Source organism: Lagopus muta, chromosome 5 (assembly GCF_023343835.1).
Source record: "Lagopus muta isolate bLagMut1 chromosome 5, bLagMut1 primary, whole genome shotgun sequence".
Taxonomy (NCBI): Eukaryota; Metazoa; Chordata; class Aves; order Galliformes; family Phasianidae; genus Lagopus; species Lagopus muta.
In genome coordinates, this window is record NC_064437.1 from 12,016,371 (window position 1) to 12,160,549 (window position 144,179).

Sequence of the window (144,179 nt, forward strand, 5' to 3'; positions counted from 1 at the left end):
ATACTGTTGCAGTTCCTTCTGCTGATGACTTGAAAAACAGGTGCTCTGGAATGTCAGATGAGCGTAAGACTTGCATCTATCAATTGAAAAATAAAATGATGAGGTTTCATATACTGAATTTTGGTTTGTCCATTCAATAAAGCAATATCTCAATTAAAAGAGAAACCAGTCCCTTCATACTAAGCTGTGAAAGAAATTACAAACAAACCCTTACAACTGTTTTCTGAAACTTTTAAAATTAATAAAAAATTAATAAAAAATTAATAAAAATCTTTTGGAACTGAGATTCAGGTATTTCTTCTATGGTCTGTATGCTCTGGAAACATGAAATCCTTCAGCAAGAACTCAGTTAACCTAGCTTATGAGGGTGATCTGGATAAATGCAGCATGCCTGGCTTCCTATTCTACATGGGTGATTGCATTTACATATACAAATATTTCCTGGAAAGCTTCTCAACCTTTTATTTATTTACAGCTAATGTTTGTTGTATATGTCCCTTTCCAAAATCTTTTCTGAGTGAAAAAGTACAGATTAATATTCTGCTGTATTAGCACAGCTGTGATCATTGGTAAGCCAAATATAGTATACATGTCCTATTTTTTACTATTAAAAAGAAAGATTAAATTCATCAAACGTTTTTTCTCTACTATATACTTGGTGAAGCACTTCAACTCAAACAAGAGAATTTTTAAGTAACTATTTCTTTTACAAAGAGTGTAAGTCCTGTGAGAATAATGCTGAGTGCTAAGACGTGTTTTGCATGACAAATATCACAAACGGTTCAGGGATCTCTTAATGATGCAGTCATATTGTTGGTGTTGTCCATGGAGGGAAAGAAAATAATGGCAGTGTACTATTGTACTGATCCTTTTACAATGATGAAGATTGAATATATCAGTAAGTATAAGCAGTAATTCCTGAAAATGAGCATTGTGCCTCCCTAGCTTCCTGAATATTTGCTGCTATAGGATGGAGAAAAAATAGGAAAAGGAAAAGGGAAAAGGGAAGGGGAAGGGGAAGGGAGAGGAGAGGAGAGAGGGAGAGGGAGAGGGAAAAGGAAAAAGGAAAAGGAAAAAGTAAAAAAGGAAAAAGGAAAGCCAAACAATATTCTCTACAATGGAGATTAATTCTCTGTATTCAGCAAATAGAAAAGGTTACACCAGACAGAAGATTAGCACCATGTTGCCTGATTTGCCACCTTGGTTGCCATGTAAAATATTATGGAATTGCAGAGTATGCCACTGTATTGTCTTTTTAATTGTTCAATTATTTCAGAGCTTATCCTACAGACCTTAGCCAGCGACTTTGAGGACAATGGTTATTAGACCATCAAGTAAGTATCAAAACCTACCACTCATCACTTTTGCATATTACTAAAACCATGGTGTTCAGAAGAGAACAATGTCCACTTGTTAGAAGTTAATGCAGCTGACATTATGATAATTATCCTAATACATTCTCATCACTTTAATATTACCTTGCTAATTGCATTAAATGGATCTACAGAGATCAATATGAAAAGTTTAGTCTCCACTATGTAATAAACTCCATATAGTCTCCACTATGGTAATTTTTTATGAAGTGACTAGAAAGATTGATCAATATAAATTCATGGTTCATCTTGTCTAGAAGAGGGAATGTAGACTTACTGAGATCACTTAAAATTGTTTGTTTGTTTTTGTTGTTTGTATTTTGTAATACTGATAATTTGTTTGAAACAGAACTCTGAAGAATATTTTAAAGCAAATATACAAAAGTATGAACAAAAATTCCAAGAGATTATTCTAGAGCGCATAGCTTAGTTTCAAACATGTTTCCTTGCATCCAGAGCCTAAGAATTTTCAGTAGGACATGAGAAATTACAAAGTGATTTCTCCTTTATTCAAATAAATGCCTAAAATCCTTGCAATGTTTCTACTGTGCCTGTAACGGAAATGGCAAATGGAAAAAAGAAAGACCTAAAGTACTTTACTTCTTTCTCATATCATTCATTCTCAGTCTAAGCAGAACATAACCCATTTCTCTCTTGAAATTGTAAATTCTTTTCCTAAAGCCTTCTCCTTTAAATCTAAAGGAGTTATAAGTAGTTGTTTCTTAATATAATTTGTGTTCTTAGTTATAAACAATAATGCTTAATACTGAGGTATTTTTAAAATGTGATTTAAGAAACAATCCAAACTACAGTGACACAATTTATCACAACTTTACAAAGCACTCCAGTAGTTTGTTATAAGGAGGGATTCTTTGTGCAATAGAATTTCTTCACTTTTTAGAAAGTCTTTTTCCTTATCTTTTTCATCACTTCTATTCTGCAAGAGCTGACATCTGTTTCCATGGATGTACAAAGGTAAGTCCCAGTGCCTGTTCATCATTTTCAGTTGTTGTTTTTTTTCGCCCTGACTGTAAACAATGGTAACTGATATTTCTATAATTTAAAGATGCAAAACTTTGTCCTCCAAATGGAGTGAAAACACAACATTAAACAGATTCAGGGTTCAAAATTAAACTACAGCAATCTTAAGAGGAAAAAAAATCTGCAAGTCCCAGTTGCACTAATAACTCAGACCACAATCCAGACAGTTAGGTGGGCTGCCTAACTATAAGTTTTATTTTGCTTTCCTCTTAGTTCATAAACTAGTAGAAACCCAATTCAGTCTTAAAATGTTTTATCTTCCCTCAAAGTTGCACACAAAAACATCTTCATACATAAATGCTTGTTATTAAAAACCACTTGATGGTAGACAAACATACCTTATTTAAAGATTCTTTGGAAGCCACCTCATTCATGTTATGTTTCCATAGATCTAATTTTCTGGGTTTTTTTTTTACCTGATCCATTGGCACCATAAGTATTGCACAACAGCTAGGCTTCTCCCATCAGCATCTCAGAAGATGCCACAAATTTACCAGGTAATTTGTCTTAGATCCATAATTGATTTGGAACTCGTTCTATTTAAAAATTAAAGGGCAATGAACTTGGCTTTTTCTTGTGCCTTAATAGAAGGCATTTTTAGAGGTTGTGTTTATGCCTTTTTGACCAGACAAATTAGCCATTACATCTTCTTAAACAATTCATTAGTTACTAATGGCTGCAGTGACATCTGCTGATGACAGTGAAGCTGATCAACTAATGCTTTCAGTGTGGCTAAATTCATTCACTCATAAATTCCAGAGCTTTCAAAGCGCAAAGAGGAAGAGGCAGAGATTTACTCTGGAACAATTACTTGTGTAACCAAAGTCAAAACCTCTAACTGTTCCACCATGATTTGAATCCAGAAATGTACAAGTGTGAGCTACGCAGCCAGGAGCTGTAGGGGAAAGCTGTTAAGAGTTTAATTTACACTGGTCACTTATCTTTATGTCCTTTATCACTATTTGGGAAGTCATTCTTGTAATTAAAATATTTGGACATAGAGAATCCAGGGAAGGGTACAATTTAGGCTTAACTAGAGCACCCTTACCACTTAGGACAATGTGATAAACTAGTCAAGTGTACATCTATTAAAATAGCTGTACTATGATAGACCTGGTCTCTGCTGCAATCATAGGTCTGAGAGGTAATATCATCCAGGATTCATACAAGCTGTTTCCCTGTCACTGGTGATAGATCTGCTAAGAAACAGTTATTAACACGTATTTCTTCTTAGATCACCATCTTACCCTTATCTGCAGGACCTTCATGAGTAATGGAATACGTTCCTGAAAAAAGTATTGTTAGGTTAAGAAAATATATTTCCTTAATATGTAAATGTTTATTTCCACAGCGTTAATTGTAAAAGGAATAGGAGCCTCCCGTTTCTCTGTTTCTCAAGTTTACAACAATCAGCACTCCTTTAATACAGTTGTTTTTTTACTTTTCCTATGGTTTTCACATGGCCTCAGGGTACTTGAGAATGTCTAACTTCTGACTGTACCAGGGAAACCTTTGTTTAGTTTCTCCCTTTGCAAGCTGGTTAACTTATGTTTCAGGAGAGAAGACAGACACATCAGAACCAGAACTCTTTTGCTGAAATTAATCAGATGGCAGACAGATTTTTCTGAGCATTCTGGAAAGACAGCATGAAATTTACCTTGTCCTGCAAAGTTGCAATAAATCTGATTTAACTTTTAGGTGTATGTAAGAAAAACTAGTGATTCTGGATTTATTTATACTAGAAATGCTTCCTTCATAGATGGTAAAATACATTAACGTGCTCTTAAATTTTCAGATTGATAAAAAGGCTGTAGTGATCTCTGTGAATAAGGAGATAGCACATTTTCAAGATGATAATAGGCCATTTTGAGAACTTTTTGTTGCAGCAACATTTTTTGTTTGAACAGTTTAGTTTCAGAATCACAGAATCACAGAATCACAGAATCACCCGGGTTGGAAGGGACCCCAAGGATCATGTAGTTCCAACCCCCCTGCCTAGCAGGGCCACCAACATACATATTCAGATCAGGTTGCCCAGGACCCCGTCCAACCTGGCCTTAAACACGTCCAAGGACGGGGCATCCACAACCTCCCTGGGCAGCCCGTTCCAGGGCCTAACCACTCTCCTAGTAAAGAACTTCCCCCTAACATCTAACCCAAATCTTCCCTCCTTCAACTCAAAACCACCTCCCCTAGTCCTGCTGTCGTCAGCCCTTTTGAAGAGTTTACTCCCCTCCTGGGTGTAGGTTCCCTTCAGGTATTGATAGGCTGCAATGAGGTCACCCCGCAGCCTTCTCTTCTCCAGGCTGAACAAGCCCAACTCCCTCAGCCTGTCCTCATAGGGGAGGTGCTCCAGCCCCCTGATCATCTTAGTTGCCCTCCTCTGGACCCTTTCCAAAATCTCTATGTCTTTCTTGTACTGAGGGCTCCACACCTGGACACAGTACTCCAGATGGGGCCTCACAAGAGCCGAGTAGAGAGGGACAATCACCTCCCTGTCCCTGCTGGCCACCCCTCTCCTGATGGAGCCCAGGATCCCATTTGCCTTTCGAGCTGCCAGAGCGCACTGCTGGCTCATATTCAGTCTCTCGTCCATCAGGACCCCCAGGTCCTTCTCTGCCGAGCTGCTCTCAAGGACCACTCCTCCCAGCCTGTACAGGTGCCTGGGGTTCTTCCGGCCCAAATGCAAAACCTTGCACTTTGCCGTGTTGAACCTCATCAGGTTCACCCGAGCCCAGCCCTCCAGCCTGTCGAGGTCCCTCTGAATGGCATCCCTTCCTTCCACCGTATCAACCGCACCACTCAGCTTGGTGTCGTCAGCAAACTTGCTGAGGGTGCACTCAATTCCCTCATCGATGTCATTAATAAAGATGTTAAAGAGCACCGGTCCCAAGACAGACCCTTGGGGGACACCACTTGTTACCGGCCTCCACCTGGACATAGAGCCATTGACCACCACCCTCTGTCTGCGGCCTTTCAACCAATTGCTTATCCATCGGGTCGTCCACCCATCAAATCCACTTCCCTCCAATTTGGAGATGAGGATGTGGTGGGGGACCATGTCAAAGGCCTTGCTCAGGTCCAGGTAAATGACATCGGTCGCCTTCCCTTCGTCCACCAATGCCGTCACTCCATCATCATCAGTTTCCATGCTTAACTCCAAGAATTTGCTCACATGTGAACATAAGGATGGAAATGGAGTGCAATTATAGACTCAGATTGTGACATCTGTCCTGTACATGAAGAAAATGTTACTTGCATGTTTCAGTTTGGCAAAACTTGCTTCTTCTGGTCTCCTTTAAGCTGACCCACATGCCTGTGTCTGTGACCTCAGTATTTTGGCTTTCTTCATGAAATCATTAACACTTCAAATGATTCATAATAGTTCAAATCACTTTACTGAAATGTTAAGAAAAAAGAAAAATACATTTCAATATAATTTTGTTTGCATTTAACTGTAATAAGATATAACAATACTCAAGTTCAATATTTATCTTATAGAAAAACCTAGGTGGAAGATCTTAATAAAATCCTGTTTTAGCAGTTCTAAGAATGTCTTTTTTTCCTTGAAAGTATATACATATATATATATATATATATATATATATATATATATATATATATATATATTTTTTTTTCAGGTAGAAATTCATGAGCATTCTGGAATTTCCAATGTTTTTAAACTTCTTTCAACCAGAGCTAATTCTTGTGAAATACAAAAACATTTCACATTTAGCTGAATTAGAAAGTATTTATAGAATAATTCCACTCAGAAAATGATTGAAAACACAGCGAGTGACCTCAGAGACTCACTCAGCATACTGAATTTCCTCTTTATATAACAAAGAGCAATTAGATTTTTAGAAGAAAGAAAATATCTATTACTTCTTCATACCTCTAATGGTCACATCCACAATTCTATGCATTTAAACAGTTCCCAGTGATTGAATAATTGCCATTCTCTTGCAAAAATAACCATTTTCTCATATATGTACAATATGGAAGTAGTTTTCCAGTGTGAATATCTGCATCCAGGAAATATTCATATTCAGTTACTTGCAGTTTTATAAAAGGTTTTTCTGGCAAATCATTTTAACTCGGTTTGTAATCCTACTTTCTAATTTAAAAATTGAAAGAATGTTTCTAGAAGCCGTCTTCAGAATCTATTGATAGCATGGGAACCATAACAGGACAGATTTCCCAGCCCACTGAATTTAGTAGTAGATTTTTCTTTGGATTAACCTTTCTTCATGGAAATGGCTCTTGTGTGGAAATAGTCTTCACAAATGAGGGAGTGCCACAAATCCCTGTGGCAGCTTATTACATACACAATAGTGTTTCCAAACTACCACTTCTTTGTGCCTTCTGCTTTGAAGGTGACCACAGCTTGAACAATACCAAGTAACTCAGCTTAGCAGCCAAATTTCTATTTTCTTTTCATATTCTATCAAAGAGAAATTGCATTACCCTGTTTGCAGCTCAGTTACAGGCATAGGGCCAAAACTTTAATTGCATACACAGCTACTGCATTGCTCATAAAACATTTTTTTCACAGAAATCTTTATGTATGTGGAATTTTAGTGGGGTCATATTCACTTAAAGAAAGAAGGGAAAATTTAGCATTTTTTATATCTGGGTGAGAGCATCCGAAAGTTAGTTTTCTTAGTGATAATTAAATAAATATATAATTATATGTATCATTCACTATTCAAATACTCCTTATCTTCCTTTCATAGTGTTTAAAACATTATTTTAAAATACAAGAGCCTCATTTTTGTGAAGAATAACACTCATTCTCAGTTTCGGATTCCCTATTTCACATCTTATTTGTAAACAACACTGTTACTGTGTGTTCATTGCTACAGCTTCTGTAACAATGAAAAACCCAAATCAGGAAGAGTTTCTGATCTCTCTCCCTCTCCCAAGGACACTGATGCTTGATTAACTTCACTATATGCCTTGCTGAAATGTCACTTGGGATAAGATTGCTCACTGTTCTTCACCCAAGTGCACTGCAAGACCAGCATTTGGCTGTGTAGCATTCCTGCATGGGAGGAGGCTCTTAGTTTGCCTACACAGCAGTATTTACGTCTGTTTAAGGGCAAAATCACTCTGTTAGATTTGTGCAGTGATCTAGACAGATGGACAGAGCCAGTGGTACAGAGGCACTCTCCATCTCAGTGCAGTCCCTAAGGCCCTCAGTAGCTGAACAAGGTCAAACCAGCAAACTGAAACTGTGTCAGGATCAGGTTTAAAGCTATCCCCGAGGCACATGTTTCATCCATCTCTCCCATCCACTGAAAAAGTGGGTGAAACTCATACAAGAAGTTCCGGAGGGATGCTTGGGAAAAAGGGACAGTGTGTGAGAAAAGGGCTTTTGTTTTTGTGTTTCTGAAGGTTGAAGCATTTCAGTATTTCCTATGTTCCTCAGGAAAGTAATAAAAAACACTTAGTGTTACTTCAATGCTAATCATATTTTCTCATTTTTATTCTATAGAGTTTTGGATTACTTTTGTAATACCTTAAGTAATGAAGTACAGGATGTCTGATTGTATTTTAAGATCACAGTGTTCACAACACACAGCTATCACATTTATATCTAGATTTCTCACCAAACTAGCTATCTCACAAGACATGCAATATTCTGGCACAGTTCTTAGTCTTGTGCTATGTAAGGAGAGAAAAAAAAATCTAAAAAAATTCATGGCAAGTAAGGGGAATGTTTCAGTGGTGCACAGTGACCTGGATCACTTGCTATGCTGGGTATCAGCAAACACTGTGTATTTCCAGATGTGAAAAGCAGCTTTCAGGAAAGTATTTTTGTCTGATTTCTTGCTTGTATGACCACAGCCGTCTTTAAGTGAGTAAACATTAGAACTAGAGTTAGACTATAATTAACATTCACATTTGATCAGAAATGAACGACAGGAAAGAAAAAAAACAACCAAAAAAAACCAGTTTCATAATAACATGAAAGCCACACAGAGAAAAAAAAATCTGCTAAAGAACTGCTCAGTTCTAGTTATTAAAATAGCTGAAAATTGAAGTAAAACAATGTTAGATATAAGTCTTAGTAATTTATCAATGGCTGTGATGTAGTCTCACTGAACAACAATTTACAAGTTAGGAGGTAGATTATTTTATAATATTTAAGATCTATTTCAGACATAAATTAAGCCCTCTGCTTTACGCTTTATAAGAAGCTAGAGCAAATGTTTAGTCAATCTTGTATAGCATGCATTTTAGAACCTGAAGGTTCTCCCACTGAAATCAATGTAAAGTGCCCTACAGATTCTACTGGGCACAAAATGATGCACCACGGTTTGCTAATGTTTGCTCTAAAATGTTTCTTTCAAAGGCAAGCTTTTATCAACTTCCGTCGAAAACAAGTTAACAAACAAAAAGCTTAATTCTCAACTGGTATAAACTGGTCTGCTGACTTTATTGGAGCTCTTCCAAGTTACATGTACTTGTGATTTGGCCCGTGAATCTTAAACTGTGGGATAAAATAAGAACTCTCAAAAGGTTGAGGTAAACAAAAGCATTTTTAGACAGTAATTAGTCTTCTAAACTTCAAGAACCTTAATGAGCTGCAAGCAACAGAACTTCCTTCATTTTAATGCACTGCTCCTCACGTTTCATGCTACTTTATTAGATTAGCTTGCAAATTAGCTTACATTAATGAAAAATGATTAAAATTAAACCAATGGAAATTAAATGGCTTAATTGTAAAGGCATTTGAAATTGCTTTCAAAATTAACAATGGGTTTATTCACTGATCTTTTCATGCTTAAAGTTTAGCAACAACTTTGTTATATGACTGGATCGTGCCTATAAAGCAGCTAAGGATGCCTTTGAAAAGTGACATCCCAAGTGTCTTAAGGCTTTTTCCTGCAAATTCTTCATTGTTTAAAGCAGGATCAGAGGTGCTTAAGCACAGCAGTGAAGCAATTGCAAAAAGTACGTCGCTATACCCACTCAGAGCCAGGCAGCTGACAAACAATTTTCTCTGTATATATGATGCATTCTTGTTTATAATAATAACTCATCAAAGGCTGGCTAATTTCAGAAGAAAATTTGTATATGTATTTTACGTCAGTGTATTTCATGCAATTTTTTTTGGTGACATGCTAGAAGATGTAAAATCTAAACTTTATTTGAATGAAGTGTGTTTGGATTCCTGTAGTAAATTACATTATTCTTACATGGAAAAAAATAAACAGTATTGGATAATATGCTTTTAACATGCACTAGAAACACAGCTGAAATTGCTGGAGTTTGTTTTTCTTACGTATTCTGAAGTTTCTTTAATTCTATCTTAAGTACACACACCTGTTACTAGTAAAACATCCCAAACAGCTTAATTTAACTTAATTTATGGCATAGAAGGACCACACAGTCATTCTTCAACTGATTTATAGGTTCCCAATACAAACATGAAATGTAAAACCTCTGCTGAAAATAGTGAGTTTTCAAAAGATGTGAACCACAAAAGTCTGTATGTACCATGCAGGTACGGCAGACACAAAGATCTGAGCAGCAATGAAGATGATGAGACTCAAGCACACAGTGATCTCACAGACTTTGCAGTTGAGGAAACTCCATGGTGGGTCCATGGTGCATGATCAGTGCCTGTGAGGAAAGAGAAGAGGCTGCTGGAACAGCTGCGGAAGAAGGAAGACTTGCCTGCTCTGAGCTGCAGCATCCTTTGGGACCCAAAGAACCAACCCAGCACTCTGATTTCATTGGCATCTCTTAGGGACTTGAGTGGAAATTTTAACAAATCATTGCACCATAGAGAGCAAGGTCTTTCTGTTAAATAATAGTGCAAAAAGAATGGTTATGTAAAATCTCAGAAATGCCTCATGGTGCTCTTCTATGGTGCTAAATGAAATAAGTGAATTTCATATAGAACAAGACAAATCCATGAACACTAAGTTGTTCATGAAGTTCATGTTCATGCACGCAAAGAAACAGTTTGCTATTCTGTGTCATAAATTACTATTATCTACTCTGTAAATAAATGATATACAAAGAAAAAATGTGTTTTGAAAACCTAATATTATACAGAAAAAGCACTACACAAGGTTTCTAAAAAAATTAATCATGATTTTATTAAATATTTAAATTTCATAAGGCTTTAAAGATATTGATATTGTTATCTCTGAGGTATAAAATATTTTATTTTTGTTTCCTTGAGTAACCAAGAAAAGATATGAACTGTGACAACTGTTAAAGCTACAAAAAGTCTCTTTATGTTTTCTTCTGAGAGTAAAGGCAATTTGTTAAGAAATCTCCTTGACAGGATGATGAAGTTCTTTTGTATTTTTTCCCCATAGTGTACAGCTGTGAGAGTCAAAAGAAAGCTAGGCTTATTGTAGCATGTAGACTAACATTAGATAGACAGATAGATAGATAGATAGATAGATAAATAAATAAATAAATAAATGGTACCTAAAGTGATTCTGAAATAAAGTCTACTGCTCTCAGGTATCATCAGGAAGTGAAATTAAAAAGCACAAAAACATCAATTATTATCAAAACTGGCTCTTAAATAATGCTGTCACAAGTAAAAGTTTCTGTGGCTCCACAGTTATATTGAAAATGTTAGATTTCCTGAATCATTATAGATTATTATGTTTCATAAAATTAATACAAGTGTATCAAATGTTTGGCATACTTAACACATGAAAGCCTTCACAACTTTCTTACTTCTAAAATATACATGACAGTGAAGTTAAGAAGTTGAAAAAAAAAAAGATTTTTATTAATTCATCCTTACACCAAAAATTGTGAAGGGTACTGGTAACTGATACTGTGAGGAGGCAAGATCTTTACAAAAGCCATAAGGACTTCAATATTTCCTTATTTTCAGTAGACTCAGTTCCATTTTTACTTAATCACTAGTCAAGCTCTCACTTCTCTGCTTCCCACTGACATCGTGGGCTATAGAGTGGAATGGTATTTTATAGTGCTTTTACCCATTCAAGGTGGTTAGATTATTATTATGACATATTAAAATTGCTTAATTAATTTTTTTTTCTCAAATTATGCTTTGCCATTCTGCACAAAATAATTGCATTCATTGGAAGAATAGTGATGGTAGAATTTAAAATACTTAGAGTTTTTGAAAAATTAATTGGTAACATGGTCCATAACTAACCACTCCAAAATAAATACAAATTTAACTGCAGAACACAGAATAAAAACAAATTTTCTCTAATAGTTGTAAAAGCAATTTTAATGCACAGAGACTGCTGTTCAGTGTTCAAGAATCATCTAAGATTTCAGAAATGCAAGGCAAAAGCACTGTATTAACTTGAATTACTTTATGTAAAAATACATAATTATGAGATGATAAAAATGTTTGGTTTTGCCTTTGACAAAAGAATAAATTTGTCAGAAAAACCTTATATGTCCTCATTTTTTAAACTTTGATATTTTAAATATTGGGACAAATTCAAAACTAGTTCTGTAAAGCAGACCCTCAAAAAATTATTCCATTCACTGAAACACTGGATTTGCACTGTTGATAGAAAACTTTCTGCCAACCTTATTAAAAATGCAATCTGTATTTGGCTTATTGAGTGAATGCTTGAAAATAAATCATCAGATATAGACTGGAGTGTTTGCTTTTGTAGAAGTTTCATACTTTGCATTTTGAGGCTGTTTCATCTTCACACAGTTCCTAGAAATAGCAGAATATTTCCCACTCTACAGAACTGCTGGGAGTTTGGGGAAGATTATCCCCATTATATAGATTAAAACAGTAAAGATAAGAATTACAGTTCACACAGTAGAATAACATATTTTCATGCTGGCTGATGTTCAGGCCATCAACCATTGACCATTTCTATGATCAGGCATAGAGAAAGGTGGCCTGATGCTATCAGTTTCTGCACCCAACAACACCGGGAGAAACTGCTCTTTTTGAGGACTTAATTCCCATAGTTTTTGTGGGGGCACTGCAGTGTCCCAAATAAGCTCCAAGTTAGTAGAAGTTAATAGTTCTTACTGATCAGTGTGGGCACTATGGAAGTATCTAACTTAGGTGTCTATATTAGATGTTAAGGTTTCCAAGGACAGCTGTGAGCTGTCCCAAACTTTCCATCAGCTGTATAAAAAGAGCTCAGATTCTAGGTGTCTAAAGAGAGAAGGTTTAAGTATTTCTTTGTAGAATATATCTCTTAACCACAGAAGCACCCTGTGCTATTCTATTCAATATATTCTATCCACTTAGTTTTTGAACATCCATAAAAATATCTCAAAGATTTTATGAATGCATTTCTAGCTAGGTTTTTCTCCTTCACAGTTTCCCCTATAAATATGATAGGGCTGTGTCTACTGTTTCACTCAGCGCAGACATATCAAAGATATGCTTGCAACTAATCACAATGTTTATATATTTTTCTTGATAAGAACGTAGATTTTCTGTCCATGATCATGGCTATTATATCCAACTATTATTAAAGAACATATGTATGCTTTAGTGAGTGCAGGAAGCTTGTGTTCCTAAAGAAAACTAAATGTCCTCAGTTGGGGTTCACAGGCTGTATTCTCGAAATTGAAGGAAAGCAGCCAAAAAGAGTTCATTTATCAGAAACCTGCAGCCCACAAGCAAACTTCAGTTAGGTGAGTTGTGAAGAGGGAACTATACTCCCAAATGCTAAATTTGAGTTACTTTACCCTGCTGCCTTACAGCCTTTCTATTGCTGTATCAATGCAACGATTCAGATTTTCATGTCAATTGCACTCCCTTAAATGAACTTACCTACAGGGCTGGCATAAAAGGGACAGATCAAGGCAGTTTCTACAGAAGGTAGCAATCTTATCACACCCATTTCTTCAGTTAGGATTACAAAAAAGCAGAAGCAGAGAATACTTAAAACTCCTCAGGGGAGTCTCAGCTGGTGTACTGCTAGCTGCCTTCATCAACCTTTCTGACAATACATATGTAGCACCTGGCACAAAAGACATGTCACAGATGGAAATGAATCTCACTAAATGATGTTCTGTGTTTTGGCTCTCCTGGTGTATGGACTGCCCATTACTTGATATTGACAATTAAATAAATTAGAGGGGCCAGAGATTCAGGGAAATATAAGCATCTTTGTAAACATCCATTCTGGCTGCACACAACAAACACGGATGGAAATGAGAACCTGAGCCATTAGTTTATATCTAGATGTACATTCCTTTCCTTTTTCTGTCCTATGAGTCACGCATATTCGATATGTCTGTGTAGAAAGCATTTTACTCAAATTTCCTTCTATTTCCAAACATATTTGGAAAGCTGCTGGAAAGCATGCCAATTGAGTGGTGTGTGCTTGGAGGACAGAGTGGAGGAGAATCCCAATGTGACGCTGCCGGGGCATGCACACAGACAGCTTGAGCTGGCCAAAGGGAAAGGCTGTAAATCATACTCAGAAGGAGATTGATGATGTTTGTGGAGCATTCTCTAAGGGTGCCAAAGAGGTGTTTGTTCCTGAGGCTTAAGAATTATTTTTGTGGAAGGCTTTTATCATTAAAGTTGATGATGTGCCTACAACCAAGAAAATAAAAGAGCGATGCTTGCAACCGCAGAGTGATTTGTATTCTTTTGCATGACAAAAACTTTCATCATCCATCCCTTTGACAGTTATGATTTGTTAAAGTTTTCTGCAGGGTGTTCGGAACAGAAATTTGAATTTATTGTTATGTGATTTGCATTTTTGTTTCCACTATGTATGAGAATTCTCTAGCATTTAGCAGATCTAGCTCATAGTTCAGGTCTAATTTACATACAGTGGAGACCTCTTAACCATGTGGCCTTTTTGTACGATAAATTCATTCATTGAAAGAGACTGATATGCTTTATGAGGTGTTAATTAAAGTTGGTCTCAACATAAGATAACTGCCAAAAACTGATATGCGCTAGTTCTATTAATTAACAGCTTAATTTAGAGTTACTTACACATCACAGCATTACAATTTTCTATTTGCTGGACAATTGTTGGGAAATTATAAAATGTGAATAGCCACATAAAGTTAGACACCTGTGCATGATACATAGAAGTAAATGTTTTGTATTTACACATTGTTGATATGTCAACACTGTATTTTTGAATAAATATGTATATGTGTATATATTTCTGAATTCTATCAAGACAGAAGAACTAAGTACCACAGACTTAATGCTTCTCAGCTGTTTTTACAGATTTCTGGTATCTATTTTTTTAAAAAATGTGTTATGATAATTATAGCAAGATTAATATTTAGCTAAATAATATCTTCTGAAATGACCACTGGGGAAAGACAGCATTAGGGTGAAAGATTGCTTTGTTATACGATCAGATAGCCATCATGGTGGTTCATGATGCTGCTTACTTTGTGTCACACTTACTAATGTGTTTGCAGGTCTGATTAAAAGTATATAAAATAATAACACACCATAACTATATTGTGTTTTAATGTAAACAATATCTTTAGTGGTATTCATCCACATACCAGTGTTTGCACAAGGTAGCATATTAATCATGTTTAATATGATATTTAATAACTTGAAACTGCAAATCTAAAATAATCGGGTAACTTATTTCTTCATTACCACCATTTACCTAACTCAAAATATGCAGATAACTCAACTATACTTTCCCAAACTCTGAAACTTCACACTAACTGAACATTGGGTGAAATGGCTGAGCTAAAATTCATCGGGAACTCTACACTGACAAAGTTTAAGCAGGATTTTGGCCTATCATTTTGCCTGTGGTTGTCTAGACTAATCTTACACTCCAAAATGTTCTAAATCCTGCAGCACTAAAAAGAAATCAAACTTTGCATAAATTTAGCTACAGATCTGAAGCATACTTTTTCTCTTTACAAGTTATGCTTCTTATATGCAGATTTCCTTGAAGCTGAGTTTTTTCAGTATGGCTAAATGAGTACAAGTAAGAAAGCAAATATGTTTTAATTAATCACAGTTTGTAAGATACCATTCATCATCTTATGCATAGTAACTGATCATGTGTCTACTTCTGGCAGCTGCAAAGCAAAGTAAAACAAGCTTACTCAAATCATACTGTCTGAGAGAGAAGGCAAACACTGCCTTTTAAAGGCCATTTAAAAAAAGCAAGATGACTCCCCTGTGCATATCCAGATTCATTTTTCCTCAGTGTATATAACGATTCTTTATTGTTATGCCTGAAAACTGTCACTTAAATGATAGGAAAAGTTATTAGATATATGTTAAAATAGTAAGCCTGGGTAATATATACAGGATTCTATCATGTTTAACATTGTAAAAATATATAATATATAGCCTAAACATGATAGTATAAAGAATTATACACAAATATAATGCATTTAAATGCACCATTAGGTGATTATTCATCTATTTTAAACATCTCTTTAGGTAAGATGAAGATAAAAATTGCTACATGCTTTGAAATAGTAATTTTTTTTGTGTGTATGTTAGAAAGCATTGATAGCCAAACAGATATAGAAAATACTTCCTTTCTATAGCCTGATGGTATATTCTAACATTTTCATGATGTTCAAACACATGAAACAGTTGTATATCCTATTTTGTAGAAACTTCCACTGGTTGAATTACTGTTGGTTATTTTAATACTTATCCATCTTCCTGTCAGTCTATAGCATACTATAAAAAATATAAAATATTTACCAGGGTGAGCCTTTGACATACTCTCAAAAACCCAGTAAAGCTTCTATTCAGGGGACAGAAAGAGTCACTGAATATGCATTACATTCGATTTCCTACACCACATAAGCACCATCAGCTGATTAAAAGGATTTCCAGGGAAATTTGAAAGTACATCCAAGAAGCACTTGCCTTTGTAAAATAGTTCAGGTTGTCACAAGCACTTGGAAAAAATGAAATTCAACTGGTGAAAATACTTAAAGCTGCATTTCACTGTAAGCAAAATCTGGAACTAGAGCAAAGATAAATGTATGCATATAACGATGTTCATAGTACTGTCTCTCTATTAGATTCAAGACGTACACAATTTTCTCACATGTTCATTTTCATTTTAAGTGCATTCAACAGCTGTTTAGATATTACTAAATCACTTCCAGACTCTGCATAGGAACTGCAATATTTAATGTTTGAAAAATAAAGAAACAATAATAAAATAAGTTAAAGTTTGCTCTTTCAGGGACATAATAGCTGTCATTTCACTTCTCATTTTCTGTTCAAATCAAGTGTTTTTCTCTTACAAGGAAGAAATAATCTCTGAATACTTTAAACGTTGAATAACTATAGTATATTTCAAATGTCTTATTTCAGTCAGATAAAATCATTCTTGATAAGCAAAGTTTTTGTTGTTGTTATTTGGTTTTGCTTGTATTTTTACTTGTTTTAAAAATACATATGTAGAAAGTACTTTATAAATGTAAATTTATAAAGTATAAATGTAACTTTATAAATGTTGGTGGGTATGAAGATCACAAAGCCTCCGAACCAGCATTTTTATAAACACTTTTCTCAGTTCCAGGATTATAAATTTCTGAATGGGAAGGAGACCACATGATGTCACCCCTTCAGCAACCTATGTCGTGCAAGAGAAACATTTGGTGTGTTTTGCTGTTCCATCCTTATTTCATTGATGTACCCTTTTCATTTCCCTTCCCATATGTCTTCAGGCTAGCTTTTAAAAGTGTAAGAAAAGTAACAGGTAATATTTAATGTATTGAAACTATAATTACATAACAAATAGATATCTGAAAGTAGGTTTATGAAACTATTAAATGTATTTTCCCCAAAGTGGGAAAAAAATGTTTCAACCATGTCCACAGTCATCCTTGTCACATATTGTTTTCTGTTTCTCACTGCTCATGAGCTTGTTGATTTAACAGCTAACTTGAAAAAAAGTGATTCATTGCTCAGAATTTCCAAAATATTTTCTTTTTTTTTTTTTATAATATGAATTATACTTTCATTTATAAAAATAATAAAATATTCAGGTAGGTGTCAGACTGTTAATAAAACTTTTGATCCAAAACTATAGATTACTTGGACATCCCATAATGTTTTATTTCAAACCACAATTTTAATATTTAACTTCTGCTCTGAAAATACTTGCTAATAATTAATTTGTCTGGGGTGCAACTTTTCCCCAATTCATCTCGTCCATCTGCTTGCACATACTGTGAAATTATAATCAGCTGTAATTTGTGACAGAGACGTGCCAAACATTTCTAAAACAATTTGGAAAGTGGCAGACTAGAATTTTTGCCAACTTGCACTCCATCAGATGCTACTTGTTCTCTTCACTTTCCACACCAAAGTTGAGTTTAAAAAAGAAATCGTGAAGTTCTGTTAAAGCAATATTTGTGGAAACCTATTCATACTATTTTGCTCTCCTCCTGAGCTGTAAGAATTTAGTGACTGAGTCCAAAGCTGATGGGAATCAGTGGAAAAATTCCCATTGGCTTGGCTGGAGTTAACATAGATGTTAGTTCATCCACAGCTTCCAGCTGAACCCATTAATTAAGGAAGAAAAATAGACAGTATGTCTCCTCAGAGCTTCCTTATTTATTCATTTACTTCAGACTCACAAGGTTGTAGATGGATTTACAAATATTAATGAATATTACTCTTAAGATAAACCACTAGAATTACATTGGTAGTAAAATTAATATAAGAAGTGTTTTCAGTACGGTAGCAAGAAATTACTTCCTATTCCAACTCCTAATTTCTCTTGAATTTGAAATCATAATATACATCTTCACTAAGGGATTACGAAAAGATTAAATAAGTGATTAAACAAGATCATCAAACAGCAACGAGATTGTGGATTACAGAAACTATGTTAAATGCCTCTCGTGATCATAATTCCGTAGTTTACAGATCAGAAAAATGTAGATCATTTGAGGTCATCAGTTTCAAATGGTTTTAAACAATAAAGTTCCAAAAGGTGAATAACATCTGTAGTTTATCAGCTTGTTTCAGAGCCCAAGCTTGCAAACTAATTCATCTACACTGTTTATTGTAAAACTAGAAGTCAGCCTTTCCAAGAGATCACTGTAACAAACAATTCACATTTTTGAGATAGTTTTGCTTTTGTTGGAGCACAATGTGTAACAGAGAGATATCAGTTTATGACAGACGTGAAAACAACAGAAATTGAGTGCTTAAAAATCATTGCATAGAATGAGTACTAAAAATTTTCTACAGGCAAAATTTCTGAAAAATTTTCTTATTTGAAAAGCCAGCCAGCCTGAAGAGTTCTACAGAGGAGTACTCCTGCTGCTGGAAGCAAGATCAGGGCATACCAGGGTAGTTTTCTGGGGGAAACCTACTAGCTAGTTGCATTGCTGCTGCCATCTAGGTTTTTCTTTTTTTTTTTTTTTTTTTTTTTTTCTGCAGCTGACAAAGCCAATGTTTCAACTTCAGAGCACACAATTTATTGGGTTTTGCCTCATCTACTGGGAAGGCTTATCTAAGTTGTATTAAAAACAGTATTCAGTTTATCTCATTGCAATCCATAATTTCTGTCTGCTTTTAGGGTAACAAATTGTGTGTTAAACAAGGCATTAATTGTATGCAGAGCAAATTGTTTCCACTATACTAGGAGTCTTTTTTCATTGAAAATATGCATCGTCTTCTCAAGGTAAAGCTCACATCCATAGAAATATGTTCTTGGAGTTAGATGCATGTTTAAGACCCTTCTAAAATGAGGATTTAATCTACTAACAATGCATTTAGATTTGACATTTACTTCTATTTTATAAGGCTGCACAGTTATTTGAGCTAGAAGCACACATATAAGAAATGAGTAAATGGAGATTATAGGAGGAAAGCTGGTATATGAGATTCTGTTTAGCAGTTTAGCTGTAGAGCACTGCAAGCTTGCCAACATTTTTCACAATTATTTTCCCTCTATACCCTATGGACTATGTGGTAGAAAGGATAAAGGTAGTATTTTTACTATATAGCATGCCTTTCAGCTGCCTGTAATCAGTTATGCCAATTGCTTTACAAAAAAAAAAAAAAAAAAAAAAAAAGATTGTACAAGAAGTACAAGAATGCCATATTTATCAGCAGAGATGACAAAATTGAAACAAATATCTGGGAAAAAAAAAAAAAAAAAAAAAAAAGAAAGATGGCTAAAAAGCAGGTGAGAGGGGAAGCAAGTGAAATCAGTCCAGTCACTTTAATTGCTTATAACATAACCCCAAAAGATTTTACTTGCTCTTAGTTTTATTTGTCTGGTTTCCTCCTCTCATAATGTTAAGTGCAGATACCCATTACAGTAAAGACCAGATCTTCATGTGCAGGTAGAAATTGACCTCCTTAAGTGTCATGTTGTATAACATGCCTCTCATTTCTAAAGATAAAATATTTTTTATTTTATTAAAAGAAATGGAAAATTCTTATCTGGGTCAAGAACAGTCACTGACTAGATTACTAATATCAGATGGTTTAATGGATACAAACCCAAACAAATTAAAAACCAGAATCTTTAAGACCTTGAGTCAGCTTTATTCCATATTCAGTAATCAAGTTTACATTAATAATGAATTTGTATTCTAGTTTCTGAAACTTCAATTTTATATTTTCAGACATCTCCATGATAGCACAAGTGTAAGACTACACTTCATGTTGGTAAGATGCTTCTCATACGAAAATCAATCAGGACACTAAATTTTAGGAAAGCCAACTTCCTGCTCTTCAAGGGATTAGTCAAGAAAATATCTTAGGAAACTGTCCTCAAGGACAAGGGAGTGGAACAGAGCTGGCAGATCCTTATGGAAGCCTTCCTTTGGGCACAAGGGCCTTCCAGGTAGGAAGTCTGTGATTCTGTGAAGTCAAGAAAGGAAGGCAAGAGACTGGCATGGCTAAACCACCTGGCCTGCTGGTCAAACTGGAGAACAAGAAGAAAATGCACAAGAAGTGGAAGCAGCAAGAGGTACCCTAAGAAGACTATAAGAAGACTATAAGAAATCTACTAGGCCATGTGGGGACAAAGTCAGGAAGGCCAAAGCCCAACTGGAACTGGACTTTGCAAGTGGCAGAAAGAAAAACAAGAAAGTCTTCTATAAGTACAACCAGAGAAGGTAAACAGAAGTAGGCATAAGCCTCGCAAGAAATGCAGGCACGCTGGTAACCACAGATAAGTCAAGACTGAGGTACTCTGTATTTTTGCCTCAGACTTCACTGGCAAATGCTGTTCACACAGCCTTCAAGCAGATGTGTCAGAAGGCAGGGACTAGGGGAGCAGTGTCCCTCCTACTGTAAGTGAAGATCAGGTTTGCAACTACCTGAGGAAACTGAACATCCATAATTCTATGGGTGCTGATGAGATGCCCCTCAGAGTCCTGAGGGAAGTGGCTGATCTAGTTGACAAACCACTCTCAATAACATCTGAAAAATCAGGGCAGACAGGTAAAGTCCCTGATGACTGGAAAAAGGCAATTTCACAACTGTTTTTAAGAAGGGTAGAAAGGATGAATGAAGGAACAACTGATCTGTCAGCTTCACCTCTGTGCCAGGGGAAATCATGGAACACCTGGAAGCTATACTAAGGAACAAGGAAGAGAGGGTGGTGATACAAGACAACTAACATGGCTTCACCAATGGCAAATCCCACCTGACCAACCTAGTGGCCTTCTATGATGTTGCAACTATATCAGTAGGTAAGGGAAGAGCAACTGATGACACCTATCTGGACTTCAGTAAGGTCTTTGGCATAGTTCCATATAATATCCTTCTCTCTAGATTGGAAAAATATGGATTTGATGGGTGTTCAATAGATAAGGAACTGGTTGCAAGATTGTATCCAGAGAGTAGTGGTTAATGGCTCAATGTCCAGATAGAAATCAGTGAGGACCCCTCAGGGGTCTATAATGAGACCGATGCTCTTTAATAACTTCATCAACAACACTGACAGGGGATTGGGTGCGCCCTCATCAAGTCTGTGGATTACATCAAGATGTGTCAAGTTGGTGAGATTGAAACAAGTTGCTCAGAGAGGTGGTGGATGCCCTGTCCCTGGAGACATTCAAGGTCAGGCTGGTCAGGGGTCTGTCTAGCTGTGGATGTCCCTGTTCATTGCAGGGGAATTGGACTAGATGACCTTTAAAGATCCCTTCTAACTAAAATGTTTCTATCATTCTATGACTACAGGATATGGATGTACTGCAAGGCTTAAACTGCATTAAGTTGACTAGTCTGCAAAAGCAGACTGTCTCACAGGAGAAATGATGTATGATTGTTTCACTCACTCCATCAATCAGCCTGTTCCTTATTCTAATTCTTTTAAAATACATTTATATTTCTTATCAAACGTTTCTTCTTACACTTTCCAAATAAAGATATCAACCACATGTATACTTTCCATCTAGTATTAGTTTGTTTCCAGTTTAAATAAAGGAAGAAAACAAGAGTAATACCTTATTGGAGCAGCTGTCCTTTAATGACTCTTCCAGATCTGAATAAAAATTAATGACTTTCAGACACAGAAAACAAATGTACCATACTTCCATAGCTTTATGCATCATGGCTGCCTACGTTATTGGGCCACCTAATGACCCCTTTCATGTATTTCACTTTCATAAATATCTCAGATACTTTTAAACAAATAATATGTTATCAAACAGATTAACAAGTTTTTTTGATTTTTTTTTTCTTTTCTTTTTCTTCTTCTTTTTTGTTTGTTTAATTACCCAGTTAAAGAAGAAAAAAAAAAAGAAACAATGACGTGGTACTCATCTTTTTGTGTGAGCTAATAAAAAAACTTTGGAGGAAAGGTTGAAAGATTTTGAAACATCACATTATTCAAACAGTACTTCTACTGTTGTCCATACAGTAAATGAAGTTTTTGTAATTCTCTTTTGTAACTTCTGTCAAAGGATAACTTATGAGAGTACCAGCAAGATTTTAAGGACTATGACAGAGAGAAATGCCAGTTGTTCTACCCAGGACTACCCTGTGATATATCTGTGCTGTGTTTCAGCAAAACATTTAGTTTGGTGTAAGAGAAATGTGACTCTTAACGACATGGAGAGCTGTGAGATTAGGATGGAAATGGAAAGTGAACCAGCACAGCATTTAAATTAATTATTAGCAGTAACATCTCTATGATACGCAAATAAAAATAGTTCCATTCTCACATGTCCTGGTGTTCATCCAGGGTAAATCCATTATATTCGATCTATGTTAAGATAAAACCATGCTGATTCTAAAATTTTCAACCTAATTTGCAACTAGTGAAAATATTTTCACCCTGTTAGTCACAAGTTCCTTAGTTAACTTTCTCTAGTGGATTTTCTGCCATTACAATCAGCTTTGTCATTCCTATCACATTGCCTATAAACTCTGTTTATATTCATTAACAAGAAGTCTATCTGGGCATCTATCCAACTTTTCTTCATAAAGGATAAAATACCCAAGGAACTCAAACATCTCCCCATGCAGAGGGGAGACTGGACAAAATGAGTATTACATGAGGCTGGGAATTCATGCACAGAGTTCAAAGAACAGTTTGTAGCAGGAATAAATATTCCATCAGAGGTATCTGACAAGAGAGAAGCTGTTAGCTGATGTACAATATGGCTACATGGACAAGTTACCATGAAGTAACTAAGAGACTGAATTTAGCATTTGACACTTGAATGGAGAGGTGAAGCTTTAAACATAAATCTGGTGCAAATCACACTCTGAAAGCTTCATACAAACAAGCAGACTGTACATTTGAAAGTGTGAGAGGTACTGACAGACAGGCATTTGAAAACATGATAGATGGGGCGTGGATGTATCCAAGGTGAGACTGACTATTATTAGGTTAATTCAAAGGAGTTGTGATAATTTTCCAAGGTGTTAAAGACAGGGTCAGTTAGGTTTGGTATAGCTAACACATTCTGGCCTACTCAATCATAATGGATTTTTAAATATTGGATATTTCCAAAGTAACTGCCCATGTAAATCCTGCTACTCTAGGTAAATATAGAAGACCTTGACAGGGCTTCATTAAAGTACTGGCTTTCTCAGATTTTGTAAGCATAGTTTATTTAAGGCTATCTCAATCTTACCACAATATAAACGCATACCCTAAACGCATACCCATGCAGTTATTTGTCTATGGTAGCAGCTAACACTCTTTATGTATACGTATTTTCTAATCTCTTTCTAAGTTATTTACGTAATAATATCCTTTGTTTGCTACTTTTTCAAGTATAAGTCTCGGCATTCCAATACGTGGTTTTATGCTCAGCAAAACCCTTGCAGGGCACCAAAGCTGAATGTAAATTACATAGAATAAATTTGATCTGTACATCTGTGGAAGAAAATAACAGTTCATTAACACAATGCTTCAACATTTTGTGTTGGTTAACAAAAATACATAATCAAGATTAGAAATATCTACCAAAAAAAAGGTGGTTTTCATTTTTAAATTGTACTATAAAGCACACATTTCTGTGGGCTTGGCCATAACACATACTCTGTTTTCAGGCATTCAGCTAAAAATAACTCACAATGAGTGGTCTTGTGTTTGACTAATATAAACACACTGATTTAATTTTCTCACAAAGGAGAAGAGCAAGTCACTGATTTGCAGTTTTTCTCATTTATATACATTATAAGCTGGATCAAAGTTGGTAATGTTTTCAGTCACTAGCAAAGTCTGAATACCTCCAGTTCTATATTAGACTCATATTATTGTGCTTTAGAAGATAAGCCAGCTGAAAACAGAGTAAGGCAGAATATATCCCAAAGGTATCTGACCCAACATCTCACCAAAAGGAAATATCTATATAAAGCAGATCCTCACATAGATAGAAAACTTTTTAAAAATTATTTTTTTGTGGAGATTGAGAGGGGTAATCCCAAGTGAAAGTTAGCACTCTTCAACACGTTTATAAATGCTCTGTGAAAGAGTTAAATAGTGGAGTAAGAACTTTGCTGATGACATTAAGCATATTCAAAATAGAAAAGAGGAGAGTCCACAGTTGAAGATTGCAGAAGAATCTGTCTAATGAAGAATTAGGGATTAAAAACAAACTAAAGTAACAAATGGAAGTTGATGGAGAGTGGGAAAAAAATGCGTATTTTTTCTTGTAAAAAATCAATTTCTTAATTGAGAGTTGTTCTTAGAAATGAGAATCTGCATTACAGTGGAAAGATACAAAAAGATTAGATAAACTATTTTAAAAGATATCAAAAATTAGATCACATTTTTAGAAAGAATAGAGAGAAAAACATAAAGTAGCATCCACATTTTAAGTGTGAATAGTTCCCTTCTTTGTTATTCCTCTACCTCCAGAAATTGTACAGGAATTTGGTACACAGACAGCTGAGAAGGACCCAAAACACTAGAACAGTTTCTGTAACGGAAAAGCTATGATTAAATACACCAGGAGTACTAGGCTCTACAAAGATCAGTGAAATTTTAAGCAGCATGAAGTAGTTCAATCAGTAAATAATTGCTCACTCTGCCTTAAAAAAAAAAAAAAAAAAAGTGAAATAGATACAGTCAGCAGTTGGCAGGCCCAGAACAAATGAGAGGTGCTTCTGCAAAGAACGTTGCAGTTAAGCTGTGACACTGCTTACTATAAGATACTGCAGATGGAAAATTTTACATGGCTTCACACAAATTTGTGACAGGAAAATCTGCTTAGGACAATTAGATGCAGACACCATCATTTCTGTAGTTTAGGAGCTACCTGAGCCACAGATGGCTGGAAAGTAGTCGGCAGAATATCCCAGCTTATAATATCCCTATCTACTTGTCCTGCTCTTGTGTACTTTCATTAGGCATCTGGTACTGGCAAGCGCTGAAGAGAGAATCTTAGTCTTGACAGAGGTGTGGTCTGACTCCATATGGACAATCTTATGTTCTCATATCAATCTGCATATTGGGTAAATGGGAAATATATGTATTCCTTTATTTAGTTGGTTTAATCATTAACTAATTTGGAATGAACATAAGATGAAAGTTCAGAATGGCTGTTTGGAAGATCTGCCCTATGAAATAATGAAGAGACCTTATCAGGCCTTAATAAAATGTAGTAAGCACTTAATTTATTTCCTTCAACTTTTGCCATGGTAAACAAAGTTGCATTCATTTACCTCAATTTTCATACATAAAAACTTCCATTGATTTTGTTGGTAGAAGTAGATTTTATTTGAACACGATCAGATCAGAAATATTAGTCAGACTAACATATTAACTCTTCTGTGAAAAGATGGAAGACAGCTATATTTCCAAAATTGCCTAATCAAATACTCAGTTTTTATCCAAACTAGATTCTATGATTTTGTTGTTGTTGTTGCTGTTGTTTTTTCACATTCATGCTTTCATAAGAAGGAAATTTTGGATGGAACGTATGCAATGTTCCAAACAGAACATATTTTCCAAGTACATCTTTTATGCGTATTAAAATTTTGGTGTTCATCTTTGGTAGTGCAAAACTAAATTATACATAGCTTGAGTTTAAGCATATAAGAACATAAAGAAAAACATACATAGTTTATAAACAAGATTTCTTTTTGAAGTCCATCGGATTAGATGGGTTTATAGGTCCTAATAATAATCTTTAAAAATATACTTATTTGTAAATCTGTGAATTGTAAATTTGTTAAACTGTACGTCCAGTCAATGAGCATAATTTCACAGTCTAGGCTAGAAATGCTGATTGTCATTACCTAGATGTGTGTTCCAATAGATATTTGCTTTGTTTTAGAAATATTTTAATTTCCCCTAGAATTGCGGTGAAAAGGTAGTTTTATTTGAAAACTGAAATGTAACTAAATTTTGAGATACGAACATACATACTGACTAATCCTTAGAATTACTTACTGTAAGGAATTTTTACCTTTTAATGAAAAGGAATTTCCTTTTTTTTTTTTTTTTTTTTTTGTATGATTTAAGAATACAGTGGTTGTATAGATGGTTTCATGCAGGTTGGTTTTTTGTTTGATGTCCTGTAAAATTTAAATATATGGTTAATATATTACAATCATTAATAAACTCTTATTACTTGGGACTGTTCACTGACAAAGATTTGATCACACGGAATACAAAAGGAAACTGTATCCATGGAACCCAGCAAAAGATCCAAGCACAATGTTACATTGCAGCTCAGATAAAAATGATAGTAAGTACAATTTAAAGTTGCATTTAAAGTTGCATTGACTTAGAGATCAATAGAAGCTCAGTCAGAATGCCAGCTTCTGACACAAATATTGCCAAAAGCAGGGGGATCCCTGTTTTGTGAATCTTGTAGATCCAGTATTCTGTCATCAACTCCCAGAGTTGTATGTTCAATTGTTGCATATTTTTTTTAATTGGTTTGAACTTTCATATAGTGTGGGCCTTTATTGTGTGGTATCTGATAGTATCTATATTCTTATCTCTATATATAGGTGAACTGTATTCACCAGAAAATGCCTGCCAGTTTACACATAAATTATACAATTAAACAAAGTGCATGTGACCTATATTAAGATTATAATCAAATAAAGTCAGAATTCAATCATAGAATCATCAAGGTTGGAAAAGACCTACAAGATCATCCAGTCCAACCATCCACCTATCACCAACAGTTCTCTCTAACCATGACCCTCAACACAATGACCAGATGTTCCTTGACCATCTCCTTGAACTACAGTCTTAGCATCTTAACCAAACTTCACTATAGCACTATGTTCAATTATAGGTCTTTGTAGCCCTTGCCCAATGTCACTTCTAGTTGCTCACCTCTGCCTTTCCCAGCTTCATTCCTCAGCATCACCATCCCTCCAATTCTCAATTCCCATTCAGTGATGCTACCCACTGCTGGGATTAAAAGTTACAGATGAAAGAAAAGGATTTCCATTGAAGTTGGATGATTTTAGTGACTATAAAATATAGGAGCCCGGGATTTTCTATGACATCCCTGACACAAACAGTACATCAGTGCATACCACGGGATAAACCTGAAGGCTGTTTCTGCTAATCTTCAAGCTGCTTCAGATGAATAGGATATTCTCATGAGCAGAACAGTTTCTCATTCCTAATCAGCTGAGTGGGGAAGTCATAGAGCTGCACAGTCCAGGAATTTCCATTCAGGTAGCAAATTGGGGAGCCACCACAAGCCCACACAGGTAGGGGGAGTCCCTGGACTAATAGAAACCACGCAACCAGAAAGCAATAGTAGATTAAATAGACTTTTGTTTCCTCCATCTTGGGTGTGTCCTGCTCAGCTTTGGTTTAACTTTCAGGTTAGTTCATTGAATTTGTTTCAGAAAAAAAACAGTTACCAACTAATCATCCAAAGACTGGGCAGATGGGAGTTGAGTCAGACAAAAGCTCTATAGTGGTCTTTACACACCTAGGTACCAGAATTGAACTAGTCATTAATCTTTCCCTTTAACAACATCATAGCATGACTTTGTGCTAATCTCACTTGTGCTAATAAGGTTTCTGGATATTTCACTAAATTTCACAAATCCTACACTGAAGCTTCCGTTGTTAATGTGTGTAGCTATATTCCTTTAGACTGTATTGTTTTAGAGGGAAGTTACACAAGAGAGAATAATTTCATTACTAATAGAAGTGTTCTGACCTCATTAGCTGAGCAAACAGGAGACTATCTGAACCACAGACCCTTGGGTATAGCAAAGTCTCAGCCTAAAACTATCTAGTGTGAACAGAGACTGCACCACAGAGGTATTCTTGAGACCTTGGGTGTCCTTTAAAAGCTCTGGATGAATAGCAAATGCTGAATGGACACAGCACTGAAATAACTGAAACGAATGTATGCCATGATAACATATAAAAGCAAAAAATACAGCAAATGAAATTAGGTCTCTCCTTGAACCAGAATAGATTTGCAAACAAATGGAGAAAAATGTCCACTTACTTTTATTGCAGAGGTCTTGCTGCATGAAAGCCATTGAAAGAAAGTTTTTCAGAGATGAATTTGTCAAATAAAATTGCAAATTTTTTTTCAAGAGTCTTTACAATTTTGCTCAACCCTGCATATTACATGATCTGTAAACCGGAAAATTAACAAATCAAATCACAAAGTTTATACATAAAATTAGTATCTATTAAAATATTGCAGACTATTTTTATTCTTATCACTTTTTACAAGTTGTTGGACTCTTTTCTCCTATGGTACCAAATAACTTCTCTATTCTGTGTCTTTGACAGATGATATACATTTATAGTTACTCATTTCTCTCAGAATCAAAACATTACATTTAAATCTAAACACAGTTTGGAACTAGCTTTCTTCAGACATTATTAAAAACATTTAGTGCTATTATAACTTCACTCAGGAAACAGGTTGATTCATTCAAGCAAAGTATAGTGAATAGTTTTACATCCTGCTGAGCTATTAAATTGTAAGGTTGCCTATACATAGTTTTTATTTTATTCATAATATATGACATCAACACAGATTTTGGGGATTAAAATAAATAGTCTTATGGTAGCACTGGAGGAAGTCATGTTATATTCACAGTTAGGGTGATATTCTTCAGAGTACTCGTAGCCTCAATTCCCATGATCTACCATATAAAAGGCATTCAAGTTTGTGAAGGGTATGACTGTCTGTTAGAGGAAGGGAATTACTCTTTTCCCATTGAAGTCAATTTGTCTTCAGCTATTGACTGTGGGAAATCAGAAATTTTACCAACAGCCTTTCATACCTACCGTTAAGTTTGTGTGTACTTTAAATGCTTGCATGTACCAGCAAGACTTAGTCAAACACGAATACAAAGACTGCCATAACCATATCAACTAGCAATTTGAATCATTACGTATTTTATGATGATCACTTCCCAGTAATTTTATGAAGACAAAACTACAGTGAAAAATTATGGAATTAACTATCTATAATATACCTTTCTAATTAACCCTATCAGTTAATGAATATGCTATGATCTGAAACACAATTGTTTCTATCCCTTACAGTTTTTATCCAGCTAGGTCAGACTTTTTTTTATAATCAATGTACACATTAAACTTTTATATCTAAATGGATGATTCAGCATATGGTGATATGTTCAAGCTTCAGTGTAGAGATACATCAAGCACAGATTTACTGAGGATGTACTGCCTAACCCAACATGCTTGCTTCAGTTCATGAGATCAGCACTTTGTGGACTCCTCAAAGTGTCTGAATTTGGCCACAGTGTACCATACTACCTTAGTATATCTATTGCACTGCCACTGTGTCACAGACATAGAAAAGCAGCAATAGCTGAAAAAAAAAATAAAATGTTATAGTGTGTCTTAGACATAGTACACTTGGAATAATCAGGCAGTAACAAACAGTAGGCAGACACTTCAGCTTACCTCATTCTGTTGTTCTCTCTCAAATCCAGTTCCAGCCCTTTTAGTAAATCCTATCGAAAAGAGGACAAAAGAGTAAGAGGAAATATCCTTGCCTATTGTCCTAACCAAATTTGACATTCTGAATCTTTCCTCACACCCACTTGAGAAGAAAGTACATCAATAAGCACTCAGCTTCATCCCATAAATTAGACAAGTATCAAACAACAGTCTGAACCAAACTTGTGAATGCCAACTCCATTAGAGAAAAGACAAAACAATCATCTCAAGTGGGAGCATTTCCAACACTCCTAGATGATGACCATCAAAATACCAACTGCAGAGCACAACAAACTAATTCCTAGAATCAGACACATCCACTGAATAAGATAAGCCAAGTGTGCTGCTTATGCATCAATTGTCAGGGGGCCAAAATCCTACCAGAGCCCTTTCTGCTTAAATACTGCCTTACTCAGTGTGCTTCCCAATTGAAAGAAAGAAGTCCTTGAAAGTAATTAGGCCTGACAAGGCAGAGCACACCAGCCTTGAAGTTATGGGTGTGCGTAAATGGCACATTCTGGTTTCTAGTAAATGTTTCAGCCACATATGAACAGGTTAAATTGCAGCAGAAAACCAACCAAGAATTGCAGGCCAGCTGTGAAGAGTAAATGGAGTGATAAGATTATTACTGTATTGAGGAAGCAGAACAGAAAATCGAAATAAGAATTTGTCTGTGATCAAAAGCTATAGAGACCTTGGTGTCTGGCCATTGACTAATATTATGTTTCCTCATAAGCTTCATTTATTTCTACTGTTCACTGAATTGACTCTTACTAAGATTTTGAAATAGAAACTTTTTCTAGTACATTGCTGCAACTGAAGCTGTGACAGAGTGCAGCTGCCCTTTGCTTTTGCAGAGAAATGCTAGAGGTTGACAAGACTTGTGTTCTGTCTGCCCCAAGAAAGTGCAATGGGCAGGAATTCATTTATTTGTGCTACTCATTCTAGTGTATATTCTCAAAATCATATAGACAGGTTCACAAACACAAGTTACTTAGCGGGAAGCCAGGACATAAATTTAGCTTGGCTTATATCACAGTAATCCATTTATGTGCCAGGGACTTGTAAAAACGTTAACGATGAATTCACCATTACTGTTTAAAAAGGCAATTTCTTGGTGCAACATGCAAAAACTTCTCAATGCCATGTGTTTTCATGCCTCCCTCTCAAGATCTCAACATGTACATTTTTAAGCACATATTTTACCATTCCTTTCATGTTTTGTAAACATTTGCAATGGTACCACTTGTGAACATCTTTGATGGTGCTTTTTAGGTTTTCTGCAAAATGCTTAAGAATTGGAAACCATGCCGTCTGCTGAGCTCAATTCACAACTTCTATCTCCATGTGTTATTGTTAGTGCTTAGTAGCAAGTAGATTTATCCCCATCTAGTAGGTATAACATGGCATCTGTTGAGTCCATTGCCCTTAAAAAGAAGCAGGCATGGGGAGTATTATAGCCAGAAAATTTGTAATTAAGTCAGGCAAGGCACTAATTCTCTCTTAAATCTATGCACATGCTTTTTGTGGAAATGAACAAGATGTGTGGAGAGACAGGTTTTCTCAATTACCCGGGTTAATATTCATGTGCAAATACAGACTCAGCTAAACCCCACACATATGTCGTAATGTCTACATTTGTCATACTTTTTTTTCAACGGGTATACAATATTCAACCGAAATACCCATAAAAAGACTGACTGCAAAAATCACATTTTATAGCTTGCCCCAGGAATGTTTGCATTAAATTGCTTTAGACTGAGAGAGTTTCATTGTGATCAGGGCCCAAGAGATATAAAACAGCCATAAAGTATGGGTCATAGTGTGAGTTTATAAGCTAGGCTTCTACTTAATTTAAATTATAGTGGCAGTGTAAGAAGTTGTGGTTTACCAACAGTACTGTTATGCCTTGAGTTAAATGCTTTCTTTCCACTGGCAGTTTCATGTACTTGCCTCTCATGCAAGAGTTAAATGCCTTACGTGTATGTGTCCTGTAATTCATCATTTGAGAAAAATAAAACTTCATTATCAGACATATGAACAAGTGCTGCTGACATCTTGTCTGAAGAAGCTCTGCGTGTATTTCAGTAGCAGCTCCATTTCAAGCTCCTCTTTGTTCCTGGATCAGTGCCAGTGTTCAAATCTCTGCCTGAAGCTGGCTCATGCTGCTTCTTAGAGGAGCAAGAGTTTAACATCTCTATTGAAAATTAAAGTGCACCTTGTGATTTGATCAGATTGACTAAGTATAGTTCTATGATTTATAATTTCTTTAATTGGACATCACAAATCACAACTAGAAATACCATAAGATTAATATTTTTTAAGTTCAGAGATCTATCTGTTCAACTTTTGAAGCATAAGGATATCTTAACAAAAGAGGATAGACTGTAACAGATAAACTAGGTCTGTAATCTTTTGCCATATCTGTTTGGTGGTGTTTTTAAAAGATTAAAATGACAGAAAAAGCCTTCATCAAATCCAGTAAGCTCTAGAGTTTAACCTAGATGTCTAATGCTGCAGTACACTACCTCGATATTCATCAGTAGGAATATCAAGGGAAAAATCAAAGCAAAAACATTTTACTTTAGCTGTTTATACGTCAAATTCAAGTTGTTCTGATTTTTCTGATGCTTAAACTATTTGTTTTCTTATATTTTATTTAGCTTTGAGTATTGATGTACATGCTACCTCAATCTACATTTATCTTTCTGAGGGCTAATCATTTTAAAATAAAAAACTTATCACATAAATGTGTTGAATTTAAAGGGATAATTTTGAACAAGTGGGCACATGCTCTAATACAGTTGAAATTTTCTGACTGGGACTTTCGAAACAGATTATTTCTATTTTCCAGTTTCAGAATATTTTATCAGAAAATACAAAATGGCTAAGTCTTAATGAAAGCTTTTATTATACAAATGTAATGCAAAATATATTTATATAGGATGTGTCCTGTGCTTTTACTTTTTCTTGCACTTTGCAGAGCAAAAAATTTGAATTCTGTGAATCAGAGAATTCAGTTCCTATAGAATTCAGTTCCTATAGAAGTTAAAATAATTTTATAAATGATAATACTTTCTGACATGATCTGTTATCTTTTTCTAGCTAAGAACTCTTTTCTGTCCAAATGCACAAGGTAGGTGGCAGTTTCAGCTGATTAAAATGCACAGAGGTGCTAAATATGGCTGCTCATTTACTCAAATTACTTTTTTTTTTTTTGCATTGCCTTCTGTAGAAGTTGTGAACATGAACCATATGGGGTGGGGAATTAGGGCCAAGGCCACACCTGCATTCCTGATTTAAAAGTGGACCGTGGTTCAGTGAAACTTCTTGGAATAGGATGATTTTCAATTATCCTGAAATTAATTGCTGTTACACTACTGATCATATGACATACATTGATATTTAACGCTAAATATTATGGAAATTAGTCCTTCACGTGGATTAGCTTCTCTTTTGCATTTTCTCCAGAGTTTTCATAAAAGGCTTGCATACTTTTCGTAACACTTACATACTTGTCCTCTCTTCCATACTGCTGTTTTGTCTGTGCAACTCTGCTGAATTTAGTGTGATAATCCTGATTTGTGCCGCAGCTAAGCCTTTCCTAACACTTTCAACACTAATTGTTTAGAAGTGGACTGATGTGACAGTGAATTCCCCCTACTGGTAACAGTTTCCTTGATTGTCTTCCTCCTTCCTTTCTTCTTTAAAAAAAAAAAAAAAAAGAGTTTCAGGGTGAAATGACCCTGGTATAATAGCTGTTATAGATTTGAGTGTACTTTTACAAGGCACTGTCCATTTATAAAAATAAACTATAAGCATCAATAGGAAATGAAAGATTACATTATAGCAACAGCTTGTCCTAGACTAGCCTTTATGTGGTTTCTGAATTGCCCACTGCACTATTTCTTCATTCTCAGCATTTTACAGAACTGGAATCTGCTCTGTTATACCTCAATTAAAAAAAAAAAGAAGAAAAAAAGTGACACAGAAACTACCTGACCAAAATTAAATAAATAAATAAACAAACAAACAAATGTGGGGCTCACTCTTGTTCTCAAATAAATGAATTTCATACTTGTTCCCCATCTGCAGCATGTGTCCCTGTTCATGAGATTAATTAGTGATAAGCCTGGAAATGAAATTTCATGCCTCAGTGGTTGGAAATGTTGGAAATAGGGCCCTAAAATTGTCCCCAGTTGATCCAGGTACAGCTACACTGCATATTAAATCAGGATCGTTATCCTACCTTGTTCTCTGCAGGTGCCTAATAAAATCTTTGTAGCATTACCCTCACTTGGTTCCACTGTCACGCAATGATCTCACTACATTGGGTTAAAAAAGGAGTTACCTGATCTTGTGTCATGATCCTCTATGCTTATAGCAAAAGGGGACTGAAGTCACAAAGAAATCTCTCTAGTGAGCTACAGCCTTTTTCTGTAATTTTCCCCAGGATTTGAACCAGTTACTGAAAGACCAGAAAAAGTACAAAGAAAGGGCTTATCCTTTAGACCTAGCCACTTAAATGCCTGCAAAGAACAGGACTGTTCCACCACTAAGCATGAGGCATACTTGAGGAGTTTGTGGGCTCCACCCATGCAGCTGTTGTCTCAAAGGTGCTATCCACGTATTAAGTCTCATTTCTCTATTTGGGTATGTTTTGCATATTAGCTGTGGACAATGATGTTATCTTTACCATCCAGTTTGGCTGGCATTGTGGCTGGTGGGAGACAGAAAAAGCAAGCCAAGGCAGCTAGATGACAGTGTGTACAAGCTGCTGGAAGAATGGGTACGCAGCAATGTTGGGTACCTAGAATCTCTTGGCATCAGATATTTGGATGGGAATGGGATGTATCAGACAAGCAACTACTTAGCAAGCAGACTGCTTTCTGACCTAACGAATACTGGACCTGTATCAAAGGGCAACATGGAACAGAGCTTCCTTTGTGTCCCTATAATCAAATAAAAAGTTTTTTCAACATCAAGGTATGGTGAATAATGCAGGAAAGGAAACCCTTTTGACTACAAAGCATTCAGGCTGCACAGGATACCTTCAGGGATCACTATACTCTTCAGAAATTGGCTATCTTTATGTATTTTGGAATTACTTTCCCTGTTCATTTCTCTGTTATATTGGCTGTTTTCCAGAATTATTATTATTGATTTTTTTTTTTTAAGCCATCATCAGCATACAATGACACAGTCACCTTGGATATGGAAAAATTGATTAAAAGCATTTCTGAAGTCCGAAACATTTCCTTCTAGTATTTTAAAAAGTGGAATAAATCCGTTTCCTGGATGAAAAGTCAGATGAAAGCTATATTTCATATTATTTCTATACTGTGAATGCATATTCAAAGTATTCATGTTTCCACAGTAGCTTGACTCTAACACTAATACAACTACTAGTCTTAAGGAAGAAAAGATGCATTTTTATGTTCTATGACATTTTTAAACTTGAACGACATTGCAAATATAGGTGTTAGTTCTCACGGTCAGGTATATTTTAGACCTCTAAAAATTCAGGAGTTGCCTTCTTTCAACATCTTGCCATGTCATGGCCTCTTCTCTGCAACTGTGAATGTTAAAAAAGAACTTTTTCTCTATGATTTCTTCTTCTTAGTATTTCTGTTGCAATAGAAATAGCAGAGAGGAAAAATATCAAAAAAGTGCATGTATGAATTAATATCTAAAATACAAAAAATTCAGTTATGCATCTCATCAGGGATTAACTTGATTAAAGTTTGTTTCTGAATCTCTACTTTAAACTATGGTTTCTAGGACCTGCAATGGTAGCAAGGTTGCAGACCACTTCAAACTGTGAATCACGCCTCAGCTTAGCAATTAAATATATATATATATACTTTACATTTGCAATTAAATATAATTTTTATGTAGTTGAACTTTCCAAATGAAATGAAATGTGTTGCATAAATTTGTGTTGTGTGTGAAAATCCAGGATGTATTTTTTGCCTTAATCGAGCTTCAGTAACCTATTAAAATACCTACAGAGGTCCATTGTTCCCAGTACATTTTGAGAAAGCAACAAAAAAGCAAAAATGCTTTGAATTTAAAGATTAATATGTTTACAATGTTTTAAAGCATTATTTCTGTTAAGCATTTTCGGTTGCTTTGCACTCACTTTTAATAACAGTTAAAAGAAGGTTCCAACAGAGCATTTATTAAGCATGGTTTTTTTTGTAGCAAGATTTCTTCTGATTTAACATTGCAACTGCAATTGCTTGACATCCTTCAGTGCCTGTGATTAAATAACATTTTGAAAACAAGCTTTCACATCTGTTTTAAAGGAAAGAAGTGACACCAGTAAAAGTCTGGCAAGGCTTTCTGGAGGGTGCAGATGAAAGAAAGAAGGGAGGGACAGGAGGAGAGGTTTTGTTTTCAGAATTACTTAGAATGTCTCAGGCATGGTTAGTTTGATTTTTTGTCTTCTGTTCCAGACCACAGGTGTTTCCCATTAAGACAAGCGAACTGACTTTAACGGTATCCTGCAGAGCTGTGGGCACAGAATACCTTCTGTGAGCTGCCAATAATTATTTGTCCTGGCTTTGTTTCTGGAGGTTCTACTTAAATTGGTTCAAAAAGCTGGTAATCTGTTTCATCCCTGAAGATTAACCCCCTTAAAAAAAAAAAAAAAGAGAGAGAGAGAGAGAGAGAGAGAGAGAGGAAAAAGTGTGCTTCTACATAATTGAACAGAATAAAAGATCTTTCACCGTATCTTTGTATCTTTGTTCATTTAGGGAATGATTTTTAAAGTGTGATGAAAGGAGACTTCGGAAGAGCACTCAATGTGTAGCACTACTACTAGCTATGTTCCACCAATTCCCTCAACAGTCTACACTGCAGACAATGGGACTAGTAATAAATTTAATCTTGATAGGACCTAAAACATTTATTATTTGCAAATGCCTATATACAAAACATTGTGACTACAAATCAACTCCAAGTAGCTACTAAAGCTATGATTAGATTTACAAACCTCAGGCAAATCCACATAGACATTTATCCACTAATTTCATCAGTTTTTGATTTATATCTTTTAAGAACTTCAAAAATCTGGATAAGGGTGTAAGTTCTTGTGCTTCAATTTTTTTTTAATCAGGTTAGAAAATGAAAATTTTTATTTTCATTACTCTCTGACTACAGTCAGACTTCAAATTTCCTCTGAAAGCTTCAGTACAGCAAAATTCTTGAATATTTGCAATATCAGGGGCTATGAGAATTATCACTTTGTAAGAAATACTCAGAACCTTCCAGGATAATTTTCAGAAGACCAAAGAGAACAAAGATGGATTTCTCTTATAAAATGCATATTTATGTGCGTAAAACTGCTAAATTTTTTAATTCAATTGCATTTTATATTTGCCCATGACATCTCAAGCAACTGTATAATTGAACTTGGAAGATGAAGACACATTGTGAGCTAACCATTTAAAAATCCTATTCACAGTGTTCTCAGTTATACTTTCACTTTGGGCTTGGCATGATCTTGCAAGATAAAGCATCTAACCAACACGCTACATCCATTCAGTTCTAATACAACACGGGCTACTGTTCATGGACATGCAAATTCTTTTGTCATCTGTATGATTTGCAATGAATAGATTAAAGAGGGAAATTCAGCCTAATCCTGATCCCATTTACATTGCATTCAATAGGAAAATAGTTTGGAGAAAAATGCTATTAGCTGATATCTATTGATATGTAAAAACTAATTCAGTCCATCCCTGCTTTGATGTTTTTTTCCTAATAAATGTGAGCGCTCTTTCCGTAGGCAGCTAAAAACAGACTGTATTTTATCTTAGAATTAACTATTGTGCAGTCACTTAGCTCATATATTGCATACTTTTGAGACTTTTAAGAAGCAATAAGTTATGCAATAGCATAACTTCAGACGAGTGCAGCACAACAGAAGCTGTAAGTGGTATTACCCTGTCAGTCTCCAGGAAACATCAGGGTGGTTGACAAGCACACTGAGTCTCAAAACGCAAAACTAGTAATGACACATCAATTGACAATAATGATTTGAAAATGTAAAATGCCATAAAAATGTAGTTGCTTTCCACTTTTCCATTTTACCGTTAGAGACAAGGGTTATAGATAGGCTGCAGTCAGTTTTCAAGAGAGGTAGCTTCAAGCTCAGACATGGCCAAGGACACTGCTGTCTCCATGATGTCAACAACACAAGCATTTATATAAGATACTGAGACAAGACATGAACAAAGATAAAATTAAGTCACTCTGAAAAGTAGACACAGCTGAAGTGGGGGCAGACCATCTTGCTATCTGTAATTGCACTAATTAAGATACTGCTAATAACGTTCCTGCTGGTACTGTTGGTATTGGCTACAGAAGTGTCAACCTGTTATGAACTCTCAAACTCACTGAAACATCTGGGTAAATGCTTAGATGGTTTGCCCACAAGAATGTGTCATTATTCTTCTCTAGATAACATCTTTAAAGGTACTCCAAATACAAATACACAGTCCCCAACAGTCTCTGTTGTTCCTGTTTAATCCCACCAATATATTCAACTCCTAAGATCCTTTTCAAAAAGTTGGCCATCATCCTTGAAGAACAGGATGGGTAAATTTAGATTAGATAGAAGGAAGAAATTCTTCACTATGAGGATGGCAAGGCACCAGAGCAGGTTATCCAGAGAAGCTGTGGATGTCTCTGCAGGTGTTCAAAGCCATATTGGACATGGTTTTGGGCAACCTCGGCTAGTGAGAGGTGTCGTTGACCATGGCAGAAGGGTTGAAACTAGCTAATCATTGAGGTCACTTCCAACTCAAACCATTCTGTGATTTTGATCTAAGATTAAAGGATCAAGCCTTTGATGAAGTCAGCTGTCACTCTGAATACAGTACAATTGCGCGGGGAGAATCAAAGGAAGATGAGCAAAATATTGCTTGAGATTTTAGGAGTCTACATAGGTATTTCAGTTTGACTCATGAGGGAGCTTAAAAAGCAAACACTTCCTCCAGTCACGGCACCTTTCCTTTGGTTCACATTGCAGTATGGCCTCAGGGTGCAGGAACTGGATCTCTTTCATGTCAAATTCAAGGTTGAAGGTATACTCCAGGACTGCAGAGAATGTGATCCAGATGCTCATTCAGTTCACAGGATCAGATTAGACATTTCATTTTCCTGAAATGCATCACGCATTCTGCTCTCCAGCTCCCATTCACTATTCTGCACTACCTGCTACTGTTGACCAAGCTTTACTTCTCTAACTCCTCCTGTGATTAAGTCAGTGAATTGCTCCATAAGTATTCTGATTTTTCTTTTCATCATTGCAAGTTCATTCAGCCCATGAAAGCTGAATGCTAAAGAAGCTAAAGATGACAAAGTATGACTTACCAATGGATTAATAAGCAGAAAACATGGTAAACTTGCAGCAAGCTGAGTCTTCTGCTTTTGTAAACCAGCTTCCTTAGGTTGACTTTAGCAGAGTTATGCTGATTTACATTATCTGGGTACGTAATGAAGCATATTCCAGTAATTCAGATGCTGATTTAGCTAGATGTATGCATATTACAAACACACATTGGGGCCTGAGGGTTGTTCCAGTAACTATTGATTCTTTGAGAAAAGTTTGCTGGGGTCACTATAGTTTGCTCACACTTATATTTGCATTATTGGAATTTAAGATACCTCATCTGGAGCTGAATGTCTTGTATAATGAAAAGTGCCAATTGCAAGTAACAACTATTAAGTCCTATCTAACAGCTTATGATAAAAACTGATAAGCACAAAAGTGACAAAGAATGAAACACAGGGAAATTAAGGTAGTTTTCACCACTAAAAACACTAATATTATTCCAGCAACAACATCTCCACAGCCTAACATCACCTTTTCCCTCTGCTTTTTTCTTCTCCAAACACCAACTGAAAGTTTTTTTAAGAAACATATCTGTTTTTATAACAGGAACCACAGCATTAGAGATTTAACCCTCCAGTCAAAATCTACTCAAGTCATCGAAATATCTTTTAACTTCTCTGGACTTTAAATGACTCTTGCAATAGTTTATTGCATTTAAACCACAGCAGAGCTGTTTTAAAATTGTTTAGGAAACTTCACTTCTCCATTATAAATAAGTCAATGTAGCATTTTAAAGTGTAGACCTATATCAGTGAGAAACAGATTTTAAAAGCATTTTATGGAAGATTACGTCAATAGTTATTTTTCTTTTTTTTCTAAGTCTAGTTCATATTAAATACCTTTATACTGACACAGTGATATGCTGCAATGGTGGACCATGTTGTCCCACATCTTTCTTTGCTCCTTACTGCCATCCAACTTGGAGACTAAGCTACGGTACTTCCATTTCCTGGGCACCACCAGAGATACCTGAAAACGAAAAAAAATATGCATAAGAGATTGCTTTTACTTCTAAGATGACAATTTCGTAGTGTTACAGGAAGATGAATAACTCATGAATCCACAGGTTAAGGAGTGTATTTTAAGAATTTTTGGAGAATCAGTCACCATGGTAGGAGAGATATTTAGCATAACTTTATCATTCTTCTGTTATCAAAAGTCAGGAATATGACAAAATAACTCATAGTATGAGCTATTCCAAGTAAAGAATATAGTATAAAATTAATAGAATAACTATTACAGTTTCGCTGCCATGCAAAGTTTCTGTCATTCAAGTGACTGATTTGCCTGGGCTTTCTGCTCTTAAAAGTTGGTAGTGACATTATAGTTTTATTCATTTAACTATCCATCAGCAGTTGGCAAATTTCAAAGTGACACTTATTTTGGCTCCTATTGATCACATTCTTTTCACAGCTGTTACTTGAATTTCCTTTACAGATTTTATTAAATTTATATGAACACTGAATCTGTGTCAAATGTGACCTGAGAATGATCCTAAACATAATGAAAATTGAAACCACTTCCCTGTTTTCATTACTAGATTTTAACCAATTACTTAAAAATGAGCTCCTTCCCAATATTTTTTTCCAGAATAAAAAAAATATCTTTTTGTGTCATAAATGATGAAATAGACACACGGCGAAAATGAAAAAGCACACAATGCCAATAGTAAACAGAAAGCAGCCAGCATAGTAATTATGTCCCCAGTAATATTTTTCAAGTACTTTTTTATTGATTACATATTTTATGGAGCAAATTCTTGATTTTTGCATATGAAGATCATTATATAAATTGGGTATCTGGCTTGCAGACTTTAAATAAGCTAGCAAAGCAGAGGGGACCAGGAAAGAACAAGGGTAGAGGGAAAAGCAGGTTGTAGAAACACATATTTCCAGAGCCAAATATATGACGGAGTGATTTTTACAGTTCAGCTGAGACGATACTGGTCTGCACTTCCTTTGGTGTTCTTTAATCTTCAAAACTTACTTTTTCAAACAAAATATTTATAAACGAAATCCCATTTGTACAGTTTGAATAAGAAGGGTGCTGAGAGCTCAGTTACCAGAGAACTGTGTAATGAGTTCAAAAATGTATGCTTGAAATTTACTTTAGATTTGCAAATTTTAAAGAGACTTTTACCCTCTGGGAGTAATGTGAGTAGTTTCATAATAGCCTTCTGCATTGAAAGGAGAAAAAGCTTGCAGATTTAAAGTATACAATGCAATAAAAATGTGCATTCTTAGAGGAGCCTGTCAGATGTGGCTTGGATCATGGACACGGTCATAAATTCACAAACAACTGATGAACTTCTAAAGTTTTTATTCTAAACATAAAATATATTTCTTTCAAAAACTCATCGACTACTCCAGTATTCTACATGCATGATGCTCTCAATAACATTTCTACATGATTAAAACAACCAAAATCAGTCACACATTTCTCTCTTTACAAACGGGTTTATCATGTGCAAATATGAAGCAGTATAGATGGAGAGGAGAAGAATGGTGTGATTTATTTCACATGTAATATACTTAGAGTAGAGTAAGGTTGGTTACCTGTTAACAATATTATAACAGCACAGGGAACTAAAATAATCTAAATTAGTCTCCTTTAGTTTTCCTGATGGAGCCCTCCATCTGGTCACTCTTATTCAGAACAAAATCATGTGCATCACAGAATCACAGAATCACCCGGGTTGGAAGGGACCCCAAGGATCATGTAGTTCCAACCCCCCTGCCTAGCAGGGCCACCAAACATACATATTCAGATCAGGTTGCCCAGGACCCCGTCCAACCTGGCCTTAAACACATCCAAGGACGGGGCATCCACAACCTCCCTGGGCAGCCCGTTCCAGGGCCTAACCACTCTCCTAGTAAAGAACTTCCCCCTAACATCTAACCTAAATCTTCCCTCCTTCAACTTAAAACCATTTCCCCTAGTCCTGCTGTTGTCAGCCCTTTTGAAGAGTTTACTCCCCTCCTGGGTGTAGGTTCCCTTCAGGTATTGATAGGCTGCAATGAGGTCACCCCGCAGCCTTCTCTTCTCCAGGCTGAACAAGCCCAACTCCCTCAGCCTGTCCTCATAGGGGAGGTGCTCCAGCCCCCTGATCATCTTAGTCGCCCTCCTCTGGACCCTTTCCAAAATCTCAATGTCTTTCTTGTACTGAGGGCTCCACACCTGGACACAGTACTCCAGATGGGGCCTCACAAGAGCCGAGTAGAGAATCCCATATAATCACTTTCAGTATGCCCACATAGAGAGCTGCACTGGCACACAGAAGCAGAATTTCTTTAGTTAAACAGGTATTAGACTCCAATCTCTGAGTCTCCAGTCAAGGACTTAACAAGAAAGTTATCCTGCTTTCTTTTCTGAGTATAGCACACAAAGCTTGTGCTCAGTCCATCTACTCAACAGAACTGGTACTAAAACAAGGGCTGGCCTCTGGGAAGAAATCATGCAAATGTGCCAGAGATGGCTTTAAATTAGTTGAGTTCACAGTGGTCAATTAGCACCAGTCCAAAACTTGGGCTAAGCCACAGCCCCAGTTCCTCTATCCTCCAGAAGCTGAAAAAGTCCTTTGAATCTTTAGCTGAGCTAAGCTGGAGTACCCTGCTGGCAGTTCCCAAGATAACTAATTTAAAACTTCTTCAGATATAAAACACAACCAGCCTCTGCTACATGATGCAAACATTCAATAAGAATTCACTTAGCTTAAGCATATGTTTAAAATTAAACAGGCTATAATATTTGCAGTTAATTCAGATCTTAGATTGTGTCCTCAGCTCAATAAACAGCAATGACGTGATGTTTGCCTTCTTCTCTGGAGTAGGAAGAAGCTGCTACAAGGATAGGAATAAGAAATATTTGAATAGCATCGACAACTGCAGTAACAAGGATTGTTCAATCTACTATTGCATGTTCCCAAGACTGGGGAGCAAGTTCAAATTCAAACACTAGGTACTATCTTTGAATGGTATGCAATCTATTTTATACATTTCATCAGATGAAAAGAGAAAACCTGGAGGAGTCAAATGGAAGAAGAAAAGAAAACTTCTAGACGAGAAAAACTAGTGTGAAGATAAAATGGAATATACACAATAGAGGATCAACTATCTATTTTGGAGAACAGATCTCAGTCATATACTGATAGAAATGTCTGCAAATTATGAACTTTGAAAAAAGAAGTAGATACAAGCGATAACTTCTAGTGTGACTATGAGGGGAAAAAAACACAGCATTTTGCACAACTAGTAGATGTTGTATTTGCCCATGGGGAGACCAGCAGCTGAGAGAGAATCACTGTTGTCTAGCTTGAAAAAAGATTCCAACTGAGCCGTTTGTTACTGCTGGTATTTTAGGTACACTGAAAGCTTTCATACATCATCACCAATAATGACAGCAACAGAAAACAAGTTCATATTATAATCCTTTCTCATGACTTTGCTGTTGCTAAAAAATAAGGGAAAACTGATTTTCTTAAACTGGCACAGGCAAAACTGGATAGAGCACAGAAAAAAATTAAAAAGAAAAATAAAAAAGCATTAATTAATTTTTGAAATGCTGAATTTACAGTTCTTTAATATATACTATTTTCATTTATGCTAAGCAAAAGATACAGTCAGAAAATATCTGAACAATATAGAATGAGCTCCAACGGACAAATGCCACATCCCTTCAATCATCCTTGTAAGAATATCTGTCCCTTTAAGGCTTTGGCTGAAATTAAATACCACTGAAACCTTCTGACAAACATTTTGCCAATCAGCTGGATATATGTGTTAATCAGCCTTAGTGCAAGCGTGGCTTCACTCTTTCACACAGCCTCTTTCCTGTGATGTTTGTTATCTAACCTGTTGTTTAATTAAGGACTTGTCTTAGTTATAAGCTCAGACACTGACTTCTCATTAATCACTAGCTAACATAATACAAATCTCTAATCATTCATTCTTGATTCTTTGTCATCAAAGGATCTCTCTCTGTTATGATAATGAGTTTTTAAATAACTTGGAGCTCTAACACCAAGGTTAAGCTGAAGACCACCCGAATGGTCCCACAAGTGTCATACAATAGCAGCATAGGGTCTCATTAGTAATCAAATTACTATTTAAATTTGTCTTTGCTTTTTTTTTTTTTTTTTTCTTTCGGAATACTGCAATTTTTATTTTTTTTTTTCAATAGAGCAAGAAATATTTTGAGCCAGTTTCACTTCAGAAATTTACTGTTATTCCAGATGAGAGAATTGGGCTCAATTTCCAGTCCTGGACTGAAATCAACTATAGCATATTCAGGATTTCAGCTCAGATACTTTGCTTCTGATTCTCCTGAAGTGCATTTTCCAAAAAAAAAAAAAAAAAAAAAAAAGTACATTTTTTTATAAGTGGCTAGAAGAATTACTGTCTTTCAGCATAATCCTATTTCTACATACTACAGAAATGACCTTTTGAATGCAGGCTTGTAAACCACAGAGACTTTTAATGTCCCTTCATAATATTTCTGATAGTTTGATTTCAGTATCTTACCAGTTTAAAACTTTAAGGAGTATTCAGAATATAAGATATTTGCTGGTGCCAACATCAGCCAAATATGATGCCAAATAGTACACAAAGATATAAGAGCAAGGTATAGACTTGTCAAGAATAGCAAAAATCCAGCCTATATAGTAAAATTTAAATGTTGTAGCTAACCATAAGCTGTCAAACTTAGTTCCAAGGCAAGTATTAATATCACTAAAGCTGTTATAGAATATAGATCAGAAAGAGACTCCAATACAGAATTATGAGAAAATGTATCATTTAGATGAGCTAATACTGTATTTATAGCCTAAAATTGCTATGGCCCTGAAACCATGATTGATAACTGAGAGTGAACAGTCTTTTTTGACACTAAGATGAGAACCTTCAGTTAAAAACATATCTAATCTTTATGGTACTTTTATTCCTAAATTTCCCTTAAATAAAGGAGGCACTTTGGAGTCCTAAAGCATGTTACTTTACTAGACAATGTGAAATTATATTATTTTCCAAATTTAAGTCAAAGAAGTAAAATTAAGTACTAATGAGATGTATCCTAAAGCTGTAGGACAATATCAGCTAAAGTCTACACAGGTGGCATTAGCAAATGTTACATTTTCATGCTGTCTTGTGAGGCAGAACAAATAAAGAATGAATATTACATGTTTCTTAGCACAACAGATTTCTAATGTCAGACTTGAAGGTCAGTTTCCCTTTCCATTATAAATTTCATAAATTAGGAATTTATATAAGCTATGCTTTAATTTGCCATGATCTGCAGTTTTGCAATCAACTTCTACAAGATGCTGCAAAATGTTAGATTTTTAAACCTTCAGACAGTTCTGTAGACAGAGGCACAATAACTATCTCTATAATTTTCTTAGTCATGTTTGATCTCCTTTACTGGATAAGATATCTCATTCCTATGTGATACAATGGGTCCATGTACAGCTAATGAATGACTTTGCTCCATTCTATGCCTACTGGCAGTTACATTCCCTGTTCTAAAATTAGGGCAGAAATGGGAAAAGAGGCTTGAACTGAATTGTTAAATGCACTTTTTTGTTAGTTGTTGGCTTCAGTTGTAACACTATTTTTAAAAAGAATATTTGCTCCTTTTCAATAAGGCTCACATAGAGGTTACATATTCTCTTAAGTACAATAAATGTCATGATGCTTTTGGGTGGTTTTCCATTGTATGTGGTCCTGTCCACTTGTTGCCAAGTTTGACTGTTGAGCCAAGATTTTGGGGCAGGGTTACTGGGTGGAGACTGGCTGAATCACTCTCTTATGTTGTGTATTTTAGAAAATCAGTTCTAGCTTGTTAAGTTTTTTAAAGGCAACAAAAGCACAATTTCTAGTACATTTTTTTAAGCTAGATTACAAAGTGTGACAGATTTTTCATTGTGCAATTGTAGTTCCTTTAACTACATCACTTTTGATTAAAGACTACACGTCATGGATCAAGACTAATTTATTTAGTTATTTGCAAGAAGATTGACTTAAGAATGTAGAATATATATATTGCTTACCATTTCTAAAGAGGATTGAAAATGGGTTCAGATGCCTGTAATCACAGAAAGGAGGAGAAGTTTTATTCAACTAACAGTTTTATTGATAATGGAGTATAGCAATGTTTTTCTCTCTTATCAATGAAAAGCATCTATTCTCCTTACCAATGTATACTCGTATGGATCAGATGACCACATATTCTCACATTAATTAACAAAAGCTCTGATTTGTCTTTACTTCAAAACTTAGTCTGTAGTGAAATTATACGATTATATGCTGCTCATCACGTACACAGTTAGGTTGAAATCCCTTTCTTAATCTGTTCGATTTTGTGGTAAAATATTTTGCCAATGATTACAGGATGCTATGTAGATACACATGTATCCAATTGTTTCACCATGAATGATGTAACCAAATTGGTAGTATTTACAGAATGCGATGCAAGAAATTTGTTTAATCCAGACTAAGCAGAAAAAAAGGAGTCCCAACATACTTCCATACTTAAACAAATCTGCACAGATGTGAACTAACTTGAGAGAATACACAACAAAGAAAAGGCTTTTTGCCTTCTTTTATTTTAGGTGGTGTTAGCATTCAATGATAATATTGTTTGCTAATGGTCTCTGCATCATGAAAATATGTTCACAAAAGAAGTGCAGAGTATCATATTCTCCAAACAGTACACAGAACATGGAATCACACATTCAAAATATGGAAACACAATGGGAACATAGTGTATAATAGGAAACTATCATAACAAACACTAGCAAAAATGAATATAAGTAATTCCTGCCTTAGCATAGAATCATAGAATCATTTGAGTTGGAAGGGGCCTTTAATGGTCATCCAGATAAACTCTCCTGCAATGAACAGGGACACATACAGCTCACTCAGGTGCTGAAAGCCTGGTCTTGAATGTCCCCTGGAAGATGACTCATTCATCACCTCTCTGGGAAACCTGTTTCAGTGCTTCACTACCCTTTCTGTAAAAAACTTTTTCTTATAACCGGCCTAAATCTTCCCTGTTTTGGTTTGAAACCATTTCCTCCTGTCCTATCACCACCGACCCTGCTAAAGATCCTGTTCCCATTTTTCACCTCCTTTGACCTGCTGACCACACGTCTTTTGATGCAGCCCAGCATACTGTTGGCTTTCTGGACTGTGAAGGCACATTGCTAGCTCCTGCCTGGCTTGCCAAGTTCTTTTTGGCAGGGCTGCACTCAATCCGCGTGATGGCTGTGTAAAGCAGTTGCCAGTGAAGCATGCATAGTCGGAATTTTTTGGTTAATATTTGAAGACCCACATGCATGTCCATGTACATCATTCTGTACAGAGTCTACTGCTGAAATGTTCAGAACTTTAATGTAGGCATGTCTTTATATCTGCCTGCCAAACATCTGTACTTTATCCCAGTATGCTCACATGAAATTATGCTATAAACATTTCCATTAGGTTTTAAACGATTTTATATATCCCTAAAAAACTGTTCATGTCTTGGGAAAAAGTCCCCTGGGAAAACTTCAGAAAGTCCAAATAACAGAAATTCCCATATATGTGGTGATTTTGTTTAGTTAAGTGTTAACATCCCATTTTATTGTGCTACCTTTTTCTTTCTCCATCTTCATTTGCCCTTCAGCATCCAGTTCCCCAACTCTGTTTCACAGCACCCTTTCGACTCTCACTGCTTCGTGCACTCACCCTTCCTATACTTAGCACCTTCTTCAAGAACAAGAAAGCTAAACATCTCTTCTGTAGACTCAAAACAAAATTAAAAAAAACCCCAAACCAACAAACAAACAAAAAAAGAAAGCAACCAGCAAGTAGCCAGAGGCCTTCCTTGTGAATCTTGCTGAAAAGTTCTGTGCTTTTTTATCCTTTATGTATTTTGATTGAGAAGTTCTAAGCTGCCATGTGGCCACACAAGAATAGCAATGAGAGTGAGGATTTATTAGGTACTAGCTATGATCTCAATTTCAGGTAATCAGAAAACAGTGCAGTCATAGTTCTCTGGCTATTAAAATCTTGGTCATAGCAAATGAGTGGTGGAAGTAAGGGCAGCAATTTAGGTGAGGGGGAGTGAAAGAAAAAAGACATAAAGCAGTAGCAAGAACCCAAATTTCATACTCTGGCCAGAAATTTCTTTCAAAAATCTTGTTAAACAAATACTGATGCTTTCTGATTCTTGCTAGTCACAAAGCACTTAAAAGGAAGTGTTTAATTTTTTTCTCTCTCTTTGCTTATTCAAAGTAATATTACTTTATTATAATATCAATGGTGAATCATTGCTTATATTTTAGAAATAATCATTTTAATGCACAGTATTTAATGTGCATTTAATTTTGAAGTGTATTTCCAAATATTTTTAATCTAAATTCATCTCCCTAAATCACAGTTTCACGACTTCACAGTTATCTATACGATGTCGTGCTACAATTATCATGTTCTCATACACTGCTTGCATACATAAGGACACTGGAGAAGTTGAGACAAAACAACCACAGCATGAAGTTAGAGTATAACAGCAATAACTACTTTTTTGACCTTTTTATTACACAGCAAAGGTTTTTTTAGACAGATTAGGGTAATCCACTTCTAAAATCCCCACAAAAAGTTAAAGAAATATAGCCAATTCCACTCTATCATATTGTACTTTCCCCCCACATCAGCAAGCTCTCTGAGGTTTGATTCATGCTCCTATAACAAAGGATATTAGGAGGAGCAGTACTAACCAGCAACATAGCCTGCAAACATTACAATGTTGCATTAAATGTAATCAGAAATTAATAATTATGAAAAAGGGACTTGATATTTTTTGAATCCCGATTTTAACCAAAAAAGTGCACAAACGCCTTTCAAATCTGTTTCTTAAAAAAAAGTCTATTCTAGTTCCTCTGAAAAAGCAATAATGCTGTAAAAAGTGCTACTGAATTAGCCCACAGAGCAAATAAAGATGAATATAGTCCTTGTGGAACACTATCACATGAAAACGGGTCTACACCTCATAAATATACATATATTCTCTACCCCCAGTACAACAGCGTCCTTGAGAGTGATACTATTACTGAGTTATTAGCAGGTGTTTTGCATGAAAAGTGAGCATAATAGGCATTAAAGTAATTGGATCCCAAGCAATCTCATATTGTGGAGAATAGTCTCTGAGGGAAACTTACATGCACATCCACACCTAATGATGAGCTCTTTTTAATGTTCTGTTGCATTTGAAGCGTTCAAGTCTCATATAGTATAACAGTTACACATGAGAAACTGCTTAGTGACTTCCGTGCCACTACTTCTCCCCGATGTCATCTGGAGCTGGAAATTTTTGACCTCAGTCTTAGCTGGAATTCATGTCTCTCTGTACAGACACATCATCATCCAACTGCAGTTGTGACCATACTATTCCAGTTACTGATAAAGTTGCAGGAAGGCGTTGATATTGCCATAACTCTTTCAAATACATTTGACAAACCCTAGAAAAGATCTATCGGCATGGGACTCGATCTTGAGTAGCACTTGAATCTTTTCAAGGTAAGCTGGCAATGATGTCAAAAAGAGTGCTCACTTTGAAGCTTTTCACACAAAGTAGACTTTAAGAGATTTTTATGTATGACTTCTACTGTAGGTCTGTACTGCAACCTCTCCACTCTCATAAAACATTATAGAAACCTTATCCCTTCTCAATATATCTGTTGTAAGATTTAATGTTTTGATTCACATTTCTTTTTTAAAAGTCCTAGAATCATAAAAGCATTTGAGTTGAAAGGGACCTTTAAAGGTCCCTCAGAAGGATATTTAAAAGTGCTTGAAACTGGCTGTGGTTTAACAAGTTAGTATAGGATCATATGTAGATGTATGTTAAGTGAGTGTGACTCCATAGGAAAAGAGGTAAAGAAGGCCTGTAACACATGGTTGTACTCAATAGAGAAACACTATCTTTCTACATGCAGATTTTGACTTTTCCTTTGGAGGAAAGAGCGCATACTTATTAAGAAACTAATGATAGATTTCTAGAAAACAAATATATTTCGTTTGGAATGAGAAGCAGATAACTTCAGCAGAAGAACATGTCTTTCTTCAGGCCATACACAAGAACTAGATTACTATCTAACAGTCTGCTAGCAGTAGCAGAGGGATTAAACTGTAAGGATCATGAGAAAAAGAAAGAGCATTAATGAAGCTGCTCTTAATGTAGTTCAGAAGAAAAGTGAACAAAATGAGGATGGGGAAGGAAGTGGCTTGGAAAGTCTCAAGTTTCATTTGACACAATCCAAAGAAGACAAAAAAAAAAAAAAAAGTTGAGAGTGATGCAAAAATCATAGTGTGGGAGATGACTGACAGAAAGTTTATCTGTAGAGTTATAAAGAAGTGAGCAATAGTTTACAGGTGAAAGAACGGCTGGAGAAAGTGACCTATTCAGGCAGAGCATGAAGAGTTTCTTTCTGCAATAACTGGCCCAGTGACTAATAAAAAAAAAAAAATGGTAGGGAATGTGTGAAATTTCTAAATGAGCACTGGTAGATACGCACAAGACAGGACTTTCAGCTGCTACAAATCCAGGAAAGTTCAAATGTGCACGTTAGGCCAGCCAGCCCTCGGAACTCCAGGAGCACTATTTGCCAACTGGTTCATTCACAGCATGACACAGTTAACACCAGAGATGGCAGGTAGTTGAATACATGACAACTGTTTTAACCCAGGGAGAATAAATAGAAGTGCCTACGTGCACAGAAACTATCCTTCCACACTGAGTTTCATAAAGAGCATTACAGCTGAGAATCCAGGACATTATTCTTAATTGCTTATAACATACAATGTTGTAAATAAACTATCTAACACTTCTCAAAATCCATATCCTGAAGTTTAAAACAGAAATGTGCTTGATTTACTAAATCATTAAAGAAAGCTTTTGAAAAATTAAGCTAGGTTGTATTAATACAGTATCATAACTGCAGTCTGGATTTTGTTGTAATAAAATACACTAAACATAAAACCAAATCCCTGTCCAGGAGAACTGATGATATAAATAACAAATACAATAACTGGTGAAACATACCAATTTTTCATGCCTAGATATTTCAGAAAAAGAGACAAAAGTAATTTTAGAAACTTCACAAATTACCTACCTCTGGGATTTAGGATAAAGCAGGAGAAATTTCAGATAAAAGAATAATTGTTTCAGATAGTTAGTGGCAGCTAAAAATAGAAACCAATAAGGGAAGTGCCTTGTCAACCATAACTACTATAATGGTAGCATAATATCATAATGAGAAAGCAGCTAATTGTTTATTTGTTTACAAGTGATGTCTAAAAAGATGGATAAAAAACTGGAATATAGCTTCTCACCTTCCATAGAACAACATTGATCCATTTTAAATAAGGCTGTTTGAAAATGATATCACAAAATATACCTACAATTTATTTCAAGTAGTCTCCCTTAGTAATTGTAAGAAATATTTTTTATCCCATTTTTGATAGACGACCCTTTCAAATCAACAAACAGAAATTAAAATAATTTCTAATTTATAATCTTTGAGTTAGTGATTTAATCAGGTAAGCACTCACTAATGAAAAAGGTCAAAGTGACAGAATCCTAGCACACTGACAAGCTAGCTCTCCATGCTTTCCAGATCTGGTCTCCTTAAACGCTCTTGATGATTGTGTTTCTCCACATAATTTAAATACCTTCAAGAACTTACATACAAAAGATGACCTGTTAGCAAGTTATACAACCAGACTGTACTGCTAACTCAAGCAAGCGTTGAATGACTGAATTTTTTTCCGAATTATTTTCTAATTTTGCCATGGTTTATTCTCCAATCTTAAGTTTGCTTTAGCTACTTTATTTCTGCATAAAATGTATAGTTACAGACTTTCATAATTCTATGTACATTATTCTCTGTAAAGGCTAAAACCAGCCTCTTGCCTCCCTGTTGACTTCTCTCCTTCAGTGCAGCTGTGGGACGGATCACCTCTGAGCACCCATGATGAACCAGTTGTCCAGGGAACATGTAATGGTTTAAGTAGTGATAGACAGCCTAACTCTTCACTGTTGTTGAAACTTGTAAATCAAATCAAATTCCAGGAAAAATTGTTGTGTAGGGATGATTTGGACAAAGATATGGATTTCTAATATATATAGATGAATATATATATATGTATGTATATACTTATATATATACATATATGCATCTACTGCAACATTTAAAATTAAACTTTACCCTATTCTAAATCACTGTGAGATTCTTCAGACTATGAGCTCTTCAGGCAGAGACATCCATTCGTATGGAATGATGAGAATCTAACTCTACATGATTATCTGTTGCCTTTAGGGCCTCATAGAATAGCAACACAAACAGCAAAAATAATAGCAACAATGACAATCAAACTAAAATCTAGGGTAGGATATATAAAGTAATTCCAAAATGGATTTGACATCTGACTGTAAGTAACAGCGTTTTCAAAAGTATTGTACATCCGCTGATGCACATATTTTTATACCTGTATCCTATTTCTGTACTGCAGTGGGCAGTCACAAGCATTTGCTTTCCTCAGCTCTCCAACTGAAATAAAATGGATAGAAAACATTTTCTTTGGGGAAAAAAATTAAAAATACAACATTGCATGTACAATTGTTTAAAGTTCAAAGGGATTTTAATCTGATGAGACTTGCTTGCAGAATGGATAATCAGTTTATGTAAATCTAAAGTCTTACAAAATTCAACCAGTAACTTTCATAAAGAAAGGTGTGAACCTACTGGTGTGAAAAACTGTGCATACAAGGTCAAAGAGAAAAAAAGTTCTTAATACTATAATCATAATAACTGCTTCTTACTGACAAATTACATCTGTTTAGCAACAGCAGTGAATTGTAAATGTAAAATGCAGCACATTAAAGTGATGAAGTTTATGTTTCCACCATATTAAACATCTTCAGTAACTCTTTTTTACTGTGCATATATGAAGGAAGAAAGCAATTAGAGATCTTCAGATTTTGTGTTAGAGCAGCGAGTATTTGATCAATTATTTTATTCACTGATAATGCAGATTTTTCTTAGACCAAACTATCTAAGTAGTTACGTCAATTTCAGTTAATATTTTAATCTAAAAAATGGTAACTAGTGAAACATTTATGTTTTGTTAAAAAAACATATACTTTTTTACTAAAAAATGCAAATTAAACAAGATACGGCATTTAAGACATTTTCTCCTCTTTTCATTTCAAAGAGAAATCTGGGAAAATATTTTGTTTAAATGTTCAATTCGGACAGCAAAGTGAAAAAAATCAATTACTCACACAACTCCATTTACTAATACTATGCGTGGAGGAGTAAATTGGATGACTAATCTTGTTTGTTCCCACATGCTGCCTCTACTTGCATATATATCTGCCGAAAAATTGCAACCTTGAACTTCCAAAGTCTCACAGGTTTTGATCTGACTGTCTTACAGTAGCAATATGGACTATGTGAAGAACGTGGTTGTACTAAAATGAATATACACTCTTCTCACTTGCTGCAAATAATGTTAGAAAGGAGGATTTCCATAGTAATGAAGATGAGCATTTGGAAAGACACATCACTATTTCTGAGGAAAAACATGAAGTTTGACTTGGATAAGTCTTTTTAGTTATGTTGAAAGCAAGTTTTCTCCACAAATATTTCTCATAATTAAATACCATGAAGGCATACAAAATCTAATGATTTTTGAGGGGATGAAAATTCCTATTTGTGCAATTTCTGCATGACTTCACAAAGACATGAACATTATATGTCAGGAAAAAAAAAAAAAAAAAAATTAAAGAAAATACATCAGTAGCCCAGGAGCACGGAAACAGATTTGAAGTAAATGTTTGATAGGTAATATAGCAAACCAGCAACAAACAGAGTAAGAGAGAGTAACACAAAAGAATATAGAATTGGTGTTGATGAATAAAAATCATGAAATAAAAAAAAGAATAGAGATTCAGATGAGATCTATATGACAAATTGGCCTATGGCAAATTTTCCAAGTTTATCGTTTCTGTTCTTGGCCATTGCTGTATTCTCAATGCTATCTTAGATCAGATCCCATATCCCTGTTTAATGCAGATCATACTATGTTTCATAAAGAGAAAATATAAAGTAGAATTGACTTTTTGGTATGATAGGTATCTCTAAGACAACAAAAATGTCCTAACAAAGAGGTTCTAATATTCATTATTTACCCAAAAATGATCCCTTAGAGGATACATTTAATCTATATGCCTTATTTTTTGCTTCTCATGTTGAGTAATTGTAGCTACATGCATATAACAGAACATTCATGTTAAGTTGCTCTTGTTCTCTTAATTCCTCAGACTATACAGAATGTTAAATAATCTCCAGATACTGCTTTTTCAACAACTTCCCTATTGAATAGATGGACATGTATGGCATCAAATGCATCCAAATATGGAGTCCTCAGTACAGGAGAGGTAAATGATCCAAGGGATGGAACACCTCTCCTACAAGGACAGGCTGAGAGCTGGGACTGTTCAGCATGACAAGAGAAGGCTGTGAGGTGACTGATGGCAGCCTTTCAATATCTAAAGGGGAACTACAGGAAAGAAGAGGACAGACTCTTTAGCAAGGTCTGTGATAGAACAAGGGGAAATGTCTTCGAGCTTAAAGAGGGCAGATTTAGGTTGGATATAAGGAAAAAGTCTTTTAAAATAAGGGTGATGAGCCACTGGAACAGGTTGCCTAGAGATGTTGACCTTGGAGACTTTCAGGGCAAAGCTGGATCAGGCCCTAGGCAACCTGAACTAGCTGTGCATGTCCCTGTTCAACGCAGGGGAGTTGAACTAGATGACCTTTTAAAGTCTCTTCCAACTCTAAGGATTCTGATTCTATAAACTGTCCTGGAAAAGTCATTCACGTATTTTTTACAGACTTAGTGAAAAGTCCAAAGGTAGGACTGAGATCTTACAAATGCAGGTTCATGTATCCTTTCCACTCCGACAGTGTAATTTTTACACATCAATAAAAACAAGAAGAAAAACAAGAAGAAAAACAAGAAGAAACAATCTGGAAAATCAGATCAGCATGGAAGACATGAGAAAGGTGGACTGAGAGAGATAAATGGTAAAGTGATTGTTTCCAGATCACGTTGCAAGTCTTTGTTCATGCCAGGACTGATGTGTTCTAGCTACTAAACAACCTCTCTTCCCTACTTTTCAATTTTAAAGCCATTAATATTGGGAACGTTTCCCACAGTTAACATATGAGTCTCTGGTCATCTTCATAAGATGTAATTTTCAAATCAAGTACATTTTGGTAGCTGTTACTTTTCCAAAACTCATCTTTTGCTACCCAAAAGTAATTTTTTTTTCATTTACTGTGGATACACCTCTGTCTTTTAAACATGAGTATCCTTGTCAAACAGATTTTTACACATGACCTCAAAGTCCATAGTTTCATGAGCCACAGTTTTTCAAATGATACCTTATACCAGTGAAAAAAAATTAATTTACAGCACTCATTTTCAGGTCTGGAACGTCCCAAACTAACAGGCTTTAAAACCATGACAAGTTTATGCCCAAAGAAGTACAGATTAGCATGTCATTTTTTACACCTCCCTCTGAGACCTGCTCTGGTGGGCTCATTGTAACCAAGACACCTGCTATTCCAAGCAAGGGAAAATGAAAAATAAGCCTCTAAACACACACAGATCTACATAATTCCCTTAAAAAGACTTTTTTTTTGCTGGACTGGAAGTACTGCATCTGGAATCTACAGGTCATGTTACCTTTATAAATCTGTGTTTGGGACAAGCTACACAAATATTCATATCTTCATCACAGAGATAAAAATCTGAGCATTCTTCTATATTCCTCCTTTGCAATATTTAGCAAGTATTTACTTAAAACTTTTAGTCTTTCTATATACTTTGGGACACAAGATGTCCGTATTTAAACTTTAATTTCCTCTGAAGTCACTTCCAGCAAGAAGGGCCTTAAAAAAAAGCATTGTCTCTATTCTGCAAAAGAGAGTGGGCAATCTTTTGCTGGAATCCATGAAGATCTGACTGTTGACACCAAAGATAGTCTCTCAGGGAATACATGCAGCACTAGAATGAAAGGCAAATGGACACAGAAAATAAAAACATGAGGAGAAATGGGAGAGAACTTACAGAAGAGCAGAATGTAGAAAAATAAAGCTAAGTAGGAAAACTACAGAAAAGAGGATAAGAGAAGGTGGTATTCCAGCCAGTGAAAACATCCTTGCCTTTAAAGTTTTAAAGAGGAACAACCAAAATGTTTTCCCAGCTGCCTATGGAGTCCTATGCAGTAACATGGCATTTCCAAAACAATACATTTCAGGATGCAGTAAGAATTAACATTCAGATATGCTTAAATATATGAAACTGAGGGTTGGGAGCACAGGGAGAACTGAATGCCACTGGACACAACTAGCTAATCCTTTACTGCCTTTGGTATTCAGATGACATTTATTCTTACTCTTTTTTAAAATCCTGAGGGAATCACTGAATTATATATGCACATATATATCCAGTACAGAGAGCTGAAAAGTACAGTTTGCCTTCAGGGCCTGCAATTACAGATTTGCTAAGTCAGCTATATGCTGCCGGGGAATCAAGGAAATCTCCATTAGAATGCCATTAAGACCTGAAGAAAAGCTCTGTGTTTCTTAGACCCCTTGTTCCACATACACTCTATTATTCTCTAGAAGATTTCCACATTTTAGCAGAAACATTCCCTCTCAATGAATTCTATTGACAGGTTTAATATATTTGCTTAGATCAATGTGAATGCCCTTCATTCATATCATCTAAGGTGGCCTAAACTGGGCAGTCAGAGAATCACAAAATGGCCAGGGTTGGAAGGGACATCAAGGATCACGAATCTCCAACCCCCCACCACATGCAGGGCCACCATCCTCCCCATTTAACACTAGACCAGGCTGCCTAGGGCCACATCCAATCTGGCGTTGAACACCTCCAGGGATGGGGCATCCACAGCCTCTCTGGGCAGCCTGTTCCAGCACCTCCTCACTCTCTCTGTAAAGAACTTCCCCCTCATATCCAACCTAAATCTTCCCTCCTTCAACTTAAAGCCATTTCCCCTTGTCCTGCCAAGTCATCTGATGGGCCTGTCAGACTTCCCTATTGACTTACTGAGCCTCTAGCAAGAGCAGGTTAAGCTCTCTTCAGAACTACTGAAACAGCCATTTGATAACAGCAATCTTTTAAAAAATTGCCAGTAAAGATTCAACTCAACATCAGTGTTCACGTTAGATTTGCCTGGTTTGCTCTCTGACCTTCAAGAAGTGTTTGCACATAAACTGCTGGTTCATTTAATCTCTACATCTTTGTTGTATGAACGTTTATATCAAAGGCATAGAGGGAGCAATAGTGCAGAAAGAAAAGAGATCAGAACTAGACGATTTCTCAAGAATTTTTATAGTGATATTCTTGGTAATTGTAATCTACACTTGGTTTTATTTCACAGTAATGTCTAGGAACAATTAGGCAAGACAGAGAGTACTGCCACAAACTATAAAGTAAGTTATTCATTGAAATGTAAAATAAATTTGTGAAATGCTTAGTGCAATTTTTTCCTTATTTGGAAATTCTGGCAGCATGAGTAGATATTGTGAAGACCATGTATAATTAATTACATGCTTGCAAAACCTCACATGTACACATCATAATTACAGAAGCAAAAAGCTCCTGTGTAATAGGAAAACGGTTTGGCTAACTGTATCTGTTAAGAGTACTGACTGACCTGAGATCTCAGCCTTTTTAAACATGATCCAACAGAGATTTTTAGAATAAACTGAAGAGGGCATAGATCCCTCCAATTGAAGGAATCTAGTGTAGGAGGAAGTGTTTGTGACTTACTGAACTTGTTATTAGATTGATAGGAACAATTTATTTTTTTTTTCCACAGCATTACATCAATTGCTCTGCAAGAAAGCAGGTCACTAGTTAGAAAGAAACCAAAACACATGAAAAGCTGTTGGCTTACTCAGTTTGCAAGAAAACCATGCCTTCTATGTACCCTAAAAATTTAGCAGAAGGAGAGGAACAGTGCCTCCAAACTCTACCACGTCAACAGTTCTTAGGAAAGCTAGTGAGTAAAGGGGTTTGCATTTTCAGTTCACTCACAAATCTCTTTCCTTTTATTATGACTTTAACATTTTATATATAATATATATAGTGCAATCTGCTGAATTTTTTCTAAATAACTTCAGCCATTCCATTCAGTACCTGTGTATCTGCCAAGGTCTTTAAGAACATGGAATTGCTGTGGAAACTTAGACAATTAACTTCATGTATACTGTATATTAAACCGAAGCCATTCACCTGAATCATGTAAAACATATGAAACTGGGAGCTGTTTTACATAAATGGTGGCAAAGTCCAGCATCTTGAATTAAGTTTGACTCAAGAAAAAGAGTCTGTCAAGAGATCAAACGTCCTTATAAAGAGGTAAGAAATCAGGCATTTTTACATTACTTTTTCCTAGTGTCCCAAATGCATGAATTCAGTATTCAGACTAATGTCTTGTAAAATTTCCCTTAAAAAAACAAAGCAGTTTTGAGTTGCAGCAGCATAAAATAATCTGAAACCAATACATTCCATTTTTATACTTTCATAACTTAGAGACAATTAAACTGACTTTTTTTTCCATAGCCTAATAAAAAAAATCCAGTCTCAGTTTAAGATCTTTGCCTGCCAAATGCAAATCGGATTTTTTTTAGGATTGAATTATGAATCCTTGAAAATAGGACATATAACAGAAACCCTCACAGGCCTATAGCTACAAAAGTAGTGCTAAAGAAGCACTGGTTGGAATGCAAAACATCATCGGATAACTCACCTCTTCATTCATGTCTCTTGCTAAGTGTTTTGTTACCATAAAAGCTTTAGATTTTGCATAATTTATATAAACTATTAAACACCTGTTCTTTTCCCATAAAATAAGGAGACGGAACAACCTCCTTCATTTAACTGATTGCTGGCTTGAGTTGTCATTATTTTCTTAGCATCTACAAAGAAACTGTAGTTCCCTAATGGTCAGATTTTGTAGGTAAAAACACAGATGTTCAGAATCTGCCAGTCTAAACCCCATCTCTTTTGGTGATTCTGTTGAGAAAATATCATTAAAACTCAATTAGTGAGTCAGTGGTGAAAATAATGATAGATAAGTGCTCACTATTTGCATTCCCCTTCCTTCTGATACAACTGAATGATGGAGCTTGGTTTATTGTGTCCCACGTATTGCTTTTCTGATGCAGCTACCAGTAAATTCCTTTAATGTGTGCCTGCCATAACCTGGTATATGTTTTGTGTTTTCATTAGGACAGTGCTTTTGGAAAAACAGCTAGGAGAAGGGGAACCTCAGAAGGCAAACCGCCTGCACTTGTCTGTTGGAAGCCATGCTACTAGTTAAGAAAGAATATGACATTTCATCTAAATCTATTACTTTTGCCCATTCTTTGTCAGTGAGAGAAATTACGATTTTTTTTGTATCACTTCACAAACTGGAGTATTTTCACGAACACAGAGCTCAACTTGAGTGCCTCTTTCTCAGAAGAGCATGTCTACCATTCACCACAATGCTCTTCAATTGAACACCTTTCCTTCACTGTATTCAGCACCAGGACCCAGACACAACAAAAAGACACAAAAGGCTCAATTTGCAGACAAATTACCCTTGATTCTTCAGCACCTGAAGTGGCATAGAGTTTGCGGTAGACGACAAACAAAAGGCACAGAACACACACAGCTGACTGGTGCAAGAGGAATTAGATCCATTGATCTTTTTAAGAATTGCAATCTGATTACATTTATAATTTTCTTTTGATTTGTTTTTTCTTATGAATGAGATTATTTCTTAAGTATTCCACCATTTCGTTTTTTATTATTATTTTTTTTTATTTCTGTATACTGACATTGGTTACATTCAATTTTTTAACTTTTCCATAAGACATGACAAAACTTTACTCACGGGAAAAAAATTAAATTACATTTTCATTATGTTTGCAAATTTTGTGTCTGTGTGCGTGATTTTGTTTTTGGGTTGGCTTTTTTGTTGTTGTTGTTTTTTGGTTTCTTTTTGTTTAGTTGGTTGGCTGTTTTTTTTCTTCGCTTTTTTTAAGTTTGAAGATTCAAACCAGCTTGTAAATGTCTGACCATTTGTTAATTCTGGCCTCCCACGCTGTGAAGTACTCTGTGGGAATCTGCAATCTGGAGTTCAGCTGAAAAGGGGTAATTTTCATACCCAGACATTACACTTGTCTAACAAACAGAAATCAGACTGAATGCAGTGTACTAAGTGAGAGGAAGAACAGAGATTCAATGTGGTGGTGAAGGCTGGCACATGCTTACAGGCTCAGTTATTAGAATTAACCTGATGTAGAAGAGAACTTGCCAGACTTTATGTCAAATACTCTCAATATTGTGCGAAATTTCAAAAAATTTAAACTTATCTTAGATAAGTCAGAGCTGCAACAGGTAGCCAAAATTTTTTGTTCTAAATAGACAGCAGAGTCCTGGTCTCCTGGCAGTATGTGGCATTTATTCTCAGGAATACGAGGTTGCCTTCCTACAGCTGTGCTTCTACCAGTCCTTTTTACAGTACACAGAATATGTTCAGATCCCAGCACATACACACTTCTTTAAACTTTCCCCCGTACCAGCTGATTACCTTCAGTTTGATAGTACTCCCCTTCCTTGAGACATAATTCATGTCTTCAAAGTGGAATGAATCCCAATGCTGGAAGACATCCTCTTTACTTCTATAAATAATTGTGGATTAATATTTTTCCTACTCTACTTTTTAAAAAGCATTCCTTGTTTTTTTTACTAGTACGTGAGGAATGATTTATCCTCACTTTAAGCTAGCTTTGATGATCAGATTGTAATGTACTTGAGATAGTAAGAACATATTGATACATACTGATAGATATTAAACACAGTAAATGCAAACACTGAACCATCACAAAAGGTTCAAGCCACAAAACTTCATATATAATATTTAATACAGCATGTAAAATAAAAGATATTCAACAAACATAAGACCACAAATATAATCCCTCTGTTGCAAAAACAAAGGTGATAGGTAAATTAAGGATTCATTTCATACAAGTTTCCCTTCTCACCATTGTGAAAAACACTGCTTTAACTAAACAACTGGTATTTTTTTCTGTGTAATTCCACACTATATAATTTGATTACTTCTGTCAGGCTCATAATAGGAGTCGGAAACAAAAGGGCCCTTGCTTCTATCCCTGGCATACAAACAATGGCTAGTGGCCCTTACCATCAAATCACACCTAAAAAGATATGCTCAAAACAGCATCTTTTCTCCTGTCTACTCCACAGGTAGCAACCTAAAAATTAAATAAGTTACATTGTTTTACGTAATGAAGATCATCATTCTGTGTATACTTAAGTGACAGGATATCTCTTGGGAGGCAGAATTGTGTCCCACTTTTTTCCAATGAATTTGTTTCTGCATAGCCCTTAGTTTGAGACTGTAGAGGACATGCTCTGGACAAGTATGTACTAAACACTTTTCTCCACACTGCAGAAATCTTGACTGAATCTGAGCAACTGTTTAACAGAACATATCCTCTGACTGAAGGAAATTTGTATTTAGATCTCTCTAAACACATCTCACACATCCATGCAGCTCTAAATGTATATGCATGTACACAGGACAACTCTGCAGGCTGAAGTATAAGATCTTAACAAGAATCTTTTTAATACACAGACATTAAACTAGAGCCTTTCTGGTTCTCTAAACTACAGTGTAAGTATACAAAGAGCTAGCAATTTAGCACAGTATGCCTTGTAATTGGTTTAATTATTGTCAGCATGTAACTATAAACCAAATACCAATTAATTTTCGTATACTACAGCATTTTTCTTAGTTGTCCCTTGAGTTAAGTTTTCTATGGAAGTAAGCTGAGGTCCCCTGGGAGTGGCAGGAAGGCAACTTTCCACATTTGTTAAGATGTGTAAATGAAGAGAACTATTGAGTGCATATTATCAAAAAGCAAGTTTGGCATCACTTACAAATCAGGAAAAATTAAAAGATCAAGACATTTAAAAGAGCAACTCTACATGTTTGACAGCAGCAATTGAGAGATAAGGCTGACTACAGCATCTGTGGTAGGATCAGTAGTTGGAGCTGCTCCAGTGCTCAGGGGTCTTCTAACTCAAGGACTTGGTTCAGATCTTTCACCAGTTTTAATATACTGACAGTGAGTTTAATATTCAGTTAGATTCCCTGTGTAGTAAGTGCTTGAAAAGGTGAGAGATTGAGTCATCTTCTTATACTAAAGTAGCATACTATTGGAAGTACTCACTATCAGTTTTCAAGCCGACTCTGTCTCCTCAGATATTGTCATATCATTTTTTTTTCCTCAGGCTAATACAAGATTATCACAGTCTGCTAAGGTAAACAATGCAAAGAGATTTACCAAATGAGAATCTGACCCACTGTAGTGGCAGCCTCGGGTAGCACCACTGGTAAGACCAAGCATAGCACAGCTCTTCAGATGTGAGAACATATCCTAGGCACAGCAGCTGATAAGCTGCCATGGGAGGGTTAAGCAGTACCCAACAGCTCCAGGGACCCTCCAAATAGGGTCAATGCTTGAAGAAAAGCACAGCTGTCTTTCCTTTAAGGGACAAGGAAAATGCAGGAAAAACTGCAAATAAAAAATGATTTAGGGACAGACTGATAGAGAGTGAAGATCACAGAATGCTTATACAAATAGACATGGTAACAGCAACAGCAGAAGCAATTTTACTTGATCACAACAGATCCAAAAATTGGCCTCTGTTTGTACTAGCCCAAGAAATTCTTCTTATCTTCTTCCCATTTTATGGTTACAAGTTAGGGAAAAAAAAAAAAAAAAAGATGAGATCTCCAGAAACAAAGTGCTCCTCCTCCTACAGCAAAGGGAGAGAATCACATTTGATTCCACTGTAGTGGAATAATGCTTAAAAGGAGTTTTAGGAGAAAAAGTGTCGGTTCCAGTCATTTGTGATTTATGCAGAAAAAGCACAATGCCAGCATTTCCAGATGTTCAGAAGTCTGCTGGAAATCAAAATATATTTCCAAAAATTCCTAGGGCTAAAAGTGCAAATCTCATTCATACTTGTGAGATCTTACATAAACAGTAGTTTGGTGCCATCACAGAGCTACTGATAAGTCATTACCAAAGCAGAAGAGACTGTAAACCTGAACACTCAATACTGTTCTTCAGGCTTTGTAAACCTGCAGACCCAGTACACAACTTGTGCAATTAGGCTGTAGTTCTCACATTGCTTTAAATCTGTTTGGCTCTAATTAATCCCCAGTTCAGCTATCCTTTAATTCAGCTGCTTCCACTTACACCCACAAAAGATCTGTCCCTGTTCATCAATGAACAGAAATTCCTTAGGTTCATCTGTGCTGTGGGGTTTATATTCATCCTTCTGTGCGTTCCCCCTTTTCCATATGTAGGAAACTCTGCCCACTAAAATACCTGTGTCCTGACTTATTAAAACCATACTTTGGTGCATTTTTTTTTTTCATGCAAAATCAGCTTACCTTAAAAACTTGTGGACTAGTGATGAATTGTTTTACAAGCACTCCTATATGAATATAGATTTCTCAGTGAGCACATTCCCTCAGCAGAGATCTATCTTCTCATATGCATACTCACGTACGTCCATGTCTGTATATAAACATGTCCTTGAAGACAAAGTAAGGAACAGCGCTCCTACTGCTGAAACCACAAAGTGCAAATAAGCTTAAGTTAGTGCTTCTACTTGCACTCAGGCCATGTATTTGGGTCTACACATAGGCCTAAGGTGAAAATTTGTCGCCATTATTTTGCTTTCATGCTGTCATATCTATTCTAAAAAAAATTTAATCTGATGCGACTGGCCAGGAAGGGAACAGGGATAGTTAAGTGGTTTAAAGGTCATTAGAAGCACTGTCAGAAGCTAGAGAAATGACGCAGCTTTTCACAACTATCCCCTTGCATGAAGCCATTTGATTTTTTTCACATGAAAACTACAAATATTGTTTGTGAACAAGACATCACCAGATTTGTATAGGAATATGTCCATTATTCCCCAAAAGTAAGACTCCATTATGAGTGATGGTGTGTCAAAAGTTACGAAAATGTTGGAAAAAAAGTAGTGTACAATGAATCTATGTGTGAAATGAATTAAATCCAGCCTAGAACACTATTTCTGTCTCCATTAGCAACAAGCACTCAAGAGGATGCAGTGAGTGACTTAAAGAAAAGATTGTGATATGAATGACAATTTCCCAGAGCCACACCAAAGAGGTGGCACAAATACTCAGTATGAGTCTCCTCTCCAGTTCCCAGCTCAAGTGGTGTTTCAAACCAACGGGGAAAGCACTGCCAACCAATCATCTTGATATTACTTATTACCCCATTTTCAAATACAGCATTTTTGGATTAATTACTAACAGTGATTCAGTAGCACTGCGAGTTATAAATACGTAAGTGAAAGTTTACTCTACAGACCTCACTTTACCAAAAGCTTTCCTGCATCTTTTTCTCCTCTCTAGTAACTATCCCACCTATGATCCTTATCACTGTATTTATCTTCTTAATGAAATTTTGCACAATTGTCTGACAATTCAGGTTATCCAAGGATTTATTTTCATTGAAGCAATGATTCATCTGAAAAGGTGCAGGTTATTGGAGAAATGAAAGTATAGTTCTCTTGAGAAAAAGAAAACATACAGGTAATGTTTCCAGATAAGATGATGTTATTACTTAGAAGAGCAGCATAAGAAATCAAAAGTTTCACAACACATACAGATCATCGATTCCCTGTGTCTGTACATATACACATCTACATGAACTACTTTTCGTAGTATTGAAGTTAACTAACACAGATACAGGTCACTTGAATAAACAGACAGTTCTAATAGTTTTCTTGAGGGACTAAAATCTCTACTTCATTTAGGACTAAGCAGTGTTCATGTACTTTTCTTAAGTTAGCTTTAAAAGTGCTTACCTGCATGTGTCAGAAAGCACTAACATTACTAATAAAGGACATATGCAACACTCGTTTGTTCATTTATTTTCAATGCATACATGTTAAATAACTTCATTATTTTCTGTTTTTCATGTCTGTTTCCTCATTTCAGTTTAGTTTTATACCCATAGCAAATTAAATTCTCAGTTCAAAGTCAGTTTCTTTTCCTTTTTTCCTCTGCAATTATTTTCCTTAGGTTTCTGAAAGTTTTCTTGTGATTTTGCAGAGAAGTGTTTCTAACATGTAAGTCCCTATTAACAGAAGTTCAGGAATAGAACATGATAACATTTTCTGAAAAGCTGCATAAGAAACGTGAGCAGAAGTTTGACAGTTTGTTTTCTAGGGGAAAAAAAAAAAAAAAAAAAAAAAAAGCAACACCCAGATTGTAGCTAGCTAATATTTTGACGTTTAACTGTGATAATGACTACATTTACTTCCAAAAATTGGAGACAAAGGATGGCAATTTCCATTTTCATATGATCAATCATTCAAATTTGAAAGTCCATGTAAGATAACTGCCTCAGTTCTCCAGAGTAAGCAAAGTAAATTACAAGAGAAGACTCCAAAATTGGGCTTAGGAGCAACTGTATATTCACAGAGCAGCACTGAAGGGTGTCCTCTGAGGTACTTAAGTTTTGGCATAGATGTACGTATAGCGAAGGAACAGGGTTTTTGTCTAATCCACAGCATATATTTTATTTGCAGCTGATCCCTTTACTCCCTGTAATAGGAGCTAAATCTTCACACTTGACAGACCCTGACAAAGGCCTGGGGACCACGTAGTGTGTAGGCTTAGCCCCTTTCATTGCGGTCTAAAAAAGCTCTGAGTCCAGTGTTTTCACATTCAGCATTCACATGGGAATCCACCCCAAAAACCAGGGGGAGTTCTCGGCCTCCTTTCCCATACCCACTTAGGCTAACTGCTGTCGCCCCAGGACTCCATTTGAGGTCTCATCCATGGGTCCCTTTTAACAAACCAGGTTGAAACGGGCCCCTTACAAGCTCACAACCAGGAACCTGAGCCAGAGGAGTATGGCAGTTAATTATTAGCAAGTTCCTCCAAAGTAGCCTAAAGGGGATTGTCCACCAGTGTTCAAATATTGAGCTATCAATTCATCGCAGTTCTAGCAAGAAGAAGGAAAAAAAACCCAGTAAATGACTAACACATGTGCATAGAGCAGGACCTTAGCTCTAGATGTACTAATAACTGTGACTTTTTGTACAATTTTTTTGGAAGAGGTCAGAAGAATTTAACAAACAAGGTACTAGCAGGCTTCCTGTTACTTGTAATTACAAAAATGGGCAATCTTTCATTTTAATAGGTCACATACTTCTTTTTTTCCTCTCTGCTAGTATTTTTTATAAGTAGACAACAGTGCTAAGGTTTGTTTTTTGTATTTTTTTTTTTTTTCAAAATATTCAATATATTGAATTCAATATTCAAAATATTGGCATTTAAAACTTTTAGACTGTACACTAAGACATCTGACAAGCTAGCAGAAACTGGGACAAATCCTGCCTTAAGCTCCAAGATTGCAAAGGGCCAGCTAACAGCAACATTGCATAACAAATAAGCTCTCTAGAAAAGGTAAGAAAACGATAGCTGGAAAAAAGGATTGCAGGGATGAGGAAAAGTATGGAATGTGGTTCAAAGAAGACTCATTGTATAGGGGCATCTGAAAAAACAGGTAGATGTGCCCAGCACATCTTGGGCAAAAGAGTGCAGATGAAAAATACCAAAAGCCACTGTAATAGTCTCTTTTGGGAAGATTTACTATGGTCATTTGGCTGAGAGCTAACCCTTACTTTCTCCACAGATGATCTTTTTAGGTTAATAAATGTTGGAGTGATTTGATGCTTTAATTGTGTATATCTCTACTTGTCAACTGAATGTGCATTTTAAGAGACAGATGAAGATACAGTGAGAGACATCAACCTTTGCAGAAAAAAAAACTACTTTTAATTTTTCAATGAGGGATGATGTGGTCCACAGAAAAGGAAATATGAAGAGAATAACCGATGATCAGCACAGTCTTGGTGATTACCACAGACATACTGGTGATGGATGCTTCAGATCACACTGAAGGTCTTACGCTCTTCCTGCTTTTATGATGACACACTGATTGCTATTATTGCTACAATATATACATATAGCTTTCTTACAGTCATTTTTCACCACTCATCAGAAGCTACTGTACCTGGTCAACAGATTATGCTGAAATCAGGGAGAAAATAAAGCTAGGAACTCAGCAATTGTTATACATTAAACCAAGTGGGATTTTGTTGTCACAGTGTTCTGAATTTATTCCTCAAACTGGTAGAGAAAATATTTTTCAGACAGTTGTATTTTCAAAATCTAACATTGCTTAGAACCAGCATGAAACTATTGTGAGAATAGACATAACTACTATACAAACTTTTAAAAATATCAGTGCATTATTAGTAAGTCCTTTACAACATCTTTACAAATATTAATGTTAAACTCCTCACCTCAAGGGGACTGAATATTTCATGGCATTACTGCAAGGCTTCGTACACTCCCTGAATCTGCAATCACCTGGCCCCAGTACAAGCCACCACCTGACAGCCTTAGGGAGAGGTGTTCCTATCAAGCACAAGCACAACCACAGGACAAATTAACAACCTAGTTTTCTGTATATTCAGAATATTAAGACATGAAAACACTGTTCCTTCAAAGATCTCCCTGCTCCCTGTCCAGATCTTTCAGATCTCCAGTCTGTGATCACTATCCTCCCAAAATCTGCTGCTGCTTGGCTGGTGGCTGCAGGTTTCTGCTCCCTGTTAACTTCTGCAGCCAGTCTCTAGACCTGAAGGGAGGTGGCAGCCTCTTCAGCTTGTCCAGACAATTCGGCTGGGCTTTGAGGCACATGAAAGATGCTGAAGGTCAGGTCATTTATCAGATTCCCAGGGTTTGAGCACGGAGGGAGCTGTATCATGAGCAGCTCAGCAGCAGGGTTTAGGAGTGCTGCATTCATGGGGTCCTTTTAACTGGTCTTCTGTAACGGTGGATTATTGAGCAATCATTAATCAATTTAGTGGGGGTGATAGAAGAAGCAATCACTCACAATTAGCTGAACAGTGTGCTACAATAGTGTGGGGTGCTTGAGGTAAGGTGAGAGTGCAGGTAGAAGCTGCCCTGTGTCCATGGGCATTGCTGGCCTTCATTCTGTCATTAATGGGTGTGCAATGGATGGGTGAGATGGTAGTGTCACAGCATACGTCAGACTGCTTTGGACAGCTGCATGAGAGGGCTCACAGCAGCAACCAGACATCCATCTGGAGTGGGTTGTGTCTCAAGGTTGTCCCACCATTTCTCTCTGAACAAAGGTGACCCTACCACCTCCTTCCTGCTCCTTCTTTACCACTTCCTTTGTAAGTGTTAGATTTTCAGCCCAAAGAGGCAAGCAAATTCCGGGCTCTGAGGGGTATCAGGCTGTCTCCACACAGACACTAGGAACCCCACACCCTACTGTTGTATACCTGTGTCCCATGCAGTTCTGGCTGCCAGGAGCAGCCATGACACTTGCTTGGAGCTCACAGGGTCAGTGATTATCCCTCCAATAATCCAGAAAAGAGATTCACCACAGAGCTGAGCAGGAGCAGCCTCCGGCCTCTGCCTGCTCATCCACACTGTCAGGATGTGTCAATTTATCGGCCTTCAGGGCTGGATCCAACTAGGTGCTGAATGCCATATGGCATGCACAGAGCAGCCTCTTTCCGCACACCCACAAAGAAGTCAGCAGTTTTTAACTTTTACTTTTCAATGAAAAATACTGCTGTTATAATGGACTAAATTTTGTCATAAAAAGTGAAAGGTAGCAGCTAACACAGCACCATTTAAAGCTGCATCTGGAATACAATTGCTGTTTAAAACCAATGGGGAAAAGCAAGATATGGAGAATCAGAAGAGAGCTTAGAATGGAGACCTTTAAAAAAGAAGAATGTGTTATAAATAATAAACACCTCCACAATCGTACATGATATAAAACAAATTCTATTTCAGCGCCTCAGTGGCATTAATAAACCTCTCGGCTTTATTCTCCTAGTTTATGATATCACAAGCACCCCTCTATGGAATTACACTCTTTTTCACCACAATGTAAAAAATCATTAAGACAGTTTCTCAATATTTTGTTATTGTTTGACCTACAGATTAATATGCCTCTCTAGAATTTGCATCTCCCCTATTGTCTTAGACCAAATTACAGCACAATAAATGCTGTCTGACGGGGGAGTATTGTGCAGGTTTTTGCTACTTGCAGTATAGTTATGACTGGCTCCTGCATCAGCAAAAATGATTAAAATTAAAAAAAGTTAGGTTTTAGGAGCTCTGAGATTGCAATGAGGTTATAGATCAGACGATATTTTCTTGCGCTAGTGCCCTTGGGCTTGGAAAAACAATGTGCTTGTTAAATGTTAATTGCTAAATTATTGAAGCCTAAGCCAAATAGAGGAGCATTCTTCAGGCTAGAATGACTACGTTCATGAAAAGAAAATAATCAAGGAAAGCTCTTTAAAGTGTTTTCTGCAAAATCTGAAAGAATGCAAAATTATCTAAGTTCAGTATTAACTCAGCCTAAATTCATAGAAAGGTTGGCTTCTTGGGGAAAATTTTAGGAGTGCTTTGTAATTCTGCAGAGTAATCAGGAAAAAATTCTACCGGGTTTCATGTGAAACCTGGTAATCTTTAGCTCCTCTGATTTGGCTCTTGCTGAGCAAATGTGATCCTTTGTATGTCAAAATCATTTTCAGCCTGAGGATCATCAAATAATGGTTAGGTTTTTTAGGAAGGAGACAAGTAAGTGAGAGCCTGGGAAGAGTGATGAATAACTGGAACTGTTCGGGAGAAAGAAGCAGAGCAGGAAGGAAACCCTAGGTGTTTATGTGAGCAGTGGAGTTGGAACAAAAGCCAGGAGAGCTGGGAGAAGCTAGTCAATGGAAGGAAGGAAGCAGGAGGAAAGAGAAAAATAGTAGGGATTCTGAAAAGGAACGAGAAAGATGACAGTACCAGAGACTACGTACAAGAAGCAGATGCAACCTGCACTTAGGAATCAGAGACCTGCCAGGAACATTTTGTGAGAGTGATATACAAGCTATCGTGGTGGAACAGGTCTATGTCACTAGGGAGCAGTTGCCTGGGGACAGTGATGAGGAAGAAGCAGTGCATCTAGGTTCTGAGCCAAAGTCACTGGCAAGTCAAAATAATTCAAAAAAAAAAGAAAAAAAAAAGAAAAAAAGAAAAACAACTACCCAGAATTTTAACAGAGGCTGTTGGTTTTGTTTTTTTTTTTGCTAATTCTAGATCTCCTTTTTGTGCTATAGCTGAGATATAGAAATAACGAGGAGAATCACTGAAATATTTAACACAAAGCAAGAAAATGAAACATGTATGGATACGCAACAGTCCTTAACTACACGTGTTTAATGATCATAAGGATTTATGTATACTGCACACTGCTCCAGTCATGCTCATGGGATGAATGATTTTCACAAAATAAAAACAGCTGTGGGGAAATTTTCTCAAACTGTAACAGTAACAATAAAAGCAGTAAAATTAAAAGATGTATCTTAAAACATTATTCAAGTTGACAGTCCATATGCAACTATCTTTTTATACTAGATACAGCTCAATTAAAATGCAATTATAAGTACAATATTTGCTCCATATTTTGTGAATGCTCTGAGAATAGCACCAAATACTCTAATATAAGTTTATCTTTTTAATTAGCTTTGGTTATTCCATGAACATGTGTATCTTAATAAGGACTGTGCATTATACCCTCTATGGGACGTTGAATAATGGTTTAATGTAGAGATTGCAAAATAGCTTGGATAGAGTGGAAGAAGAAAATGTGAAATTAGAATGATGGAAATCTACATAAAGTAACATTTCCCAGCAATGTGATAGTGAGAAGCAATATGATTTTCAAGGTCAGAAGGGAGTAAGGGGGGGGGGGGGGGGGGCATTCCAGTGGTCCTCAGAGGCAAACAAAACGGTTCAATTCCTCTCTACACCAGTCTTGGCAAGAAAGAAAGATTATCTTGCCTTTCAAAGTCTGTCATTTGAAGTTTTCCCCATCTTTCCCCGAGATGAACCTAGACCAGTTAGAGGGAAACATTGTGGGGAAGTTAAAGAATTCTGGCTCCAAGAAGGACACAAATGCCACCATTACAGTAATTAATTGAGTAACTAAATATCAGAGTTAGGGCGCTTTATCGGTTCCCTATTGGAGTTAGTCAGACTTGGGTATGTTGCACATGTTTCAGGATCAGCAAGAAAGGGTATAAAGCATCAGGCAGGGTCACCCATGGTCAGATCATGAAGGTCAATTCCTTGCCTTGTGAAATTCTGATTTGAATTGAACATTGAATCCTACAACTCCAGTGTTTGTCCCGATCAACTATTTAGTTGTTAAGTAGTTCACTTTTATCTCTTTTGTCCTCTTTATTCAAAGCTGATACATTTCTCAGTAAACTGGCATACTTTGACCAGTGCCTTAAAAATCAACCATCTCAGAAAGAGATTGTGATAATTATGAAGAATATCATCAGAAGCAAGTTCAAGAAATATCACTGTGATAGATAAAAATTTACTCTGTCTTCTCCTCTCATTTTTTGGGGAAAGTGCATAGGGAAAAAGGTATCTTGGACATCTCTGTCACAGAAACCATTAGCAGAGGTTAACCTAACAATCAGTGTTAGTGTGCCATGAATTTTTCAATATTCTTTCCTTCTGTAGTAGTTCTCGTTTTTTGTTTCCATCACTATGCCATTATTATAATCCCACTGAGGCTTTCTCAAGTAGAACAGCACTTAATTACTGGAATTAGAAATGACAAATATCACAGTTTTATCTGGTTGATCTTATCTAAGATCTTCCGTATATGACCTTGAACAATCTAGTAATTTCCAAAGACTTAAAGAGGTTTGGGCGTTTGTTTTTTGTTTGGCTTTTTTTGGCACTTTCTTTCCTTCTCTCTGCTCAGTTTTACCTTTCTTTCTCAAAGTAAAGCTTTTTTTGACTTATGCAGATAATTTTGTCTAATTCTACCTCATGTAACTACTTACTCTCGTAATTTTTCCTAGCCCTCCATCATTAATTCCACATTTTCAACTTGCAGCTAAAATTGGGTTGCTCCTCCAAACAATAAAATTGTCCCAACTCTCTAATAAGAGAGCAACAATCTTAATTTTGCCTCTAATTCACACCTATATGGAATTTTTTCTTTAGTTCTGAATATATCTTACTTGCTCTGAAGTTTTGCAAGGTTATTTAAGCAGATATAGGGAGATTAATTTTCATAATTGTTGCATTTGACACTTAGTTGGATAAACATCACTTAAGTATTGATGTCTGTGTGAATATCTAAACTTACATTAATATTTGATAACTGAAATAGCGTGTGATGAAAAAATAACATTTTTGTATTAGATTTTGATTGTGCTTTTCATTCTTAAATTATCTGTTCAACATCTTTCACATTAGCATGCCCCCTTATTGTTATAAACAAAAAACAGATAAGTACTCTAAATCTACTGAAAGGGGGGAAATAAAAAATATATATATATATATATAAAACTATGATGTTAAGTATAATACAGACCTAAAAGAAAATTGGGAAGGCTGAAACAGACTTCCTAGTTTTCAGTACCATAGGTCCTGTTCAAATTATTCCGAGCTCAACTGTAGATCCTAATTTAATGTATTTGAATTGGTTTAATGTGCCAAAAAGCAGAGATGTCTGAGCAGATGTGTTGCATCTGTACTATGTATTATTTCTGCTATTTTAAAACAGTTACATTACAAACACAACTACAAAAACAGTTTTATTTTCCTTTCCTAAATGATTCTAGTCATGCATGTGTTTATATCTTCTCAAAGGTGCTCTGAAAAGTACCATAATTAGCTTTCTGCTGAAAAACTGACTGTGTAACACATTGCTTAGGAATAGAGAATGATTTGAAAATCATTTTATTCAGAAGTTTTGTTGTGTTTTATTTTTCTTGTCAGTATGACCAACTCTAGAGTGCGTCTACCTTTTCTTTTCGCTTTTGGCAAACTTCACCTAATGTTAACTGAAGAGCTTATTAAGATAAGAGAGAGAGAGATTGTATAAGTATCCTATATGAATTATACTGAGGTGTATTAAGTAGTTATTTGTCTATCATTCACAAATGTTTACACAATTTCCGCTCCAGCATATTTTTTAGGAGTAATTCCTCTCTTGGTTCCAGACTTCTCATTTCTCTGTCTTCCAAAGAAATTAAAAGTAGCAGTTGATCTTTATTTGGGCTCAGGAGTTCCAATAGCTGTTTATCCCACTGTTTCAGTTTTGTGTATCACTTCATGCATCCCAAATTCTACTCTAGTCCAAAGCACACAAAATATGGAAAAGAAATAACCACAGTAGACATTCTGGTACATACGTAAGATATGTGAAGGTGTTTCTAACCTGCCTAACTTGTTTTTAGGTAATAGGCAAATATGAAAAGCATCCATAAATCACACAAGTCTAAAGAATGTTATGTTTTATTGATCAAGTGGTTAACTGAATATCTGGTTCCAACTCTCCCTCCATCACAACCTTAGTTCTTTTTAGGCACCTAACATTCACTGATTTCAAAGGGTGTTAGGTACGTAAGTGTCATTACACATTTGACTCTGAGTCTTTTTATGAATTTTTGAGTTATAAAGTGGGGATAATAGTACTTTCCTTTGCTTCTCATGTAATTGCACTTGGGTATCTTAAAGATGAGTACAGTAGAAAATATGAGCTGCTCAGATACTACAGTAACAGGAACTATTATGAAAAACATGAAACAGAAAATGATCAGAATAGATCTTGAAAGATATGGAAAAAAGGAAGTGAAGGACCGCTGTGGACCTAGAAATAAGGTCTGGAAAGGCTAATGAACATGAGTTAAAGCATTTTACCATACCATACCTTTTGATATGGAAAAAATTAAAGGCTAGGAGATGCATCTGAATTTCTGGTTGCTTGTCCAGAACTAGTAACAAGCCACTGGAAGTTTTTCTCTGCCCACTGCTGGATTTAGTGAATAGATGTTTGCATCTATAACGTTGCATTTGTATTGCATATGTATTTATAAAGTAGCATCTAAAAATAACTAGACTGGGGTGATAGGTTTCATTGACATCATGTGCAATTTGAAAGTGAGGGTTCATTCTGGTCAAATAAGTATAGAACAATTTAAAAGTATGTTAATTTGTCCAAAGGTTGACATCTTTTGGAAATTTTTTTCAGGTCGAAGGTTCTGCTACAGCTTGCTTTTGGAGAAAGACTTTTGGTTGTAGGCTGGGCAATCCTGAAGAAATCAGGAGTGGGAAGGGGAGGATAAAGGGAAAAAAAAAAAAAAAAAAAAAAAAAAAAAAACCCAAACATTGCTTTAAAATTTAGGATGAATTTTAAAGACCCACCAAAGGTGTGAGATTCAGATTTGTATCTGAGCTTGGATGGGCAGTCTTCTGTGACTTACTGCCTAGTAACAAGACAATTATTCAAACAGAAAGTTTCTCAGATCTCATTTTTAGATAGGACAGAATGCATCTATCAGTTATAGCTCACATCTGATGTAATCAGATGGATGGATTTAACTACATTTACCTTGTTCCTCCAGTTATCCCTTGTGGATTGAGGAAGGGAGGCAGAAGGATTTGAGCTCTGCCCAGGATACCCCCAGGTATTGTGCATTAGCCTTTATTACAGGGTTGGAAACGCAGTGCCAGAAACAACTTGAATTTAAAATATTTGTCTTTACTTTGCATTTAATTTCCAGTAAGGATAGAACAAAATTTTGGGGTAGCTATTAACAGTAAAGTGATCCTGAAAAAAATCCATCCAAAATTATGTTATACATTCTCTTCCTAATTCTCTACTGCTCAGTCATTTACAGGTTGTCAGCAATAGGGCAGTCTGTTTTTAAAAGACTGCATAAGGTGTGAGGGTTTACCAAGAGAGATATTTACATCTAAAGAACAGAGAAGTGTTATCAAATGCCTCCAAGTCCTTTTGTGAATTTCATGAGATCATGCATGGCAGTTTGTCATTGCTGCATGTCTGCCATCAACTACCGCTCTTGCATTGCTTTGGTTATTAAAACAACAGCTTCCAGAGCCAATTTACAATCTAAAATAATTCACAAAGCTGCAGTGCTTTGCACCATAAAATAGATGCCAAAGATAATTGGGCAAGGTGGTGTCATGTCACATGTGTGCAGTTCATTAATTAACTGCTTGAAACTACTATAAAATAATAGCCATGTCATCAAGATGAAACTACAAAAGTGAAAATAAAATAAAACTGCACTACCAAAGAAAACAGAACAGTTGTTATTAAAATATCCTCATATTACAATTGATTTTATTGCCCACTTCCTTGGCCTTTCTGGTGCCAAACATTAACCTAAACTGGTACCCCAAAGACTATTAGTTTATACTGCTTCTGGCAAGAACCTCCTGTTCTGTGAAGGATGCAGAATTTATTTGGATTTACACTATTGCATTGTAATTGCATAGTGTTCCTGATCACATCTGTGCCAAGTCTACACTAGCAGATAATGAAAAGCGAGCCTGAAAGTTAATGCCCAAAAGGCAGCAAGATCTCAGAGTGGCTTGGCTCTGGATCTCCACGTCTCAACACCCCACTCATAGATCTGATGTGATCCTTCTCTTTATTAGTAGGTTCACTGCTAATACTGAGGAATTATGCCCCCATCAAGTGTCTGTGTTTGCCAGAGTTAATAATTGATGGACGGTTTATGGAATTTTACCAGCTGCTTTGCACAGAGCAGCTGGAATCAGGGTGTAAGGAGACCTAATTTTTAATTATCTTTTCATATACAATAGGAGCTTCAAAATAATATATTATAAACATTGTAATATTAAACATGGCATTAAACAGAATACAGTCAAATCCTAACAGCTACAGATGGACATGAATTCCATTCTATTCCCCCCCCCCCCCCTTTTTTTTTTTTCTTATATCCTTTCTGAAGCACTGGCTGTTCCCAGTAGTGGTAGAATTTGTATTCATCTAGCACCCTGTAAAGATTTTGAGCACAAGCACTGGCTTTGGTGCGGGACATGTGCTGCCCCGGACTGTCCTGGGGAAAGAGCAGTCTCATGAGTCTCATCAGAACTTTCTGGAATCTATCACAAGGAGTAAGCTCATCAAAATAATAGGGATTTATCAGTGTAAAACACTATGAATACCATAAAATAGGAATCAACTCCCAAAGCCTACAAAGGGAGTTCTGGGCTCCAAACAATACCATATTTTTCTTCACTAGCAAACGCTTATGAAATAAAATGTTTGTCTATTCAGACATTGCAGTTACAAGTACAAAGTAGTCTACTTTTTTTTTTTTTTTTTTTAAAGTCACTGTTAACTTGAATTATTTGGATTAACAGAAGGGAAGTGAATCTACTCCAACACATGATGATCTGAGAGTGATTATGCCGTACACGTTAAAGAAAAGTAGATAAGTGGGTTGTTAGAATTATTAAACGTATTACTAAATGAGACCTGGCAATGTGCGATGAAAATGAGAGCATCTGGGTAAGTAACAATGATGGTTTCTTCAGAATCACACTACTCTTTAGCTTGTTTGATCTCCTTGTAGCTGCAGACTTCGCTTTGTAGAATAATACTATATGAGGCAACCCATCATACCTATCATAGAATATACTGAGGGGTGGAAAGAAAAAAAAAAAAAGAAAAAAAAAATCACCTTCATAGGAGCCAGGGTTTGTCAGTGATTGTTCAAGAGCTTAAAGAGATTTAATATTTTCTTGTCAGTGCTTATTACACACCTGACATTTTTCATATTTGATCAGTTAATGGTTATTGCCCACTATGCTACTTTAAAAGGTCAGATTAAAAAAAAGTTGTTAAGTAAGTCTCCTTTAATTGAGAAACATACCAGAAAAACCTGTTCATATCTATATCTCTTCCTTTTGAGAGGCACAGGTCTCAATATTAGCACTTATCAAGAACACACTTAAGATAATAATAGCAACATGTCTGGATATACTCCAAACAGATCTGTGATGTAAAATTACCACGTAGAACATTTTGCTCTAGCTTATTTGGGTTAGATTAACATACTGAATTCAGCTACATGTATTTAATTTAAATTTGTTTATTATACAAAGGCTGTTCTAGCCAGACTATTTCTAACAGTTAGAGAAGAAAAGACTTTCCTAAAATTAGAGATCTTCCTGAAAAAGAGCTGTTGAATATATTTGCTGGTTTTCCATTTGCAAAGAAATGCATGAAAATTCATGGAATTTAATGAAGAATAATATCTGCTTTTTCTGAAATGTGTTCTGACCATCTTTAGAAAAGGAATACACTGATGACTTCTTGCACAAAGTGCATATAACTGAGGGATATTGTTAATTTCTTAGTAGCACTGATGTTCATCCTTATGCCGCATTTTGTTCTAAAATGAACACAGTGAATATTTTTGATCAGTTACTTTGACCTAAATTCAGAGATACTATGTGTCTCACTTCACAAATCTGCTCAAGATTCATTCTACTCCAACAGCATCTTCCCAAAGCCTCAAAGATGAAAAATAAACAAAAATCACGGAACCAAGAGAGTAAGCATGTTAACTTTCACGTTTGATTGCTTTTTTGAGCAAGTCATCTCTCATATCCATCTATAATTTATTTAAGAGAACACATTTATTAGAGAAATAATAGAATTTTCTCCACTGCCAGCCTTTTCACATTTTTTAGTAACCCCAGTTACAGAGCTTGCCTTGTGATTTAACAGAAAAGATACTGCAATCTGGGGCTTGCCACTCAACTCTACATTCTCATCAGAATGAGATGATGAGAGGGCTGGAGCACTTCCCTTACGAAGACAGGCTGAGGGAGCTGGGCTTGTTCAGCCTGGAGAAGAGAAGGCTGTGGGGAGACCTCATTGCAGCCTTTCAGTACCTAAAGAGAGCCTACAAACAGGAGGGAAATCAATTCTTTGAGAAGGTAGATAATGGCAGGACAAGGGGAAATGGTTTTAAGTTGAAGGAGGGAAAATTTAGGTTGGATATCAGGGGGAAGCTCTTTACAAAGAGAGTGGTGAGGTGCTAGAACATGCTGCCCAGGGAGGTTGTGGACGCCCTGTCCCTGGAGGTTGTTCATGGCCAGGCTGGATGGGGCCCTGGGCAGCCTGGTCTAGTGCTAAATGGGGAGGTTGGTGGGCCTGCCTGCAGCAGGGAGGTTGGACCTCAATGATCCATTAATCATCCATGATCCTTCCCAAGCCATTCTATGATTCTATGAAAGATACCGTCTTGGCCAAATCTGAATTATTATTCCACTGGAAGCTAAACTGGTAGGGTACAAACCTCAGATTTGTTATTTTGATCCAAATAAGATTTTAACCTCATCTCTTTCGCATCTCTATCCAAAAATCATGTAAAGGAAGTGAAAATACAAGTGTTCAGTGAATGTGGAAGTACTACAGAATATTTTGCAAACCCTTCAGACATCACAAGCACACTAAGGAGTTTGTGCATCTGTTCCACTGGCTAAGTCATCAGCTCCTTTAAAACTCAGACAAACCTTTATTTTATGAATACAAATAAAATCCTAAGTTCCCACATTGCATTAGAAAATTCATATGTATATATGAATCCACCCACCACTAAAATCTAGGTTCTTCTTGAGAGATAAAAAGGTCATGGCTTTGCATTAACATCATTAACAGCACTGATTTTTAAAAGTGACAATAGAACAAAATGCCAATTTGTAATATTAGTACAGTTGTATTATACTTCATTATTTTATACCACTCATGATGTCTCTTCTCATTCATCTCCTTTATCAACTAAATAGGTATAATTGTTCTAATCTTTTCTTCTAAGAAACCTTTTTGTGTAAGTGTCTTCTGGCTTCCTATAAGAGTTTTTAAACAAGAATAACAAACAGTAAACATGTCAGTGAAGTGCCTTCATTTTATATATTAGCAGGTATAATGTTTTCACATTATATCTCACACAGGATGTAAGTCACATGTTTCCCCCCCCCTTTTTTTTTTTTTTATTTTTTTATAATTCAATAACTTCAGAACTTCCAGAAAAGTATAGAAGCAATGAACTGCAGTTCATTTTGATGTAGTCTTCAACTACATCAGAAGTCTTACTGAAAGATAAATCACAATCAATAGAAACAGGCTTGGTCTTTCTAGTTAATCATTTTCCTATGAGTTTGAATAGAGCTTTTAGCATTTTATAATATATTTATAAATAACAAAGTTATTTAAACACAAGTAAAATTCTAAAAATCCTATCTTCTGTTTAGTTATTGGCTTATTTGAAACATACTCATCTGCATCACTATTCTTCGCAGATGGAAGACATACCTTCTGTGTGAAACAATGTATTATACAAAGACATGTGTCAATGCCAGTCTGCCTCAACCTACATTAATAAGTCACTAACATGCAGCATAGCGTAATGTTGAGAAAGCAGCTGCAGTTCAAAAATACCTTCTGGTTAGTTCTTGCTAGATATGTTGATGAAGAGGAATTTCTCCGAGTCTGGTACTCAGAAACTCAACAGGCATTTCTCACTTAAATATGCTCCATGACAGTCCTGACCTCAGATCACAGACCAGGTACTAAATATCTTCCACTTTACCATAGTAACTCAGCTTTGAAAATTAATTGGCTTCTAACTTTCTCCATCTTCTTGTGAATCATTCTCTAAAACTTACTACTACAGTATGATTTGATGTCTCCTGAGAGACTGTGTTTAAGCAGGAAGGTACTGTATGACCTTGGAAGCCCAGGTGTAAAGTTCTGCATTTACATACGTACAAGCAGAGCTCTGCCTTTTCAGCAGAGAATCAGCAGTTAGGAACATCAGTTTTTATGCAACTGGTCTAACAAATGGAGGCATAAAACCAGACCCAGGTCTAAATGATCCCGAAGGTAAGGGTTTGGGTGTTTTCTTGTGTTGTTTCCCTCAACCCATTCCTTGCCAAAATATGAGTAATGCTTCAAAAAAAGCTGAATACGATGTACATGGCACAAAGCTCCAGGAAAAAAAAAAAAAGAATCAACTTCACGTGAAACATTTTGAAGTTACAAAAAGTTAATCATGTGTGAACCCATGCAAAGATTACTACCAGGAAAGTATTCAAATCCAATCATACATAACATAATACCACACAAAGATTGCACTGTGATGATTGCATAAGGCCAGGGTTTAGAGTAATGTATAGTATAACACATACAGCAGGAATCCCCCACGTTTCTCCATCCTTCTGAACTGTGCAACTTGTAGCCCAATTCCCAAAAGATCCTCTTTATCCAGCATGCCACTTCGTTTTTGTCATTCTTTTCTCATTTGTGTCCTGCACAGCATTGTTCTACATCTTGACTACTCCTCCAATTACAATGAAAATAACTCTCCCTAAACAGATTTTGTCTTCCAAATTTTTTTCTCTGCAACTTTGAGTTATTCCTTATCTCCTTAATTCCATATTCATTCATGAAGTATTCCAGTGTTCTCTCTGTTTTAGCTACTTCTCACAGATTAGAGTAATTCCTCTGAATTAGGCTTTGGTACCTCTAAGCTAGTACCCTGTTTGTGTACTTGTAAATCTCTCAGCATATATATTACATTCCTTAAATAATTAATATTGATCTAAAGCTAAAGTTCAGCCTTTATGGATAACTGCATATATTCACATTAATCTACGTCACTTTTCAGCTTCTGTCTCAAATTCCCTGTGCTCATTCTGTCACCATTTGCTTACAATTTGAGCCTATACATTGCACTATTGCTATTTGTCTTGGTTAACACTGAATCTCAGTATCACATTCTTCTTGTCCAACCCAATGCAAAATAAAATATAAAAAAAGGCAAAAAATCATTTCCTTCTATGAGGATTCTGACACATAATAAAACAGTTGGAATTCTCTGGCAACTATCTAGAAAGTGGGTGCTTGTCAGAGATTTTGAGTAACAAGTTGTCACACTTTCAGTAATAGGCCTGATTTGCAGAAATGCGGCTCATTCAAGAGAGAAATATTAAGAAATTCACTGAATAACTGACTAACACAAACTAAGCTGATGGACCATAGCTGGCTGAAATCTTGTGGCATAAAAAGAAAGAAAGAAGCTGGCTGTTGTAGCTTGTAATCTACTTCAGAACATATTCAGCCTTCTGTCTGATTCAGATGAAATAAATATGTTCTGTGTTCATTATCTCATCTCTACTCATAGTTGAGCACATCAGCTGGAAAAGATGCCACATGTAAGCATATCACACTCTAGTTTATACAAACACACTACACAGGGCTGTTTGACATTAATTGGATCCACCCAATCCTCACACAGAGGCCAATTTGGCACAAAGAATATTTGTGCACTTTTCATATGTAAGACTGGAATTCTACATTGAGTTGGTATAAACAACTTTCACTAATTAGCAGCTTCTGCATTGTCACCTCCAAGATAAAAGTTGCCAAGTGCCCTCCCTCTTGTCTGGTATTACTCTTTGGCAGGCAGTGTTACAGGCAACATAAAAACAAAATTCCCTTCCAAATTGCTGTAAGGTGACTTACATCTAGAGCTCAGCAAAACTGCCAGTTTAGACTACAGGTATTCTCCATCTACGATGCCCTCATCACTTTTACCTTTCAAAATTTGCTTTAAATTAAAATAGAAAGTGAAAGAGACGTGCATGAGAACTGAAGCTTAACTAGCCAGTTTTAAGTTGCACAAAGTAATGGCTCTGTAAAGGACAGAACTGCTGTAAAACAGTCTCAGATTATTACACTTAACCTTTAAAAAAAACAGAAAGTACAAAGCTAATTAATTTTCAAAGACAGAGGCATGTTCATTTCTCAATAGACATTCCCTGGAAGAACATCCATGCAAACCTTTCAACATAGCGTATCACACAAAAAAGCAATAAATACAATAATTAACAAGAGATTCTAGATATAATAATGCATGCTTTCAGTCCACGATTTCATATCTCTTCTCAAATTATATTCAAAATTTTTCTCTCCAGTGCACAAATTATGATGAGCCCTGAACACTTACCTGGAAAAAGCATAATTTACAAAATATACTATGCATAGTATCGCATAGAAAAGACAAAAATGTGAGTAAGAAAAAGGTTCTTTCTTATTCTCCACTTTAAGTGCAATCTGCATATATGGGAAGAGAGATTCTATATTTTTATAATGACTGTGCAGTAGGTACACCTTAATCTGTGACTGTCATTTCTATGCCTTCTAGTTATCACTAAGTTACACAGAGATGCTACTCCCAACTCAGCCACAAACAGACAGTTACACTTCTTTACAAATTCACTGCCTGTGCTCACCAATGTTGCCCACTAAACAGTATTCCTCAGTACCACATCTCCACAGTTCTTGAACACCTCCAGGGATAGCCCGTACCAGTGCCTGATCCCTCTTTTGAAGAATAAGTATTTCCTAATAACCTAGTCGAACAACTTCTGGTTTCACCTTGAGGCCAATCCCTCTTATATACCAAAAAAATATGATAATATCTTTCAGAAAAGGAAGAAAACAAATGGTCATGGAGAAAATGATGATTATATAGATATAATAAATGTTGACTTCTCCCTACCTAGAGATATTTCTAAGATAATCAGAAAGGAGTTGAAGTCAAATCATCAAGGAAAATGAGGTTATGCAAAATAGAAGAAGAGAGTCCACTATTTAACTCACAGAAAGAAGATATTTTGCTGTTCACAGAATAACTTCCTAAATGTTCCCAAACTTACAGAATATACCAAAATATTGCATAAAGTTCTATTTCAAGAATCACAACTAACTGATAGAAATTCTTCAATTTCCTGGTTAGAAAATACACCTCAAAAAAAAAAAAATAATAATAATAATTCTCAGGACACAAACTGTAGTAAAATTCTTACTAATCCCCCCCAAAATCAAACCAGGTTTTTAATAGTTCGATAATTTCCTTAAATATCAGTAGCTTCACAGTGACAAACCTTAAAAAAAAAATCATGTTTGCAAAATATCTTATTTTTAAACAATTTAAAATAATTAGCATTTTGAAAGTATTGCATGTACTAACATGCATCTCAACCAAAAGTGAAAAATGATACTAACATTCCTGGACAGTTTTTTTCATAAAAATTGTATAATCAATGAATATATGGATGTTACAATTAAGAAACATACAAGAAAGTTAGGTTAAACAAGTTATCACACTAAAGAAGAATAGATGGAAAGCTTACCCCTGTCCTGAGCTTGCTGAGAAAACTCAAGAGAGTAATCTCCAGAAGACATCCTTCCTCAGTAGCAGTCAGCTCTTAAATGGGGTATAGGAGAGGTGCAGCCAGGCTCCACCCCTTCCAGTAGCGTGAAGAATTGCCTTCACCTGTGCTCCCAGGGCTGACTCATTGCTCGCATCAAGCGGTCAATCAGAGGTTCAGGCTGTGATACAGCTGTTCCCATACAGAAACTAACAGCTAGGGCTAGAGTTAAATTACTTTAAACAAAACAGATTTTTAAAAAAACTCAGCAAAAAATCATAGGCAAATCTTTAGTCATTTTTAACCCACTTTTACTTTAAAGGCAATTCTGAAGGCTGATGCACATCACGCAGTTCAGTTACAGATATGCCTTATCTTAATAAAGGTACAATTAGCTAAATTCAGGTTTTCAACTGATAAGAATATCCTTTGTTAACCTTACTTGAACTTAGCACTACATAGTTTCAACCAGGTGAACAAATGAGGGCCTGGGGCTCTTCATGGCTGCTAGGGAAGGAGGTTTCTTTCCCAGTCTGATCCTGACAATCAGACAATATAGGCACTATTAACTGTGACCTGCAGAGGTACCAACTAAGATAATAAAATAGTGCCTAACACTATCAGAATACACCAGCTGTTTTACTAAATCCTGAAGAATCGTAAACATCTAGATAAATTTTTGTGACAATACATCTAGATAAAATTATCTACCTACTCCCTTATAGTTTTCTAAATATCTTAGAATAGCCACATGCATAAGAATAATTCTTTACTATTGATTTCACTATTCAGAGATGTAAAAGAACAGACTAAAAATTTGGTTTTATGTGGTGTATGAACTAGTTGCCAAAGGAACAGATGCCTAAATGAATGGGGGGATTCATGAATAGATAGACATCACATTGTAAGTAAAAAATATACTTAATTATTGTCTTAAAGAAAAAATAGAGGAAATGGACTGGTCCTCTACTACAGCCAATAATGAAAATCTTAAATGACACAGATGTATTTCCTAATCTGCTTTCCACAGATGTATTGTAAATAACAATATCAGTGGCCTTAAGTAGTAAGATGCTTAACAAACCTCAGCTAATGCAGCCTCCTAGCTGCATTTCTTTCCTCTATTGCATTTTTTATTTCCTACCAAACTTAGGTTTGATTTTAAGCACTTGACCAAACAAACTTCTCCCAGAGAGAAAGCCATTCCAGCAATATGGAAGAAATACAATAAAGCCAAGAAAGAAGATGGATGACCCGTCAAGCAATGAGTCTTTTTCCATGGGGAAAAATATAGCACTTTTACAGTACTCCCCACCCCACCCGATCAGGGAGCTGGTGTGTAAGTAACTTGAATCCAGTATTATTCAATATAAAGTATAATAATAGTTATTAATCTCATGTGATTAATGCATATGCAATCTCACATCATATTTATTAGGAGTGCAAATCATGAATTTCTAGCCTAATAAAAAAGATTAATTGAATCAAGTGTTTAATTTCCTCTCTTCAAATCATTTCTTGATGATTCATGAATTCCACAGCAAAAGCATTTACATTATCATATCATCAGGAAATATAGTTAGTTCCTAGAAAGATAAGACGGAGTTGTTAAACCCTTAAGTTTCAAAAGGCCATATTTTGCTCAAACATTGGGAATATGCGATGGATACAGCAAGCTGACAGACAAAACATTTGACCCTATCAGAAGTGTGGTATTACTGTTGTACTTCCAATGATGCGAAACCATGGGTTTTTCAAACCACTCTGATACTGCACTGAAGTCCCCTTGTTCTTATACCGTGCATGTCAGGAAGTGTAAAACGTTAAACATTCTCTGAAGCTGCCCTAGAAACCCAAGATAACTTATTAAAGGTTTCCCCCCCTTCCCCCCCGTTTGAAAAACTTCTTTGTTTTGCTAAGGGCAAATCTCCTGTGTTTTGTAATGTTGTTACTGAACAAGTTTAATGATTTGCTGAGGACCTCATCTAGCAGTATTACCAAGCAACATGAGATTAGAAACGTATGGTGATGTAGGTTCTCCTCAAATAAACGAAAATATTTTATTCAACTACCAAGAAGGGTCTCCTGAGAGCAAATTAGAAGCTAGTTGTGAAGGGAGATGTTTAGGCATGCTCTGGAATTATTTATCAGCATTTTCTGCTCTTGTAAGAATAAGCAGACATTTAAATTAAACAAAGGAGAAAGAAAATGAGTTTTGTTTTTTTTTTTTTTAAGTAATTTGACTGTTAATGATATTTCTGAATTCTTCTCAGTTTAATAGTTTAAGTAATCTGCAATGATAATTGTTACTGCTAAAGCTCCAATTGTGTCAATTCTATCCTTGCTGAAATGAACTTTCTCCAAGACCTTTAATGGACAAGTAATTGCAAATTTATGGTAGGCTTTGTTAATTTTAAATTTGTTTTCTTCTTGACATTTCTTTTAATTTAATTTTATTGCATTCATCAACAACTACAGAAACTGACTTAAAAGTCCATTAAAAAAGAATAAATGTTTGGGGTTTCTATATTGCACTTGTTTATCTTTATCTGTAATGAGTCTGTGTCTCCAGATAGAGCGGAAGCAGTTTAATTATTACTTTCTAAACAATGAGTGCTTTCTTCATACTCTTTCCAAATAAATATATTTTAAATTCTCACACAGCTTGAAAGCATTACTGTGAGTTTACTACTTAGGTGCTATAATTTCCCCTGCAAAACACTGGGAAAACTATGAATGTGTTTAAATTGAATACTCAGAGGGATAAACTTAAGCACTGTTAAGTGTGTAAGACAAACCCGTATAAAGGTCAGTTCCAAATTAAAGTAATAATATGTATCACAGGTACCCATCATGAATGAAATGCAACTCAATGAAAAATCCATCTCACATTCAATGAAATTTTCATTCCATACCTCCTACAGCAGACATAGCTATCTCAGAATTGTAGTTGGCATGACACTGATGAAATCACATGTAATTGATTGCAGTGATATTTCAACTAAACTTCCATCATCAGAACTTGATGAGTTGTCCAGACAGGATGTTTATTAGGATTGTATCAACACAGTGACTTGTCATGCAGTTTCTCAGCTGTTGTTTTGCCATCATGTCTCCTTTGTTCTGTCCATGGGTCAGTATGCCCCATTCTAGGATGTGCTCAGACAAAAACAACTAACATCGCTTGCACTAGCTTGCACTTTAAGACTGATCAAGCTATCACAAAGGCATCAGTTTACTCCACACAGCAATATGCTACTGGAAGCTGCACTATATCTTAGTTATCTGTTCTTAATGCCCAATTTCAGCCCCTATTTGTCTACTGTTAAGTTAAAGCCATCTGAAAATAAAGATACGCAGTCCCTCATGCTCTAATACAACAGAATGAACAAGCCCCACTCGTTTCTTCTCTTCTCCCTCATAAAATGGAAAGCTGAAGAACATTTCTTGGCTCAGCATATTCTCAACATTTTTGCCAAATCAAATGCTTGACAAGTGCAATTCTACAGTACATGCTTGACTTCCTTTTCAGCTTGCATTTCATAGAAAAGGATCTTTTGGAAAAAGTGCAGCAAGTTGGTGACGTACACAGGCTGCAGCACAGGTAGTGCAGTACGGGGTATCTGCAGATCCTCATGCTGCCATTCCTACGGTCCCAACAAGGAGGCCAGGAATGGCTGGGTGAATTCCCTTGCAGTTTCTGTTGATTTAGGGTCTGAGGAGTCTAAGAGCACTTCCCATGTTGTTCTTCCTGTCCAGAAGTGACCTGCTTTTGCCTTGCAGAATTGTCATTCTGTTACTTTTCACAAGCCTCTACATTACACAAGTGCATTTTTTTAAACAACAACAACAACAAAAATCTGTAAGAGCTAGAAACCAGAAGTGAAGTCACAAATTTAAAAACCTACAAGCCCTGTACATACAGAGACTGCTCTGCATGATGATTATATCTGACAAGACCTAGCTCAACATTTTTATTTCCCATATTCACTGTAATTATGAAAGAAAATATGCATTATAAAATAACGTTATGATGTTCTCTCTTCATTGAATCCGCCATCATACTTAGCCTCCTTCTGAGCATAAGTAGTTCAAATGAATAAGGATTGAAAGAAGTTTACTTAAAACCTGACTCAAGTGAGTATATATTTACTTTCCTACTCCCTATAGGAAAAAAAGAAAAAAGGAAAAAAGAGAAGGAAAGAAAACCTGAAAGTTCATGCCTGCTACACAGGATTTGCCTCTATGCTAAATCAGCCTTCTTTGTCCTCCCATCACCCTTTTCAGGCAAGTGCCTGTCTAAATCACAACTGATAAAATTATCTCCAGCTATTCTACTTCAATTATATCAAATAATTCCCTGAATCTTTTATCAATTTCAATTTTTTTTCCCTCTCCACAACATCAAATTCAAGGTCACCTCTGTTTTATAACAAAGTTTTGTGGGACCTCAAACACAATAAAACTTTCTTCTTTGTATTCTTCCCTCATTCTCCTTTGTTACTGCATTTTTATTATATTCATAACACTTTTTTCAAGCTAAAATGAAGCAATTCATGTTCTCCCCACACCCACTTTTTATCACCTACTAATCCTTCCATAAAACTTATTCTCACAGAAATTCCTCTCTTGTTCTCCTTGAAAAATAAACTTGGCATACCTTTCATTATCTGCACCTGCCTTTGTGAGCTTGTCTCTAGAGCTTATGATGGTTTCTTTATGCTCTCTATATTTGCCATCAAATTGAAGTGATTTATTATAATAATTGAAGTTTTAACATACCTTACTTAACTGCTTTTTTGATGATGCTCTTAATTTGGTAACAATATAAATAAGCTACGTCCTCCTCCATGGATTCATTACTGCAATACTCATTAAGAGTTTAACTCAGTTGTTAGAAACAGAGAGCTGTTTACAAGTTCTGTCATAGCACAAATAGTGTTGAATTATGCTCAAAAAAAAAAAAAAGCTCCAGCCTGAAGGTAGATCTGAAATACTTTCAGCAATAATTGTAACATACAACCCGTGGTTGGGTTTTTTTTTGGGGGGAGGAGGGAGGGGCAAGGGGCTGATCTTATAAGCTTTTCTGTTGCACCAACACAGTGATTGGTTTTTATCTACCAATATCAATACATCACATGTAAAAATATAGTTTAGGATATTAAAGTTTATCCTGATATGTTCAATTTTAAGTGAAGGAAGTCCATGCCAGAAGTTCACTTTATGCTAATAGGCTGGAAGTGTCATAGGATGTTGAACTTTGTATTATTTCTCATCCACATTTGATTTTGCTTCCTTCCACAAATCACTGTTATCTTCTAAAAGCAATTGCATTTCCCTCCAGAGCTACATAAAAGAATCATTAAAAATGTCTTGGGAGGTAATTTTTGGGAACACATACTATATTACAGATTTGAAGCATAGTTAGGTTACAAGTTGGTTAGTCTCTTCTGCAGTATTTCTTCATCTCTTCCCATTTTGCTTTCCCTGCCCTCTTACATGAGTCCACAAGATTTTCTCACTAGGATGCTTGGTGATCAAATATGATATTTCTGTAATCAGAACAAAGGTGGGAGGAAATTATTCTTTTTAATAACCTACAGCCAGCCAAGATGCAGCCTGAAGAAACAGGTGACTTAAGTGTTAATTCCCCAGTGGTCGTACTGCTTCTTTATCCTCTGCCTATGGGAGTCCAGGCAAAACCTGGTAATTGGGCAAACTAGAAACTTCACAGGTATGGAAGAGAAACAGGTGAAAAATGTAACTGATCATTATCTTCAGCCAGTAACAGGCAACCAGATGCTCCTGAAATACATCAAAGGATTTAGCAACACAGGGCTTCCTGCTCAGAGGGAGTAAAGAAGGTTGTCTTCAGCCAGAAGAGTGATATACAGCTACCTTCCATTGTTTCCACTCTGAAAAATTTACAAACTTTTACTTGTCAGGCAGGATAAGACCAAATAAAACAAGTGCTTTTAGTCTTGCGTACATTTTTTGTATATATATTTGAAAATGCTCACTCAACAGCTGAGATAGTTGAATCTCAATTATTGCACAAGACATTTATCAGAGGCCGTAAAGTGGATAAAAAGAAGGTCTTAGAGTCTATCTCACACAAATTTACATACTTGGAATCTACTCTTTTCAGTTTCCTTCCTGATGCCTCAGTTTTCCTTTCTCTTCCCAATTTCTAAGCAAAGAATTGAAAAGATGTTGAAAAGAATTAACATTTGTCTCATTTTACCATTTCAGACTAGAAACACAGTTGGTCTATACAGTTGCTGCATAACACATGCTGACAAAAATCCTAATGAAAGATGATAGCAATTAACAGTGTTAAATTCTCTTGCCAGAGTGAAAGAATAGATTTCTGACTGATAACCTGAGAAGAACATCCAATTTGTGAGCAACTTCCCCCCCTTGAAAGCTGTAGAACTGGCAGGGCTTTTTTTTTTTTTTAAATCTGAGATCATTTTAAAGGAATTACTGCTTTCATAAAATTCTTGTCATTAATTTTCATTGAACATTTCAAAAATTAAACAGATTTGTCCTTGCATGCTGTTACTGTGGTGAATGGAAGTGGGCAGATTTCCATTTCCTAAGCGCACCTGAAGTCTGTTGGTTTGCTCAGTGTTGACAATAGGATGATATGAGAAGTGTAATAAAAGGGGAAAGACTTAGCAAGATGACTTAAAGCAGATGGCTGTGACCCTTTTTACTGAACCAGACCCAGACTTTAATAGATACATTATCACAATTGTTTGAAAAACTGATCTAGCACTTCAGTTCAAATAAGAACTGGACAGGCTAAGCAGCTAATTGTTATTCTTGGCAGATGCTTCAGTATTCTGACTCCAAGATGAAAAACACTGCAGAACCATAAAGGATCCCAAAAGAAACCCTACTCAATTAACAACTCTAACTCATACCAACAAAAGCAAAAAACGTAGCACCCTAGTCTGACTTTTCCATGTTGCTGCAAAACCAGGCACATTTTCTGATACAACTGTTTGCTGAAGAGCCATGATTTATCTTCGCCTCTGGGGGTGGGAAGGGGGGAGAGCCACAGGAATCTCATATTAAGTTTCCAGATCTAACAGTGCCAGAATATTCCAGTACAAATGAACCTGTCAGTGTACTGTGAAGGAGCAGTACAGGTTTAAGCCAAATAAACTTGGCTTTTTTTGGCTGGCTTTCAACAAATACTGCAGGAAAGTTTGCTATGTGTGGTTTCCCAGCTCCAAGTCCACACAGATTTGACTCAGAAAAACCCATAACACAGATGAACCCAACTAAAGCCAATCACTTTGGTTATGAACCCATGGATACGCCCAGCTCTTTTTTGTCTTGTGCTAATTTTTTGTGGACCTGTATGTCTTTCCAGAACATTTTTGTAGTGTCTCAGGAATGTTCATCTCCCATCTGCAATTGAAAAAGATCCACAAGAACTGTTCTGCTGTCTCCCAAGTTATCAGTTGCCACTAATTATTAATGCACACTTTCAGCAGCTGCATCATGTACTGCCATTATATTCCAACATCATTGACAAATTCTAATACAGCATTGAGAAATACTTGGAGTAACTCAAAGATAAACAAGACTTTGTCTGCACATGTGGCCCATTCAACTAGAAACCTCTTGCAGTTTTAGCAGATATTTTGAAATCACTGTTCTGTTTTTATCTACCTGAACAGAAGTGGATGAAATTTGAAGACAGAATGCTCAGAAGCCAATAGTACTTTAAAGAATCAGAAAGTATAATTAAATTAATGGTTTTGTCAGAATGATAATTGTGTTACTACTATATAGTGTTGCAGTATCAAAAAGCTTCAATTAAGAGCACGGCCTCATTTTAATAAGCCTTGGAGAAAAGGCATCTCCCCCAGCCCCAAAATGGGAATGAATAAAGTAAACTATTTCAGAAAAGAAGGTCTTGTCACTGCTTATAAACAAAAGAATGAACCCTAGTCAGAGAATAGTTACCCAAAGCCACAGGAAATCTGTGGCAAAGTAAATGAGTATTCTTTCCCCCAAGCCTTATGTCCTAACCACATAGCTATTCTTTTCCTGAAAGTAAAATCTTCACATCATGTCACTCCTGATAAAATATGCAGACGATGAAAATAAGTGATTGACAATTTACTTTTAAATTTATTTTAAAAAATGAGTTATTTGTGGACAGTTTGTAGGCAGAAATAACTAACATTAAAATACATTTATAAGCAAAAATTTGATTGTATCTAAATACCATGTAGTTTTGACCTATAATACAAAATGATAAAATCAACAACATTGAGATATATTTTAAAGTAATATTTAGTGCATCTTTACTTACCAAGTTGTAAATGCAGATTTGTAGCTAGTGTGTCACATGCTTGTGAAATGCTTGCATAAAAATGCATGAACATTTGTGCTCTAACAACCCTGTCAAAAGAACATCATGGTGATCATTTTGCAACACGTATATTATGTCTGATGAACTTTGCTGTAATTAATTATTACTGCTAATGAACATTTGATTAAATTAATTTCCTAAAATATACAAATGATTAGGTGAGAAAATGAGAAGGTTTACTGCACATATTTATAACAGTAAATTCTATGCAACCTTTTTCCATGTTTAATACGATGAAATAATAAAGTTATATCCCTTTAAAAAGGATTTCAGAAGAACTTTCAGGAAGCTCTTTTCTCACATACAGACACCCAGGAGTCATTTGAATCATTTTGAGGTATCCACAGTGCCGACCCCTATGATATCTTCATGTCATTATAAAATGCTGCAGAAGAACATTAGTAAAAAAGAAATAATGCCAGAGTGGTATACAATGTTTGGAGTTTTGCTCTTCAGTTCAAATTCAGGGTTTACCATGAGAGAACTTACTCTCTTGAAACACTAAAATATCTTATTTTTTAATTTAAGTTGACCCTTTACACAGCACATTGCACAGCAGTTTTCTATTAGAAAAGAAAGGTATGAGAAAGTATTTTCACTGAAATCAGGACACACAAATAAACACTCTAAAACAGTTTTGTTATTTGTCTCTTACATAACAATCATTAAAATGCTGAAATAGCGTTGGTAATTCAATTGTTTCTGTATCAAAATATTGATCCCAAGTCTGCACTAAGTACTTTGGGTTTTTTTTGGTTGTGGTTTTTTTTTTTCGGGGGGGGGGGGGGGGGGGGGGGCAGATATAGTTCCATAGATAAGATTTGCTACTATCATATTTTACAACATGTAATAAACAAATGCTTCTATGCTCCATGAAACTGCTAGAGGAATGAAATTTCCCACATGCTAATTGTTGCAGCACAAACCCTGCAAATGACAATTTTTGGAACGTGGCAGAAAAATACAACTCTGGAAGCCATGATCTCATCAATATGCAAATTTATGTCAGTAAGGGTAATACTTAGTGTAATAGTGCCTCTACAGTGTCTTAGATATTAAGATTTAAAATATGTATTTATTACTTCCCCATATTAATTCTAAGTTACTATGAACATCAGAGAGCTAGAGAAGTTGGCATATCTGCACCTAGAAGGAGAGCTGAAAGAAAGTGAGGAAAAAGAATGCCTCAAACACCTGAGTTAGTTGAGTCATTTCTTACTGGTTTGAGTATTGTGGTTAGGAAAGCTAACCAGAAAGAGCAAAAACAGAACAGATCTTTCTGTCTTCCAGCCAGGTAACATAGCATCTACTACTGTGTGACACCACTCTCACCCTGTTTGGGGCAATCGTGAAGCTTATTGAGCAGCTCTCCCTCCCTTTTTCATGGTCACCTGATATTGTGAAAAAGCTAAAGTGGGTCAAAAAATTTTTGAGTGGAATAAAGTGGAGATATAGGCAGTTAGGTGGATGTACAGGCAAACAGATACTATGATAACGCAGACCATTGTTCTTTAGGAGGTAAGACTGAAGTAACTTACTTTCTTTTGGAACTGGACTGCGTGTCAGATTTAATATATGACTTGCTATACAGGACTAGTTGAAACTTAATACGCATGGCTGCTCCAGATAATAAGGGGACATAATCTTACATTTTGCTTTCAGTAACACCAATAGTATCCTGTTATTTCGTTTAATGCTAGCGCAAATATGAAATAAACTAAGTTTCAGAAATAAATCAACACTTATTTGATCAATAAATTACAATTATTAATAACTGCATTTCAAAAGGAAAAATGCAATCCAGAAGAAAATACAGAAAAGCAATAACACAAAACGTTATTTTCAACAGTGTAAGAATAGGAGGCAGTTGATACAGAGACCTTTAACTAGTTCCAGATCACCCAAGAAAGGCAGCAGAGACAATTCAGTAATAAAAAAGGAACAGCTTACCCTTCCCAAGGATCAGGACTTCCTAGAAACTCTGACAGGAGGCAATCTCTAAGTAGAGATTCTTTCCTTTTGGCTGCCAGCCCTTAAATGGGATTGGGGGGTGGACCCTGGGTCTATATCTTCCAGTGCACGTGTGAATAGCTCACATCTGTGTTCCCTGATCAGGCCACGTCCCTTCACCAGGTGCTCAGTTACTGGTTTAGGCTGTAATCTAATGGTTTCTATACAAGTAGTCATGTCTTCGGGTTAATTTTTACTTCTTACTTCAGTAAGAATATTAAACTTTCTGAATGAAAACATCGCAATGTATGTAAAAGGTAAAGTTCATAAGTTTACATTGTGTTTATAATAACAAGGCTATAATTTTTCTAATGAGTCTAATCCTCATAGAAGAAAATGTTAGTGTATTTAATGATCAGAAATTTTGCCACTTCACTAGGGAAAGGTGTCTTTCTCCATAATATTTCACATTGCTACCAATGTTTTGTACATCTACAAGGGCTTCTTGCTGAAGTTTTGAAATCTTTTACATGTATCAGCAAGTTATTTTTGTGCATCAAGTACTTTACAAACTTCATGTTAGAGGTTATTGGAAAGAGACACTAATTGTTAAACTTTTTGCTTTTACATGCACAAGAAGATTGATGATAGAAGCAAAATTCAGATTTTGACTTTTTGTCACATATTTTAGCTGCCACTTCGTTCTAAATTCTTTTTTGGGAAGCATGAGAAAAAGCCTTTGAATCTGAACTTAATCAACATGTAGGAAGAGACATTTCTTACAGATCTGCCTTCAGTTTCTAGTTGTTCCTGTGGGTGTATGCTGACACGACACTGGTGTTAAGAACAGTTTCCTGTTAGTGGTTAAATACAAGACTCTTATAAAGATAAAAGCTATCCTTTTTCACATTCAAGCATCCTAACAATTCTGTAATAGCATCTAAAACCATGTTTTTTGTCTAAAATCATGTATTTCAAATAAATATGGACCTTATAAATTCTTCCATTTAGGAAAATGATCTGTGTGTATCACAAATGTTACAGTCTTTTCATATGTCATAGTTTACTTAAACTTTACTGTTGTGGAGAAAAGAACCCAGATATCACTAAAGTACTTTAATTTTCCACGCAAACCTTTTCACACTTATTTAGCTAGAGGATGCAACAGCTGTTGATGTGCTAACTGTGGTTCAAGAAGGTTGTGTAGTTATATCTCTAATTCTCTTCTCTTATATCTAGCAGAAAATTTGAATTAATCATTCTGGCATCAATGATATAAACAGACAATTCATCTTGAATCATTCAATAATCTTCACTAAATGATTAATACACTTTTAATCACAGAATATCTGGTATCTTCCCAGTCCATACTTCTCATGAGCTTAAAAAGCTACAATAGTGCAAGCTACAGATCTATTTCTGTTTTGTTAGATCCAACTAGAAACATTGTGGTTTTATTTGAAAAAGGAAATTTAATGACTAAATGTTTTTAATCCTGGAGAAATTACTGTGCAACATTTCACCAATTTTCTTCCTGTGAGATCTAATTGAATATAGAAAATACTATGATATGCTTATTAGATTAATCTTTATGAGGTTTATCACATCCAAACTAAATGAAGTTTTTGTGAATTTGGGGTGAGCATGGTATTATTCTTTCTTTAGGGCATAGCAGCATTCTTTCAGGGAAGTTTGACAGTCATCTATCATCAATGCTCTCTTTGGAGGTTATCGTGAATCATGGAGAAAGGGCCTGCCCTCTCCTTACCAATAATATATGCCTTGAAGTAGAAAATGCCCCCTTCCTACAATTCTAACTTCCTTTCTCTGACAAATCCATAGTCCAGCAGGAAGTGGCAAGGTGCCTATTGCTGCCCTTTTGACTATCAGACCTCTGGGCATTTCAGCTTGCCACTATACCATGAGAAATGTAGGATGAGGCAGAAGACAGTGTAGCTGAAATGTCAAAGGTTTGAGTTCAATTTGGTTTGAAGGCTGGCTAAAGGCTCAGATCACTTTTTATTTTAACCAAAGTACTCCTAATACAGATTGTCACTTTGTTGGTTATACAGGCTGTAGCATTTGGCTGATCCAAACAGAAGTTGTCCTGTTATAGGTGCAGAAAAACAGTCTTTACTGGAAAGTAACGTTGAGGTTTTTTTTTTGTTTTTTTTTTTTTTGTTGTTTTGTTTTGTTTTTTTTTAGACTAATTCTACATTCTTTTCTATTTGTATTTGGTCCTGGTGAAACCATAACTATAAAGGCAGATATTATCTGTCAGTCTTCACATTTTAGTATTTTTTTTTCCCCAAAAAACTTTAAGCAGAGAAACACACATGTATTTTCTTCCTCCTAGAGACTTTTATTCTTTATCGTTATTCTCTTATCTCAAGTAAGTGTCACTTTACATCCCTAGCGCAGTGGGTTACTTGAGTAAAGTTCCTCCAGGCTTTCACAATATTGAGATAAATACACATATTTTGCTTTCTACTGAGGGAAATATGGTCTTTCCATAGCATTCAGGGATTTTGTTTGTTTGAATAGGTGATGCGAAACAAAACACCTTTTAAATAAGACATAGACTGTTAGATAAGTTTATTAAATTATACAGATAAGTGAAACAGTTCATTTGACCAAAAATTCACATCTTTTAAGAACAAAAATTAAAAAGATCAATAAGTTCCCTTTCTATTCATCATGCTCATTACTAGGCACTTTCATCCTTTATATGTAACTGGCATCCTGTAATTGGGATGGTTTCATTTGCAGGCTCTTAGTCAGGAAATATTTCCTTTTGGAACAGCTAATAAATGGCAAAGAAAGATATCCAGGTTCTTTAATTGTATCCAACTTTTTCTCTCAGATCTGTTTCATCTAAAAGTATATTTCAAAGTATCATCGGTGTGCAGCAACCTTCTATAGGAAATGACTACACCCAGTTTTGGCCTTATTGGTTAGAAGCATGACTTTGCTGATTGGACATCAAAGGTGAAATAAAAAGTACTTTTATTTCTGTCATAACGTACATCAAATTATGCAGAAATGCTTATATTAATACCTAATAGACTCAATTTCAATATCCAGTTGATACCAATTCTGATACCCTGTGTATAGCCAATGAATATAAAGATACGATAATTATGAAATAAACAAGAGAGTTTGGTAGAGCAGATTACAATAAGAAAAAGAGAATAGATAGAAAGCTTACCTACATCCTAGGCTCACTGCAAAACTCCAGAGGAGGGATCTCTAAAAGACATCCTTTCTCACTGCTAGTCAGCTCTGAAATGATGTCTTAGAGAGGTGGAGCCAGGCTCCACCCCTTCCAGTAGCACAGGTGAATTGCCTTCACCTGTGCTCCCGTGGCTGACTCATTGCTCACCTCAGGTGATCAATCAGAGGTTCAGGCCATGATTCAGCAGTTCCCATATGCCCTGTAATATAACTAAGACTTTACTGATGTGCCAATAGCTATTCTCACAAGAGTTTTCTTGTATAATAACCTCTTCAAATTATCTTGTCTACTTAATGTATTATAGTAATATGGCTGAGTCCATCCTCCTTGGAATGTAATCAGATATTTTATTTAGTATCTAATACACATTAACAAAATCCACATTAAATGTAATAGCTATTGAGACTTTCAGCTTCAGGTTAATGCTTCTAAGTATATTTTGTTTGGCAGTGTTGCTAACAAGTTTTCTGGATGTTTGGACACAAGTGGAAAAACCTTCATATCTGGCAAGGGGGGTGCTCAGTTTCTCCTACTGCCCAAAGGGTTTGGGGATAACTGATTCTGCCAACTGGTAAAGCCTCAGCTCTTCCTAAAGCTGATGATAGAGAGCTGGGAAGAGAACAAATGTGACCACCTATGGATATTGCTGGTGGGGATGGAATGCTTGAGCCTATTAAGTCATTTTTTGTGACATAGTAGTTCTTTTAGAGCAGATATAGTGTATTAAAATGAAGTCAGGTAAAGCTAAGAGAATTTCCTGGGATAGTGCAGGCTCTGCCAGACAAGGTAAAGATTCTGCACTGCAAAGACTAATTGCTGATCACACTTATTCCTGTGAACTTTACTTTTATTTTCCATTTCTCTTAATCATCTGAATGATTAACAGAAAATTTTCTTGTGCCATTCTTTTTATCTGATTATCTTTCTGAGAGCTATTTCATTTGCTTTAAGTGAAAAACATAAGACTAAGTTTCTAAGACTTTAATTAATATGTCTTTTCCTTACACACTGTAGCATATTCTTCCTCTCAGCACTTGCCTGTCTCCTTCTGGCACCAGCACTGTTTTATATTCTCAGAGATTCACACCGAGATTCCAGAGATCCAGAGATTTTCCAAATTTTGCTTCATTTATCACAGTCTCATATTGTCCGGTAGTGCAGAATACTAATATTCATGGCAAACTCTAGAGCAGATATATCTTCTACTTTGCTAAACTCTTCTGCAGCCTTAGCTTAATGTTTTTATTAGCTTGAGCAATTCCACTTTGAACTGCCAGACAGACTTTTAAACATCTTTAAATATCGTTATACCCTTTCTCTCTTTTGTATTGACATTAAGTAAAAATGATTTTTTGATGCAAAATTTATTTGAGTCTATCCATCAAAATAGACTAATTACTCTTTAAATTTATATTGTTGTATTGCTGCTTTTTAATATCTTGAATAATAGTACAGAACAAAGAATAAATAAATTTCACAATTATGGATTGTCATTTACCACTCTCTGATCATGGAGAGAAATCCCTCAATTGCCTACTTCTGTTCTTCTTTTTGTTTTTCCCTGAGGGCTGCTCTGAAAGTAATGCTTTGTATTTTACTATGGTGACTTATGAAATCAGAGTCAAATTTTGGCAGTAGAGGTTGAACCTTCCCACCACTATCCTCTTATGTTTTGTGACAGATGTTAGCGGAGAGGCAGTCTGACAAAATGGCGTCTGATGTGGAAGGACAGGTGAAGCAAAGGTATATCATTGAATCCCTCCATGCAGGAAAAATGGACCCATTGATATTCACTAGTGCTTGCTGAACGTTTGTGAAGTTGAACAATAGATGTGAGCACAGTGAGGTGGTGGGTGCTGCATTTCAGCAGTGATGCAGAAATTTATGAGCACAGCATGCATAATCTTGTTCATCACTGGTGAAAATGAATAGCTAATGGTAGTGACTGTGTTGAAAAATAGTGGTTCGTAGTTGGGAGTTTGCTCTATTAAATAGTCTTATTGTGTTCTTTCTAACCATTGTAGTTTTCAGGGAAATAAAAAGACATTAGTTCTGAAGTGACCTATGTATCTGTGTGCTTTTAGTAATCATTGACTTATGAATTTGGTATAACCAAAACCCTATCTCTAACCATGGCCTCTAGATAGAGTCACATATTCCAGCTTTGCATGAAGATGTCATCTTTACGTCAGTCATTTTCTAAATGTTTCCAAAAATCTTCTAAATGTTCACACAATCTCCTTTACTTCTTTCTTAGGACTATATTTAACATTTCCTTATCTAAGAGTTTTAAAATTTATTTCAGCATTATAATACATATAACCAACTTCCTTTTCATTGTATCCTTTCTTTTATAATCAATTTATTTGCTTGCATTTTAATTAGCTGACGTACCACATGTTTCCCAATTCATCGAAACAGACATAAATCCACACAAGATGATGTTAGCAGCATTCTGTACTTCTCCAAGCATTATTTTTTTCATGTTCGTGTATTTAAAGATATTTTTTTTACCAGAATTTGAGATTTTCATGTGTGAATATAGTAAAATGAAGAAGTGGGATCTCCCTGGGTAATCTGGATAATTTCTGATAAATACTCATCAACTAAAATCAAAATGTAGCAATGAAGCTCTAATTGTCTGCACGAGTTCTGGACCTGGTCATCTATATTGTATTCAAACTAACATTTTGACGTATCTGTTGCTTCCCTTCTTATCTTGCAACACATATTGAGAAAGAGTGATTCATTTAGAAGTGTCCAGCTGACAGAGAAAACTGGAACAAGCAGGCACTTAGCTGCTCCGTCATACAATTGAAGAATATTTTGATTACATGCTATTTGATGTAGCTGTAGCAAAGGAAAAATAGAGGGATGATGCCAAAAATGTGCAGCAGTGTCTGACGTCTCTTAGCATCCAGAGACAACTGCTGGCATGTCCCCCAGGAAATTCTGCTCCCAAAAACCTGGGAGGAGCCTGAAAAAAAAGAATAGGCTTCAGAGTTGTAGGGAATGAAAACTCTGAAAGTTCTGAAAGAAATAAACTAAACTCCATACTTTGCTACCCCATTCATAGTTGCAGATTTCCTATCTGTTGTTTGCTTCACAATAGTTATAAAGTGGTACAAAATATTTCTAGAAAGCAATAAAAATTTCAGTCTTCCTGGAGTTAATATCGACTCTTTTCATCACTGTATATTGGTCTTATCTAAGGTAAACATGTCAGCATTTTGGTGTTTGAGACCTTTTTTTTTAGTTGGGATTTATTTATTTATTTATTTTCACATCACAGTCCCCATTTTGACACTTACTGGTGAGTTCACATGTTTATATTGGCTGCAGCAATATTATTCTGTCTGAGGAGGTTAACCATAGAAAATATTTGTACATGAAATGCTTGTAGCACTTAAAGAGGGCTCATTCTATCAGCCACCCAAAGAGCCTACGTCCGTATACATCTGTTTTTGGACATACATGTAAAGTGTGATTTTACAGTAATATTTGGAATAATTATACTCTGCCAAATTCAAAGGTGGTATAAGCAGGTGCAGTTCCATTGACTTGATTTATATCCACTTAACCGCTTGTGGGCTTGCTATATTTAATCTCAAGGTTTAGTAACACTGCACCAAAATGGAAGCTTGTTTTGTCACTTCTGAAAACAAAGCACTGTTAAGGTATAGCGTGGATGAGCTGAAACACAGAGTTTATGAAACCAGCCACTGGGAGGGAAATTTTCACTCCTAAATAAACATTTATTTTGTGGTAATAATAGCCATCAAGAGCATAGTTCTACTAAATGAAAGTTAAATGGAAGGAACTGGCAGATTTAAGCATCAGCGTTTCCTATTGAGAATCCAGAATCGTTCTGTGAATTCTGTGAGCCTATTGTGATTACCTACAAAGAAAGGGACAGGCTTGCAGAAGACAATATAGGAGAAATATTACAGGAAATCTGTGAAGCTCTTGTTTATTCCGTCTTCCAGTGGGAGTGTCTTTTGTAGATTATCAGTAGTTTCAAATTGACTGTAGCAGGAGTCATGTTACACTTGTTTTCTCTTTATGTCCCATTTCCATAGCTCCAAGAGATGTACCATGAAGTGATAATACCATTGAGAATACTACATCCAAAAAGAAGCCACTAAGAAATAGTGAAGTTCAAAGGAAGAGAAGAATTTGGGAAAATCATTATTCTGTGTTGCATAACTAAGTGAATAGGCTGCTATGAAATATCATCATATCTACTGATCACAAAAGAAAATTCGTCAACAATTAAGTCTGCAACTACTTTCTTTAAGTAATGCTAATAGCTTTCTGGAAACAATGTGGGCTAATTCTTTTTAAATACAAGCAAATGACAGTAATTACACAAATAGTGATCAAGAAATTTATGGTAATCACTGGAATAAAGCAAGCAATGGATCAGTACATTTCCAGCAATGAAAAAAAGGTGTGGTTTTTCCATGTTTCATTCCAGTTTTATTTCATTAATAGACCATGCCGCTAAATGAGCTGGTCTCATTACAAGTGGATATGGTCCTGCCTTATCTTCTGCAGTCACACACATTAAATGCATTGTCTTGTGAGCCGATAAATAGTGATTCACATTATGAGTTAAGGCAACTTTCAGAACTTGGTTCAGATGTATCTGAGCAAACTATTTTTTGCTGTTGAATGCACCTTTCACGTCTACTTAATGCAGTTGTTCCCAATTCCACAAGTAACTACCTTGACCTGACTTAAGTTAAAGCTAGCAACATAGAAAAACACACAGCAAATGAAAGATTATTTCATGTCTAATGTCTCTGTAAATGTGTGTACTTCTGATATAAAGAGCCAGATTCTAATTTACTAGAAAGCAGAGGCTTGATCTTGGTGCTATGCTGGGCATTGCGCCAACCCAAAATATATTGCTGGCCTGTATTAATGATTTGTGAGGTAACAAAGTACTACAGTTCAAAATTTCATGAGAGCATAAGGACCTTGCAGGGACAAAAGATTTCTGTAATTCTTAATTATCATTCTTTCATGGTTACATCCAAAATCAATATCATTTTTTCTCATTATTAAAAGAAGAAAAAAAAAGAAATAACAAAATAATACCAGGTCTTAAGCTACAGTACTGTGTTTCCTTTGGCAGTATGTCATACCGAAAATTATTTTTTAAATTCAGTGTAATTTGTAAAGTGCATTATAACATGCAACATGATACTGCATATATTTCTATATATCTACTGTACATTTTGTCTACTTAGATACAATTTCACTCTGATGAGATAAATAGATCTTTCTGCAAGAATTCTTTATATGCTGCACAGAATACAGCTTCTCCTGTGCAAGTGGTACTTGCTACACAGAGCTTTAATTAGAAGTTTTGTTTTAAGGACAGCAATTTACACTAAACTGCTGAGGAACAAAGTTCAAAATCTGATAGGCAAAGGCATAGACAAGAACAGATTTTCAACCAGTCATTAGCATTTCATTTGTAGTTAAGAATAGCATTTTGAGTTTCAGTTCTTCATCCAGTTTTCCTACAAAAAAATATAAATTCGTGAACAATCTTATATGCTTATACTAGGGAAAAAAAAAAAAAATCATAAGCATGAATGCATGCAATAAACTGTGGTAAATTAGTGCTTTTTATCTTGCTATATCAATAAGCCAGGAGCTATTTATTCAGCTGTTTTAACCTGGCAGAAATTGCCTTCTAGAATAGTTTGGAAGAAAACTCTCCAATGCTATTTTTAGGTATGTTCCTACAAGTCTAATTTTGCATAGTCTACCTTTTTTTAGCTTTCGAGCCACATTGCACATGCTTTATGGAACATATCGAGAAATGCAGCCTGGTTCTCCTGGTATGAACACAAAGTGATCTTCTAAGACACTTTCAGAAGACCGTCTCTGATGAGCGTGCTGTGTTCTGCATACACACAGAATCACAGAATCACTGAATTGTAGGGGTTGGAAGGGACCTCCAGAGATCATCGAGTTCAACCCCCCTGCCAAAACAGGTTCCCTACAGCAGGTCACACAAGTAGGCATCCAGGCAGGTCTTGAACATCTCCAGAGAAGGAGACTCCACAACCTCCCTGGGCAGCCTGTTCCAGTGAATACTCCTTGTTCCAGTGTATACTCCTTGGACTGCTGGAAACTGAAAACACACAACACTGAACACATGCATGGTCACTGTCCTGAATCACAGTATGTTTCGAACAGGCTGAGCTTCCACCACAATGTTACTTCTTCCCCTGTTTCAAAGCAAGGGTGATTCACTTTGCTTGCAGATTAACTACCATTTAGACACGCAGGTAGTCTCCAAAACAATGACACAAGAAATCCTATTGAAAAGCATTGCTGCTGAAAAACGTTTATTTTAACTATGTTAAAATAGTTTATTAAGTAGTAATTAATTGTGTAAAATGGTACACATTGTAAATGTATTATTACAGATTTTATTATAAAAAACCCCAAATTAAATAGGAATGCACTAATGTAAAATAACTGAAGACTGGAAAAAAAAAATTTATTAGTCATGTCCTAAAAAAAAAAAAAAAAAAAAAAAAGGCTGTCAAATGCAGTAGAAATTCAATTTATGATGCCTGGGAAAAGAAATGATCCCATCTGCATGGCAGTTTGGTAATAAGATAGGTTTAGAATGGACATGGATTCTGAATGTTGCTGATCTTATAGGTCTAGTATAAATCAAAAAATACAGTGCTGTGAAGCCAGTATTTGTGAGATTAGAATGAGATGCTTGCACTGTGAAACTGTATTTTTCATTGATGTAATATACCAACGTATTTAAACCCCTGTCACTGCTCAAGGCTAACATCTGAATTCTGAGCAAGACAATTTTGATATTGGTTTTCTATGAATCCTTAAATATATATTTTGTTTCTAGATAAATTTTACCTAGTGTGGTTTGCTAACAAACAAGAGAGACTAGAACCCAGAATTGGACTACAAGAATTGGCTCAGTAAATCATGGTTCTAAATTGTACTTATATTTAAGTCACTATACTTTAACAAGTGAATAGTAGATTAATTTTAAAAGAAATACTCCTTCCAGATAATGTTGAATCACTATGTATGAATCATGATGTAAGAATTACAGACCTTAAGTTAACAAGTTCACTTTCCTAGGACTAACCTACTAAAAGACATATTCTTTATTTGTATGCAGACTATGAACTGCCAGATGAAGATTTATATTTGATTATATATGTATTTATACATTATGTAAGTTGCCAAACAGGGTTCTATTATTTTTCTTTGTGCTTCTGAGTACAAACAAGAAAATGTAATCCAGAATCAATCAATAAAGAATGCAGGCCCTTAATGTACTATGAAATTTTCAGGCTATTTCTAGTCATTCCCTAATCAGCATGATTAGTTGCTTTTGTACATTTTAAGGCATTGAGAATCCCAGTTCTGTTGATACTACATGGAAAAAATAACACTTAACAGATGATCTGAATTCCTTTTGGTCAAGGCACAGCTAAACCCTACCAACTTTGGTGCTGGGGTGATGAATGCCATTGTCTAGACATCTGCAGTCCTGAAATTATAACCCATCTCAAAATTCTCTCTTGAACTGTAACGTTAGCTGCAAATAAAAACCTAAACTATCCATAGCCTTAATGTGCAAACCTTGGATGATACTTCTAATGTCCTTTTAGTAAGATTCAGGAAAATTTCTTATTTTGAAGTGTTCATGGAATCCAATTGCAACACCTTGCTCTTCTTTTCAATACTTACATACTGGTAGATCCGTAAGTCTGCTTAAAATACCAAGCATTGTAAAGGGTCAAAGCAGAATTCCAGATCATTTCTGATGTTTCAGCAACTGCAAATTGAGGTGCCTTTCCTGAAAAAGATAAGGAAAAGTCTCCCTGCAGAGAATGACTGTGTTGGCTCATTAGCCCATGTAAAGCAGGCATCTTCTTCTTGCAGCCAGAGAGAACATGTGAAAGTGATCCTAAGGAGAAGGTCTCCAGAAGCTTTTAAAAATATGAGAGTTTCTCTAATGCAAAACATCACAATGGATCTTTGGTTCATCCAGGCCTAGGATTCTTTTGTAATTCACACATTACTCAGAAACAAGTTGTGTATGACAAGAAATTAGAGAGGAAAATCAACTTTGTGCTCTTTATAAATATGTTCCAAGTAAAAAAACATACAAACAGATTGCAAAACACATTTTAGATCATAAGTTGCAGACTTCCAGAGAGACATGCAGATAGAGACTTGCAAAATAAAAGTACGTTTTGTAGGTAATTATCTTAATTGGCTCCTGGTTTTTTTTTAGACATCAACTTGTGTTCCTTTTTTAGGATTTTTTTTCCTGTTTAGTCTCCTAGTACAGGGCTGGAACATGACCTTTTAGAACACAGTGCTTTTAAATTTAATGCAATTTCCAGAAATTTGCATTTCCAGATTTATGTATGTGCTCTGTCATTTTTAGGACAGAAAATCTAGCTTCTGAAATGCCTGAAATAAGTCATTATGTTTTAGATGATCAGTGAAGTAAAAGTTTTGGGTGTTAAAAACCGGAAGAATGAAGATGCATATGAAAACTTAAGTTCAGCCACCCTTACTTCTCCTAAAACTTAAAACGATGATCTGCACTTGCTGAATGAAAGCTATTAAGAAGATGCCTTCTTTCAGTTGAGATGCTAAGCCAACTGGAGTCATTAAATATATACTTATCAATCTCATTTCCTCATCAATTTGAGCATTCTTTCCTATTCTGTATGTTTAAAAGAACGTAAAACGCTTTGGAAAGTACTTTGTCTACTTTCTAATTAGTTTTGATTTTTTTCACTTGAGTTCCCAAAAATTTTGTAGGAAAACTAGTTTCAGACTCTAATCATGGGCATTCGTCGATGTTGCAGTGAACTTGTGACCATAAACTGCCTTAGATGTGCAGTATACCTCTATATGAGAAGAGAACTAAGAAGTTTTTTTATTGAGAAAAACTTTTTACAATCATTTAAACTGAGATCCTTTAGGATTCTTCAGGCAGGGATTATCTAAATATTTTTATAAGTTTTTTTTTATGTTTGTACCAAGAGTTCAAGATTTTAGAAGAGACTGTTTTTGTTTTAGCTAATCATATGTTACAGTGATTGTTGCAATTCTTTTTATTTTTTAATTCAGTCATTCTAAAACATGGATTTACAAATCACGGAGGTCAGCAGAACCTTCTAGCACACTTTCTAGTAGCATCTTTAGATACCGCTTTTACTTCTTTCACTCATCACAACATCTGTAAGTCTTTGCTATTTTTTAAATAAACGTAAGTTAGCTTTACAGAACTCGCTTTTGATAAAAGGTAATTTTCTATATTCTGTATTAATAACCAAAGCAATTGATGATGAGTCATGAAACATGTAAAAAAGCAGCACATTCTACAGACAATTTTAGAAAGTTGTAAGAAAAAGATAGACTATGTAAATGAAATGTTACATCTTTTTAATCTTTCGACAGACTACTATTAACAATACTGTTTCCAAAAATATACTTATTGCCATGGTATCTATTGAAGCCTATTATTCATGACTTAACAATCATATTTTTCTTGCTGCACGTATTCTATAACATTCTCCGGGGATATGTGTTTCATTCCAAGTATGACCACAGATTTTATTTTAATAAAAGAGACTTAGTTTTCTCTATATATCTTCCCCTATCATGTAGATTTTCCTTCCACTTTTTTCCATTTAACCATTTCATGCTTTCAAAGCTTAAAGTATATCTTCTTTCATTCTGTTTACAGAATTTTACAACTTAGACTAGAAAAGGCAGTGGAAAACAAAGCTCCCATTTACATTAATATCAGTGCTGCCCTAGTCTAATGAAATATGTATATGCATACAGAAGACAGAAAGTCAGCACAGATGTACGTTTCCAAGTTGAAAAGCAAAAATTCTTTGTGAAATGTCTGTCTGCAGCTGAGATGGCAGTGTTGGAATTACAGATAAAAGGATAAAAATCCTTCCAGTGATTCAGTAGTGCTAGTTATTCAAGTGGCAACTTTGAGAGCTGGTTTCATTCAACAGTCCTTGCTTCATTCTGACTTTTTAAATTATTTATTGGCCGTTTTTGGAACTATAAGCTTTCCAGTATATCAGTCTGAAAATGCAGAAATGCATATCATTTTAATTCTAGCAATGTTGTTACAAGACTCACTCAATTATAACCAGATTCTGACAATGTATTGAGTAGCCCCGATGAGTTTATTGAGTGATTCCAGTGACCCCTCATAGGAAAAGGTGCTATTAGCATCAGGAAAAGTGGCTCAATTGATTCCTCAGTGTTTAGGAGATCATTTGAAATCCCCAGGTGCTAGATAAATGCAACCTTATATGTCTGTTATGCATAACCCTTACAGATTACAAGAAAATAATTATGTAAAGGGGTTCACTAGCATGAACCCTGCCTCCCATTGACTTCATTAAGTCCCTGTGTGGGAGCAAGAAGCTGTAATTTGCAGATCCCTCTGAAGAACTGGGTCTTTACAAGGTAATCTCAGCATACATCATGTTTTCACCAATGAGTTTGATGGAACATAAAACAAAATTGTGGTGACAAGCAAATCCATCAATGGCACACCCAGTAGATTCCAATTACATTAATTAGAGTAGACTTTCTAATGAGTAGAATGTCAAACACTGGATCCATGCCCAATGCTAATCATTCATTCATTTTGCTGCTTGTTCTAATTCACATTATGCCAAGGAGGTTTCATGCATTCTGACACCAAACTATGAGCAAAGTGCTTCTGCTTTAGAAACAGAAATACAAACATAAGTTTGAAATACTAATTAAATGTGTCAAGGTGCAAGATATATTGCTAAATGTCATTCTGTCCCTAAAAATGTAGGCATCAACCAAAGCACAGAAAGAGTGTAAACAAGTATTTATAATAATTCCACAGCATAAACAAGATAGTGATATTAACTATCCTGTTGTTCTGAAAAGTCTACTGAAAAGGCATACAAATAATACTATTTGAGGTGAACCATATTATATTAAAATGGTGCATCCTGCTGAATTATCAGGGTTTATCTGAGTATACAGAAGCCATAGGAAGATAACTTAATGAATACTAACAATCTGATATTCATTATATATACTTTAAATTTGATCTAAGGGATTTCCAGAAAGATTCACTCCAGAAATGCTTGCATTCAGGGGAAATAATCCCACACCAGTATAATATATGGAAAGTTAGCTGCCATCTTCTGATTATTAAGTATGTTAGAGCTTATTTTCATATTAGCTTCAGCCAATGATTAGGATTGATGTGCACTCAGTTGTGCACTGGAGAGACACTGACATGTATCTACCTCTTCTGAAGGTTCTGCTGCAAGGACAGGAGCCTTTCCTGGAGCAGGAGGGAGGTGGGTATATGGCAGTAAAGTCCCAAATCATTATGGGAACACTATACAGACTCATTTCTTGAGATCATTTTCTGTGTTTGATACATACTTACTGAAAGCAAGTAACTAAACTGCTATCTTAAGCTCGGTACATACGATTATATCTTCATATCCATGTTCGGGATATAGGGATGTTCAGGTGACAAGTATCTTCAACACTGTGTAAAGGGTGTTTGATGCCTCTTTCACCTTCATTGAGCAGCTGGGTGCTAATTCAGTTCTGGTATGCAATTTTAGACATCCTATTTCAAAGATGCCAACCTGTTAATATTGAATTAGAGATATAGTTGCTTTCCTGATAAACTGTGCTCTTAGTGCCCTGGTACCTTAGATTTTGTCCTCTCATGTGCTGATATTAATGGTACTAAACAGGATGGAAAGTGAGTTAGAGACTGAATAAGATGATATTCCAAAGCACTGTGACTGCAGTAATGTCTAAATATTTTTGAGACACAAGACCTAGCAGGGGAAAAAAAAAAAAAAAAAAAAAAGTGCACCTCACTGTGTACAAAGGTGCACCCTGGAGGTGCTAACTAAACTTCAAGGTGCAATGACTTTTCTGACTTGTGTCTATTATATAAATTACTCTGTAGTGACTGAGAATAACTACATTCTGTCTAAATTTAATGCTGGAGTAACATTTGTATAAAATAAAAATCTGCTTGAGCTATAAAATATTATTTTTTAAGATTTCTCTGATTTTATTTAATTTGTGCAATGTATCATTTATGAATAAAATACCCTCTGATCTGTAGTTAAAAGAATAGATGCTTAAAGAGCTCTCACACCAGAAAATTCACGGAAATTATTTTAAATATATATAAATATATCAGAATAATTTTAGAAGTGAGAAATAGAACTTGAAAAGCTTTTAAACAGAAAAGTGAATAAAAGTAATTTCTAAAAAGTCATTTTCATTTTTTCTTGTTTTCATCCAAAATAATTCAATAATTGGTTTTATTCTAGTTATTATCATCATGGATGATGATGAGCTCTGACCTGTAACTTACAGTTCTGAATGATGCTACTCAGTCATTTTAAAGCAATAAATAAATACAGGTCAGAATGATGTTACTCAGTCATTTTAAAGCTATAAATAATAAAGGAATCAAGTTTATCCAGATCATCTGACCTCACAAAACCAAGTCTTAATAGGATTCACAGAGCCCTTCTACTGAACAACATATTGTGAATGAAAAGAGACAGTGTAAAACGGCTGTAAAAACCAGCAGCACCTTTGAAGATCACCAATTGGCCATTGTTTAGGTGCTTCATCTATTGAATTTAATTTATATTTACTGAATTCAATTCATCACGTAATGTTCTGCATTGTGGCATGAATAGTTCATCTTCTTCGTAATATCTACACTACATAGCACCTACTACCATGGTTAACATTTCAAGGCCTGGTACAGAAGTCTTCCCAAATAAATCCAGAAGTTAGTACACTCTGTTAAAACTTCCTGCTTCCTCAAAAACTACTTATAACAGAATCATATCAAATACATCAGATGATTCATAATACATGCTAGGTTCAATGGATCACATTAAATAGAAGAAGTTTTAGTAAAATTTTGTAGTCTATAGTGCATCATAAATTATTAAAATTAATGAACCCGATCCCCTCTGTAGATTACTCCATGGCTGACACCAGTGTAATTTCATATATATTAATGATTCACTTTCAGTTTCACAGTGATATAAAACTGGAATAATAGCATGATGATTCAGGTCTAATACTGTTAAATTAACTGCACCATTTACATTAACAGATGGCAGGCAAATATGTCTTGCTTCATTCATTCAACCCAGATGATTAAGGAGTTCTTTTATTCTGTCCACTATTATATGACACATTAATCTATACGTATCATATGAACTTATATAACAGCTTTTGGATCTCCATCTTCAAAAATGTAATTTTAGTATGGCAAGAAAAATTACAGCTCAAAGGCTAGGATGGAAGTTGGGCCAGAAGTGGAATGAAAGTTGGAACCTAAACTATAACACCAAAACTTCTGCCTGCTCACATTTGTTTTCCTGCCCTGGTGCATGTGGACTCAAATATTGTTAGTGAACTTACCAGTCTTTTACTAGACCATTGCACTCTGTGGGATAGGCTTAAGTACCTGCAGTTGGATGGCACAAACCCATCTGACTATGCTTAATGAAGATTCTTCCCACAGTTTGGATGAAATAAGCAGATCTAGATTTATTTTCATTTTCTGATTTGAAATTCAGAGAGTAACTGTCAGTGTGCACTGATTGTTTGAACTATTACATAAGCTAAGTATAATTAATTCACTGTAATATTCTGATAACAGGATAATTACTTAGATACAGGCAAGCCATGTGTTTGGCTTTGAAAATTTAAATAAGAAATACAATACTCATGCTTCTGTTACTTGCCTATATCATGCATGTTCAAAATGGCTAAAAATGTATCTTATAAGCAAAAAGCCTTTTGAATACACCTGTTAATGTGAGTGCTCTTGACAGTTTTTCCATTGACATGCTCTAGTTCTTTGAAGTTGCAGTATTTAAACTGAAGAGAATAGCTTTAAATCAATAGTTGAATACTGTTATTTAACAAGATCTTAATCCTATCTTTATTATTTAATTAATGCACAATTAGAACACAGTAAAGCTGCAATACTGCAAATGCTAAAAAAGTTACAAGTTAAAGTTAAAATTAAAAAAAAAGTTAAAAGTTTCAAAGTAACATTTTATTAAAAAGATATTTGTAATGTACAAATCTTTTTAATAATATGTTACTTTGAAACAGGGTTAGTACAAAAATGTTTCCCAGTACATAACATTGAAAAAGTAATTTAAAAAAATGTGCAAACATTTACGTAAATATTTACGGTTTATATGCAGTTATTGGAACTGGTAGCAGTAACTGAGGTATGTACATAGAAAAGCAATGTAAGAGTGTCCATACTGAGCACATCTTTCACAGAACAGAAACTGTCTGCAGAAAACAATGTGTTGTTTGTCCTTCCTGTTGAACAAGTACATATCAAAATATGAATCTTACAAAAGAACATGGTTTTTTCAATGAACAAATTCATGTTTGGCAATCTGAGCATCTCTTGAGCAGCTGAAAGGCAAGTAAAATGCAATGAACTTTCAATGAAAACAATTGGAAGGATTATCTTTGATGAATTTAGGTTCTGTTACACAATAATGGAGAGTTGCAGCTACATTTCAAAATTCTATTAAATATGAAATCTGATACCATTCAGACAAATTGGCTGAAAATATTTTTACTTTAAAAAATTCCTGAAATTCTAAAAGTGCTAATTAAAGCAATTTCCTTTCTCCTCTGCTGTTCAGCTAACTTTTCTAGTTATTTATATTACTGTTAAGTTTTCATGATTGTTATTATTTGAATATTCATGTTGTTCTTTATAACACCGCTACAGTATTTGCTGGATGTGTAGAGCAGTAACACTTTTGTCCCAATATAAGCGATAACTAGCTATACTGTTAAGCAGAATTCTAATTAAGTTCTGTTGCCAGTTTAACAAGTAGAGCAGTGCAAAACCGAGCTATTACAGTGTTCCCATGTTCTTCCTACTCTTCATTTTCTCAAATTTGGTCCAAGAAAAAGTAAGCTGACTACTATGCATTTTTATTGTCTTTGAACTGCAGTGAGATGAGCCTTGCTATAATATCAGTGGAGGCAGCAAGCTAACGCTGGTGGGTTTTATCTGGTATTGAAACAACTGACACTGGAGCAATGACTATGATGACTTGGTGATAGATGCTGTGGTATTAACTGGCACTTGATTGCATGTGGTTGAAATAAAAAAAAGAGGATTTTTATTTGGGAAAATCATTATCCAGAAGAGAGAGTGACTTATTATGCTAAGACTTCAGTAGTTCTTCATGATGCAGTAGACGTTGCTTGCACAGTAGCGCACAAGTTTATTTCTTTGCTAATAAAGAGCTTCTTTGATGTTGGGTTTTTGTTTTTTTTTTGTTGTTGTTTTTTTGGCTATTTAAACCACACCTAGCAGTACATAAAAAAAATTGATGACTGAGTTCTAGACTTCCCTTTCCTGATAACATTTTTTAATGTTCTTCACTTATAAGTTGCAGTAAACTTACATATAAATAGAATAACCTCACTTGTCATATAATAAATTATAATTAAAATCTAAATCACTAGAAGAATGTATTTCTGATAAGAAAGAGAAAACAGTTATTTACTCCTGTTTCAGCTATGATGTTATTTCTCCTTGAAAGAGAAGAAAAAAATGACTTTGTAACTCTCCCCAAAATTCAACACTTGGATTCTGTCACAGCAAGAAAGAAAGCAGATTGCAAAGATAAGGAAATACTAGAGGACTGTAGGAAAAGTGTTCCTCATGCAAGACCTTGTCATCACCCTTTCATTTAAAAAATGCTATTAAGAAACAATATTATTTTTACATTTATCTTAATCATGATGCAGATATCTTATACCTTCAAGAGCAACTTTTAAATGTTTCTCCTCTTCTAGCATTTCTTTAAATTTTGAGCACCATGAAATATTTTTTGTGTAGTATTTGCAGTTTTATTTGATTGATCTCCTGCAATGTCATACAAATTGTAGCAACTCACTAAGTATATATATGTACCTTAGAAAATCATTTCTCCAGAAGGATTCCACAGCTGGCATTGATAGCAAGACATCTGTCCTCATGCAGGAGTCAGTGGCTGTGGCTACTTCCTGAGAAACAGCATCAAGCACATTCCCTTTCCTGTATGTGGATATATATGTTGTAGATAAGCTCGATAAATGTGCAAAACATTCTCCTCACAAGTATAGAGGTCCCGAAACACTGAATTTTGTAGCTTTTATTTGGAATGTATTCAAAATGGCCTATGACATTGACTGGTGAAGATGTTTTGTTCTGTTTAAATAGATAAATCTAACAAAAAATGAACTTAGGGTATTTGCAATGGTTTTGACTCATTTTCTGTCAGTGGAATGCAGAGACTAGAACATCTATGATGATATCTTGGTCCATGGAAGTTTTAAACCTTGTTTAATCCTTAAATTTGTTCTACACACTTGTTCTTAGCACTGCTTTGCTTTTAACATTAGCCTTCTGACAGACTCTCCAGGACATTACGTCCTTTCATGCACCACAGTATAAACCCATATGCTTCCTTTGATTACCACCATGCAAGGCACAAAGTAGTGTTATATGCAATTTAGTGTGCACTGTCTTCTATTTTATGAACTTTCTTTTAGGGGTTCCATTGAATAGCCTATATACACCTAAAGTAACTCAAAAAGGACACGATGGGTAGATTTTTTTTTCTTATTATAAATCAAAGCAAATAAAAGTTATGCCAGAAATGAGAGTTGTGCAACTTCAGGCAATTCCTTTCCAGTAACAGCATTTTAATCAGGGTTACACCCCATAGTTTCTCAAGTTTCTTTTTTTCTTATCTTACTGCAGTAAGAGTGAATAATGTGATCTCTCCAAAAAGCAAAAGAACTTGTAAGCTGACAATACCATGTGTTTCTGTCTTTTACACTCGAATAACTATTAAGGTTAAATTTTAGTAAGAGGTAAGGCTCCAGCTTGTGTAGTAACAGCTTTCTAGGGAAAAAATAAAAATAAAAACAAATAAAAAAAGCAACAACAAAAGCCTAACATTAATATTTCTCCTTGATGTTCAAATATGTCATGGAGAAGCTGAGAGAGACCTGTTAAGCTGAGATTCAGACAATTTATTTGAATGTTCTCTTCATAACAGAAAACAATTGGATAGTATAAGCCTTTCATGATCTACTGGTGCATGATGAGTGAGAGTTACTTGAGTATGAAAGGAGATACTTCAACCTCTTCTAAGATGAATATAGAAATATACTTAACTGTAGACCAATCACAAGGATATTCAAGTATTTTGAAGTCTTTTGAATAGGAAACGCTGATCTGTGCTTGTGTGATGATTAGCTTCATTGAGCTCTACCAGCAAATGTAGTACTTAATTTCAATCAATGCCGAGGTTAGGCAAAAGAAGTATAATGTATTGATGGATTTCATACTTGATGATGGAATCAAGTGCCCACTCAGCAAGTTTGTTGATGACACCAAGCTGAGTGGTGCAGTTGATGCAGCAGAAGGAGGGGATGACATCCAGAGGGACTTTGATAAACTTCAAATATGGGCCCATGTGAATCTAATGTGGTTCAAAATGCGAACCTTGCAAAGTGCAAGATTTTGCACTTGGGTCGGGCTAAACCTAGATATGTATGCAGACTGGGAGAAAAACTCTTGAGAGTAGCTGCTGAAAAGGACCTGGGGGTCCTGGTAGATGAAAAACATAACATGAGCCAGCAGTGTATACTTGCAGTCCACATGATGATCTTCTGATGCATCCTGGACTGCAGCAGAAGAGGGGTGGCCAGCAGGGGAGGGAGGTGATTGTCACTCTCTACTCTGTCATTGTAAGGCCTCATCTGGAATATTCTGTCCAAGTCTGAGTCCCTCAATGGAAGAAGGATGTTGAGATTTTGGTGAGGGTCTTGAGGAGGACCACAAGTATGATCAGAGGTTGGAGCACCTCTGTTATAAAGACAGGATGGAGGAGCAGATTTTTTTCAGTCTGGAGAAAAGAAGGCTCTGGGGAGACCTCATTACAGCCTTCCAATATTTAAAGGGGGATTAGAAACAGGAAGGAAAACAACTTTTTCATGGATAGATAGTGATAGGAAGAGGGAGAATGGTGTTAACCTAAACGATGAAATATTTAGATTAGATGTTGGAGGAAGATTTTCACTTAGAGGGCACTGAGGTGCTGAAACAGTTTGGCTAAAGAGGTTGTGAATGCCCTGATCACTGGAGGTGTTCAAGGATAGGTTGGATATAGCCCTGAGCAACCCAATCTAGTACTTGATCTAGTAGCTGGCAACTCTGCCTGTGGCAGGGGAGTTGGAACCTGACGATTATTGAGGTCCCTTCCAACCCAATTCATTCTATGATTCTGTGATAAGGGATCTAGATCTGAGTGATCTAGGAAGAGATCACTCCTATGAACCTGCTGGAAGAGCACTGTGGATTTTAAAGAAAGCAGCCACAAACTTTATCAGATAAATATACCTGAACTGTGAGACAGCTGCATGCTCTCAGTCTTAACTTACTTACAGACTGCAGCATGCAATCACTTGCAAACAACTATTGATTCTGTTAAAAATAAAAAGGAATGTATTAGAGTGGAGACTGCCATTTCTAATGTTCAGAATTGTTTTATTGCCTTCCTATTGAAATAGTGATGCCTTGCTCCAGGAAAATTATAAGCCAGGAGAAAAAAAAATGTATCCTACATCTTTAGGGAAAGAGGACTGCACATATTTAATCCGAGAGGAAAATGATGGTCTAATATCAGAAAATGGGAATCCCAGACAGCTGAAAATCTAGCAGAAAGAACAGTGCAGTTTAAATGTTTAGCTACTTAAAGTTATATACATGCAGCTAGTCAGTCTCAAGCTGGGGGAGCTAGGAAGCAGTATGTCTTTGTAAGGTGAAAAGACAGGGAAAAGAAGATATCTACGCCAAAGTCATCATCTTTATTAATCATCCTTATCATAATATCTTCCTTCAGATTGTTTACTTGTATTGTGCTGAGTAGTTCATAGTGTTATTTCTGATGTATATGTACACTTGGAATAATTGTTCATACAAGTAGGCATTGCTTTGCAGATTTTTTTCTTACACTAGTCACTTACATGCACAGCATCTTATGATACACAGGAGACATACAATTTTGCATCCAGTGCAGTTTTCAAACAATATTCTGGAAAGTATTAGATAAGATCACTATTTAGGAGAGAAACATAGAAAAAGCCATTAGACAGAGAACCATCTGCAAATAATTTTTCTTATTGTTGATAGTTCTTTTCCCTACCAACGAAACTGAAATACTGCCTGGGCACGCTGCAGTGAGTGATGTGTGTGAAGTACTGAGCACTCTGAAGTGCTTTCTTCCTGAAATTTCTGTCTCATTTGCAAGACAAGTTTGAAGCCTCTCTGTTTTGGAGATGAGCTGAGTCTCTTATTTATCAAAAGCAGGGCCAGTAATCAGAACAGTTGAGTCCAACACGAGAGCTACTGCAGACAAATGTTATAGTGTTCCAAAAAGGGAAGGAAGGAAGCCCTCATGTATCCCCAGGAAAGGTGAATATAGACTTTCTTTGTCAAGTATTTCTACTTGGTCAAGAAGAGAGTGAAGTTGCAGTTCCCAGCTAGAAGGCACTGGAATGTGAGTTCCTCATCTAGAAAATGTATTTTCTGTTCAAAAATATTTTTCTTTGATTTATGATTATGAAAAGTGATGAAGAAATCACTTTAAGTATATACAATAGACTGAAGAGTCTTAAATTGACAACATGATAAACATTTGAACAAGTGCTACCTGAGGGGCAATGTACAAATATTCAGAGATCCAATAAAACGAACAACAGGAATCCAGAAATATAGAATACATTTAAAAAACAGACTTCACATTTTTCAAGAGCAATTATAACATGTAAACAGACATTGTAGCCAAAAATGAGGTTATAGTATTATAAATCTTTGTTAACACTTTACATTGTGTTAGGATGCACATACTGGGGATAGGTATATTTATGCATTTACCGTGAGAAACTCTATTACTCTCCTAAAATGTAAGCCCATTGATTACTTTACTCTTCTGCTTAACATTAATCCTCTTCATACGAGCTGAATATATGCATGCTTTTTCTGTATGATTTTAACTGTGTCATTTTTTGAAAGTAATGGGTTCACTGTCAGGAGAGTTGCAAACAAAAGACTGAAATCAGAAACAGAGGTAGACGTTAACATTGCTATATCTGTAAACACAAGTGCCAGCAGCTCTGTCTAATCAAAATAGTAATCTTTGTATCTATAGATTAAATGTAGGTATTTTCATGTATTTAGATGTTATGTGTAATCGTATAGTGGAATCCTGGATTATTTTTGAAAATGAGAAATAAAATTTGTTACAATTAAACATCTAATTAAAATATGAAATGCAATAAGATCATGAAATCAATACAATCCATTCAAAATTTGAATTTTTCATCTGTCATTTTATTCTAAATATGTTTCAAAAAAGTTGATTACTGCAAAAGTACTTGACAATTTCAGATACGATGGAAATTTATATGGCACATGGCTGCAGAAAAATTTGCAGCCTCTGTACGAGTTGAGTTGTTTTGTACAATCCATTGAATATGCTATAAAATTGTGTACTACAGCTCTGATGGGACTAAAAATATAGCACATCTAAGACACAGAGAAAAGCCAAAAAGCTGGACGCATGTAGCAGTGAAAAGATGCATTTATAGTGCTTGAGCACAAACTAGCCTTCAAGTTCTAAATTGCTTGCCAGCATTTCAGAGGGCTCACAACAGCCAGCAGCCAAAACAGGAGGAAAACCTGCAGGCTGTCTGTAATGAGGGGGCTTCAAAAATCAGAAGAGCACCTTAATTAGTTGGAGTATAACTGCTTTCCTTAGAAAAACAAAATAGATTATGTGAAAAGGTGCTACTACATTATGATTTCAATCTCAAAACAGAAGCTTGATCTAGTTGTTTCATTAGCCCGTGACAACAAGCTGAACTCCATGTTAATCAGCTTCTTCAAAGCCTCCATTTTTAAGTTGAAATTCCTTGTCTGTTGGCTATGGCAGGCAGGCTTTGTATAGGACAATGTTTTGAAAGTTCCCCACAAACCCAGGTCCTTTAAACTTCCAGATTTCCAACTTTTTTAGTTCTTAGTCCTGCAGCATTGTAGCTTTAATTTATGTTAATTAATGATTGGATTATGCTACTGTTGCCAAAGCATCTGATATATCTGCATAGCTCCTCTGTTCTGTGACAATGCCTTCAGTGATTAGCTGGGCGCATTTAAACATTGTTTGCACTGATGCATAAATTTCTATGCCGCTTTTGAGCAAGAAGATAGTGGTGAAAGCTTAGAGTGTGCAGCAGACAGAGCTGAGTACAGTGCATCAGCGGTGGATTAGTCGGCACTGCTCCACAGTGGAGAGAGAGAAAACATTAAATGTTCTTCATTGCTAGCTATATTGGAGATAGTTTACAAATAGTAATAACCTGCTGGTCTGTCTTTTCAATTTAACTCATTAATTAGCAGTCACAACTGTTTAACCCATTTGCATGCTTAGTTTCTATATTGTATTGATTTGCAGCAGTTCTCTCAGTTCTCACTTCTATGCTGTATTCTCAGACTACAAACTTAGTACATTTTGTTACACGAATCACAGAATGGCCGGGGTTGGAAGGGAGCTCAAGTACCATGAATCTCCAACCCCCCTGCCACATGCAAAGCCACCAACTTCCCCATTTAATACTAGACTAGGCTGCCCAGGGCCCCATCCAATCTGGCCATGACTGTCATTAAATTCCTATCGATCTTCCCATTTTTATTTGGGAGGGTAACAATCATGGTAAAAGAAAAAAAAAAAAAAATTGAAATAGAAAATTGAGTTTGAGCAAATAAAATTCTAAGTTTCCTTTCTGTTATCTTCTGTTTCTCAATTGGTATTCATTTCAAAAGTAGATCCAACTTATTGTATTTTCACAGTGTTTTATGCTACACATTTAAATAGAAACCTAGAGTTGCTATCAAGACCAGCTAGTGATCAGTGACAGGTACATATTCAGTTTGCCTGACAGAAGAAGAAAGGGAATCACGATCTTCCTTTTTGTAGGAAACTCCTCGTATGCCAGTACTACATGTGCTTGTCAGCGTTCATTTAATATGAGCCAAATTAACTGATTCTTGTTAAAGTAGGAAAGAATTCAGCTGGAGTCTGTGAATGTCTCTAAAATGTAAAGCTTGGCATTTTCCCCTGTGAATCCACCCTACATCCTTCAATGACATTCAAAATTTGTTGAGTTTTGACACAGGTGTCATTTGGAACATGGTTTCATCCCTGTTTTGCATAATCCAAAATGCACAGATCGGATGCTTCTGACACTTCCACTCCATTCCTGTGGCTCACTGCAGCAACACTGGTAATCCACATGAGGAGTACTCTGAGTCATCACATAACCTTGCAATAGCCAAAACTTCTAAAAGTTCCAAGTAACTTTTTTTTTAGACAAATTTAAGCACCAAGGAGTGTTTGATTCACAATTAAATGAATATATATTATGTACATATGCAAAAAGACTTGGTCAAGGGAATGAAACGTATCCTTCCTCTCCAGGTTTGTTATCCATAACATTTGAAGCTCATCTACAAAGGAAGCATAAGGTCAGAACCCTTCATTTAACTGTTCAGCATGAGATGTTTAGAAAGACCTAGTTAAGACAGTCCTGGGCTCAACAACAAGGATTTTATCATTTAGAAGAGGTAGCACTCCCATTTCTCACAGTAGTGTGTTAATTATCAAACCAAAGGATTCACAAGCATAGACATGCATGCACACGCAGACACATAAAACCTATTGGTTTCCCAAATCTGGCACATTCCAGTATTTTGATGTCCTCTTCCATGTATCTTAAATATTCACTTAATATATCTTGCAGTTAAATACTTTGTTTTCTAAATATCATAAACAATTTGTGTATTCAGCACATTCTGTAAACTTTGAAATGTGTTGTCTTGCAGTCTTCATGGGCTTAGAGATTTCTGGACTCTTATCTCTCTGTTTATGTAAAATGTAACACTCCTGAAAATCTATGGAAAAATGTTACTTTACAGCAAGAAAAGGAAATGGTCGATGCTGTTCATGCCCTCCAAATTTTTGCATATCTTAAAGATCTCTAATTTTTACTTCAGAGAATTCATAGCTCTATCTTCAGTAAATAAAAGAGCTGCTTACTAATACTACTGAAAATATTTGCTAGAGAAATCTAATTTAATAATGTAAATGAAGTGGAAGGCATTCTCAGTAAATATATCCCTTAAAGACTTTAGAATGAGAGCCAACCTATAAAATAATATTTGTCTGTAAAATGACATTTTTTAAATGACTGCAGTGTAGGATAGGCTATTAAATTGTACTGCTTGTATACAGTGGTTTTACTGAAGAGCCTCACAACATCTCTTTACAAGTAATTATCCTTACTGTGGTGTTTACCATGTGCCATCAACTTAGCTTACCATTGCTTTTACTGATAAGCGATACAGCTAGTGAACTCGTAGGCAAAAGGCAAATGTTGAAAGTTTTCATTGTGTACAACCACATGCAAAATAGCTGGAAGCAGAAACAGATAATGCTGATGATGAGTTTAAAGATCTCATTGACCTTATAATCCATTTCTTAATAATTTTCCAGTGATGTAAATAGCAAACACCCTTCAGTACCTATTTCACTGGTACAGTTGTTGAATATTAAGAGCACATCTCCTAGATTTGGGGATGATGTCCATTGTGGCACCATTCCAGGAAACCAGGTTGTTTCTTACTGCTAGTTCAGAAGGGTTTACCCAATGACCAGAAAACAGTGAGTCCACCTATCTGCAGCAAAGGAAACCTGAGATTCTGCAGTTTGCTTTATGGCATGTATTATTATTCTGTGCACAGATTCACAGAGCAATGGTACAGGCTTTTTCTAGAAAGATATTATAATGTGAGTCAGCTACAGCCATGAATTTTATTAACTTTTTTTTTTTTTTTTTGTTAGAATCTGCATTAAATGGCAACACTAATGCACAGATGAGCTCTGCAATGTTCCTATTCCAAAGCCGAGCAGATGGCTGTTTCGATGTGTGCTTGCTTTCATGTTCTCCATTTCATGCAGTGTCCCTTATCTTAGGCAACCCACTTACATTTATGCTGCCAGAGAGCCTTTAAACTTGCTGGAAGTTTATGGAGTAAAGGAATGGAATGGTGGAAAAGCCAGAGGGAAAACTTAGATAAGGCTCTGGTTGTGCTTTCTACTCTACTTGATTAGCTCAGGAAGCTTCTTAGATTTCCCGTCTCTTTTGTGGAGATGGAGGAACTAATTTGGTAGGGAAAACCCAGCTGACCCCTATTTCAAATCCTGAACAAACCAAGGGTCTAAAATGTTCCAGTCTTACTTTCTCCCAGCATAATTTTCGTCACATTTTTCCTTCTCCTATTTAATGCTGTACAAAGACACACAGTTACATCTAACTGTAAAGTAATTTTTGGAAGAAATAAACAATTCAAACAGTAGAGAACAATAAGATCTACAGGTGCACAGGCCCTGTGGAAAGTAAGTCACTGATGTTACAAGAGAGGTATTCAAACTGAACTACTGAACCTTCAGACACCCCCATTCTGTTCGCAATGCAGCTGGTATTTTTCTTCTAATTTGCATTTAAATGCTGGCAGATCCAGATATTCACTCTTCTTCCCTTGACAGGCTTCTATTGCAGGTGGTGCAAAATGCCCTGGCCTTTTTTTTTTTTTTTTTTTTTTTTTAATCAGCATCCAACCAGTACTCTGACATGATCTCCAGCGATACATAGAGTTGCAGGGCTTTCCCATCTTCCACTACCCCACCCCACTCCCTGCTACTGGATGATTTTACAGCAGAAAGCCTGTGGCCGAGGAGCTATTACTTTGCCACCTGACTGACTGCTGTGTCACAAGGCGGCCTGGTGTAACACGGGTATGCTGCCAACTTGTTAGTGCAGATACGGACTGTGCAAGTGCTACACATTGACAGTGCTATGCAGCTCCCTATAACTTGGCTTTAGTGGAAATGTGGAAATCTGCGCAGGCTGCAAGCTATCAGCAGTGCCTGGTTAAACTGTCTTCTGTTAGGATTTGAGAGTAGAACATCAGCCACAAGGAAAGGAAATGCAAAAACCAGCACTCAAGTATATTAGTAATAAAGTATGCTTAAATAGTAAACAACAATGCTATGCTTTCCTCCTCTGCACTCCAAATATTGCTAATTATTTCTTTATTATTCCAGCTGAAGAAGCTGCACCGGAATGCAGTAATTATGAGATTCAACATCCAGTAAAGAGATAGTGAAGACGTCAGTTACCAATTCTGGATCCTATTCTGTTTTACTTTAACTCTCATGAAAGACATGCATCTTCCACTGGGAGGTCAGCACTGAATGGATGTCCACCATTCTCACCAGCATTCTTACACCACTAAGACTTTATACCTGAGAAGATATTTTACTGATATTCAGAAAGGGATGTGGAGCTAACCAGCAGCTAACAATGCCTAACCATTCCTCCCTGGCTTGAACTCCAGCAGTTGTCAACAGGCATTTGGTTTTTATTTTTCTTAAAGCATCGAATTCCCAATTTCTCTTCATCCTTTCTGACACTCTTGATCCTCTCTTTCACAAATAGCAATTCCCCAATTTGATCAGTTCCTTCTATTCCATACAGATAAAAAGGCAAGGTTTTATAACACCTTGTCAAGGACTGGAAAAATTAAACAACTTGCTCAAGTTATGAAAAGACATTGATAGAAAAGCTGAGTCAACAATCTAGGACTGTGTCATAATGCTCATGCCATTTTCTGTTCTTACATATATATATATATGCCATCAATATGCATGAATACTTTTATTTTATTTTTGAAATACTAATTTACTGTTATAGCATGATGAGTTTTCAAGTAATCTTTTTCTAGCTGAGCATCATGGATATGAACATTAGTTGCTCAGTAAGAACAGACTGAAAAGGCTAAAGGCAGTGACAGAGAATAAAAAAAAAACACTCATCATGATCCATATTCATTTCTATATAAGGGGAAGCGTCTTTTATATCAGCTAATCTCATTGAAGTCTTGTTCAGACACGAAACCCAAAAAGTAGCTGGAGAACTAATGCCACGTATTTCAAAAACTCCCTACAGCCGGTTGAGCACCCTTCGTATCACACATATCCAAGCTTTCACAGTCTAATTTAGCCTCTTTTTCATTTTAATATTTTTAAATCCAACTAGAAAAATTGTATCATCTATGCACAGCAGGATGTCCCATTATATGTGAAATAAGCTTTACTAGCATTACAGAAATGACAAGTTCATTCTTGACTCTATGTACAAAGCATAATTCAGTTCCACAAAGCTTATTGCATTCAAAAAAAAAAACCCAAAAAACAACAACAAAAAAAAACCAATAACATATGTGAGCCGTATGCTATTCTGCCCTTTCACAACATTTACAAACTGATACACATCTCTTCAAGAGGATAAATGTTTTCCTAAGTCAAAAAATGTCAGCTTTAGCTTGGACTGCATTAGCTCTGTTGAGTTCTTCAAATACACATTGGGTTAATGAAGACTAAACCATGGTGGGCTAGGTTTTTTGATAAATATTGAAGTGCTCTTTGATCCTGATAACCCACAAGTGTACAGCATGAGTGAGTTTTCATGGTCAGCATGCAATGATTTTGATATTTGACTTAATCTGCAGCCCAGTGTGGTTTATTTTGCTTATCTGGATGGTATGCTTAGAACAAGAAAAGAGAAAAATTAAAAACAGAATAGTAGTGGTGCTCAAAAGACTTCTTTTTTTTTTTTTTCCTGCTTGGCAGGAATTCCGAGTCAAGCTGACCATGTTTTAAATGTGCCCCTATGTTTTAAAAAGTCTTTGAAAGCAAAAATGTGTTGTGATGCCCCTCTTTGTGGTAGACGGTACCTGCATTTGCACTGGAGACCACAGCTCAGCTGTCCGCTCATCCAGTAGCTTTGTATCAGAGTAGGAATTAATAATTACAATATTTTGTACTTGTATCAGTGTTCATATGGCACCTTTTTATCCCAGACTCTCGAAGCACTTTACAAACATTAATTAATTAAGTCTCACAACAGCCCTGTGAGATAAGGATCTATTAGGTGAAATGATTCCTTTCGGTTTCTTGCCTTTGCCATAGGGAAAAGAACTGGCATAAAGAGCTTAGTTTGTGCCAGAAAAATACAGCCTAGAAATAATGCTGGCAGGGCTGTATGTCTCATCACTGTAGGACGCAAGCATTCAAAATCCTTATGCATTAGCAGAACAAGAAGCAGAATCACAATCCACAAGTTGACAGAGAAGCAGAAGCCAGTAGTTTTCACTAGCTGAGCAGTCTCTTTGTGGGCATACAGGTTATTATTTAATGACAAGAAATAAAAAGTGAGAGCTTGCCTGCTTAGTTTTCTAATGCTCTCATGGATTCTCAGTAACAAAGCATGACTCCTCAAACAGACGTTAAGGACAACTGATACATAATTGAAAAGAATGAGAGTTGCCACATCTCTATGCATGAAGAATTACCAACACGAGCTAAAGTTATTCCCTGAATCTGATAATATTAGCAGTAACCAGGTTATTATACAGACAAGCCAGACATGAAAGCACACAAAGATAAAGGATGATAGATAAATATGTGACAAAGTGTTATTTAAAGAATGAACACAAAGGTTTCGGGCAATAAGTTCAGATGCTGAAGCATAAGATCTCAAAAATAATCCAGTAAATCCTGATATCTCATTTAGGGGTACATTTGATAGTTTGCGGTGATTTTTTTTATTATTTTTTCTTGTTTTGCCATGCTAAAGGGACAGGCAGGAGAAACAGATCATACAAAATAAAAGCAGAAGCAGACTTACAGCTCAAAAAAAAAAAAAAAAAAACAAAAAAAAAAACACAGCCAACCAACTAGACTTAGAGCCTGTTTAAAAAAGAGAAAAAAAAAAAAAAAAAAGCCATCTGAATTCAATGTTTAGCCAAGCACTGTTTATCAGGGTTTCATTCTGTGCACTAAGAACATAAATGGTTTCTTTTTTCCCGGGGCCAGATTTGGATCACTAACTTGAGTTGGGCCTGAGGGAGAAACACAGCATGTATGATGAGCTGATTAATTACCAGAAATCAAATGCCTTGCAGTAAGGAGCAACGTGCTTGAAAGGAAGCACTAGTACTATAAAAGTGGTGCATATCTACATGCATGCATGGCCAGGCAAGAACACCATGGGGATTAGGTTTCAATGTAGCCCGAAACAAAGGATTTAGGAATGATTGTTTATCCTTGACAGTGTGACCTGTGCCACTCTTTATTAACAAGGTCTTTCAGTATATGACATTTAAAGTAACAGAACCCTCTTAAATATACCTCGGGATTTTACCTTCTTAAAACATCACTAGGATTTCATCTGCTTTTCCGAAAACATGGCAGTGATTCATAATTAAAGGTTAGGATATGTCTTATTCCAAGGCTTGTGTGCATAAATATAATCCTTTTGAGTCTGTCTCCTAGGAAGAGCTCATTTAAAGCACAGTGTAAATCTAATAGGAAGCTGCAAATGGAGGTAGAATGATATTAAATAATAGGAACATTATATTTGCAATCTTGGAAAGTTGTTGAAAAATAATACATTAATAAGAGGTAGGTCAGACCAGATTGGTAAATTTTCCTTGTATCTGAAAGCCATGTGTATATATATACAGAATCCTCATAGTATTTTATTCTGTTTTCCATTCAGGATTATTTTAAAATTCTCAATTGTGAAACTCAGAGAAATCACAAACTCAATTGAGTCTTCAAATTTATCATTACATGCAGTCCTCCAATACAGAGCATCATCTTTCCTGGATGAAAGTTAATGGATGATTTAATACAAAACATTGTTAGACTGTTTTAAAGTGTTCTGTTTACATCTGTCTGTTCTGGTAGTTATTTGTTCCTTCCTCTACTTGCTTGCTAGACAATAAATAGTACATTGTCATCTCACGAAGAGTATTTCTGCAGCTTGAACATTTTTTCCTGTACCTATGAACTACCCTCTGAACCAGTAAATGTTTCAAAATAATATGGGTGCTGTAAGTGAGGCTGTAGAAAGGATTTGACAGGATGACTGGGAAACCGCAGAAGAACAAGCCAGATGATGGTTTCCTAGTTACAGACAGCAGTTATATAACCTTGAGATAAATCTTTGCCTTAACAGTGACTGGCATGATATGTCATTATTTTCACCTGAATTAATTTAAAACTAAACTAACTTATTTCTTTTTCTTTTCTCTTTGTTTTTTTTTTAATTTCTTTCCCATTTTTGTTTGTTTGTTTGTTTTTGTGCTAGGAGAAATATTGCTTAACAACGGGCATTTGTCCAAAGTTTCACATTTGCCTCTGCTATATTATCAAAAATAAGATAGCTGCCCAAGCTCCTAACTTTTTGTGCAGTAAACACTTATACGTGATCTTTTTTTTCTGCCCTGATGTATTTTAAATGGTCAATTCTGAAAAAAAAGTAATATTATACTGTAGTGAGCCACATCATTTCAGTATTGCGTGCGTGTCTTACTTTCAGCCCCAATAACCAACATGCTACTTGACCTGAGCTGGGAATCAACGCATTTTTTGAACTTTTTCCTCATCTGGGAGTAAAGAAGCATCCAGCAGAATTAATTTAGCAAGTTTATCCACTAAGCATGCACAGAATGAGTCTAGAGAACAGAGATCTTTTGGATCCTGTGGTCATGGTTCCCCAAAACCCAGGGACAAAGGAAAAGCTGAGGACAATTCTGATTTGTCAAAATGTCTTTTGCCTGAAAGAAATTCTGGCAAAATACCACTGCCAGATAGCCAGCAAAATTTATTTTTTATACCTCACCAGTACATAGGTGCCACTACATATGCCTTTTCAAATGAAAGTAGCTCTGTACAGCATGGAGATATGTGTAGCAAAATATATTAAATTTAAAAAAATCTAATAATTAGTACTCCTAGATATGAAGCAGCCACAAACACCCTTTGAGTCTACTGGAAGTCTCCAGAACTTAGGATCTTGTTTGCAATCTTCATTTGCTTTTCTGCAAAAGGATAGAAGGATAATAACACCACCTGGTGAAGTTGATAAATAAATGGAAGGAAAGTCTTTAAACAGCATTGGACAACGTGCAAATAGAGAGAGAAGGACAGAAAGAGTGAGAGATTTCCCCCAGCACCAAATATGGCAGTGTTGGGGTACAGAATTCAAAATCTTCAAAGTAGAAGAAACCTCTTATGCAAAAACACATTTTTTTTCCCCCAGAAGCATAATGCTAATCCTATTAGCATATTACTCTGTGTTCATAGCTCTAAAGTTACATATAACATTCGTTCCAAATTTGAGCATACTGCGAAAGCAGCTGTGAAAACTTGATGAACATGAGATGAAAAGAACCACACTGATGAGCAGTCAGCAGCAGCATCAGCCCCACACTAAAGGAAGACAGTGCATACAGGTGCTGGGCTGCACAGCTGCAGCTCCTGCAGGTGACCTTGACTCACTGTAGTAGTGCCTATGGGCTGCAGTGTGACATAACACCTGCCTCTACTCACTGGGTGAACATGTATTTGGGACCATTCCTTCTGCTTTGGCACCTCAGTCATCACTCAGTGCCTTGCAAGAAGTTGCCATGGGGACAAGGTCTGCAAGAAAATGACCTGAAACTGGGCACTGAGAACAGTATCTGATCTTACCTCTCTGTCATAAAGTCACACAAAGTTAAAGTCTGCTGAGATGAAAGGCAGATCTGTAGCTTAAGATTGATACACATGCAGCAGTTCTCCCAGGGTGAGGAGGGGAGATGCTCTCAATCAGCAGTAGTTTGCAATTATCTTTACTGAGGAAATTATTTTAAAATTGAAATAAACTACTAAAAAAAAAAAAAAATTACATCTTCATAATCCATAACTTATTTCTGTTTTCTCTATGTTACTTAACTTTCAATAATTAAAGCTGTTTCATTCCAATCTCACTTTACTAGTTTGAGTATTTTTTTCCTTAATACCTAAGCAGCTGTAGTCATGATGCTTCTCCATGGGAGTTTGATGATGGAGTGAGTCTTTGACTCATGCTATTAATTACAGTAAATGTGGGGATTGCTTACAGCTCAGACACTGCCTCCCAGCCACTTCCTTCTTTTGGCTCTTCACCACCAGCACTACCACTCCTATTTTTTGACAACCATCCCATAGGCTTTTCACTGCCTAAGTCCATGTGGTACTCATCTTGAGTCTCTTCCACGTTACAGTGTCATACCAGTAAGCCTCTGTAACAAGAGCTAAGTGAAATAATAGTTGCCCTTTTTATAATACTTATTTCTCAAAACTAATACAGAAAGTGTCTTCTACCTTTATTATTTCCATGTTTTGTTACAGAATTGACATGTTGAATCCAACTGGTAGCTTGTTCACTCCCTTAGGCTTTGATGGCAGTGGCAACTGTTTGCTGCTTCAATAACTCTCTAAAGGTATTTTCAAGATTCCTTATGCAAAAAGAAGGGTTTTTCTCTTCCACTCAATATTCCAGTGCTACCAGTTGGCAAGGAAACTTACATCTGATGTCCACCTCAGCAATATCACTTTCTACATTCTCATAATTCATGCATTTGTCTTTTTTTCTTTTAATTGTAAAACCAACTAAAACCAACTGCTCCTTGGCAGAGTTCCACTGTATAATAATTTTTCATTGTGAAGACAAATATTTTCACTTTCAGATTTAAGTTTCATCTTTTAAGTGAGTGTGCTTTTGTCTGTGTAATAAGAGAAAGCTGCTATTGAATATTCCACACTGTTCTCTCTTTGCCATATATTATTTTATAAGGCTTTATCTGGCCTATTTGTATTTATCTTTTCTCTAAAATAAACAGTTCTACTCTTTTTACCCTCTTCTGAGGTTTTTTTTCATGCCTTCTGTTATCCTCAGAGATCATTGCCAACTGCTTTCTATTTCTTCTTTTCCTCAGCTTTCTTGGTAGAGGTGACAGAAAGTTTGTAAGCATAAAGTTTGTTGATGGCTCATATCGTTACACAAAATATTCACCACTTTGTTTTTTATCATTTATAAACAACATTCTCTAAGCTACAGTGGGATTAAAAAGTGTTGCACAGAGCACAATTCTCCTTCACACAAATAAAGTCTTAAGAGAAAAAGTCTTAGTTTATACCTGCCCTCTCTATCAAATCTGTCATGTTTTGACTTTAATGTGTATTTATAATAGTGACTGCCTCTGGCTCTCTCTAGAACCTGCTAATTTCCAATAAACCTAAAGCTCTCTTTGTATTGATATAAAAATGGAATTGCATTTGGAGTGAGTATTAATTTCCACAAATAGAAACTGTCTGAGCCATTTACCTCTATCAGGCTGTAAGATTAAGAGAGACAGACAGACCTTTCGGAGTTCAGCTGAGAGGTCCATTTCAGCAGCAACATTCATACACGTCTTGTCTTTTGGCTGCTTTCTCTTCCCCATCTGCTGCCGTGGCCATCTGCCTGCTCCCTGCTGGCCAGGTCTCATCCCCTACACTATGCTGCCGGGCCCAGAGCCGGCCAGGCAGAGCACGCTGCCTGTCCTGCAGCCTTGCATAGGCTGAAATGCAGCCTTCATGTGTGTCCTCAAACACCATTACACCTGGCTGGTGTTTGCAGGCCAGAAGTGCATGATGGAAGCCCAGGAAGAACTCAAAGCACAGACAGTTGGTTGCGCAGTGCAACCACAACGGTCACAAGGAAAGAGCCTAGATGACATAGAACAGACTGCAGGCCCCAGGCCAGGGACAACATGCTTCCAGGTAGGCCATGGGCGGCCCTCACCAGAATCAGCTGTGTTTCCCTGTAGCACTGCGCTGTGTTGTAAGGAACTGAGTCTGTCTGCAAAAAGCCTTGTTGGATGCGTCCTGTTTCTGTGAACAATGTCCAGTGATGATGTATGTACGTATCTTTACACAGGTATATTACAGAGGGAAGAACTGAAACTGAAATTCCTCATAAAAAGGAACAGATATGGTGATCAAAGGGCAGGAGCACCACTCCTATGAAGAAAGGTTGAGGGAGCTGGGCTTGTTCAGTACAGAAAAGAGAAGGCTCTGGGCCAACCTTAAGGCCTTCCAGTACTGAAGGGAGCTTATAAGCAGGAAGGAGACTGAGTTTTCACATGGTCATACTGTGATAGGACAAGGGGGAAATGGCTTTAAACTAATAGACAGAAGATTTAGGTGAGATGATTGGAAGAAATTATTTAGTCAGAGCTTGGTGAAGCACTCTGTAATAGGCTGCCCAGAGAAACTGCAGATCCCCTGTCCTTAGAGGTGTTCAAGGCCAGATTGGACAGGGCTCTGTGCAGCCTGATCTGGTGGGTGGCAACCAGCCCACAGCACAGGGGACTAGCACTGGGTAGGCCTGAAGGTTGCTTCCAACCCAGGTCATTCTAAGATTCTATGATTCATTTCCACCAAGAAAACAGACAAGGAGAAAAATAAGTAAGATGTACGTACCGTCACACACATGCACAAATATACATGCTGGTGCTGTCATTTCCTGGATTGCTTACATTAGAAAAATGAAAAATTGTTCATACAGAAATCTGATTTTCAGTTTAATTGTTCTCCCTCATATTCCACAGGTTATTTATAAATTATGTTCTGATTGTTACCTGCTAGACCTAGTTAGCGGTGTGTTATTCTATGCTGCTATATGGAATAAATAAATAAATAAATAAATAATGTATAATTAAAAGCAGCTATATAAATATTCTATTTATTTAAAAATGTACTCATCTACAGAAATTACTGTTACAGAATCAGAGAACCTTTACCAGTATAAAACACCTGTTTATATTTCTCAGTATTTATATTATTACTTCAACTCCACAGTATTTGAAAAGCTGCTATACACTAGCCAGTGTTGGTTTGTTTTTATTTTTAATAATTTGCAGCTTAACTACCTAACTGCATGGTTTAAAACTTCCCAGACATGTCATTAGCATTAAGGCTTATAGCTTTGCCAAAGTCAGAGATTTCCAAGGTCTCTGTGAAAACAAATGAATATTTTCAAGAAAGAGGTCTGTGGTTTGTCTACTGTCTTCAAGAAAGATCAGAAGTCTTATGAAAAATGTCTCGTAGAGAGCTTTGAATCTTTTTTCTATGTTCTTGTCACTTTGTTCATCATTTGTTTCTGTGAAACAAACCACTACAGTAGCAGAGGTGGGCATGTAGCTCTTGAAATTGTTTGGTCAGACATACTCTTCTTTTCTAGCATTCCGTCAACTAATGACTCTGAACTCCACACCATCAGGGCTCAGTACAGTTTAAATAACAAGCCCTGTTTCCAAATTAGGTGAAGCTGACATTTAAAAAAAAATGTTTCATTCAAAGTAAAATGGTTATTGTCTCCTGGGAAGAGGCTATAATCTTCCTAGATAAAAATTATCCATTCATGTAATCCTACTTATTTTGATGGAATTGTCAGAGAATGTTCTGTACACAGAAATCAGTCCATAGCATGGCCCATGGTGATTATAGCCATTTTACTGTATTTCAAGTATCACCAAAGGTAAAACTGAGATTTTTGGAAAATTCCTTATTGCTGTGAAGTGTGAAGTTGCATATGGAAGCAACTTTCTTAAGGGACAAGACAAATTGCTGTCTGCAATAATGCATTTGTTCCCAGAACCCATTTTCAAATGTAACAGCTCTGCAACTCAGGGATTAAATGCAGTCAATAGATGTTTTACTGAGAAAACAAAAATGCACGCACACAAGCACATACACACATAGGCAGGAGACTGGTTGCTCTGGGACTGTCCACCTGTATGATTACAAAGCTGGGACGATTTGTCCTTCCTTAGGGAACTTGCTGCTAAGCTGTAAGGTATTCTGATGATCAGCAAAAACTTTTTAACAGAGCAAATGTTTCTCAGAGCTTTAGCTTTCCTTCCCTGATAGTTTCTTCCTCTGTTAAAGAGGATCACCTATGCCCCTCCAATAAAAGATTTGCCTTTCCAAAAAAAACTTGCAAGAGCAAGGGGAGGAAAAAGTTATATTATGAGATAGGTAACAAAAAATCTTCCTGTGTAGATAAGAAAATTTATTTTACAAAACTTTGTTTGCTCTGAAACATAAATAAATTTTTTAGGTATATATAAATGTGCATATATAAATTCAGTTTAAACTTAAACCATGAAATTTTTAATCCTATTTTACTTACATGTTAGGGAAATAGACCTACAGTAAGATTTTCCGAATCATATGTTTGAAGTAAAGTGTTTCGCAAATATTAACTAATCTTCAAAACATTGAAAACCGAGGCTGAAATTTTAAGTCAGTGTCAGGGCTTGGATTAAACCTGAAAAGATGGTGAGAGCCATCTTTTTTTTTAGACCAGAGGAATTAAGGAAGTGCTTTAGTGCCTTTTCTCTATAGGAACAGACGTAACTGAAGTAAAGCCTTAGTGTACGTATCTAACCTCTCCCCCGGTCTGCATTCTTTCTATCCTGTTGAAAGGTCGTAAGGAGGATCCGGGGAACTACAGGCCTGTTAGCCTGACCTCAGTGCCAGGGGAGGTTATGGAGCAGATTGTCTTGAGGGAGATCATGCAGCATGTGCGGGATGACCAGGGGGTCAGGCCTAGCCAGCATGGGTTCATGAAGGGCAGGTCCTGTTTGACCAACCTGATCTCCTTCTATGATCTAGTGACCCATCTGGTGGATGAGGGAAAGGCTGTTGATGTGGTCTACCTAGACTCCAGCAAAGCCTTTGACACTGTCTCCCACAGCACTCTCCTGCAGAAGCTGGCAGCCCGAGGCTTGGATGGGTACACTCTTGGCTGGGTAAGGAGCTGGCTGGAGGGTCGGGCACAGAGAGTGGTGGTGAATGGAGTCAAATCCAGCTGGCGACTGGTCGTGAGTGGTGTTCCCCAGGGGTCGGTGCTGGGGCCTGTCCTCTTCAATATCTTGATTGATGACCTGGATGAGGGCATCGAGTGCACCCTCAGTAAATTTGCAGATGACACCAAATTGGCTGGAAGCGTGGATCTGCCTGGGGGTAGTGAGGCCCTACAGAGGGATCTGGACAGGCTGGAGAGCTGGGCTGGAGCCAATGGGATGAGTTTCAACAAGGCCAAACGCCGGGTCCTGCACTTCGGCTACAACAACCCCAGGTGATGCTACAGGCTTGGGGCAGTATGGCTGGAGGACTGCGTAGAGGAAATGGACCTGGGGGTATTGATTGATGCTCGGCTGAATATGAGCCGACAGTGTGCCCAGGTGGCCAAGAAGGCCAATGGCATCCTGGCTTGCATCAGAAACAGTGTTGCAAGCAGGAGCAGAGAGGTGATTGCTCCCCTATATTCAGCACTCGTGAGGCCGCACCTCGAGTACTGTGTCCAGTTTTGGGCCCCTCACTGCAAGAAAGATATTGAGGCCCTGGAACGTGTTCAAAGGAGGGCAACAAAGCTGGTGAGGGGTCTGGAACACAGGCCATATGAGGAGAGGCTGAAGGAGCTGGGAATGTTCAGCCTGGAGAAGAGGAGGCTCAGGGGAGACCTCATTACTCTCTATAACTTTCTGAAGGGAGGTTGTAGTGAGCTGGGGGTCGGCCTCTTCTCTCGTGTCATTAGTGATAGGACCAGAGGGAATGCTTTCAAGCTACGGCAGGGGAGATTCAGGCTGGACATTAGGAAGTATTACTTTTCAGAAAGGGTGGTCAGGCACTGGAAGGGACTGCCCAGGGAGGTGGTGGAGTCACCGAGCCTGGGGGTGTTCAAGGAAAGGCTGGACGTTGTGTTGAGGGACATGGTTTAGTGGGAGCTATTGGTAATAGGCGAACGGTTGGACTGGATGAGCTTTTAGGTCTTTTCCAGCCTTGGTGATTCTATGATTCTATTCTATGAAAGACTGATCTGTTTGGAAAATATTTTTTAAAAGATAAAAAACAAAATCTGAGTGAAACTGTCACACTGCTTAAAGCTGTATTTTTCCATTTTAAAATATTCAGAGTAGAAATACCAATCTCAACCATTTTCTTTTACTTACCACTGTAACTTCACGGCTTTGGCTATCTGCTCAATGTGTGCAGCTTAAGCATGTCACTCTGCATTGCTCCTCCTTCTCAATGCTGCCACAATTGGCCTAATGTTATATGGTGATATGGATTGAAGTAGAAGATTCTGCTAATCAAAGTGAAAGCAGCACCAAGCAACGGGGAAAGAATGGGGCCAAGATGGAGTTAGTTGAGATTATTTCAGGAGGCTGCTTTCTGTAGGGAAACTCCATGATAAAGGCAGAGGAGGAGACCATGCTTTTCTGAATCTGAACCTGAAGTCTATGCGATGTGATTCTCCTTCTATATGTCTCACATCTTCCTTATCTTAACCTCCTTACCTTCACTTTCTTTTGACAAGGGCTCTTTCAGCATCTCTTTTACTGAGGAGTCAGAATTTCCTTTAATGTGAATGAAAACAGTTTAATTTACATTGTCAAAATACAACACAATTCAAAAATGAATTCTTGTGCTTCTTAACTAATGTTCACCTCCTGAATGTCTTATAATTACATGAAGGGTGAACCCTGGGAAAGGATGAAATTTAATGATCTGAAGGGTGTGGGGCAATGAGCATCAATTTGTAAAATACTACATTTTCTCTCTGGATTTTAACCTTTGGAGAGTACAGTGCATGTGTGAAATGTGATTGCAAAAAGAGGAGTGAGTAGAAAAGCCTATTTAGTTAGATTAGAATATCACAGCAGTATTTAAAATTCCTGAAGCACTCCGGAGTTGTGGCTGCAGGATGTTTTCCCCAAAGTACCTAATGTAAACATAAGCCTGTTTATATTTCAGTAGGTGTGAATAAACTCAGGCAACGCTCAGTGCCAAGAAAATGAAGCACTTTTTTCCTCCATCACAACAATTGATGCAAGCAATCAACTTGCTATGTGTTGTGAATGAGGCCTTCGTTCCTCTGTCTCCAATAAGCAATATTAATGTGTAAGTATTTGAGAAGCTTGGAGCAGATAATTTTCTACAAAATATTTCATTTCTCTATATGCTTGTAGGGGAAAAAAATGCACAGTGTTGCACAAGTCCAAGATCTAATGTTGGGATGAAATGCGAGAATTTTTAATAGTTAATTCTTAATTGTGCTTAAGCACAAAGGACCACTGTGACAGAGGTGGCAGGAGTAGCAGGCATAGGGCTCATAGCAAAGAAAATAGTTTCAGTTCCCTGTAGAGCCTGGGGCATTTTCTTTCTCTTGGGACACTACAGATACAAGCCAGCCACAAACCCATACCTGAGCTTTTGGTGATTCTGGAGGGAGAAGCGCAGGGAAGGGGCAGACTTTTTCTGATATGTGAGTGGGCAATAGCATCAGGTGATGCAGGCTTCCCTGAGTTTACAGTGGTTTGTTTTAAATAAGATGTTTACGGGAAACCAAAATATTTAATCCGTAGCCAAGAGCACAGAAGGGAGTGACTTTGTATTTTGTAAAAATAATGAAGCCACAGATCAGCAGCCAAATTTTGAAGAGGATTCTAAATGCTGTTTAGGGGAAAAGATTATGGAAAGAATTACCAGTAGCTGTTGTCACCTCCCAAGGCACCACTGCTGAAAGAAAGTACTGAATAGCTTTTTTAATCTTTTCTCTCATCCCTTTCTTGTGGATGAAGTCAAGCAGAATGAAGTTAAAGGCTCTATTTCCACTGAAATCTTCTGTGTTAAATTAGACCTTCTGAATCCAGCCTTTCCCAGCAGACACTCTTTTTTTTTTCTTTCTTTCTTTTTTTTTTTTTTTACAGTAAGTAATCAGTGTTTAATTACTTGACTTTTACATGGTACAACCTTTGAGACCTTTCTGACTTGCTGAGTATTCAAAGTGTACTGTTCACAGTGTTCAACAACTCCAACTGCCTGGTTAACACTTAGAATACAGGGAAGGAAAGGGAAAAGGCACTAGGAGCTTTAACTTGCGCAGCTTCATTATGTGTCTTGAAATCAGGTGCTGCACCAAAAAAAGACATGAACTGACAAAGGCCTTTATGATTTTAGCTCTCAGCTAGCTGTGTATGCATACATATTCATGCATACCCACTTTGAGTTTGCATTAGGACTTTGTATTGCTTTCTCTGGCTTTGTGCAAGCAGAATCTAGGTTTCAACCTGTGTGGGCTCACACCCACTTCCACCCTCAAATTTGACTATGAGGTTTTGAGTTCAAGCAAACTTAAAATTGCAAAGTTAAATGCCATCAAAACCAATGAGTTTTATCTGGCTTGGTGTCAAAAGTGAGAGAAACTGCACATTTTGCACGCCTTCAGAATATGGCTTCATGGGAACATTTCAGAAACATTAATCATCCTTTCAGGAGACTTCAGGTCTCATGTTTTATATTCACTAACACATACAAATCACAGATCTGGAACACCAGTTCTGATCTCAATTACATTTGACATAATTCTCTTGTCATCCATTGGATCAAATATGTTTTACGCCAGCTCCTGATCCTAAAAACAGTTTAACAATACCTTTTTAAAATTAAATTTATGCACAAATACTTGCAAGACTGCACTCTCAGTTTCAGGCTATGAATCTTCCATTTTCAGAAGGTAAAACTATTGTTTTATGTGATCATTTTGCCAGTTTTCCTCTTGTTTTTCCAATTTATTTTTAACTCATTAGAATTTTAAGTAATGCCACAACTTCAACGGAAGTGTGAAACATTGCATTGTTTGACTAATTAAGAATAAAAACTTTCCCTTGAACAAAATGTCATATCCCTCAATTGCATCTAATGAGGAAAAACATATTTCTTAATAGGCCTCTTGTAAATTAAATAGCTCCTTTCGAAAATAAGAAGTGTTAATTATTTGATAGAGACAAAAGCAAAAATCCTATTGATTTCTATATATTAACAAAAAAATTGTTATCAGAGGAAAACTGTTAATAATCGTTTGTTTTTTTTTTAAAAAAAGAGGTTGTTTTAGTTCAAAGATGCCTACACATTTATGTATTAGCTCATAGAAATTTAGACATAGGACAGATTGTCTTAGAACTTTTCTGAACAATAGAAAAAATTAAAGTGTTTTATGCCTGCTGTTTTCCAAAGAGAATTTGCAAAGCTGTATTTAGCAAGCTATGGATGTCTTAAAAGTGTAGAAGAGTTTCATATGCAAATTTTGGAATTACACGAGTCAGCAAGTTCATGAGCAAAAATTTGCAGGTGCTAACCAAAGGAACTTTGCTTGGGTATGACACAGATACCTCCTATTTTACTGGAGTCGGTTTAAACAATCTGTGCATCAATCAGAAAATAAGTAATCGAGTTTAGGTTTACATTTCATTTCACATTTGTTTGTCACACTAAGTGGAACACATTTTGCTTGTCTTCCATTCCTTTTGTCCTTTGGACTTTACAGTGGTTGTATAAATTTATAGCAATTATAGTAATTTGTATTTATACAATACCTTCTAAAAATCTGATTCTTTAAAATAGCGCTTCTAAGCTAAAGTCCTGAATGTCAAGCTAGAGCATCCATGAAATGTATTCCATTCATGCTGCTACAATGAAAGCTTCTGGGACCAGTCAAAGTTCCTTAAAGCTCAAAATAATTTCCTCTCTAATAATGTGAAACATTTTCAAGAGTTTCTTCATCTACTAAAGAAATTATTTACTTCTTCTCCTCTTTCTCACCCAGGAGCAGTATCTTGCAGGTTACTTTGCTATCTGCTCATGATGGATAAGAGTAGGAGCAATTTAGCCACTCAAACAAGTCTGATTTGTAGTCTGAAAGTAGAAGTCATTAGCAAAATGCTATTTGGCTAGTGGCAGCTTAAACAGTGATATATGATTTTCACTCATTTTAAGTCATTTCCACACATTTCTTAGCTCTTATTTAAATGAATCTAGGAAATTTTCCCTGTAAAATTGAGAGATTTGTGCATGCTAAATGGGAGATTATAAAACATTGTTTTTACAGCTGTTTGATCTCTTGTTAGTTAACGCATTTTTCATTTGCTTTCTGTTCTCTGAATTCTGGTGCACTTCAGACACATACAAATGGAAAAGACTAATGTAGCTTCTCAGTTTAGTCTGGTTTGGACTTCAAAATAACTTTTAAGAATAAACAACTAAGCTAATGACATATACAGTGAAGGCATTAAAATGTATTGTGGTCTGCAAAATGCTATACAGTCGGCAAAATACAAGGAACTTCATATCAAAAAAGCTGCAAATCACATCTGTAAAATCTGCTTTACTATAGACAGACACAAGGTTAGTAATAACAGTGTGGTCTTAAAAAGCTAAGGCAGCTATGCTTCCCTGTAGGAGTCTGGAGAAGAAGAGAATGGCAAAGGGAAACCCTTGAAAAATGCACCTTCCCGTGAGAAGCAGCTTTGTTTTCTGAAGGGAGATTAGTTATAATACCCTGGATGCTCCAGTGGAATGCTCAATAAATAGGAATGAATTCTGTGTGTTAAAAACAAATCTAACAAACAATCAGCATATTTTTTTACGGTCACCCTTTTATAGTCTCTCTCAGAGATTTACAGTCTCTGTAACCGTAAATGGTGTGACTGAGTGATCTCTCAGTGAGAACTGCCATGGTACTGTTGCTTCCCAGCAGGCAGTCCAGTCAGATGATGTAGAGTAGGCGTAGGGAGACAGATCCCATTTGAATGCATGAAAAAAACATGATGCTGAAATTTCATAGCTGTTGTAGAGTATATTCTAGAGGCCTGATCCTCATTTTTTGTATGCGTGCAGCTTCCATTCAAACATAATGTTGGATTTGAGCAAAACTGCATTCTGTTACTTGTTTGAATTTATCAGCATTTAATTTCTGCCAGCTCCAAAGGCTCTGCAGGGAGCACAGAAATCCCAGGAACCCCACACAGCTGATGACCACACTGTTTCGGTCCTTTGTAAACTGGGGCTGCTTGAGCTGCACAGGAATGGTGTGCCAGCCTCCAGGAGCGGTGGCAGCAGAAGCACTTTTGAGATTTCTTATTGCAGATTCCTCATCTGTAAATTGGAACTAATAGCACTTCACTATTTTGAGCAGTCCTTAATGTAGAGTTCAGACCTCTCTAATAGATTCCACTCTGAGACTCAAGTGGTTTTTCCCATGTCTAACAACCTGCTTTGACAAAAGTTACTGACTGGCTTGATAAGGAGATGGATTAAACTATTTGTTATTTACCTGTATTGTACCCTAGATACTTATCTACCTAAGGTACTTATATCAGTGCCCTTACACCTAAGCACTTCCCAGTCTATAATGGAAAATATTTTCTTTATCATACTCCTGGAAACAGTATTCTTTTCAACCTATAGATAGGGAACTGAAGCAGAGAGCATAAATGTCTTTCCTAAAGTTTTAAGGAGAAGTCTGATGCTGAGGAATGAGCTATCCTCATTGTGCTATGTCAGGCTGCAGCAAGGGTAGTAAATGCAGTGTGGGAAAGATGAGAGTAAGAATGTTTTAACAAAACATATTATTTTGGCTGTTCAACAAAGAAACACAGAATGGGTAAGATTGGGAAGGATTTTAAAGAGCATCTAGTTCCAACCCCCTGTGCCACGAACAGGCTTACTACTACCAAGATCAAACTGCCCAGGGCCCCTTTCGATGGGGTTGTGAACACCTCCAGAGATGGAGCATCCACAGTCTCTATGGTCAAACCTGTTCCGATGCTGCACCATGCTCTGAGTAAAGATTTTCTTCCTAAAATCTATCCTAATTCCCTCTCTTTTAGTTTAAAAACATTCCTCCTTGTCCTATCACTATCTGCCCATGTAAAAAGTTGATATCCTTCCTGCTTAAAAGTTCCCTTCAATTACTGGACTAATGCAGCTCTCCTCAGAGCCTTCTCTTCTCCAGACTGAACAAGACCAGCTCAGTCAGTCTTCCTTTATAACAGAGGTGCTCCAGTCCTCAGATCATTTTTGTGGTTGTTCTCTGAACCCATCCCAACAGCTCCACGTTTTTCTGTTACTGGCAGCCACAGACCTGGATGCGGTACTCCAGAGGGGGCCTCACGAGGACAGGGTAGAGGGGACCAACACTTTTCTTTCCTTTTGGCCACCTCTCTTTTAATGCAGCCCAGGACACTATTGGCCTTCTGAGCTGCAAGCACACACTACTGGCTCATGTCCACATTTTCATCCACCAGAACCTCCAGGTTCTTCTCATCAGAGCTGCTCGCAATGAATTATTTTCCCAGTTTTTATACATATCTGGGATTACCTTGACCCAAGTTCAACACCTTGCACTTGGCCTTGTTGAACCTCATTAGTTTCACATGGGCCAACTTCTCGGATTTGTCTAGGTCCCTCTAGAAGGCATCCACCTTCCTTTGTCCACTAGTGCCATGACTACATTATAGAAAGCCATGAGACTGGACACATAGGATCTGCTCTTGGTGAAGCCTTGCTGGTTGTCACAGATCACCTCTCTGTCTTGTCTGTGTGTTAACATGGCTTCCAGGAGGATCTGTTCCACAGTCTTCCCAGCCACAGATGTGAGACTCACCAGCCTGTTCCTTGGGTCTTCCTTTCTCCTTTTCTTGAAAGTGGGAATCATGTTTCCCTTTCTTCAGTCACTGGAGACGTATCTCCAATTCCATTAATTGCCCTGATCAAAAGGGTTGAGGGAAGCTCATTAAGGCCAAATTATTATTTTTTTTTTATTGTATGTATTGGTTCATATCATGTCCGTAACTGCATAATTTATACATCTTTATGATGAAATTTAGCATCTTTTTGGAAGTTTTTGTTTCAACCTCTTAAGTTTTCAAAGCCAAGCAAAGTAATACCTAATTCTTTTACAATAATGTATGCTTATGAATTCACATGGAATTATTTCAAGTTCACAAAATGAACTTTATTGTTTCTTAAGGTAGAATAAATTTGCCTCAATTAGGAATATTAACTGTACAGTAGCAAAAAAACCCCTGTATTTTCTTACCAAAACCAATTGCATTTGAAGAGATAATTATTTCTATTTTGAAATGTATTCTGATAAAATTGTAAATTATATTGAGAACAAAACCAACTGTTTTGGAGAAATTGGTCACAAGCAATTAACAATTAGCCAAACATTAATGACTTTTGCTCTGGCTACTAATTAGTAATTAGCCACTATTTAATGCCATATGCTGTATATCTGGTATGGAAATTAAAGTGACTGACAAAGGAAATTAAAGTGACTGGGGTCAGTGATTGCACTGAACCGAGAGAGTATAGGCCAAGTTGCTGTATATACGTGACACACTGTGGTTTGTTTCAAACATGCTTAAATCAAAGTGAGAAAGGATCTGGGGAGGGGAAGGCTCTTTCCCTGAAAGCAGCAGTGTGCGTGAAGATACTCTCCCAGAGCAAGCAGTGGAGATGCAGTACAAGTATTTGAGAGAAGATGCATGGCTGAGCCTACAAGGTAACAGCAACTGTGAGATTTTTCTAGGGAGTTAGCAAATACAGTGGAGAGTCTGAGCAACCTTTAAAGTCACTGAAAGAGTGAAGGATTGGTCCTGTGAGATTAGACTGACAGGGAAAAGATTGGTTTCCTATCTTATTTAGTTTTTCCTCTGTGTCATGTCTTAGTTTTCTTTATCTGAAGTGTTTTCTGTATTCTACCTTATACATCTTATATCTTTGTTGCTTCTTCTTACTGGACTTTTGTCTTATAGCCTGGAAGCTATCTGGGTGCTTTATGCACATGCTTTAAGGAAAAAGGGCAGGCCAGGTCCAGAGCTCTGGCAGGCCAGGGGTTCCACCATTAAGCTTCTGCACATTGGTTCATCTCTTGTAGCTAAGATGTGAGATAATGTCACATGAGAAGTTTCTCTCTGAAGAACCACAAAAATGGAAACTTTATCTCTGGAGAGGGACAATAAGTTTCTTTGAGAAATAAGATTGCATAGATCAGGAAAAGTGAGCACCTGAAGTTGAGCAGGGTGGCTGAATATACCTACATATTTTAAAAGGTGAAGAAAATCTCTTTCTCATTACTAAGAACATTAAATGCAATTCTCTTATAAGTACAAAAGTTTTGTTTTTTGTTTTTTTTTTCAAATGGAAGAAGCTGTTATGCACCATAAGCCATTCAGCAGAAATTTGAGTTTTTTCCTGTTAAAAATGGCTTTAAACACAAAGGAATAAAGTTACTCCTTACTGTAAATAGAATGCATAGTGCAAAAACTTGGCAAAGTATAAAACTTATTTTACAGCTTTAAAAATTAGTATCACAAATCATGTAACGGACACTTACTGTCTGAACTAACAGCAAGTAACTGATCTAAGGAAAAAGGACTATGTCTTTTCTGTCATTCATGCCACTTCATGTTGAATGTCTCATTATATATATATATCATGTTGAATATCTCATTATGTATATTATATATATATTATATATACCTTTCTCATTATATTCTGGGAGAGGACACTGAATGCTGTTGCATTGCAATATATTCTAGGCAACATCACAGAACAGGACAATTGCAATGTAGTGACAAATGGGCTTTAAATAAATCAGCCCTTCCTACTAAGCCTGTTTAGCAAGATTATAGAAGGAAAACTATTTCCTCAAATGTATCTGTTCTCTGTTGACAGCACAAGAAGGAGCAATGATGCTTCTCTGAAGCAATACAACCCATGAGAACAGCTGATCTTTCTCACAGAGGATTACGTAATTCCTACTCATTGTTGCTGAGATAGTCTTGGGCTGCTTAGTGCTTGAGGTGGCAGTGTGTGTAACCCAACTTACTTTATGGATTGGTTTTGTGTGAATCACCATTTTTAGTACCTTACTGATACATGGGTCATATCAAAGGTAAGACAGCTACATGTTTTCAAGAGTAGTGAGATTGCAATTGGCTCTCTTAGTGCATGGAGAGTGCAAGTCAGATGGGCAGCCTACCCTATGGGGCGGAATACTCTAAAGAAATGTGCTGGAGAGGAAAGAGAGCTGCCTGGATATGCCAGGCCTCATTTGTGTGATGGATATGGTATATATGACATTTATGTTAGAATATCACTCTAAGTAGCCCTGCAGTGAGTATGTTGCCTGTAATCCTGTTTGGAAACATCTGAGCCATATTTCTGGGCAGAAGGGTCAACAAAATTCTTGCTATGATCTTCAGCAATTTGCAGACAGGAAATAGGGGAAGACAAAAAGGGTAAAGGAATAGTCTTCCTTCAGATTTTCTGTGTTTTATAGTGAGAACAGAGAGTCTGGAAGTGTCAATTATGTCACTTCTCACAGTAACTCTAGACAGTAGAGTTGATATTTTTACAGTTTAGAGAAAAGGAGTGGAGGAAGAGCTGTTGCAAGCCTCACAGGAGCGAGGGAACTGACGAGGGAACTGACACTGGGAGCAAGCAAGCAAGGGAGATCTCTTGGGCTGATTTCACTGGTAGAGAGAAGGATCCAATGGACCCCTCCAGCCCCACCAAGCTGCAACTCCTGCAGCAGCTCCAGGCAGATCCTACTAATATGTCCATGCTCCTGAGCACAGTGAACTACAGGAGAGTGCAGTCAAAAGTGGGTGATCATTTCCTCTGATATATGAGTATCCATGTCAAGCAGAAATAACCATGGGATGATAGAGTTAATATTTTATTGCTCACATTTCCCAAATTGTTTTCTTGCATCTTTCCCATTTGTATAACTTCTTGTTCCATTCTGTTTAATAATCCATTGGTTTGGGAGTTACTGTTTTCATCTTAATCATGGTGGAATATTAAGAAGGATCATTCATTTTTGAATACAAACATTGGTCAAATTTTCTTTTCTGGATGTGGCTTCTTCTGTTACTTAAATTTTGTATAGAAGGATCTGGGGGTTCTGGTGAATATAAAACTTAACATGAGCCAGCAGAGTGCTCTTGCATCTTGGA

The 144,179-nt window shown here is 36.3% G+C and overlaps 1 long non-coding RNA gene across 3 annotated transcripts; it reads right to left on the minus strand.

Moving 5' to 3' along the window:
• Window positions 1–9,204: 9,204 nt before the first annotated feature.
• Window positions 9,205–97,146, minus strand: LOC125693855 (uncharacterized). Of its 3 annotated transcripts, none has more exons than XR_007377284.1 (6): window positions 97,097–97,146; window positions 91,879–91,967; window positions 39,983–40,112; window positions 29,705–29,754; window positions 28,263–29,609; window positions 9,205–10,046 (listed from the first exon to the last, which is right to left on the minus strand). It is a non-coding gene; the product is annotated as an uncharacterized LOC125693855 (long non-coding RNA). The 3 variants fall into 3 exon arrangements; XR_007377283.1 differs by lacking the exon at window positions 97,097–97,146 and adding an exon at window positions 93,889–93,945 and having other exon boundaries at window positions 28,263–28,393; XR_007377285.1 differs by lacking the exons at window positions 91,879–91,967; window positions 97,097–97,146 and adding an exon at window positions 46,186–46,221 and having other exon boundaries at window positions 28,263–28,393.
• Between the last annotated feature and the right edge of the window lie 47,033 nt (window positions 97,147–144,179).